At 53.4% G+C, this 122,022-nt stretch overlaps 2 protein-coding genes and 2 long non-coding RNA genes across 4 annotated transcripts; 1 reads left to right on the top strand and 3 right to left on the bottom strand.

The window, feature by feature from the left end:
• Positions 1-1,095: 1,095 nt before the first annotated feature.
• On the bottom strand, positions 1,096-28,490 carry LOC310891214 (coiled-coil domain-containing protein 81-like). Its single transcript, XM_083853494.1, has 3 exons — positions 27,578-28,490; positions 27,109-27,179; positions 1,096-4,246 (listed from the first exon to the last, which is right to left on the bottom strand). The coding sequence occupies exons 1-3, from the start codon at positions 27,851-27,853 to the stop codon at positions 4,096-4,098; spliced, it is 498 nt and encodes a 165-aa protein (XP_083709620.1). The 5' UTR covers positions 27,854-28,490; the 3' UTR covers positions 1,096-4,095.
• Positions 28,491-32,516: 4,026 nt separating this feature from the next.
• LOC310891210 lies at positions 32,517-44,149 on the bottom strand. The gene is made up of 2 exons (XR_014577479.1): positions 40,675-44,149; positions 32,517-40,490 (listed from the first exon to the last, which is right to left on the bottom strand). It is a non-coding gene; the product is annotated as an uncharacterized lncRNA (long non-coding RNA).
• Positions 44,150-47,543: 3,394 nt separating this feature from the next.
• Positions 47,544-56,629, bottom strand: LOC310891209. Its single transcript, XR_014577478.1, has 2 exons — positions 55,680-56,629; positions 47,544-54,440 (listed from the first exon to the last, which is right to left on the bottom strand). It is a non-coding gene; the product is annotated as an uncharacterized lncRNA (long non-coding RNA).
• Positions 56,630-57,906: 1,277 nt separating this feature from the next.
• On the top strand, positions 57,907-60,961 carry LOC310891215 (olfactory receptor 14C36-like; the record flags this gene model as incomplete). Its single annotated transcript, XM_083853495.1, has 1 exon — positions 57,907-60,961. The coding sequence occupies one exon, from the start codon at positions 57,907-57,909 to the stop codon at positions 58,861-58,863; it is 957 nt and encodes a 318-aa protein (XP_083709621.1). The 3' UTR covers positions 58,864-60,961.
• Positions 60,962-122,022: the final 61,061 nt, after the last annotated feature.

Raw genomic sequence — 122,022 nt, 5'->3', positions numbered from 1 at the left:
TCCTCTGGGACACCAGGGCCATTTCCTACACAGGATGTGCTGCCCAGGTCTTTTTCTTTTTCTTTTTCTTTTTGTTTTCAGCAGAGTGTTATCTTCTCACTGTCATGTCCTACGACCGCTACGTTGCCATCTGCAAGCCCCTGCACTACGGGAGCCTCCTGGGCAGCAGAGCTTGTGCCAAGATGGCAGCAGCTGCCTGGGGTAGTGGATTTCTCCATGCTGTGCTGCACACTGCTAATGCATTTTCTCTGACACTTTGCCAAGGCAATGCTGTGGACCAGTTCTTCTGTGAAGTTCCAAAGATCCTCAAGCTCTCCTGCTCAAACTCCTACCTCAGGGAAGTTTGGATAATTATGGTTGGATTCTGTTTAGCGTCTGGCTGTTTTGTTTTCATCGTGCTGTCCTATGTGCAGATTTTCAGGGCTGTACTGAGGATGCCCTCTGAGCAGGGACAGCTCAAAGCCTTTTCCACGTGCCTCCCTCACCTGGCCGTGGCCTCCCTGTTTCTCAGCATGACCATATTTGCCTACCTGAAGTCCCCCTCCATCTCACCATCTCTGGACCTGGTGGTGGCAGTTCTGAACTCAGTTGTGCCACCGGCATTGAACCCCCTCATCTACACAAATGACTTCCCTTGCAGGCCTGCTCCTTGTTTATCATTATTGAAGTTTTTATCCTCAGTATCATTTGCATTTACTAATTTCTTAGAAATATGTTTCTTTATTCATCGGCCACCTACTGCGGAATGAAACTGTTCTGTTTACTCTCGAGGCTTTATAATATGTGTATAACAGCAGGCCAGAGTAAACTCTGTGATAGCATCTGCCTAATAAAATTGCATCTCCCCAGTGCTCTTCTTGAAGACTTGGTTCTTCTTTCAAAGCTGGTGCCAAGACCAGGGCTGAGCAGCTGCTCCCCGAAAAGCCTGTTGCTCCACGGATAAGGCAAAGAAAAAGCTCATTTTGTGAGCTGTGAGAGACCGAGGGTAGGATTTAGGAGTAAGCTGTTGGTGTCTGATGACAGCAGAAATGGTGAACAGTCACTGAGGTACACAGCCGTGACTGTCCCACAACTGTCAGGGCAGAAGACATCCTCCAGGAAATTAACGGGGAGCTGCCTGAAGCTGCCACAACCATGGAACCCAGTGAGAGGGTTTGGCAGCAGTGATCCCAACCCAGCTGGGTCTACTTCTCACCCTGTGCAGCTGTGTCTGTTTGCTTCTGTCCTGCAGTTCCTAGGGCCAGCACGCATCCTTGAGACAGTTTCCCCCAAGCTATCTGTTGGCCCTTACCTCAAAAGTCACCACCGGACGAGGCTTCTCAGCTCACGTACACCTGAAGGACTGGAGTGAAGCTGTGATCACAGAAAGAGCAAGCCCTTGGATCCTTGCAACATCCTTGGATCTCTGCATGGCTGGAAGCCTCTGCAAGCCCCATGGGAAAAGAGAGCCTACTGAGAACATCCTGATGCTCCATATACCATCCCCTCAGGCCATCAAGAAAGGTCCCTCAGCCCTAAGATCCAGACCAGCTTCTTGTTGCATCAGCAGCCAGGAGAAATTGCCCCAGAATACCCAACACTCTTGCGCTAGCAAGCAAATACGCCCATGTGTGTACATAAACACACCGTCTTGTACACACACACAAACGTGCACACACGGATACAGCTGAGCACACACAAACCGGTTCAACTGGGAACAGCATTTGCCCAGGGTAGGCAGTGACTGGAGCCTCACAAAGGGAGAGATCAGTCAAGCTGGAGTCACCCACAGGGACAGTACCGAATTAAGATGTCCACAGGCAAAAGATGACTCTGCAGCTCCTGTGGGATTCAGTGGGAGACAGCATGCACAAGGAAGGGAAGACACACAGGGACTGATGCTGTATAACCTGCCAGGCACCTAAGCACCGCACAGCCGTTTTTTCCCCTCTCCCCTCACAGCAGGATGAATGAGAGAATTGAAAAAGGTAAAAGTGTGAGAACTCGGGGGTTCAGATAGTTAACAACTTCATAAGAAAGAAGACAAAGAAATAAACCAACAAATATAAGGGGAAAAACAAATATGAAAAAAACCACCTTCTTCTCGTATTTATAGGCATTGGTGAGATCCCTTCAGACCCTCCTCTGCTCTAGGCTAAAAACGTCCCTTATCACCCTGAGCCCGTGTAGAAACAAGCAAAACAAGGTCCCTATTTAGAGTCTGTTTTCTGGTGAGTGTGTTTGACAGCAACTGCGCAAGAAGACCCAAGCCCTCAGGTGCTATCCCGAGCAGCTTCCCTTCACGTGATGCAAATGCTGTGGCAAAGACTTATCCCTTGCTCGTCCCCGCCTGCAGTCACAGGACTGCCACCCAGCAGCACTGTGCCCAAGCTCCAGGAGCAATCGGGCCCAACCCAACACAAGGCCCAGGAGGAGAGCGCGGAAGTGAGAGCAGAGGAAAGAAGCAGCACCGGTTGCCGGGCGCCGATTGGCTGCCAGAGCCGCCAGGCAAAGGGAGCCCCACCCCCTGCCGGCTGCCTGGGGCTCGCTGCCATGGCAACCGTGCGACCGCCTGACCAGGCAGGGCGGGCGCCGCCATCTTAGGGGTCGTGGGCGGGCTGGGGGCGTCTCGGGGCCTGAGGGGGGGACCCGGCCCGTGTGCCCGGGGCGCCCCTGCCTTTGCTCGCTCCCTGTGCCTCACCGCCTTGTCTTCCCTTTTCTTTGCGGTGTCGAATGCACGAGAAGCCCGACAGGCTCGGGAAGGCGGCCAGTCACTTGCACAAGAAGCAATAGGGCTGGATGCTCCTGAAATGCTGCTTGTTGCTGGCCGGGGCGGCACCCTGCCACAGTCATGGTGACAGCCTGGCAGCTTTGTGCCTGGGTATCACTGTGAGATCAGGCTAACAGGATGAAGGCTTTGTTCCTCATCCCTTCTGCTGAGAGAGGGGTTTTGCCTCTCGGCAGCAGCTATCCCCAGGCTCTCAGCATATTTAAGCAAACTAAATGCAGCTACAGCCTCTTCTTTGTCTGAGACCTGATCTCAGCTGATGAGGAAGGAATGGGACCAGCAAATCCTTTCTGGCTGCAGCAGCTCACGCCCGGCTGCCCTGGCCCTGGGGCAGGAGGAGCTGCCTGAAGACCCCCAGGGATGGCACGGAGGGGCTGCAGGCCTCCCAGGGGCTGGCTTGTGCCTCGGATGTCCCATCTGTGGGGCTGAGCCCTCTGTGCCCCCAGGAGCTGCCGTGCCCTTCAGGGGGACTGGGGCTGTGGTGGCAGTGCCCAGAGCCCTGCAGCAGCCTGCTCCGGACACTGCCCTGGGGCCAGCCCAGCATGAGAAGCTGGGCTGGGCTGGGCAGAGGGCAGGGAGGTGGGCAGAGGGCAGGAAGGTGGGAGTGCCTCCACAGCAGAAAGGGATCCCTCAGCCTCTGTCAGACACCCCTTCTGCCTCTCCCCTCATCCAGACCCTGCACCCATGCGGTGCCACGTGCACCCACCCTTCCAACCTGTGATGAGTTTTAGGCCTTGGCGGTAACCAAGGTCATGCCCGCTTTAGGAGGAATCAAAGGGTGTCAGAGGCAAGCCCAGGACTCAGGGACCGGGCTCCTGGACATGTCCTGACATCACTCAAGAGCTACTCGAGTGCCCCAGGACGGGAACGGAGCCGGCACACACTTACTCAGGCTGGAGTCTCTCCAGCTTGGCTGCTGCTCCCAACTCCTCTGCTGGGGCAGGGTTCTCAGCCTTCCTCCACCTCTTCCTGACCTCCTTGCTCCTGGGCTGGGCTGGAGGACGGGGAGTCCAAGCATGTTGGCTGTTGAATCGCTGCAAGGAGAAGACGCTCTCATCAAACAGGACTGGACACACAGGTGCTGTTTCCCAGAGGACCTCTTGAAAGGGCCCTGCAACAGGACCTGGGAACCAGGCGACTCGGCGCTGCCAGCCCACGTCTGGCTGCTGCTTTTATCCCTCCCTTTCTGCTGACAACCTCTCCCTCACAGGGAGGAGCAGGCAAAGCCCTGCCCTGCGGCCTGGTGCCCGTCCTGCTCCCACCACCCTGGGACCTGCCGCCCTCGGAGCCCTGGCGGAGAGGATCGCTGCTGTTCTCAGCGCTGTTGATCACTGCCAGTAGCTGGGGTATCTGTTGGTCCTCCCCCTCAGACCAGGCTTCCCATGCAGCCATTTCTGCCCGGGCTTGCTCTTGTCGCTTTCGGTACGTGGGCCATGAGCTGTCTGTTTGGTCCCACTGTGAAGACAGGTTCCAGACCTCCTGGAGGAAAACAAAACAAAACAAAAACACAACAGCAGACAGGATTGGTCTCAGCTGTCCCTCAGGCCTAACCCGCACTCCTGCCCCCTCGCCTCAGCCGGTCTGTCAGCAGTGCTTCGACCCTCCAGGATGAGGGGCCCTGAAGCTAGGCCAGGCTCCTCAACTCGTGACAAACACAGCTGAACAGCCCGCGGTGACCAAAGCCCTCTGCCATCAATGACCCAGAAAGGCCTTGTTCCTTTTCCATGGCCCCTGGTCAAAATGAAGTGGCTCATGGCAACATGGGAGGCAGTAAGAGGCAGGGAAGGTGTGCGGGACGCCACCTTCTGTCTCCTGAGGAAGAGATGAAGGAGGTAACAAACGTGGAAATGAACGCATCCCAAGGGACCTGCTCGGGATCGCTCCACACAAAGAGGCTTTTGCACAGGCCCAAACAGCACGGTCATTGCAGCAAGGCAGAGCAGGTACCTGCAGCGCTCTCCTGGAGGCTTCAGGAGCAGGGAGCGCAGTGGTGGTTGTAAGGAATGGTCCAGCAATTCGTGCCACTAAGGGATTTGAAGGGTTAACATTGAGGCCTGGGTTTAGGTGATAAGAAAACAAAGGGATTTCTTCAGAGAAAACCTGCTGACTCTGCACGGACGTGCAGTAACTTCTGACATCCGGCCAAGAGAGCACTAGATAAGGAGGAAGAATATGAGCCTCCCCGTCTGAGCGGCCCCCAAGAGACTAACAGAGACTGATAAGCAGGCGCACCTGGGAGGACTTTGGATTCGGGAAACCAATTATAATAACCCTGCCTCTTCTAGAAGTAGTATTGAATATGTATTAGCCTAGGAGCATAAAAACCAGCCGCCTTACGTAACAGGTGTGCGTCCTGGTGGAGCAGAGACTCCCGGCGCACCCAGCGCTGTTTGCTCGCCTCTATTCGTTTAATAAATTGTAAACTTTGATTGTAATCCTACTTGGGACTCAGTCATTTATAACAGTGGTGGACTTGGCTCGAGGAGCTGTTTCCTGCCTGTCTGCCTTCTTCGTCCCGGGGGAGCTGCCTGGACACGGGGGGAGCACACTGCAAACAGACACCAGGAGGAGGCTGCATGAGCCCAGGGGAATTCGGTCTCCAGTCCGCGCTCGCAAGCTGCGTCAGCCTCTGCAGCAGACGGCAGTTCCGCAGCGAGCGGGCGTATTGGACTGGCCGTGTTCTCTTCAGCAGAGACAGAGAGAGCCAAACGCGAAGCTGTGGCACCACCTGCCTTCAGGAAGGCTCGGGATGCCCGCATCCAGGCCCTTTTTGGTGGAAGAAGGAGAGGAGCGGTGTCTCGCGCAAGGACAGGAGCCGAGAGACACCATTATGGCCCACCCGGGCTTTACTTCAGCTTCTCCTCTGTGGCCCTGAAACACGGTGCGCTTATGGGTGGAAAACAGGTTATCGCTGCGGAGCCAGTAGCATCAGAGAAAGCCGTCAGGTAAGGAGGGCAGTCATGCCATCTCCCTACCTCAGCACTCTCTTGTGCCTGCCACAACGTTTGGGATAGCGTTTGAAAAAAATGCCTGAAAGAAACTTTTCCATCTGGTATCACAGCTCCTTAGGCTGGAAGAAACAGCAGGGGAGATGGGGCCACGGCAATCCTAAGCCACGGTGAGACATGTTAGAATGAAGGCAGGGGACATTTGCTCCCACAGACAAGAAGATGGACTCTGCTGCAATGTGGGGGGACTCCTGAAGGGAGAAGAGCTTCTGCAACAAGGCCCTGCATTCAGCTCCCCCAGGGATCGGGGCCCTGGTGGAAAATGAAGCTGGTGTGCCAGTCTCAGGCAAACGTGCTGCACGCTTGCCATCCGTTGAGAGAGCGGCCTCCGCTGGGACGTGTGTCAGGAGCCACCCTGCGGCTGGTGGGTCCAAAGGGGACATCTCTCCTGTGTGGCTGCAAGTGGCTCCTTCCTCCTTTCCCCCAGGGGTCTCACCTGGTAGACGGCTTCTTCTCCACATCTTGCTGCCTTGTGCCTGGCTCCCAGCTTGTCAGGATGGGGAGGGAAAGCTTCTTCCTCCTCTGCAGCAGCTTGCCAGGATGGCACTCTGAAACTAGGAAAGGAGGAAGCTCTTCAGAGCAGCCGCGTGGGCACTGCCTTTTAACCTGGTTCAAGTCAGCCAGCATGGGACAGGGACCACCTCCAGACAGCAGGGACCTGTTCCCTTACCTCTTCTGATCCTGCGCTCTCCTGAAGCTTCCTCCTGTGAGGTGGTGGAAGCTTTGGCCTCTGGCCTTCTCCTCACAGTCAGATGAAACCTGGCAAACAAACGATGACACGGGCTTGAAGAAGGCTGGCCTCCTACCCGTTGCAGCTTGCTGGCAGTAATCCTCCTGGTGTTGCACGAGGCATGGCATCCCTTTTCCGTCATGTCCATGCATGGGGTTTGTTGTCAGTCTTCCCGCAGCACCAGAAAAGGTAGCCTAAATTCCCCTCCACATGCAGGCAACTCTCTTTGACGGGAATCGGAACAGCGCGGGCACAAGGAACACAACCACAATGCCCCTCCGCTCCAGGTGAAGACACTCGTAGCCGAAACTCAGCATTAGTTAACCAGGAACCAGTCTCCCCGGGATTTAGCCCTGACTGGGTGCTGAAGGTGGAGACCCAGCCGCGCACGTTCCAAAGCAGGAGGTGGGAAGCCTCCCGCTGGGTCAGCCAAGGGCTGCGGAGGAAATGCACTCACCTTGGGATCATCTGGATCCCACGAGCGGTGGTCTCTCCACTGAAGGCGGTCAGATGTGCCGGCCACATTCTCTGCAAAGAGACACAGAGCTGCTGGAGGGTTTCTGAGGCGGTTTTCTCACGGCTCTCATTGACAGGAAGCAAACCTGTCTCCCAAGCCAAAAGAAAGCCTTCTCTCCAAAGCCCTCCTCCAAAGCCTCTTCCATGAACCTTTGTTCTGCTCTGGAGGAGCTGCATGGCAGAATATGGAGGCTGTACAGTAACACTGCCAGGCTTTTTGCAGGGGCAAGCGCCCAGATGCTCAGAAGAAACTCTCTTTGTTAATGGAGAAAGCAGCTAAGGGGGCAAGCGAGGGGAAGGGCATTTGACTGGCCTGCCATGTCCGGGCTGGCCAACAGCGGTCGGATTGCTCACCCTTCGCTAGGATTCCCAAAGAAATTGAAGTAGCCCTCAAAACCTCACCAACTTACACTGTGGAGCAGTGCAACAAGGCCCGCAATGCTCCCCAGACGTTTGACACAGTCCAGATAAAACTTCATGCGCGGGAAACCATCTTCGCACGTCAGAACACCAATGTCCCTGAAGGCAAAGGGGACGTGCTCCTTGCTCCTCAGGAGGAAGCAGTACAAGAGGATGGTCTCTTGCACACAGTTCTTTACCACGTGCAGTGGGAAGGAGGTGGCTCGCGATAGCTGCACGCAGTTCAGCGGCTCGATCTTGACACCATCTGCAAGGAGAAGCAACATCCTCACTGCCACAGCAAGCCCAAGTTGCTTGCAACATTCAGAACAAGTTCCCAGAGAAAGGGTCGCTCAGAGGAACTGCTCCTGGGGCACAGTTTCTTTTGGGGGAACTCAAGCTGTACCCTGACCGTCGGAGACAATCCTCTACTTCTCCCAGGCCTTTCCAAAGAGCAGGGAGAACAAACGGTTGCGGACATGGGGCAGGAAGAGGGGGGCTGCTGCCTTCTCACCAGGGAGGAGCTCAGTGGGACAGAAGATCTCCTCCAGCCACAACTCATCGATGTCCAGCTGGAAGAAAGGTCTTTGAATCAAGAGCAGCTCTTCTTTGCCATGGAACTGCTCTCGGACAACACCAAAGGTCCCGAGTCCCGCAACCCGAACGCCCTGCACACAGAAAAGACAGAAAGGCCGAGGAGGGAGTTCTTGAGAGACGGGAAAAGGGATGACTGTCAGAGCAGGGGGACACTGCTCTGTGCCCTGCCCGCTCCTCAGGGACAATGGGGCAAGGCGGGGCACTTTGGAAAGCTTTGCAAAAGAGCCGCATCCTCTGTTTCTTTCGTCACCCCCCCTCACAGGATTTGCCAACATCCCTTGGCTAGAGAAGCGCCCGGAGGTTTCCAGCACACGGATTAGGCCTGGGACTGACTGCCAGCAACTGTCCTAGGCACGGAGCCAGGATATTCCCCCATCTCTCTGCTCGCCCTCCCCACTCAGGCCGCAGGGAAGAGTGAAGCCCTAGGGTGTGCCAAACACCTGAGAGGCAGAGCACATCTGGCCTTGGTTTCTCTCCCAGCTGGCCAAGAAGCTGCTCCGGGCACCCCGGGCAGTCTCAGAGCACTGCCACGGTGCTCGGGCAGGGATTGCTCTGCAGGGCCCAGGACACCAGCCCACCTTACTCCGCTTCAGCTCTTCCAGAATGTACTCGGATACGGAGTACCGAGGCCCCCTCGGGACCCTGGGGTCCCCTCTAGCCCTTGACTAGAGGTGTGGTGCTGAGACCTTGTCCAGGTCCCTTGAGAAAGGCTGGGCATTGACAGATTGGCAGTGGATTCATCTGGTCTCAGCAGCATCTGGCTTCTTTTCAGGGTAACATAAATGTGATTGCCCTCCATCTACAAAAGCTCAGGCAGCTGGGGACAAGTCCAGCCAGCTCCCTCACTCTGCTCTGAGCCACAGGGAATCCTTTTGCCTCTCAGGTCTCACAACCATTCCCTGTGAGTGCAGCAGAAATGCTCAGGATTTCTGACTTCAGAGAACACTGTGTGGGCATGAAGAGGGGGAAGAGAATGTGTGTAAAACATTGCCCCTAAAACTCCTTTCTGCCAACTACATTATGTAGCACCGGAATGCAGATGTTAACATGCTGACATGAAGATGATCAGCATGCTGGAGCACCTCTCCTTCGAAGAAAGGCTGAGAGAGCTGGGGCTGAGCAGGGTGACCTCACTGCAGCTTTTCCGCATTTAAAGGGGTCTTCTAAAAATATGGAGAGCTATTTTTTTGATCAATCAAATCATGACAGGATCAGGGGAATGTTTTTAAACTAAAAGCGGGGAGATTTAGATTAGAGATTAGGAGGAAATTCTTCACTCAGAGGGAGGCGAGGTACTGAAACATATTGCCCAGATAGGCTGGGCATTCATTTCATCTGACAAAATCTGAAAATAAAACCTTGCCCTCCTGCTATGTTCCTGTGTACTCCCTGCACTGGGTCAGGACTGATTCCCTCGCGAGACCAGCAGCAGAGGCCCCTGCTCCTCATTGCACACTGAACCTTAAAAATGAAGCTCATGTCATGGAGCTAAATGAAAGATTCCAGCAGAGAAACAAAAAGCATTGGAGTATGGCAGGGGGAGGTCTACAAGGAATGGCATAGGGTTCACTCAGAGAAACCTGTCCTAACTTTTCATTGCCTTTTACTACATGTACAGATCTCCATACCCAACAGGCATCAGATGTCCAACAGCAGCTCCATCAGCGAGTTCCTCCTCCTGCCATTCGCAGACACGCGGGAGCTGCAGCTCCTGCACTTCGCGCTCTTCCTGGCCATCTACCTGGCTGCCCTCCTGGGCAACGGCCTCATCCTCACCGCCGCAGCCTGCGACCACCGCCTCCACACCCCCATGTACTTCTTCCTCCTCGACCTCGCCCTCCTCGACCTGGGCTGCATCTCCACCACTCTCCCCAAAGCCGTGGTCAATTCCCTCTGGGACACCAGGGCCATTTCCTACACAGGATGTGCTGCCCCAGGTCTTTTTCTTTTTCTTTTTGTTTTCAGCAGAGTGTTATCTTCTCACTGTCATGTCCTACGACCGCTACGTTGCCATCTGCAAGCCCCTGCACTACGGGAGCCTCCTGGGCAGCAGAGCTTGTGCCCAGATGGCAGCAGCTGCCTGGGGCAGTGGCTTTCTCCATGCTGTGCTGCACACTGCTAATGCATTTTCTCTGACACTTTGCCAAGGCAATGCTGTGGACCAGTTCTTCTGTGAAGTTCCAAAGATCCTCAAGCTCTCCTGCTCAAACTCCTACCTCAGGGAAGTTTGGATAATTATGGTTGGATTCTGTTTAGCGTCTGGGTGTTTTGTTTTCATCGTGCTGTCCTATGTGCAGATTTTCAGGGCTGTACTGAGGATGCCCTCTGAGCAGGGACAGCTCAAAGCCTTTTCCACGTGCCTCCCTCACCTGGCCGTGGCCTCCCTGTTTCTCAGCATGACCATATTTGCCTACCTGAAGTCCCCCTCCATCCCACCATCTCTGGACCTGGTGGTGGCAGTTCTGTACTCAGTTGTGCCACCGGCATTGAACCCCCTCATCTACAGCATGAGAAACAAGGAGCTTAAGAGTGCTGTTAGGAAAGTGATTGCATGGATATTTCTGATTAGTGATAAATTTCCCCTCTATCTACACAAATGACTTCCCTTGCAGGCCTGCTCCTTGTTTATCATTATTGAAGTTTTTATCCTCAGTATCATTTGCATTTACTAATTTCTTAGAAATATGTTTCTTTATTCATCGGCCACCTACTGCGGAATGAAACTGTTCTGTTTACTCTCGAGGCTTTATAATATGTGTATAACAGCAGGCCAGAGTAAACTCTGTGATAGCGTCTGCCTAATAAAATTGCATCTCCCCAGTGCTCTTCTTGAAGACTTGGTTCTTCTTTCAAAGCTGGTGCCAAGACCAGGGCTGAGCAGCTGCTCCCCGAAAAGCCTGTTGCTCCACGGATAAGGCAAAGAAAAAGCTCATTTTGTGAGCTGTGAGAGACCGAGGGTAGGATTTAGGAGTAAGCTGTTGGTGTCTGATGACAGCAGAAATGGTGAACAGTCACTGAGGTACACAGCCGTGACTGTCCCACAACTGTCAGGGCAGAGGACATCCTCCAGGAAATTAACGGGGAGCTGCCTGAAGCTGCCACAACCATGGAACCCAGTGAGAGGGTTTGGCAGCAGTGATCCCAACCCAGCTGGGTCTACTTCTCACCCTGTGCAGCTGTGTCTGTTTGCTTCTGTCCTGCAGTTCCTAGGGCCAGCACGCATCCTTGAGACAGTTTCCCCCAAGCTATCTGTTGGCCCTTACCTCAAAAGTCACCACCGGACGAGGCTTCTCAGCTCACGTACACCTGAAGGACTGGAGTGAAGCTGTGATCACAGAAAGAGCAAGCCCTTGGATCCTTGCAACATCCTTGGATCTCTGCATGGCTGGAAGCCTCTGCAAGCCCCATGGGAAAAGAGAGCCTACTGAGAACATCCTGATGCTCCATATACCATCCCCTCAGGCCATCAAGAAAGGTCCCTCAGCCCTAAGATCCAGCCCAGCTTCTTGTTGCATCAGCAACCAGGAGAAATTGCCCCAGAATACCCAACACTCTTGCGCTAGCAAGCAAATACGCCCATGTGTGTACATAAACACACCGTCTTGTACACACACACAAACGTGCACACACAAACCGGTTCAACTGGGAACAGCATTTGCCCAGGGTAGGCAGTGACTGGAGCCTCACAAAGGGAGAGATCAGTCAAGCTGGAGTCACCCACAGGGACAGTACCGAATTAAGATGTCCACAGGCAAAAGATGACTCTGCAGCTCCTGTGGGATTCAGTGGGAGACAGCATGCACGAGGAAGGGAAGACACACAGGGACTGATGCTGTATAACCTGCCAGGCACCTAAGCACCGCACAGCCATTTTTTCCCCTCTCCCCTCACAGCAGGATGAATGAGAGAATTGAAAAAGGTAAAAGTGTGAGAACTCGGGGGTTCAGATGGGTAACAACTTCATAAGAAAGAAGACAAAGAAATAAACCAACAAATATAAGGGGAAAAACAAATATGAGAAAAACCACCTTCTTCTCGTATTTATAGGCATTGGTGAGATCCCTTCAGACCCTCCTCTGCTCTAGGCTAAAAACGTCCCTTATCACCCTGAGCCCGTGTAGAAACAAGCAAAACAAGGTCCCTATTTAGAGTCTGTTTTCTGGTGAGTGTGTTTGACAGCAACTGCGCAAGAAGACCCAAGCCCTCAGGTGCTATCCCGAGCAGCTTCCCTTCACGTGATGCAAATGCTGTGGCAAAGACTTATCCCTTGCTCGTCCCCGCCTGCAGTCACAGGACTGCCACCCAGCAGCACTGTGCCCAAGCTCCAGGAGCAATCGGGCCCAACCCAACACAAGGCCCAGGAGGAGAGCGCGGAAGTGAGAGCAGAGGAAAGAAGCAGCACCGGTTGCCGGGCGCCGATTGGCTGCCAGAGCCGCCAGGCAAAGGGAGCCCCACCCCCTGCCGGCTGCCTGGGGCTCGCTGCCATGGCAACCGTGCGACCGCCTGACCAGGCAGGGCGGGCGCCGCCATCTTAGGGGTCGTGGGCGGGCTGGGGGCGTCTCGGGGCCTGAGGGGGGGACCCGGCCCGTGTGCCCGGGGCGCCCCTGCCCGCCCCTGCCCGCCCCTGCCTTTGCTCGCTCCCTGTGCCTCACCGCCTTGTCTTCCCTTTTCTTTGCGGTGTCGAATGCACGAGAAGCCCGACAGGCTCGGGAAGGCGGCCAGTCACTTGCACAAGAAGCAATAGGGCTGGATGCTCCTGAAATGCTGCTTGTTGCTGGCCGGGGCGGCACCCTGCCACAGTCATGGTGCCAGCCTGGCAGCTTTGTGCCTGGGTATCACTGTGAGATCAGGCTAACAGGATGAAGGCTTTGTTCCTCATCCCTTCTGCTGAGAGAGGGGTTTTGCCTCTCGGCAGCAGCTATCCCCAGGCTCTCAGCATATTTAAGCAAACTAAATGCAGCTACAGCCTCTTCTTTGTCTGAGACCTGATCTCAGCTGATGAGGAAGGAATGGGACCAGCAAATCCTTTCTGGCTGCAGCAGCTCAGGCCCGGCTGCCCTGGCCCTGGGGCAGGAGGAGCTGCCTGAAGACCCCCAGGGATGGCACGGAGGGGCTGCAGGCCTCCCAGGGGCTGGCTTGTGCCTCGGATGTCCCATCTGTGGGGCTGAGCCCTCTGTGCCCCCAGGAGCTGCCGTGCCCTTCAGAGGGACTGGGGCTGTGGTGGCAGTGCCCAGAGCCCTGCAGCAGCCTGCTCCGGACACTGCCCTGGGGCCAGCCCAGCATGAGAAGCTGGGCTGGGCTGGGCAGAGGGCAGGGAGGTGGGCAGAGGGCAGGAAGGTGGGAGTGCCTCCACAGCAGAAAGGGATCCCTCAGCCTCTTTCAGACACCCCTTCTGCCTCTCCCCTCATCCAGACCCTGCACCCATGCGGTGCCACGTGCACCCACCCTTCCAACCTGTGATGAGTTTTAGGCCTTGGCGGTAACCAAGGTCATGCCCGCTTTAGGAGGAATCAAAGGCTGTCAGAGGCAAGCCCAGGACTCAGGGACCAGGCTCCTGGACATGTCCTGACATCACTCAAGAGCTACTCGAGTGCCCCAGGACGGGAACGGAGCCGGCACACACTTACTCAGGCTGGAGTCTCTCCAGCTTGGCTGCTGCTCCCAACTCCTCTGCTGGGGCAGGGTTCTCAGCCTTCCTCCACCTCTTCCTGACCTCCTTGCTCCTGGGCTGGGCTGGAGGACGGGGAGTCCAAGCATGTTGGCTGTTGAATCGCTGCAAGGAGAAGACGCTCTCATCAAACAGGACTGGACACACAGGTGCTGTTTCCCAGAGGACCTCTTGAAAGGGCCCTGCAACAGGACCTGGGAACCAGGCGACTCGGCGCTGCCAGCCCACGTCTGGCTGCTGCTTTTATCCCTCACTTTCTGCTGACAACCTCTCCCTCACAGGGAGGAGCAGGCAAAGCCCTGCCCTGCGGCCTGGTGCCCGTCCTGCTCCCACCACCCTGGGACCTGCCGCCCTCGGAGCCCTGGCGGAGAGGATCGCTGCTGTTCTCAGCGCTGTTGATCACTGCCAGTACCTGGGGTATCTGTTGGTCCTCCCCCTCAGACCAGGCTTCCCATGCAGCCATTTCTGCCCGGGCTTGCTCTTGTAGCTTTCGGTACGTGGGCCATGAGCTGTCTGTTTGGTCCCACTGTGAAGACAGGTTCCAGACCTCCTGGAGGAAAAAAAACAAAACAAAACAAAACAAAAACACAACAGCAGACAGGATTGGTCTCAGCTGTCCCTCAGGCCTAACCCGCACTCCTGCCCCCTCGCCTCAGCCAGTCTGTCAGCAGTGCTTCAACACTCAAGGATGAGGGGCCCTGAAGCTAGGCCAGGCTCCTCAACTCGTGACAAACACAGCTGAACAGCCCGCGGTGACCAAAGCCCTCTGCCATCAATGACCCAGAAAGGCCTTGTTCCTTTTCCATGGCCCCTGGTCAAAATGAAGTGGCTCATGGCAACACGGGAGGCAGTAAGAGGCAGGGAATGTGTGCGGGACGCCACCTTCTGTCTCCTGAGGAAGAGATGAAGGAGGTAACAAACGTGGAAATGAACGCATCCCAAGGGACCTGCTCGGGATCGCTCCACACAAAGAGGCTTTTGCACAGGCCCAAACAGCACGGTCATTGCAGCAAGGCAGAGCAGGTACCTGCAGCGCTCTCCTGGAGGCTTCAGGAGCAGGGAGCGCAGTGGTGGTTGTAAGGAATGGTCCAGCAATTCGTGCCACTAAGGGATTTGAAGGGTTAACATTGAGGCCTGGGTTTAGGTGATAAGAGAACAAAGGGATTTCTTCAGAGAAAACCTGCTGACTCTGCACGGACGTGCAGTAACTTCTGACAGCCGGCCAAGAGAGCACTAGATAAGGAGGAAGAATATGAGCCTCCCCGTCTGAGCGGCCCCCAAGAGACTAACAGAGACTGATAAGCAGGCGCACCTGGGAGGACTTTGGATTCGGAAAACCAATTATAATAACCCTGCCTCTTCTAGAAGTATTAATGAATATGTATTAGCCTAGGAGCATAAAAACCAGCCGCCTTACGTAACAGGTGTGCGTCCTGGTGGAGCAGAGACTCCCGGCGCACCCAGCGCTGTTTGCTCGCCTCTATTCGTTTAATAAATTGTAAACTTTGATTGTAATCCTACTTGGGACTCAGTCATTTATAACAGTGGTGGACTTGGCTCGAGGAGCTGTTTCCTGCCTGTCTGCCTTCTTCGTCCCGGGGGAGCTGCCTGGACACGGGGGGAGCACACTGCAAACAGACACCAGGAGGAGGCTGCATGAGCCCAGGGGAATTCGGTCTCCAGTCCGCGCTCGCAAGCTGCGTCAGCCTCTGCAGCAGACGGCAGTTCCGCAGCGAGCAGGCGTATTGGACTGGCCGTGTTCTCTTCAGCAGAGACAGAGAGAGCCAAACGCGAAGCTGTGGCACCACCTGCCTTCAGGAAGGCTCGGGATGCCCGCATCCAGGCCCTTTTTGGTGGAAGAAGGAGAGGAGCGGTGTCTTGTGCAAGGACAGGAGCCGAGAGACACCATTATGGCCCACCCGGGCTTTACTTCAGCTTCTCCTCTGTGGCCCTGAAACACGGTGCGCTCATGGGTGGAAAACAGGTTATCGCTGCGGAGCCAGTAGCATCAGAGAAAGCCGTCAGGTAAGGAGGGCAGTCATGCCATCTCCCTACCTCAGCACTCTCTTTTGCCTGCCACAACGTTTGGGATAGCGTTTGAAAAAAATGCCTGAAAGAAACTTTTCCATCTGGTATCACAGCTCCTTAGGCTGGAAGAAACAGCAGGGGCCACGGCAATCCTAAGCCACGGTGAGACATGTTAGAATGAAGGCAGGGGACATTTGCTCCCACAGACAAGAAGATGGACTCTGCTGCAATGTGGGGGGGCTCCTGAAGGGAGAAGAGCTTCTGCAACAAGGCCCTGCATTCAGCTCCCCCAGGGATCGGGGCCCTGGTGGAAAATGAAGCTGGTGTGCCAGTCTCAGGCAAACGTGCTGCACGCTTGCCATCCGTTGAGAGAGCGGCCTCCGCTGGGACGTGTGTCAGGAGCCACCCTGCGGCTGGTGGGTCCAAAGGGGACATCTCTCCTGTGTGGCTGCAAGTGGCTCCTTCCTCCTTTCCCCCAGGGGTCTCACCTGGTAGACGGCTTCTTCTCCACATCTTGCTGCCTTGTGCCCGGCTCCCAGCTTGTCAGGATGGGGAGGGAAAGCTTCTTCCTCCTCTGCAGCAGCTTGCCAGGATGGCTCTCTGAAACTAGGAAAGGAGGAAGCTCTTCAGAGCAGCCGCGTGGGCACTGCCTTTTAACCTGGTTCAAGTCAGCCAGCATGGGACAGGGACCACCTCCAGACAGCAGGGACCTGTTCCCTTACCTCTTCTGATCCTGCGCTCTCCTGAAGCTTCCTCCTGTGAGGTGGTGGAAGCTTTGGCCTCTGGCCTTCTCCTCACAGTCAGATGAAACCTCGCAAACAAACGATGACACGGGCTTGAAGAAGGCTGGCCTCCTACCCGTTGCAGCTTGCTGGCAGTAATCCTCCTGGTGTTGCACGAGGCATGGCATCCCTTTTCCGTCATGCCCATGCATGGGGTTTGTTGTCAGTCTTCCCGCAGCACCAGAAAAGGTAGCCTAAATTCCCCTCCACATGCAGGCAACTCTCTTTGACGGGAATCGGAACAGCGCGGGCACAAGGAACACAACCACAATGCCCCTCCGCTCCAGGTGAAGACACTCGTAGCCGAAACTCAGCATTAGTTAAGCAGGAACCAGTCTCCCCGGGATTTAGCCCTGACTGGGTGCTGAAGGTGGAGACCCAGCCGCGCACGGTCCAAAGCAGGAGGTGGGAAGCCTCCCGCTGGGTCAGCCAAGGGCTGCGGAGGAAATGCACTCACCTTGGGATCATCTGGATCCCACGAGCGGTGGTCTCTCCACTGAAGGCGGACAGATGTGCCGGCCACATTCTCTGCAAAGAGACACAGACCTGCTGGAGGGTTTCTGAGGCGGTTTTCTCACGGCTCTCATTGACAGGAAGCAAACCTGTCTCCCAAGCCAAAAGAAAGCCTTCTCTCCAAAGCCCTCCTCCAAAGCCTCTTCCATGAACCTTTGTTCTGCTCTGGAGGAGCTGCATGGCAGAATATGGAGGCTGTACAGTAACACTGCCAGGCTTTTTGCAGGGGCAAGCGCCCAGATGCTCAGAAGAAACTCTCTTTGTTAACGGAGAAAGCAGCTAAGGGGGCAAGCGAGGGGAAGGGCATTTGACTGGCCTGCCATGTCCGGGCTGGCCAACAGCGGTCGGATTGCTCACCCTTCACTAGGATTCCCAAAGAAATTGAAGTAGCCCTCAAAACCTCACCAACTTACACTGTGGAGCAGTGCAACAAGGCCCGCAATGCTCCCCAGACGTTTGACACAGTCCAGATAAAACTTCATGCACGGGAAACCATCTTTGCACGTCAAAACAACAATGTCCCTGAAGGCAAAGGGGACGTGCTCCTTGCTCCTCAGGAGGAAGCAGTACAAGAGGATGGTCTCTTGCACACAGTTCTTCACCACGTGCAGTGGGAAGGAGGTGGCTCGCGATAGCTGCACGCAGTTCAGCGGCTCGATCTTGACACCATCTGCAAGGAGAAGCAACATCCTCAGTGCCACAGCAAGCCCAAGTTGCTTGCAACATTCAGAACAAGTTCCCAGAGAAAGGGTCGCTCAGAGGAACTGCTCCTGGGGCACAGTTTCTTTTGGGGGAACTCAAGCTGCACCCTGACCGTCGGAGACAATCCTCTACTTCTCCCAGGCCTTTCCAAAGAGCAGGGAGAACAAACCGTTCCGGACATGGGGCAGGAAGAGGGGGGCTGCTGCCTTCTCACCAGGGAGGAGCTCAGTGGGACAGAAGATCTCCTCCAGCCACAACTCATCGATGTCCAGCTGGAAGAAAGGTCTTCGAATCAAGAGCAGCTCTTCTTTGCCATGGAACTGCTCTCGGACAACACCAAAGGTCCCGAGTCCCGCAACCCGAACGCCCTGCACACAGAAAAGACAGAAAGGCCAAGGAGGGAGTTCTTGAGAGACGGGAAAAGGGATGACTGTCAGAGCAGGGGGACACTGCTCTGTGCCCTGCCCGCTCCTCAGGGACAATGGGGCAAGGTGGGGCACTTTGGAAAGCTTTGCAAAAGAGCCGCATCCTCTGTTTCTTTCGTCACCCCCCCTCACAGGATTTGCCAACATCCCTTGGCTAGAGAAGCGCCCGGAGGTTTCCAGCACACGGATTAGGCCTGGGACTGACTGCCAGCAACTGTCCTAGGCACGGAGCCAGGATATTCCCCCATCTCTCTGCTCGCCCTCCCCACTCAGGCCGCAGGGAAGAGTGAAGCCCTAGGGTGTGCCAAACACCTGAGAGGCAGAGCACATCTGGCCTTGGTTTCTCTCCCAGCTGGCCAAGAAGCTGCTCCGGGCACCCCGGGCAGTCTCAGAGCACTGCCACGGTGCTCGGGCAGGGATTGCTCTGCAGGGCCCAGGACACCAGCCCACCTTACTCCGCTTCAGCTCTTCCAGAATGTACTCGGATACGGAGTACCGAGGCCCCCTCGGGACCCTGGGGTCCCCTCTAGTCCTTGACTAGAGGTGTGGTGCTGAGACCTTGTCCAGGTCCCTTGAGAAAGGCTGGGCATTGACAGATTGGCAGTGGATTCATCTGGTCTCAGCAGCATCTGGCTTCTTTTCAGGGTAACATAAATGTGATTGCCCTCCATCTACAAAAGCTCAGGCAGCTGGGGACAAGTCCAGCCAGCTCCCTCACTCTGCTCTGAGCCACAGGGAATCCCTTTGCCTCTCAGGTCTCACAACCATTCCCTGTGAGTGCAGCAGAAATGCTCAGGATTTCTGACTTCAGAGAACACTGTGTGGGCATGAAGAGGGGGAAGAGAATGTGTGTAAAACATTGCCCCTAAAACTCCTTTCTGCCAACTACATTATGTAGCAGCGGAATGCAGATGTTAACATGCTGACATGAAGATGATCAGCATGCTGGAGCACCTCTCCTTCGAAGAAAGGCTGAGAGAGCTGGGGCTGAGCAGGGTGACCTCACTGCAGCTTTTCCGCATTTAAAGGGGTCTTCTAAAAATATGGAGAGCTATTTTTTTGATCAATCAAATCATGACAGGATCAGGGGAATGTTTTTAAACTAAAAGCGGGGAGATTTAGATTAGAGATTAGGAGGAAATTCTTCACTCAGAGGGAGGCAAGGTACTGAAACATATTGCCCAGATAGGCTGTGAATGTCCTATTCCTAGAGGTGTTCAGGACCAGGTTGGATGAGGTCCTGGGCAACCTGATCTAGTGGGTAGCATCCCTGCCCATGGCAAGGTGTTTGGAAATGGATTATCTGTAAGGTCTCTTCCAACCCGAGCCATTCTGTGATTCTATGCTCTTTTGTGTAAGAAGGGATTTCATCTGACAAAATCTGAAAATAAAACCTTGCCCTCCTGCTATGTTCCTGTGTACTCCCTGCACTGGGTCAGGACTGATTCCCTCGCGAGACCAGCAGCAGAGGCCCCTGCTCCTCATCGCACACTGAACCTTAAAAACGAAGCTCATGTCATGGAGCTAAATGAAAGATTCCAGCAGAGAAACAAAAAGCATTGGAGTATGGCAGGGGGAGGTCTACAAGGAATGGCATAGGGTTCGCTCAGAGAAACCTGTCCTAACTTTTCATTGCCTTTTACTACATGTACAGATCTCCATACCCAACAGGCATCAGATGTCCAACAGCAGCTCCATCAGCGAGTTCCTCCTCCTGCCATTCGCAGACACGCGGGAGCTGCAGCTCCTGCACTTCGCGCTCTTCCTGGCCATCTACCTGGCTGCCCTCCTGGGCAACGGCCTCATCCTCACCGCCGCAGCCTGCGACCACCGCCTCCACACCCCCATGTACTTCTTCCTCCTCGACCTCGCCCTCCTCGACCTGGGCTGCATCTCCACCACTCTCCCCAAAGCCGTGGTCAACTCCCTCTGGGACACCAGGGCCATTTCCTACACAGGATGTGCTGCCCAGGTCTTTTTCTTTTTCTTTTTGTTTTCAGCAGAGTGTTATCTTCTCACTGTCATGTCCTACGACCGCTACGTTGCCATCTGCAAGCCCCTGCACTACGGGAGCCTCCTGGGCAGCAGAGCTTGTGCCCAGATGGCAGCAGCTGCCTGGGGCAGTGGCTTTCTCCATGCTGTGCTGCACACTGCTAATGCATTTTCTCTGACACTTTGCCAAGGCAATGCTGTGGACCAGTTCTTCTGTGAAGTTCCAAAGATCCTCAAGCTCTCCTGCTCAAACTCCTACCTCAGGGAAGTTTGGATAATTATGGTTGGATTCTGTTTAGCGTCTGGCTGTTTTGTTTTCATCGTGCTGTCCTATGTGCAGATTTTCAGGGCTGTACTGAGGATGCCCTCTGAGCAGGGACAGCTCAAAGCCTTTTCCATGTGTCTCCCTCACCTGGCCGTGGCCTCCCTGTTTCTCAGCATGACCATATTTGCCTACCTGAAGTCCCCCTCCATCTCACCATCTCTGGACCTGGTGGTGGCAGTTCTGTACTCAGTTGTGCCACCGGCATTGAACCCCCTCATCTACAGCATGAGAAACAAGGAGCTTAAGGGTGCTGTTAGGAAAGTGATTGCATGGATATTTCTGATTAGTGATAAATTTAAATGATCTACACAAATGACTTCCCTTGCAGGCCTGCTCCTTGTTTATCATTATTGAAGTTTTTATCCTCAGTATCATTTGCATTTACTAATTTCTTAGAAATATGTTTCTTTATTCTTCGGCCACCTACTGCGGAATGAAACTGTTCTGTTTACTCTCGAGGCTTTATAATATGTGTATAACAGCAGGCCAGAGTAAACTCTGTGATAGCGTCTGCCTAATAAAATTGCATCTCCCCAGTGCTCTTCTTGAAGACTTGGTTCTTCTTTCAAAGCTGGTGCCAAGACCAGGGCTGAGCAGCTGCTCCCCGAAAAGCCTGTTGCTCCACGGATAAGGCAAAGAAAAAGCTCATTTTGTGAGCTGTGAGAGACCGAGGGTAGGATTTAGGAGTAAGCTGTTGGTGTCTGATGACAGCAGAAATGGTGAACAGTCACTGAGGTACACAGCCGTGACTGTCCCACAACTGTCAGGGCAGAGGACATCCTCCAGGAAATTAACGGGGAGCTGCCTGAAGCTGCCACAACCATGGAACCCAGTGAGAGGGTTTGGCAGCAGTGATCCCAACCCAGCTGGGTCTACTTCTCACCCTGTGCAGCTGTGTCTGTTTGCTTCTGTCCTGCAGTTCCTAGGGCCAGCACGCATCCTTGAGACAGTTTCCCCCAAGCTATCTGTTGGCCCTTACCTCAAAAGTCACCACCGGACGAGGCTTCTCAGCTCACGTACACCTGAAGGACTGGAGTGAAGCTGTGATCACAGAAAGAGCAAGCCCTTGGATCCTTGCAACATCCTTGGATCTCTGCATGGCTGGAAGCCTCTGCAAGCCCCATGGGAAAAGAGAGCCTACTGAGAACATCCTGATGCTCCATATACCATCCCCTCAGGCCATCAAGAAAGGTCCCTCAGCCCTAAGATCCAGCCCAGCTTCTTGTTGCATCAGCAACCAGGAGAAATTGCCCCAGAATACCCAACACTCTTGCGCTAGCAAGCAAATACGCCCATGTGTGTACATAAACACACCGTCTTGTACACACACACAAACGTGCACACACAAACCGGTTCAACTGGGAACAGCATTTGCCCAGGGTAGGCAGTGACTGGAGCCTCACAAAGGGAGAGATCAGTCAAGCTGGAGTCACCCACAGGGACAGTACCGAATTAAGATGTCCACAGGCAAAAGATGACTCTGCAGCTCCTGTGGGATTCAGTGGGAGACAGCATGCACGAGGAAGGGAAGACACACAGGGACTGATGCTGTATAACCTGCCAGGCACCTAAGCACCGCACAGCCATTTTTTCCCCTCTCCCCTCACAGCAGGATGAATGAGAGAATTGAAAAAGGTAAAAGTGTGAGAACTCGGGGGTTCAGATGGGTAACAACTTCATAAGAAAGAAGACAAAGAAATAAACCAACAAATATAAGGGGAAAAACAAATATGAGAAAAACCACCTTCTTCTCGTATTTATAGGCATTGGTGAGATCCCTTCAGACCCTCCTCTGCTCTAGGCTAAAAACGTCCCTTATCACCCTGAGCCCGTGTAGAAACAAGCAAAACAAGGTCCCTATTTAGAGTCTGTTTTCTGGTGAGTGTGTTTGACAGCAACTGCGCAAGAAGACCCAAGCCCTCAGGTGCTATCCCGAGCAGCTTCCCTTCACGTGATGCAAATGCTGTGGCAAAGACTTATCCCTTGCTCGTCCCCGCCTGCAGTCACAGGACTGCCACCCAGCAGCACTGTGCCCAAGCTCCAGGAGCAATCGGGCCCAACCCAACACAAGGCCCAGGAGGAGAGCGCGGAAGTGAGAGCAGAGGAAAGAAGCAGCACCGGTTGCCGGGCGCCGATTGGCTGCCAGAGCCGCCAGGCAAAGGGAGCCCCACCCCCTGCCGGCTGCCTGGGGCTCGCTGCCATGGCAACCGTGCGACCGCCTGACCAGGCAGGGCGGGCGCCGCCATCTTAGGGGTCGTGGGCGGGCTGGGGGCGTCTCGGGGCCTGAGGGGGGGACCCGGCCCGTGTGCCCGGGGCGCCCCTGCCCGCCCCTGCCCGCCCCTGCCTTTGCTCGCTCCCTGTGCCTCACCGCCTTGTCTTCCCTTTTCTTTGCGGTGTCGAATGCACGAGAAGCCCGACAGGCTCGGGAAGGCGGCCAGTCACTTGCACAAGAAGCAATAGGGCTGGATGCTCCTGAAATGCTGCTTGTTGCTGGCCGGGGCGGCACCCTGCCACAGTCATGGTGCCAGCCTGGCAGCTTTGTGCCTGGGTATCACTGTGAGATCAGGCTAACAGGATGAAGGCTTTGTTCCTCATCCCTTCTGCTGAGAGAGGGGTTTTGCCTCTCGGCAGCAGCTATCCCCAGGCTCTCAGCATATTTAAGCAAACTAAATGCAGCTACAGCCTCTTCTTTGTCTGAGACCTGATCTCAGCTGATGAGGAAGGAATGGGACCAGCAAATCCTTTCTGGCTGCAGCAGCTCAGGCCCGGCTGCCCTGGCCCTGGGGCAGGAGGAGCTGCCTGAAGACCCCCAGGGATGGCACGGAGGGGCTGCAGGCCTCCCAGGGGCTGGCTTGTGCCTCGGATGTCCCATCTGTGGGGCTGAGCCCTCTGTGCCCCCAGGAGCTGCCGTGCCCTTCAGAGGGACTGGGGCTGTGGTGGCAGTGCCCAGAGCCCTGCAGCAGCCTGCTCCGGACACTGCCCTGGGGCCAGCCCAGCATGAGAAGCTGGGCTGGGCTGGGCAGAGGGCAGGGAGGTGGGCAGAGGGCAGGAAGGTGGGAGTGCCTCCACAGCAGAAAGGGATCCCTCAGCCTCTTTCAGACACCCCTTCTGCCTCTCCCCTCATCCAGACCCTGCACCCATGCGGTGCCACGTGCACCCACCCTTCCAACCTGTGATGAGTTTTAGGCCTTGGCGGTAACCAAGGTCATGCCCGCTTTAGGAGGAATCAAAGGCTGTCAGAGGCAAGCCCAGGACTCAGGGACCAGGCTCCTGGACATGTCCTGACATCACTCAAGAGCTACTCGAGTGCCCCAGGACGGGAACGGAGCCGGCACACACTTACTCAGGCTGGAGTCTCTCCAGCTTGGCTGCTGCTCCCAACTCCTCTGCTGGGGCAGGGTTCTCAGCCTTCCTCCACCTCTTCCTGACCTCCTTGCTCCTGGGCTGGGCTGGAGGACGGGGAGTCCAAGCATGTTGGCTGTTGAATCGCTGCAAGGAGAAGACGCTCTCATCAAACAGGACTGGACACACAGGTGCTGTTTCCCAGAGGACCTCTTGAAAGGGCCCTGCAACAGGACCTGGGAACCAGGCGACTCGGCGCTGCCAGCCCACGTCTGGCTGCTGCTTTTATCCCTCCCTTTCTGCTGACAACCTCTCCCTCACAGGGAGGAGCAGGCAAAGCCCTGCCCTGCGGCCTGGTGCCCGTCCTGCTCCCACCACCCTGGGACCTGCCGCCCTCGGAGCCCTGGCGGAGAGGATCGCTGCTGTTCTCAGCGCTGTTGATCACTGCCAGTAGCTGGGGTATCTGTTGGTCCTCCCCCTCAGACCAGGCTTCCCATGCAGCCATTTCTGCCCGGGCTTGCTCTTGTCGCTTTCGGTACGTGGGCCATGAGCTGTCTGTTTGGTCCCACTTTGAAGACAGGTTCCAGACCTCCTGGAGGAAAAAAACCAAAACAAAACAAAACAAAAACACAACAGCAGACAGGATTGGTCTCAGCTGTCCCTCAGGCCTAACCCGCACTCCTGCCCCCTCGCCTCAGCCAGTCTGTCAGCAGTGCTTCAACACTCAAGGATGAGGGGCCCTGAAGCTAGGCCAGGCTCCTCAACTCGTGACAAACACAGCTGAACAGCCCGCGGTGACCAAAGCCCTCTGCCATCAATGACCCAGAAAGGCCTTGTTCCTTTTCCATGGCCCCTGGTCAAAATGAAGTGGCTCATGGCAACACGGGAGGCAGTAAGAGGCAGGGAATGTGTGCGGGACGTCACCTTCTGTCTCCTGAGGAAGAGATGAAGGAGGTAACAAACGTGGAAATGAACGCATCCCAAGGGACCTGCTCGGGATCGCTCCACACAAAGAGGCTTTTGCACAGGCCCAAACAGCACGGTCATTGCAGCAAGGCAGAGCAGGTACCTGCAGCGCTCTCCTGGAGGCTTCAGGAGCAGGGAGCGCAGTGGTGGTTGTAAGGAATGGTCCAGCAATTCGTGCCACTAAGGGATTTGAAGGGTTAACATTGAGGCCTGGGTTTAGGTGATAAGAGAACAAAGGGATTTCTTCAGAGAAAACCTGCTGACTCTGCACGGACGTGCAGTAACTTCTGACATCCGGCCAAGAGACCACTAGATAAGGAGGAAGAATATGAGCCTCCCCGTCTGAGCGGCCCCCAAGAGACTAACAGAGACTGATAAGCAGGCGCACCTGGGAGGACTTTGGATTCGGGAAACCAATTATAATAACCCTGCCTCTTCTAGAAGTATTAATGAATATGTATTAGCCTAGGAGCATAAAAACCAGCCGCCTTACGTAACAGGTGTGCGTCCTGGTGGAGCAGAGACTCCCGGCGCACCCAGCGCTGTTTGCTCGCCTCTATTCGTTTAATAAATTGTAAACTTTGATTGTAATCCTACTTGGGACTCAGTCATTTATAACAGTGGTGGACTTGGCTCGAGGAGCTGTTTCCTGCCTGTCTGCCTTCTTCGTCCCGGGGGAGCTGCCTGGACACGGGGGGAGCACACTGCAAACAGACACCAGGAGGAGGCTGCATGAGCCCAGGGGAATTCGGTCTCCAGTCCGCGCTCGCAAGCTGCGTCAGCCTCTGCAGCAGACGGCAGTTCCGCAGCGAGCAGGCGTATTGGACTGGCCGTGTTCTCTTCAGCAGAGACAGAGAGAGCCAAACGCGAAGCTGTGGCACCACCTGCCTTCAGGAAGGCTCGGGATGCCCGCATCCAGGCCCTTTTTGGTGGAAGAAGGAGAGGAGCGGTGTCTTGTGCAAGGACAGGAGCCGAGAGACACCATTATGGCCCACCCGGGCTTTACTTCAGCTTCTCCTCTGTGGCCCTGAAACACGGTGCGCTTACGGGTGGAAAACAGATTATCGCTGCGGAGGGGAGCCAGTAACATTTGAGAAAGCCGTCAGGTAAGGAGGGCAGTCATGCCATCTCCCTACCTCAGCACTCTCTTGTGCCTGCCACAACGTTTGGGATAGCGTTTGAAAAAAATGCCTGAAAGAAACTTTTCCATCTGGTATCACAGCTCCTTAGGCTGGAAGAAACAGCAGGGGCCACGGCAATCCTAAGCCACGGTGAGACATGTTAGAATGAAGGCAGGGGACATTTGCTCCCACAGACAAGAAGATGGACTCTGCTGCAATGTGGGGGGGCTCCTGAAGGGAGAAGAGCTTCTGCAACAAGGCCCTGCATTCAGCTCCCCCAGGGATCGGGGCCCTGGTGGAAAATGAAGCTGGTGTGCCAGTCTCAGGCAAACGTGCTGCACGCTTGCCATCCGTTGAGAGAGCGGCCTCCGCTGGGACGTGTGTCAGGAGCCACCCTGCGGCTGGTGGGTCCAAAGGGGACATCTCTCCTGTGTGGCTGCAAGTGGCTCCTTCCTCCTTTCCCCCAGGGGTCTCACCTGGTAGACGGCTTCTTCTCCACATCTTGCTGCCTTGTGCCCGGCTCCCAGCTTGTCAGGATGGGGAGGGAAAGCTTCTTCCTCCTCTGCAGCAGCTTGCCAGGATGGCTCTCTGAAACTAGGAAAGGAGGAAGCTCTTCAGAGCAGCCGCGTGGGCACTGCCTTTTAACCTGGTTCAAGTCAGCCAGCATGGGACAGGGACCACCTCCAGACAGCAGGGACCTGTTCCCTTACCTCTTCTGATCCTGCGCTCTCCTGAAGCTTCCTCCTGTGAGGTGGTGGAAGCTTTGGCCTCTGGCCTTCTCCTCACAGTCAGATGAAACCTGGCAAACAAACGATGACACGGGCTTGAAGAAGGCTGGCCTCCTACCCGTTGCAGCTTGCTGGCAGTAATCCTCCTGGTGTTGCACGAGGCATGGCATCCCTTTTCCGTCATGCCCATGCATGGGGTTTGTTGTCAGTCTTCCCGCAGCACCAGAAAAGGTAGCCTAAATTCCCCTCCACATGCAGGCAACTCTCTTTGACGGGAATCGGAACAGCGCGGGCACAAGGAACACAACCACAATGCCCCTCCGCTCCAGGTGAAGACACTCGTAGCCGAAACTCAGCATTAGTTAAGCAGGAACCAGTCTCCCCGGGATTTAGCCCTGACTGGGTGCTGAAGGTGGAGACCCAGCCGCGCACGGTCCAAAGCAGGAGGTGGGAAGCCTCCCGCTGGGTCAGCCAAGGGCTGCAGAGGAAATGCACTCACCTTGGGAACATCTGGATCCCACGAGCGGTGGTCTCGCCACTGAAGGCGGTCAGATGTGCCGGCCACATTCTCTGCAAAGAGACACAGACCTGCTGGAGGGTTTCTGAGGCGGTTTTCTCACGGCTCTCATTGACAGGAAGCAAACCTGTCTTCCAAGCCAAAAGAAAGCCTTCTCTCCAAAGCCCTCCTCCAAAGCCTCTTCCATGAACCTTTGTTCTGCTCTGGAGGAGCTGCATGGCAGAATATGGAGGCTGTACAGTAACACTGCCAGGCTTTTTGCAGGGGCAAGCATCCAGATGCTCAGAAGAAACTCTCTTTGTTAACGGAGAAAGCAGCTAAGGGGGCAAGCGAGGGGAAGGGCATTTGACTGGCCTGCCATGTCCGGGCTGGCCAACAGCGGTCGGATTCCTCACCCTTCACTAGGATTCCCAAAGAAGTTGAAGTAGCCCTCAAAACCTCACCAACTTACACTGTGGAGCAGTGCAACAAGGCCCGCAGTGCTCTCCAGACGTTTGACACAGTCCAGATAAAACTTCACGCACGGGAAACCATCTTCGCACGTCAGAACACCAATGTCCCTGAAGGCAAAGGGGACGTGCTCCTTGCTCCTCAGGAGGAAGCAGTACAAGAGGATGGTCTCTTGCACACAGTTCTTCACCACGTGCAGTGGGAAGGAGGTGGCTCGCGATAGCTGCACGCAGTTCAGCGGCTCGATCTTGACACCATCTGCAAGGAGAAGCAACATCCTCACTGCCACAGCAAGCCCAAGTTGCTTGCAACATTCAGAACAAGTTCCCAGAGAAAGGGTCACTCAGAGGAACTGCTCCTGGGGCACAGTTTCTTTTGGGGGAACTCAAGCTGCACCCTGACCGTCGGAGACAATCCTCTACTTCTCCCAGGCCTTTCCAAAGAGCAGGGAGAACAAACCGTTCCGGACATGGGGCAGGAAGGGGGGGGCTGCTGCCTTCTCACCAGGGAGGAGCTCAGTGGGACAGTAGATCTCCTCCAGCCACAACTCATCGATGTCCAGCTGGAAGAAAGGTCTTCGAATCAAGAGCAGCTCTTCTTTGCCATGGAACTGCTCTCGGACAACACCAAAGGTCCCGAGTCCCGCAACCCAAACTCCCTGCACACAGAAAAGTCAGAAAGGCCGAGGAGGGAGTTCTTGAGAGACGGGAAAAGGGATGACTGTCAGAGCAGGGGGACACTGCACTGTGCCCTGCCCGCTCCTCAGGGACAATGGGGCAAGGTGGGGCACTTTGGAAAGCTTTGCAAAAGAGCCGCATCCTCTGTTTCTTTCGTCACCCCCCCTCACAGGATTTGCCAACATCCCTTGGCTAGAGAAGCGCCCGGAGGTTTCCAGCACACGGATTAGGCCTGGGACTGACTGCCAGCAACTGTCCTAGGCACGGAGCCAGGATATTCCCCCATCTCTCTGCTCGTCCTCCCCACTCAGGCCGCAGGGAAGAGTGAAGCCCTAGGGTGTGCCAAACACCTGAGAGGCAGAGCACATCTGGCCTTGGTTTCTCTCCCAGCTGGCCAAGAAGCTGCTCCGGGCACCCCGGGCAGTCTCAGAGCACTGCCACGGTGCTCGGGCAGGGATTGCTCTGCAGGGCCCAGGACACCAGCCCACCTTACTCCGCTTCAGCTCTTCCAGAATGTACTCGGATACGGAGTACCGAGGCCCCCTCGGGACCCTGGGGTCCCCTCTAGTCCTTGACTAGAGGTGTGGTGCTGAGACCTTGTCCAGGTCCCTTGAGAAAGGCTGGGCATTGACAGATTGGCAGTGGATTCATCTGGTCTCAGCAGCATCTGGCTTCTTTTCAGGGTAACATAAATGTGATTGCCCTCCATCTACAAAAGCTCAGGCAGCTGGGGACAAGTCCAGCCAGCTCCCTCACTCTGCTCTGAGCCACAGGGAATCCCTTTGCCTCTCAGGTCTCACAACCATTCCCTGTGAGTGCAGCAGAAATGCTCAGGATTTCTGACTTCAGAGAACACTGTGTGGGCATGAAGAGGGGGAAGAGAATGTGTGTAAAACATTGCCCCTAAAACTCCTTTCTGCCAACTACATTATGTAGCAGCGGAATGCAGATGTTAACATGCTGACATGAAGATGATCAGCATGCTGGAGCACCTCTCCTTCGAAGAAAGGCTGAGAGAGCTGGGGCTGAGCAGGGTGACCTCACTGCAGCTTTTCCGCATTTAAAGGGGTCTTCTAAAAATATGGAGAGCTATTTTTTTGATCAATCAAATCATGACAGGATCAGGGGAATGTTTTTAAACTAAAAGCGGGGAGATTTAGATTAGAGATTAGGAGGAAATTCTTCACTCAGAGGGAGGCGAGGTACTGAAACATATTGCCCAGATAGGCTGGGCATTCATTTCATCTGACAAAATCTGAAAATAAAACCTTGCCCTCCTGCTATGTTCCTGTGTACTCCCTGCACTGGGTCAGGACTGATTCCCTCGCGAGACCAGCAGCAGAGGCCCCTGCTCCTCATCGCACACTGAACCTTGCTGAACCATGAAGCTCATGTCATGGAGCTAAATGAAAGATTCCAGCAGAGAAACAAAAAGCATTGGAGTATGGCAGGGGGAGGTCTACAAGGAATGGCATAGGGTTCACTCAGAGAAACCTGTCCTAACTTTTCATTGCCTTTTACTACATGTACAGATCTCCATACCCAACAGGCATCAGATGTCCAACAGCAGCTCCATCAGCGAGTTCCTCCTCCTGCCATTCGCAGACACGCGGGAGCTGCAGCTCCTGCACTTCGCGCTCTTCCTGGCCATCTACCTGGCTGCCCTCCTGGGCAACGGCCTCATCCTCACCGCCGCAGCCTGCGACCACCGCCTCCACACCCCCATGTACTTCTTCCTCCTCGACCTCGCCCTCCTCGACCTGGGCTGCATCTCCACCACTCTCCCCAAAGCCGTGGTCAACTCCCTCTGGGACACCAGGGCCATTTCCTACACAGGATGTGCTGCCCAGGTCTTTTTCTTTTTCTTTTTGTTTTCAGCAGAGTGTTATCTTCTCACTGTCATGTCCTACGACCGCTACGTTGCCATCTGCAAGCCCCTGCACTACGGGAGCCTCCTGGGCAGCAGAGCTTGTGCCCAGATGGCAGCAGCTGCCTGGGGCAGTGGCTTTCTCCATGCTGTGCTGCACACTGCTAATGCATTTTCTCTGACACTTTGCCAAGGCAATGCTGTGGACCAGTTCTTCTGTGAAGTTCCAAAGATCCTCAAGCTCTCCTGCTCAAACTCCTACCTCAGGGAAGTTTGGATAATTATGGTTGGATTCTGTTTAGCGTCTGGCTGTTTTGTTTTCATCGTGCTGTCCTATGTGCAGATTTTCAGGGCTGTACTGAGGATGCCCTCTGAGCAGGGACAGCTCAAAGCCTTTTCCATGTGCCTCCCTCACCTGGCCGTGGCCTCCCTGTTTCTCAGCATGACCATATTTGCCTACCTGAAGTCCCCCTCCATCTCACCATCTCTGGACCTGGTGGTGGCAGTTCTGTACTCAGTTGTGCCACCGGCATTGAACCCCCTCATCTACAGCATGAGAAACAAGGAGCTTAAGAGTGCTGTTAGGAAAGTGATTGCATGGATATTTCTGATTAGTGATAAATTTAAATGATCTACACAAATGACTTCCCTTGCAGGCCTGCTCCTTGTTTATCATTATTGAAGTTTTTATCCTCAGTATCATTTGCATTTACTAATTTCTTAGAAATATGTTTCTTTATTCATCGGCCACCTACTGCGGAATGAAACTGTTCTGTTTACTCTCGAGGCTTTATAATATGTGTATAACAGCAGGCCAGAGTAAACTCTGTGATAGCGTCTGCCTAATAAAATTGCATCTCCCCAGTGCTCTTCTTGAAGACTTGGTTCTTCTTTCAAAGCTGGTGCCAAGACCAGGGCTGAGCAGCTGCTCCCCGAAAAGCCTGTTGCTCCACGGATAAGGCAAAGAAAAAGCTCATTTTGTGAGCTGTGAGAGACCGAGGGTAGGATTTAGGAGTAAGCTGTTGGTGTCTGATGACAGCAGAAATGGTGAACAGTCACTGAGGTACACAGCCGTGACTGTCCCACAACTGTCAGGGCAGAGGACATCCTCCAGGAAATTAACGGGGAGCTGCCTGAAGCTGCCACAACCATGGAACCCAGTGAGAGGGTTTGGCAGCAGTGATCCCAACCCAGCTGGGTCTACTTCTCACCCTGTGCAGCTGTGTCTGTTTGCTTCTGTCCTGCAGTTCCTAGGGCCAGCACGCATCCTTGAGACAGTTTCCCCCAAGCTATCTGTTGGCCCTTACCTCAAAAGTCACCACCGGACGAGGCTTCTCAGCTCACGTACACCTGAAGGACTGGAGTGAAGCTGTGATCACAGAAAGAGCAAGCCCTTGGATCCTTGCAACATCCTTGGATCTCTGCATGGCTGGAAGCCTCTGCAAGCCCCATGGGAAAAGAGAGCCTACTGAGAACATCCTGATGCTCCATATACCATCCCCTAGGCCATCAGGAAAGGTCCCTCAGCCCTAAGATCCAGCCCAGCTTCTTGTTGCATCAGCAGCCAGGAGAAATTGCCCCAGAATACCCAACACTCTTGCGCTAGCAAGCAAATACGCCCATGTGTGTACATAAACACACCGTCTTGTACACACACACAAACGTGCACACACGGATACAGCTGAGCACACACAAACCGGTTCAACTGGGAACAGCATTTGCCCAGGGTAGGCAGTGACTGGAGCCTCACAAAGGGAGGGATCAGTCAAGCTGGAGTCACCCACAGGGACAGTACCGAATTAAGATGTCCACAGGCAAAAGATGACTCTGCAGCTCCTGTGGGATTCAGTGGGAGACAGCATGCACAAGGAAGGGAAGACACACAGGGACTGATGCTGTATAACCTGCCAGGCACCTAAGCACCGCACAGCCGTTTTTTCCCCTCTCCCCTCACAGCAGGATGAATGAGATGTTATAAATGACTGAGTCCCAAATAAGATTACAATCAAAGTTTACAATTTATTAAACGAATAGAGGCGAGCAAACAGCGCTGGGTGCGCCGGGAGTCTCTGCTCCACCAGGACGCACACCTGTTACTTAAGGCGGCTGGTTTTTATGCTCCTAGGCTAATACATATTCATTACTACTTCTAGAAGAGGCAGGGTTATTATAATTGGTTTCCCGAATCCAAAGTCCTCCCAGGTGCGCCTGCTTATCAGTCTCTGTTGGTTTCTCGGGGGCCGCTCGGACAGGGAGGCTCATATTCTTCCTCCTTATCTAGTGGTCTCTTGGCTGGCTGTCAGAAGTTACTGCACGTCTGTGCAAAGTCAGCAGTTTTTCTCTGAAGAAATCCCTTTGTTCTCTTCTCGCCTAAACCCAGGCCTCAATGTTAACCCTTCACACCCCTTAGTGGCACGAATTGCTGGACTATTCCTTACAATTCCTCCCTTTTTTTTTTTTTAATATCATCAATTCGTGTCTCTTCTTCAACTTTTGTTAGTAGCAGTTGGATTTCATCAGTCAGTTCTCGGGGTGTCCATTTCTTAAGCATCATTATCGACACATCACCTTTTCTCTCCCAAAGTCATCACAAATTGGGTGCTATTTATTATCCGCCGTATCAACAACGTAAAGCAAGGTATCATACAAGGTATAAACAATAATGTCATTACACCACATAAAAATAAAAATAGCATTCTTTTAACCCATGGTCCACCGGGCAACCATGGAAAGAAATCCCAATCCATACCCTTCCAAGTTTGTACTGGGACGTGGGCTAGCTTTTTAATTTCTTTTGTTATCTGCTGAACCACTTTTCCATTATCATCAATTTGTAAACAACAATTAGAATCGTTCAGTTTTCCACACACTCCCCCTTCTTCTGCTAGTAAATAGTCTAAGACCATTCTACGTTGAAAGATAGCATTCCTCATCTGAGTGGATTGATCAGCCAGAAGATCCAAGGTCGTCGCTGTTTGATTGGTTACAACTTCGAGGATAGCTTGCGACCTAATTGTTCGGTTCAAATTATAAATAGGTTCTCGGGCTCCTGATACCAACTCATTCGGGTTCCAGGTAGCTGGCCCATAATGCTGTATGATTCTTTCAGGAGGCCATTCATCCTTTCCCCATTTTTGGGCACTATCCCCGGATAAGGAAGTATCAATAGATCGTTTTACTCTGTTCAGGTCATCATATAATCTTATTCCTAAATGATTTCCTTGTGTTTGTGACAATAAAAAGAACAAGGGTCTTATGTACCCCACATAGCATATTCCCGACCAGTTTCCGGGTAGCCTCTTGTAAGCATGTTTGCCACACACCCAATAATGTCTCTTTAGGGCCCACGTCCCGTTTGGAAAATGGCCATCCCATCCATCTTTACCCTTTGGGGCGTGATAATACAGAGTGTCCTTGTTACCGAGTGGTCCTGTTACAATGTCTGCCCCGTTTGTACTCGTATATGCACGCTTCCAAGCTCCCACGTTGGGTTTCCACTTACAGTCACAATTCAGTTCTCTTTGGCGACCTGTCATATTATAAGCCTTTTTCGCCGTCCAATCTTGAAAGTGTGGGAAGCGCCTTCAATCATGGGGTTGGGCCCGCTTTCAGAGCTTGTGTTACCATTCAACCCTTCAGGGTGATCCAGCTCCTGGAAAAACTAATCACAATTTTATTATGGGTTTAAAAGGTTCTCATGTTATTTTTCTCAGGACAAACTGATCTTGGTGTGGGAGAAGTCCGGTCGAGGCACTCTCACTTGGCGGTCAGTACCCATAGGGGTTGCCTCCCTCGGTAGACCATACACGCCGCAGTGGAGGGTCCTACCCCAGTCTTGCCTTCTCCCTTTCCTCCCTTCAGCCTTGTCCTCTTTATCCAGTGCCCTTAATTCATGCAGAACCTCATTGCTGGGATATCAGTTCCTCTTTAGTCTCAGTTTCAGTTCCCCAGGAGTGGACTCAACCCTCCAGGCTTCGGTAGTTATTGGTCCTTTTATTCTGGATGCGTGGGTCCAACCCCTTTCTGCTGTTCTCACAGCTGTTTCAGTAGTAAGTAAAACAAGGTACAGTCCCTCCCATCGGGGGTTCAATGATTCTTCTCTCCAGGTTTTTATTAAGACCTTGTCTCCTGGTTGTATTTTATGAATAGCAAATCCTAAAGGTGGTGTCTGAGTCATCATCCCAATTTCTCTTATCTCCTGTAATCTCCTTCCAATGGTAATTATGTATTTCTGGATACTATGATCCTCAACTACATTGTTCCCTAGGGGCATCCCTTGAGAATAAGGCATACCATATAACATTTCATATGATGATAACCAGTCTCACTGTGTGGTTTAGTTCTTATGTTTAAAAGTGCCAATGGTAAGCATTTCGTCCAGGGCAGCTGTGTCTTGATCATTAACTTAGCCAATTGTTGTTTTATTGTTTGATTCATCCTTTCTACTTTCCCTGAGCTTTGTGGGTGCCACGGAGTGTGGTATTCCCACTGAATACCTTTCAAGGGGTACATCCTTCAAATCTTTGTGGCTGGCGTATGTTCGATTATTTCCACACAACTGTGTTCCAACGGTCCTTCTTCTGGAACGGTTCCTAGAAATACTGCTGGATATAACAGGTTAGTCGTTTTCAAGGTTATGTCATCTTGTTCAGTTAGGATTGCCTGATATTTCATCATCCAGCTGGGTGATAACCAGTGCCCCCCCCCCCTTTGTTCCAAAACGGTTGTTACCATATGTGGTCCAAAAACTTCAATACGTTTTCCCATTTGAAGGCAAATAATTTTCTACTATCTTTATCAAGAGGTATGCAAAAGAAGGCATCCTTTAAATCTATCACGGTAAACCATTTATATTTCCCTTTCACAGATGTTAACAATGTGTAAGGATTAGCTACTACCGGGTGAATGTCCTTTGTTATTTCATTTATTGCTCTAAGATCTTGTACAAATCTATACTCGCCATTCGGCTTCTTTACTGGAAAAATTGGAGTATTGTATTCCGATTTACATTCTTCCAGAATCTGATATTTGAGAAATTTGTCAATAATTTTCACCATTCCTGTGCCTAGCTTCTATCTTAAGTGGATATTGTTTGATTCAAACAGGTTTGGCTCCTTCCTTTAATTCCACCTTTACCAGTTGTGCCAGTTTCGACTTCCCTGGTACATCTGTTTCCCGTACTGTTGCTATAACTGCATTTTCTGCTTCTCTTGGAATATTAACAAAGGGTTTATCTTTGATCATTAGGATTTGGCCTACTTTGGACTCAGGTACCTTCATTATTAATTCTCCATCCTCAAAGGTTATTGTTGCATCTAATTTGGCTAATAGATCCCGTCCCAAGAGTGGCATCGGGCATTCTGGTACATACTAAAATTCATGGGTTAGTTCCTTACCCCCAAAACGCAAATCAAGGGGTTGTAAGAATGACCATTCCTCCTCTTTCCCTGTGGCTCCAATTATTGTAGTTGTCTTAGTTCCTAATCGTCCTTTTAAACTATTTAACACTGAATATGTTGCTCCTATTACATTTACAGCCTAATTAACACAGAGAAAGAAGCTCCCATAACCAACAAAAAATTCAAGCCTCTGTCTTCGTTTCCTAGCTTTATTTCAACTAGTGGACCTGCTAGGGTAGATGCCCCAGGTCCCCATCATTCCTGACTGTTGTAAGTTTGTCCTGCAGCCTAAGACAATTTCTTTCTGATATCAGGGGCTGATTGCCCTGGAAAGAGGCTAGCCAGTTGCCTCTCTCTCTCTTTTTTTTTTTTTTTTTTAAGCCAGGTCCATTTTTTTTTTTCCATTGCATTTCAAAGTTGGTCCAGAAATTCAAAAATTCCATAAATTCCATAGGGGTTTCTTTTGGACCTTGTTGGAACAGATTCTCATTTCCCAATTTAACCAGATTTTAGTATTTACATAATTTCCGGGGTGATTAGGGTCTCAGTGAGGGGGTCGGTCAGGGGAATGCAATCGTTGAAAGTTCCCTGAGCGGTCCCATTGGCAATCTGAGCTCACACAGGAACTCAGGTTGTTTCAAGAGTTAGCTGCTTTTCTGTTTCCACGACAACTCTCTCGGACCCATCACGGTCCCCCTGCCCCAGAGGGTTCACACCCGCGATTTAGAGATCTCAGCCTCGGGTTGAGACGGAACTATTAACATTCCTACATCCTCTTTCCCTGATCTCAGCCTCGGGTTGAGACGGAACTATTAACATTCCTACATCCTCTTTCCCTGCTCATTCAACTTCAAACAGCTCTGTTAAATACTACATGCCACACAACCTTTAACACCTTCAACAATCCTTTTAACACTTCCTTTATCTTTCTCCAGCCCGTACTTTTCTAATGCCAACACCAAAGGCTCAGTCAGGGGCCAACTTAATTCCAAACCTTTTCCCTCCAACATGCTGAAACAACATATCACTATACAGCATTTCATCCTATTTTCCTTCTCTCCTCAAAAACATTAATTGCAAGACACTGTTATAGTCGATTGATCCATAAAGTGGCCATTTAGTTTATATAGTGGCCACCATTGATTGCAATACTTAGTGAAAGTCCTCTTGCTTTCTGTGCCCCCATTTCTAACAATATCCTTCCAATGTGCCAATATGCACCCAAGGAGGCTTTTTTTTTTTTTTTAGGACGTCTTTTTTTTTGGATTTTCCCCTTTTCCTTGATTTCCCATTCCCTTTTATTTATTTATATTAGTTACTGTCCCTTGTTTCAATTTCCACGCAAACCTTTTTATTGCAGGTTTTTACTATCTTTTCCTAATCTTCTTCCCAAATGTCCCAATTCTCTGGGATTAAACTCTTCTTTCCACATACAAACTTTACTATTTCAGATTATTAATGAGCCCCATTCCAATCATAAATCCGCAGGACTTCGGAAAAAACACCTGAAGCACTCAGCCTTCTGTCTTCTAGACAAACAATACCACCTTTTCCACAAAATTTACATTTCAATAAGACCGAATTTCAAGCCAAATGCTAATTTTTCTCATGCACTTTGTTAGTAAGCCTACACAAAACAAGGAATCACTCCTGTGTATCCGTCAAGATGGGGGTTTAAAAAGGTATTGAGGCCTAAATAAATTCGCTCTCCCCCTTCTTACCGAATTCCCAGGGCTCAGGCCCGAACCACCAAAGAAGTGGCTCTCCGTTCTACCACTTTGATAATCAGTCAGCCCCCCTCCCCCGATACTTGGGAAACTGACCGAACACCACCGCGAATATACCCAAACTTCTAAACTGTTACTTAGATAATGCTCCCACCTTCCTCCTTGACACAGTCAAAACATTTAAGAACAAAACAGGATTACAAGATGCACCACCGGGGGTGGATTGTTAGGATATAGAGGTGGTAGGTTATCCAATGACTCCCATTCATCATCTTTTTCTTTTTCCTTTTTTTTTTATTTTTTACTTTTTTGTTCTCTTCTTCGTCAAACTTCTCGTCTGCTTTTAGTGTAAATATTGAGGCTGGAAAAGGACGTGAGATCCTGATCCATAATCCTGCATAATCACTTTCCTCCTGGCTAAAAGGTTCCTTTGAATTAACATGTATATTTAAGGCCTGGCAAACCCAGTCTTCAAAGGATCCGAAAACGGGCCAAAAGACATGTGGTCTTAAAGGCTCCTTTGGCCATTCTGTCATACAATACTGAACCATTTTTAATTTACTTTTTCCCTTTTCTGGGGCCCCTATCGTTCCAATTTCTAATCATTATCGCTAATGAACTTTCTGGTGGTATGTCTGGTAATTTGCTCCCTTTTCTCTGGTCCCAGGTCTTCAATTTTGTCTGACCCATCTAGGAATTTTACTGTGGCAATTCCTACAGCCCTTGGTTGCCTTAGTGAGAGTGTCTTGCAGGGGGTTTAGGACCTATCACCCACCCACGAATCCTATAGGAATCGCTTCGGTCCTTCACCGGCCAAGTCCCTCGCGGGAGATTGGAACCGCGGCTAGAAGACCTCCACAATCGCTTCGGAACTACGTTCCGTCTCAGTCACACTCTCACACACACAGGCAACCGAATCCCACCCAACCGAACGGTATACGCCTTAAATACTTACAACTCCGTCGTCTTCATTCGGATCTTCGCGCGCAGAATTACGGGCAAAATATAGTGCTGCAGCCGGCAAAGGGAGCTCATAAAAAAATCTAAATCTTTGCTTGCCCTTATTCAGGTTCAAGATGGCATTAGCCCCGACCTGACTCGAACAGGAGCCACCAAATGGTGGGGGCGCCCCTCCTAGATCAAGTCAGAATTCAGGAACCAAGACCATACCGGACGAGCCCCCAGTTGTTATAAATGACTGAGTCCCAAATAGGATTACAATCAAAGTTTACAATTTATTAAATGAATAGAGGCAAGCAAACAGCGCTGGGTGCGTCCTGGTGGAGCAGAGACTCCCGGCGCACCCAGCGCTGTTTGCTTGCCTCTATTCATTTAATAAATTGTAAACTTTGATTGTAATCCTATTTGGGACTCAGTCATTTATAACAGAGAGAATTGAAAAAGCAAAAAGTGTGAGAACTCGGGGGTTCAGATAGTTAACAACTTCATAAGAAAGAAAACAAAGAAATAAACCAACAAATATAAGGGGAAAAACAAATACGAAAAAAACCACCTTCTTCTCGTATTTATAGGCATTGGTGAGATCCCTTCAGACCCTCCTCTGCTCTAGGCTAAAAACGTCCCTTATCACCCTGAGCCCGTGTAGAAACAAGCAAAACAAGGTCCCTATTTAGAGTCTGTTTTCTGGTGAGTGTGTTTGACAGCAACTGCGCAAGAAGACCCAAGCCCTCAGGTGCTATCCCGAGCAGCTTCCCTTCACGTGATGCAAATGCTGTGGCAAAGACTTATCCCTTGCTCGTCCCCGCCTGCAGTCACAGGACTGCCACACAGCAGGGCCCTGCAACAGGACCTGGGAACCAGGCGACTCGGCGCTGCCAGCCCACGTCTGGCTGCTGCTTTTATCCCTCCCTTTCTGCTGACAACCTCTCCCTCACAGGGAGGAGCAGGCAAAGCCCTGCCCTGCGGCCTGGTGCCCGTCCTGCTCCCACCACCCTGGGACCTGCCGCCCTCGGAGCCCTGGCGGAGAGGATCGCTGCTGTTCTCAGCGCTGTTGATCACTGCCAGTAGCTGGGGTATCTGTTGGTCCTCCCCCTCAGACCAGGCTTCCCATGCAGCCATTTCTGCCCGGGCTTGCTCTTGTCGCTTTCGGTACGTGGGCCATGAGCTGTCTGTTTGGTCCCACTTTGAAGACAGGTTCCAGACCTCCTGGAGGAAAAAAACCAAAACAAAACAAAACAAAAACACAACAGCAGACAGGATTGGTCTCAGCTGTCCCTCAGGCCTAACCCGCACTCCTGCCCCCTCGCCTCAGCCAGTCTGTCAGCAGTGCTTCAACACTCAAGGATGAGGGGCCCTGAAGCTAGGCCAGGCTCCTCAACTCGTGACAAACACAGCTGAACAGCCCGCGGTGACCAAAGCCCTCTGCCATCAATGACCCAGAAAGGCCTTGTTCCTTTTCCATGGCCCCTGGTCAAAATGAAGTGGCTCATGGCAACACGGGAGGCAGTAAGAGGCAGGGAATGTGTGCGGGACGTCACCTTCTGTCTCCTGAGGAAGAGATGAAGGAGGTAACAAACGTGGAAATGAACGCATCCCAAGGGACCTGCTCGGGATCGCTCCACACAAAGAGGCTTTTGCACAGGCCCAAACAGCACGGTCATTGCAGCAAGGCAGAGCAGGTACCTGCAGCGCTCTCCTGGAGGCTTCAGGAGCAGGGAGCGCAGTGGTGGTTGTAAGGAATGGTCCAGCAATTCGTGCCACTAAGGGATTTGAAGGGTTAACATTGAGGCCTGGGTTTAGGTGATAAGAGAACAAAGGGATTTCTTCAGAGAAAACCTGCTGACTCTGCACGGACGTGCAGTAACTTCTGACAGCCGGCCAAGAGACCACTAGATAAGGAGGAAGAATATGAGCCTCCCCGTCTGAGCGGCCCCCAAGAGACTAACAGAGACTGATAAGCAGGCGCACCTGGGAGGACTTTGGATTCGGGAAACCAATTATAATAACCCTGCCTCTTCTAGAAGTATTAATGAATATGTATTAGCCTAGGAGCATAAAAACCAGCCGCCTTACGTAACAGGTGTGCGTCCTGGTGGAGCAGAGACTCCCGGCGCACCCAGCGCTGTTTGCTCGCCTCTATTCGTTTAATAAATTGTAAACTTTGATTGTAATCCTACTTGGGACTCAGTCATTTATAACAGTGGTGGACTTGGCTCGAGGAGCTGTTTCCTGCCTGTCTGCCTTCTTCGTCCCGGGGGAGCTGCCTGGACACGGGGGGAGCACACTGCAAACAGACACCAGGAGGAGGCTGCATGAGCCCAGGGGAATTCGGTCTCCAGTCCGCGCTCGCAAGCTGCGTCAGCCTCTGCAGCAGACGGCAGTTCCGCAGCGAGCAGGCGTATTGGACTGGCCGTGTTCTCTTCAGCAGAGACAGAGAGAGCCAAACGCGAAGCTGTGGCACCACCTGCCTTCAGGAAGGCTCGGGATGCCCGCATCCAGGCCCTTTTTGGTGGAAGAAGGAGAGGAGCGGTGTCTTGTGCAAGGACAGGAGCCGAGAGACACCATTATGGCCCACCCGGGCTTTACTTCAGCTTCTCCTCTGTGGCCCTGAAACACGGTGCGCTTACGGGTGGAAAACAGATTATCGCTGCGGAGGGGAGCCAGTAACATTTGAGAAAGCCGTCAGGTAAGGAGGGCAGTCATGCCATCTCCCTACCTCAGCACTCTCTTGTGCCTGCCACAACGTTTGGGATAGCGTTTGAAAAAAATGCCTGAAAGAAACTTTTCCATCTGGTATCACAGCTCCTTAGGCTGGAAGAAACAGCAGGGGCCACGGCAATCCTAAGCCACGGTGAGACATGTTAGAATGAAGGCAGGGGACATTTGCTCCCACAGACAAGAAGATGGACTCTGCTGCAATGTGGGGGGGCTCCTGAAGGGAGAAGAGCTTCTGCAACAAGGCCCTGCATTCAGCTCCCCCAGGGATCGGGGCCCTGGTGGAAAATGAAGCTGGTGTGCCAGTCTCAGGCAAACGTGCTGCACGCTTGCCATCCGTTGAGAGAGCGGCCTCCGCTGGGACGTGTGTCAGGAGCCACCCTGCGGCTGGTGGGTCCAAAGGGGACATCTCTCCTGTGTGGCTGCAAGTGGCTCCTTCCTCCTTTCCCCCAGGGGTCTCACCTGGTAGACGGCTTCTTCTCCACATCTTGCTGCCTTGTGCCCGGCTCCCAGCTTGTCAGGATGGGGAGGGAAAGCTTCTTCCTCCTCTGCAGCAGCTTGCCAGGATGGCTCTCTGAAACTAGGAAAGGAGGAAGCTCTTCAGAGCAGCCGCGTGGGCACTGCCTTTTAACCTGGTTCAAGTCAGCCAGCATGGGACAGGGACCACCTCCAGACAGCAGGGACCTGTTCCCTTACCTCTTCTGATCCTGCGCTCTCCTGAAGCTTCCTCCTGTGAGGTGGTGGAAGCTTTGGCCTCTGGCCTTCTCCTCACAGTCAGATGAAACCTGGCAAACAAACGATGACACGGGCTTGAAGAAGGCTGGCCTCCTACCCGTTGCAGCTTGCTGGCAGTAATCCTCCTGGTGTTGCACGAGGCATGGCATCCCTTTTCCGTCATGCCCATGCATGGGGTTTGTTGTCAGTCTTCCCGCAGCACCAGAAAAGGTAGCCTAAATTCCCCTCCACATGCAGGCAACTCTCTTTGACGGGAATCGGAACAGCGCGGGCACAAGGAACACAACCACAATGCCCCTCCGCTCCAGGTGAAGACACTCGTAGCCGAAACTCAGCATTAGTTAAGCAGGAACCAGTCTCCCCGGGATTTAGCCCTGACTGGGTGCTGAAGGTGGAGACCCAGCCGCGCACGGTCCAAAGCAGGAGGTGGGAAGCCTCCCGCTGGGTCAGCCAAGGGCTGCAGAGGAAATGCACTCACCTTGGGAACATCTGGATCCCACGAGCGGTGGTCTCGCCACTGAAGGCGGTCAGATGTGCCGGCCACATTCTCTGCAAAGAGACACAGACCTGCTGGAGGGTTTCTGAGGCGGTTTTCTCACGGCTCTCATTGACAGGAAGCAAACCTGTCTTCCAAGCCAAAAGAAAGCCTTCTCTCCAAAGCCCTCCTCCAAAGCCTCTTCCATGAACCTTTGTTCTGCTCTGGAGGAGCTGCATGGCAGAATATGGAGGCTGTACAGTAACACTGCCAGGCTTTTTGCAGGGGCAAGCATCCAGATGCTCAGAAGAAACTCTCTTTGTTAACGGAGAAAGCAGCTAAGGGGGCAAGCGAGGGGAAGGGCATTTGACTGGCCTGCCATGTCCGGGCTGGCCAACAGCGGTCGGATTCCTCACCCTTCACTAGGATTCCCAAAGAAGTTGAAGTAGCCCTCAAAACCTCACCAACTTACACTGTGGAGCAGTGCAACAAGGCCCGCAGTGCTCTCCAGACGTTTGACACAGTCCAGATAAAACTTCACGCACGGGAAACCATCTTCGCACGTCAGAACACCAATGTCCCTGAAGGCAAAGGGGACGTGCTCCTTGCTCCTCAGGAGGAAGCAGTACAAGAGGATGGTCTCTTGCACACAGTTCTTCACCACGTGCAGTGGGAAGGAGGTGGCTCGCGATAGCTGCACGCAGTTCAGCGGCTCGATCTTGACACCATCTGCAAGGAGAAGCAACATCCTCACTGCCACAGCAAGCCCAAGTTGCTTGCAACATTCAGAACAAGTTCCCAGAGAAAGGGTCACTCAGAGGAACTGCTCCTGGGGCACAGTTTCTTTTGGGGGAACTCAAGCTGCACCCTGACCGTCGGAGACAATCCTCTACTTCTCCCAGGCCTTTCCAAAGAGCAGGGAGAACAAACCGTTCCGGACATGGGGCAGGAAGGGGGGGGCTGCTGCCTTCTCACCAGGGAGGAGCTCAGTGGGACAGTAGATCTCCTCCAGCCACAACTCATCGATGTCCAGCTGGAAGAAAGGTCTTCGAATCAAGAGCAGCTCTTCTTTGCCATGGAACTGCTCTCGGACAACACCAAAGGTCCCGAGTCCCGCAACCCAAACTCCCTGCACACAGAAAAGTCAGAAAGGCCGAGGAGGGAGTTCTTGAGAGACGGGAAAAGGGATGACTGTCAGAGCAGGGGGACACTGCTCTGTGCCCTGCCCGCTCCTCAGGGACAATGGGGCAAGGTGGGGCACTTTGGAAAGCTTTGCAAAAGAGCCGCATCCTCTGTTTCTTTCGTCACCCCCCCTCACAGGATTTGCCAACATCCCTTGGCTAGAGAAGCGCCCGGAGGTTTCCAGCACACGGATTAGGCCTGGGACTGACTGCCAGCAACTGTCCTAGGCACGGAGCCAGGATATTCCCCCATCTCTCTGCTCGCCCTCCCCACTCAGGCCGCAGGGAAGAGTGAAGCCCTAGGGTGTGCCAAACACCTGAGAGGCAGAGCACATCTGGCCTTGGTTTCTCTCCCAGCTGGCCAAGAAGCTGCTCCGGGCACCCCGGGCAGTCTCAGAGCACTGCCACGGTGCTCGGGCAGGGATTGCTCTGCAGGGCCCAGGACACCAGCCCACCTTACTCCGCTTCAGCTCTTCCAGAATGTACTCGGATACGGAGTACCGAGGCCCCCTCGGGACCCTGGGGTCCCCTCTAGTCCTTGACTAGAGGTGTGGTGCTGAGACCTTGTCCAGGTCCCTTGAGAAAGGCTGGGCATTGACAGATTGGCAGTGGATTCATCTGGTCTCAGCAGCATCTGGCTTCTTTTCAGGGTAACATAAATGTGATTGCCCTCCATCTACAAAAGCTCAGGCAGCTGGGGACAAGTCCAGCCAGCTCCCTCACTCTGCTCTGAGCCACAGGGAATCCCTTTGCCTCTCAGGTCTCACAACCATTCCCTGTGAGTGCAGCAGAAATGCTCAGGATTTCTGACTTCAGAGAACACTGTGTGGGCATGAAGAGGGGGAAGAGAATGTGTGTAAAACATTGCCCCTAAAACTCCTTTCTGCCAACTACATTATGTAGCAGCGGAATGCAGATGTTAACATGCTGACATGAAGATGATCAGCATGCTGGAGCACCTCTCCTTCGAAGAAAGGCTGAGAGAGCTGGGGCTGAGCAGGGTGACCTCACTGCAGCTTTTCCGCATTTAAAGGGGTCTTCTAAAAATATGGAGAGCTATTTTTTTGATCAATCAAATCATGACAGGATCAGGGGAATGTTTTTAAACTAAAAGCGGGGAGATTTAGATTAGAGATTAGGAGGAAATTCTTCACTCAGAGGGAGGCGAGGTACTGAAACATATTGCCCAGATAGGCTGGGCATTCATTTCATCTGACAAAATCTGAAAATAAAACCTTGCCCTCCTGCTATGTTCCTGTGTACTCCCTGCACTGGGTCAGGACTGATTCCCTCGCGAGACCAGCAGCAGAGGCCCCTGCTCCTCATCGCACACTGAACCTTGCTGAACCATGAAGCTCATGTCATGGAGCTAAATGAAAGATTCCAGCAGAGAAACAAAAAGCATTGGAGTATGGCAGGGGGAGGTCTACAAGGAATGGCATAGGGTTCACTCAGAGAAACCTGTCCTAACTTTTCATTGCCTTTTACTACATGTACAGATCTCCATACCCAACAGGCATCAGATGTCCAACAGCAGCTCCATCAGCGAGTTCCTCCTCCTGCCATTCGCAGACACGCGGGAGCTGCAGCTCCTGCACTTCGCGCTCTTCCTGGCCATCTACCTGGCTGCCCTCCTGGGCAACGGCCTCATCCTCACCGCCGCAGCCTGCGACCACCGCCTCCACACCCCCATGTACTTCTTCCTCCTCGACCTCGCCCTCCTCGACCTGGGCTGCATCTCCACCACTCTCCCCAAAGCCGTGGTCAACTCCCTCTGGGACACCAGGGCCATTTCCTTATACAGGATGTGCTGCCCAGGTCTTTTTCTTTTTCTTTTTGTTTTCAGCAGAGTGTTATCTTCTCACTGTCATGTCCTACGACCGCTACGTTGCCATCTGCAAGCCCCTGCACTACGGGAGCCTCCTGGGCAGCAGAGCTTGTGCCCAGATGGCAGCAGCTGCCTGGGGCAGTGGCTTTCTCCATGCTGTGCTGCACACTGCTAATGCATTTTCTCTGACACTTTGCCAAGGCAATGCTGTGGACCAGTTCTTCTGTGAAGTTCCAAAGATCCTCAAGCTCTCCTGCTCAAACTCCTACCTCAGGGAAGTTTGGATAATTATGGTTGGATTCTGTTTAGCGTCTGGCTGTTTTGTTTTCATCGTGCTGTCCTATGTGCAGATTTTCAGGGCTGTACTGAGGATGCCCTCTGAGCAGGGACAGCTCAAAGCCTTTTCCACGTGCCTCCCTCACCTGGCCGTGGCCTCCCTGTTTCTCAGCATGACCATATTTGCCTACCTGAAGTCCCCCTCCATCTCACCATCTCTGGACCTGGTGGTGGCAGTTCTGTACTCAGTTGTGCCACCGGCATTGAACCCCCTCATCTACAGCATGAGAAACAAGGAGCTTAAGAGTGCTGTTAGGAAAGTGATTGCATGGATATTTCTGATTAGTGATAAATTTAAATGATCTACACAAATGACTTCCCTTGCAGGCCTGCTCCTTGTTTATCATTATTGAAGTTTTTATCCTCAGTATCATTTGCATTTACTAATTTCTTAGAAATATGTTTCTTTATTCATCGGCCACCTACTGCGGAATGAAACTGTTCTGTTTACTCTCGAGGCTTTATAATATGTGTATAACAGCAGGCCAGAGTAAACTCTGTGATAGCGTCTGCCTAATAAAATTGCATCTCCCCAGTGCTCTTCTTGAAGACTTGGTTCTTCTTTCAAAGCTGGTGCCAAGACCAGGGCTGAGCAGCTGCTCCCCGAAAAGCCTGTTGCTCCACGGATAAGGCAAAGAAAAAGCTCATTTTGTGAGCTGTGAGAGACCGAGGGTAGGATTTAGGAGTAAGCTGTTGGTGTCTGATGACAGCAGAAATGGTGAACAGTCACTGAGGTACACAGCCGTGACTGTCCCACAACTGTCAGGGCAGAGGACATCCTCCAGGAAATTAACGGGGAGCTGCCTGAAGCTGCCACAACCATGGAACCCAGTGAGAGGGTTTGGCAGCAGTGATCCCAACCCAGCTGGGTCTACTTCTCACCCTGTGCAGCTGTGTCTGTTTGCTTCTGTCCTGCAGTTCCTAGGGCCAGCACGCATCCTTGAGACAGTTTCCCCCAAGCTATCTGTTGGCCCTTACCTCAAAAGTCACCACCGGACGAGGCTTCTCAGCTCACGTACACCTGAAGGACTGGAGTGAAGCTGTGATCACAGAAAGAGCAAGCCCTTGGATCCTTGCAACATCCTTGGATCTCTGCATGGCTGGAAGCCTCTGCAAGCCCCATGGGAAAAGAGAGCCTACTGAGAACATCCTGATGCTCCATATACCATCCCCTAGGCCATCAGGAAAGGTCCCTCAGCCCTAAGATCCAGCCCAGCTTCTTGTTGCATCAGCAGCCAGGAGAAATTGCCCCAGAATACCCAACACTCTTGCGCTAGCAAGCAAATACGCCCATGTGTGTACATAAACACACCGTCTTGTACACACACACAAACGTGCACACACGGATACAGCTGAGCACACACAAACCGGTTCAACTGGGAACAGCATTTGCCCAGGGTAGGCAGTGACTGGAGCCTCACAAAGGGAGGGATCAGTCAAGCTGGAGTCACCCACAGGGACAGTACCGAATTAAGATGTCCACAGGCAAAAGATGACTCTGCAGCTCCTGTGGGATTCAGTGGGAGACAGCATGCACAAGGAAGGGAAGACACACAGGGACTGATGCTGTATAACCTGCCAGGCACCTAAGCACCGCACAGCCGTTTTTTCCCCTCTCCCCTCACAGCAGGATGAATGAGATGTTATAAATGACTGAGTCCCAAATAAGATTACAATCAAAGTTTACAATTTATTAAACGAATAGAGGCGAGCAAACAGCGCTGGGTGCGCCGGGAGTCTCTGCTCCACCAGGACGCACACCTGTTACTTAAGGCGGCTGGTTTTTATGCTCCTAGGCTAATACATATTCATTACTACTTCTAGAAGAGGCAGGGTTATTATAATTGGTTTCCCGAATCCAAAGTCCTCCCAGGTGCGCCTGCTTATCAGTCTCTGTTGGTTTCTCGGGGGCCGCTCGGACAGGGAGGCTCATATTCTTCCTCCTTATCTAGTGGTCTCTTGGCCGGCTGTCAGAAGTTACTGCACGTCTGTGCAAAGTCAGCAGTTTTTCTCTGAAGAAATCCCTTTGTTCTCTTCTCGCCTAAACCCAGGCCTCAATGTTAACCCTTCACACCCCTTAGTGGCACGAATTGCTGGACTATTCCTTACAATTCCTCCCTTTTTTTTTTTTTAATATCATCAATTCGTGTCTCTTCTTCAACTTTTGTTAGTAGCAGTTGGATTTCATCAGTCAGTTCTCGGGGTGTCCATTTCTTAAGCATCATTATCGACACATCACCTTTTCTCTCCCAAAGTCATCACAAATTGGGTGCTATTTATTATCCGCCGTATCAACAACGTAAAGCAAGGTATCATACAAGGTATAAACAATAATGTCATTACACCACATAAAAATAAAAATAGCATTCTTTTAACCCATGGTCCACCGGGCAACCATGGAAAGAAATCCCAATCCATACCCTTCCAAGTTTGTACTGGGACGTGGGCTAGCTTTTTAATTTCTTTTGTTATCTGCTGAACCACTTTTCCATTATCATCAATTTGTAAACAACAATTAGAATCGTTCAGTTTTCCACACACTCCCCCTTCTTCTGCTAGTAAATAGTCTAAGACCATTCTACGTTGAAAGATAGCATTCCTCATCTGAGTGGATTGATCAGCCAGAAGATCCAAGGTCGTCGCTGTTTGATTGGTTACAACTTCGAGGATAGCTTGCGACCTAATTGTTCGGTTCAAATTATAAATAGGTTCTCGGGCTCCTGATACCAACTCATTCGGGTTCCACGTAGCTGGCCCATAATGCTGTATGATTCTTTCAGGAGGCCATTCATCCTTTCCCCATTTTTGGGCACTATCCCCGGATAAGGAAGTATCAATAGATCGTTTTACTCTGTTCAGGTCATCATATAATCTTATTCCTAAATGATTTCCTTGTGTTTGTGACAATAAAAAGAACAAGGGTCTTATGTACCCCACATAGCATATTCCCGACCAGTTTCCGGGTAGCCTCTTGTAAGCATGTTTGCCACACACCCAATAATGTCTCTTTAGGGCCCACGTCCCGTTTGGAAAATGGCCATCCCATCCATCTTTACCCTTTGGGGCGTGATAATACAGAGTGTCCTTGTTACCGAGTGGTCCTGTTACAATGTCTGCCCCGTTTGTACTCGTATATGCACGCTTCCAAGCTCCCACGTTGGGTTTCCACTTACAGTCACAATTCAGTTCTCTTTGGCGACCTGTCATATTATAAGCCTTTTTCGCCGTCCAATCTTGAAAGTGTGGGAAGCGCCTTCAATCATGGGGTTGGGCCCGCTTTCAGAGCTTGTGTTACCATTCAACCCTTCAGGGTGATCCAGCTCCTGGAAAAACTAATCACAATTTTATTATGGGTTTAAAAGGTTCTCATGTTATTTTTCTCAGGACAAACTGATCTTGGTGTGGGAGAAGTCCGGTCGAGGCACTCTCACTTGGCGGTCAATACCCATAGGGGTTGCCTCCCTCGGTAGACCATACACGCCGCAGTGGAGGGTCCTACCCCAGTCTTGCCTTCTCCCTTTCCTCCCTTCAGCCTTGTCCTCTTTATCCAGTGCCCTTAATTCATGCAGAACCTCATTGCTGGGATATCAGTTCCTCTTTAGTCTCAGTTTCAGTTCCCCAGGAGTGGACTCAACCCTCCAGGCTTCGGTAGTTATTGGTCCTTTTATTCTGGATGCGTGGGTCCAACCCCTTTCTGCTGTTCTCACAGCTGTTTCAGTAGTAAGTAAAACAAGGTACAGTCCCTCCCATCGGGGGTTCAATGATTCTTCTCTCCAGGTTTTTATTAAGACCTTGTCTCCTGGTTGTATTTTATGAATAGCAAATCCTAAAGGTGGTGTCTGAGTCATCATCCCAATTTCTCTTATCTCCTGTAATCTCCTTCCAATGGTAATTATGTATTTCTGGATACTATGATCCTCAACTACATTGTTCCCTAGGGGCATCCCTTGAGAATAAGGCATACCATATAACATTTCATATGATGATAACCAGTCTCACTGTGTGGTTTAGTTCTTATGTTTAAAAGTGCCAATGGTAAGCATTTCGTCCAGGGCAGCTGTGTCTTGATCATTAACTTAGCCAATTGTTGTTTTATTGTTTGATTCATCCTTTCTACTTTCCCTGAGCTTTGTGGGTGCCACGGAGTGTGGTATTCCCACTGAATACCTTTCAAGGGGTACATCCTTCAAATCTTTGTGGCTGGCGTATGTTCGATTATTTCCACACAACTGTGTTCCAACGGTCCTTCTTCTGGAACGGTTCCTAGAAATACTGCTGGATATAACAGGTTAGTCGTTTTCAAGGTTATGTCATCTTGTTCAGTTAGGATTGCCTGATATTTCATCATCCAGCTGGGTGATAACCAGTGCCCCCCCCCCCCTTTGTTCCAAAACGGTTGTTACCATATGTGGTCCAAAAACTTCAATACGTTTTCCCATTTGAAGGCAAATAATTTTCTACTATCTTTATCAAGAGGTATGCAAAAGAAGGCATCCTTTAAATCTATCACGGTAAACCATTTATATTTCCCTTTCACAGATGTTAACAATGTGTAAGGATTAGCTACTACCGGGTGAATGTCCTTTGTTATTTCATTTATTGCTCTAAGATCTTGTACAAATCTATACTCGCCATTCGGCTTCTTTACTGGAAAAATTGGAGTATTGTATTCCGATTTACATTCTTCCAGAATCTGATATTTGAGAAATTTGTCAATAATTTTCACCATTCCTGTGCCTAGCTTCTATCTTAAGTGGATATTGTTTGATTCAAACAGGTTTGGCTCCTTCCTTTAATTCCACCTTTACCAGTTGTGCCAGTTTCGACTTCCCTGGTACATCTGTTTCCCGTACTGTTGCTATAACTGCATTTTCTGCTTCTCTTGGAATATTAACAAAGGGTTTATCTTTGATCATTAGGATTTGGCCTACTTTGGACTCAGGTACCTTCATTATTAATTCTCCATCCTCAAAGGTTATTGTTGCATCTAATTTGGCTAATAGATCCCGTCCCAAGAGTGGCATCGGGCATTCTGGTACATACTAAAATTCATGGGTTAGTTCCTTACCCCCAAAACGCAAATCAAGGGGTTGTAAGAATGACCATTCCTCCTCTTTCCCTGTGGCTCCAATTATTGTAGTTGTCTTAGTTCCTAATCGTCCTTTTAAACTATTTAACACTGAATATGTTGCTCCTATTACATTTACAGCCTAATTAACACAGAGAAAGAAGCTCCCATAACCAACAAAAAATTCAAGCCTCTGTCTTCGTTTCCTAGCTTTATTTCAACTAGTGGACCTGCTAGGGTAGATGCCCCAGGTCCCCATCATTCCTGACTGTTGTAAGTTTGTCCTGCAGCCTAAGACAATTTCTTTCTGATATCAGGGGCTGATTGCCCTGGAAAGAGGCTAGCCAGTTGCCTCTCTCTCTCTTTTTTTTTTTTTTTTTAAGCCAGGTCCATTTTTTTTTTTCCATTGCATTTCAAAGTTGGTCCAGAAATTCAAAAATTCCATAAATTCCATAGGGGTTTCTTTTGGACCTTGTTGGAACAGATTCTCATTTCCCAATTTAACCAGATTTTAGTATTTACATAATTTCCGGGGTGATTAGGGTCTCAGTGAGGGGGTCGGTCAGGGGAATGCAATGGTTGAAAGTTCCCTGAGCGGTCCCATTGGCAATCTGAGCTCACACAGGAACTCAGGTTGTTTCAAGAGTTAGCTGCTTTTCTGTTTCCACGACAACTCTCTCGGACCCATCACGGTCCCCCTGCCCCAGAGGGTTCACACCCGCGATTTAGAGATCTCAGCCTCGGGTTGAGACGGAACTATTAACATTCCTACATCCTCTTTCCCTGATCTCAGCCTCGGGTTGAGACGGAACTATTAACATTCCTACATCCTCTTTCCCTGCTCATTCAACTTCAAACAGCTCTGTTAAATACTACATGCCACACAACCTTTAACACCTTCAACAATCCTTTTAACACTTCCTTTATCTTTCTCCAGCCCGTACTTTTCTAATGCCAACACCAAAGGCTCAGTCAGGGGCCAACTTAATTCCAAACCTTTTCCCTCCAACATGCTGAAACAACATATCACTATACAGCATTTCATCCTGTTTTCCTTCTCTCCTCAAAAACATTAATTGCAAGACACTGTTATAGTCGATTGATCCATAAAGTGGCCATTTAGTTTATATAGTGGCCACCATTGATTGCAATACTTAGTGAAAGTCCTCTTGCTTTCTGTGCCCCCATTTCTAACAATATCCTTCCAATGTGCCAATATGCACCCAAGGAGGCTTTTTTTTTTTTTTTTAGGACGTCTTTTTTTTTGGATTTTCCCCTTTTCCTTGATTTCCCATTCCCTTTTATTTATTTATATTAGTTACTGTCCCTTGTTTCAATTTCCACGCAAACCTTTTTATTGCAGGTTTTTACTATCTTTTCCTAATCTTCTTCCCAAATGTCCCAATTCTCTGGGATTAAACTCTTCTTTCCACATACAAACTTTACTATTTCAGATTATTAATGAGCCCCATTCCAATCATAAATCCGCAGGACTTCGGAAAAAACACCTGAAGCACTCAGCCTTCTGTCTTCTAGACAAACAATACCACCTTTTCCACAAAATTTACATTTCAATAAGACCGAATTTCAAGCCAAATGCTAATTTTTCTCATGCACTTTGTTAGTAAGCCTACACAAAACAAGGAATCACTCCTGTGTATCCGTCAAGATGGGGGTTTAAAAAGGTATTGAGGCCTAAATAAATTCGCTCTCCCCCTTCTTACCGAATTCCCAGGGCTCAGGCCCGAACCACCAAAGAAGTGGCTCTCCGTTCTACCACTTTGATAATCAGTCAGCCCCCCTCCCCCGATACTTGGGAAACTGACCGAACACCACCGCGAATATACCCAAACTTCTAAACTGTTACTTAGATAATGCTCCCACCTTCCTCCTTGACACAGTCAAAACATTTAAGAACAAAACAGGATTACAAGATGCACCACCGGGGGTGGATTGTTAGGATATAGAGGTGGTAGGTTATCCAATGACTCCCATTCATCATCTTTTTCTTTTTCCTTTTTTTTTTATTTTTTACTTTTTTGTTCTCTTCTTCGTCAAACTTCTCGTCTGCTTTTAGTGTAAATATTGAGGCTGGAAAAGGACGTGAGATCCTGATCCATAATCCTGCATAATCACTTTCCTCCTGGCTAAAAGGTTCCTTTGAATTAACATGTATATTTAAGGCCTGGCAAACCCAGTCTTCAAAGGATCCGAAAACGGGCCAAAAGACATGTGGTCTTAAAGGCTCCTTTGGCCATTCTGTCATACAATACTGAACCATTTTTAATTTACTTTTTCCCTTTTCTGGGGCCCCTATCGTTCCAATTTCTAATCATTATCGCTAATGAACTTTCTGGTGGTATGTCTGGTAATTTGCTCCCTTTTCTCTGGTCCCAGGTCTTCAATTTTGTCTGACCCATCTAGGAATTTTACTGTGGCAATTCCTACAGCCCTTGGTTGCCTTAGTGAGAGTGTCTTGCAGGGGGTTTAGGACCTATCACCCACCCACGAATCCTATAGGAATCGCTTCGGTCCTTCACCGGCCAAGTCCCTCGCGGGAGATTGGAACCGCGGCTAGAAGACCTCCACAATCGCTTCGGAACTACGTTCCGTCTCAGTCACACTCTCACACACACAGGCAACCGAATCCCACCCAACCGAACGGTATACGCCTTAAATACTTACAACTCCGTCGTCTTCATTCGGATCTTCGCGCGCAGAATTACGGGCAAAATATAGTGCTGCAGCCGGCAAAGGGAGCTCATAAAAAAATCTAAATCTTTGCTTGCCCTTATTCAGGTTCAAGATGGCATTAGCCCCGACCTGACTCGAACAGGAGCCACCAAATGGTGGGGGCGCCCCTCCTAGATCAAGTCAGAATTCAGGAACCAAGACCATACCGGACGAGCCCCCAGTTGTTATAAATGACTGAGTCCCAAATAGGATTACAATCAAAGTTTACAATTTATTAAATGAATAGAGGCAAGCAAACAGCGCTGGGTGCGTCCTGGTGGAGCAGAGACTCCCGGCGCACCCAGCGCTGTTTGCTTGCCTCTATTCATTTAATAAATTGTAAACTTTGATTGTAATCCTATTTGGGACTCAGTCATTTATAACAGAGAGAATTGAAAAAGCAAAAAGTGTGAGAACTCGGGGGTTCAGATAGTTAACAACTTCATAAGAAAGAAAACAAAGAAATAAACCAACAAATATAAGGGGAAAAACAAATACGAAAAAAACCACCTTCTTCTCGTATTTATAGGCATTGGTGAGATCCCTTCAGACCCTCCTCTGCTCTAGGCTAAAAACGTCCCTTATCACCCTGAGCCCGTGTAGAAACAAGCAAAACAAGGTCCCTATTTAGAGTCTGTTTTCTGGTGAGTGTGTTTGACAGCAACTGCGCAAGAAGACCCAAGCCCTCAGGTGCTATCCCGAGCAGCTTCCCTTCACGTGATGCAAATGCTGTGGCAAAGACTTATCCCTTGCTCGTCCCCGCCTGCAGTCACAGGACTGCCACACAGCAGGGCCCTGCAACAGGACCTGGGAACCAGGCGACTCGGCGCTGCCAGCCCACGTCTGGCTGCTGCTTTTATCCCTCCCTTTCTGCTGACAACCTCTCCCTCACAGGGAGGAGCAGGCAAAGCCCTGCCCTGCGGCCTGGTGCCCGTCCTGCTCCCACCACCCTGGGACCTGCCGCCCTCGGAGCCCTGGCGGAGAGGATCGCTGCTGTTCTCAGCGCTGTTGATCACTGCCAGTAGCTGGGGTATCTGTTGGTCCTCCCCCTCAGACCAGGCTTCCCATGCAGCCATTTCTGCCCGGGCTTGCTCTTGTCGCTTTCGGTACGTGGGCCATGAGCTGTCTGTTTGGTCCCACTTTGAAGACAGGTTCCAGACCTCCTGGAGGAAAAAAACCAAAACAAAACAAAACAAAAACACAACAGCAGACAGGATTGGTCTCAGCTGTCCCTCAGGCCTAACCCGCACTCCTGCCCCCTCGCCTCAGCCGGTCTGTCAGCAGTGCTTCGACCCTCCAGGATGAGGGGCCCTGAAGCTAGGCCAGGCTCCTCAACTCGTGACAAACACAGCTGAACAGCCCGCGGTGACCAAAGCCCTCTGCCATCAATGACCCAGAAAGGCCTTGTTCCTTTTCCATGGCCCCTGGTCAAAATGAAGTGGCTCATGGCAACACGGGAGGCAGTAAGAGGCAGGGAAGCTGTGCGGGACGCCACCTTCTGTCTCCTGAGGAAGAGATGAAGGAGGTAACAAACGTGGAAATGAACGCATCCCAAGGGACCTGCTCGGGATCGCTCCACACAAAGAGGCTTTTGCACAGGCCCAAACAGCACGGTCATTGCAGCAAGGCAGAGCAGGTACCTGCAGCGCTCTCCTGGAGGCTTCAGGAGCAGGGAGCGCAGTGGTGGTTGTAAGGAATGGTCCAGCAATTCGTGCCACTAAGGGATTTGAAGGGTTAACATTGAGGCCTGGGTTTAGGTGATAAGAGAACAAAGGGATTTCTTCAGAGAAAACCTGCTGACTCTGCACGGACGTGCAGTAACTTCTGACAGCCGGCCAAGAGACCACTAGATAAGGAGGAAGAATATGAGCCTCCCCGTCTGAGCGGCCCCCAAGAGACTAACAGAGACTGATAAGCAGGCGCACCTGGGAGGACTTTGGATTCGGAAAACCAATTATAATAACCCTGCCTCTTCTAGAAGTATTAATGAATATGTATTAGCCTAGGAGCATAAAAACCAGCCGCCTTACGTAACAGGTGTGCGTCCTGGTGGAGCAGAGACTCCCGGCGCACCCAGCGCTGTTTGCTCGCCTCTATTCGTTTAATAAATTGTAAACTTTGATTGTAATCCTACTTGGGACTCAGTCATTTATAACAGTGGTGGACTTGGCTCGAGGAGCTGTTTCCTGCCTGTCTGCCTTCTTCGTCCCGGGGGAGCTGCCCGGACACGGGGGGAGCACACTGCAAACAGACACCAGGAGGAGGCTGCATGAGCCCAGGGGAATTCAGTCTCCAGTCCAAGCTCGCAAGCTGCGTCAGCTGGCCAACAGCGGTCGGATTCCTCACCCTTCACTAGGATTCCCAAAGAAATTGAAGTAGCCCTCAAAACCTCACCAACTTACACTGTGGAGCAGTGCAACAAGGCCCGCAGTGCTCTCCAGACGTTTGACACAGTCCAGATAAAACTTCATGCACGGGAAACCATCTTCGCACGTCAGAACACCAATGTCCCTGAAGGCAAAGGGGACGTGCTCCTTGCTCCTCAGGAGGAAGCAGTACAAGAGGATGGTCTCTTGCACACAGTTCTTCACCACGTGCAGTGGGAAGGAGGTGGCTCGCGATAGCTGCACGCAGTTCAGCGGCTCGATCTTGACACCATCTGCAAGGAGAAGCAACATCCTCACTGCCACAGCAAGCCCAAGTTGCTTGCAACATTCAGAACAAGTTCCCAGAGAAAGGGTCGCTCAGACGAACTGCTCCTGGGGCACAGTTTCTTTTGGGGGAACTCAAGCTGTACCCTGACCGTCGGAGACAATCCTCTACTTCTCCCAGGCCTTTCCAAAGAGCAGGGAGAACAAACCGTTGCGGACATGGGGCAGGAAGAGGGGGGCTGCTGCCTTCTCACCAGGGAGGATCTCAGTGGGACAGTAGATCTCCTCCAGCCACAACTCATCGATGTCCAGCTGGAAGAAAGGTCTTCGAATCAAGAGCAGCTCTTCTTTGCCATGGAACTGCTCTCGGACAACACCAAAGGTCCCGAGTCCCGCAACCCAAACGCCCTGCACACAGAAAAGACAGAAAGGCCGAGGAGGGAGTTCTTGAGAGACGGGAAAAGGGATGACTGTCAGAGCAGGGGGACACTGCTCTGTGCCCTGCCCGCTCCTCAGGGACAATGGGGCAAGGTGGGGCACTTTGGAAAGCTTTGCAAAAGAGCCGCATCCTCTGTTTCTTTCGTCACCCCCCTCACAGGATTTGCCAACATCCCTTGGCTAGAGAAGCGCCCGGAGGTTTCCAGCACACGGATTAGGCCTGGGACTGACTGCCAGCAACTGTCCTAGGCACGGAGCCAGGATATTCCCCCATCTCTCTGCTCGCCCTCCCCACTCAGGCCGCAGGGAAGAGTGAAGCCCTAGGGTGTGCCAAACACCTGAGAGGCAGAGCACATCTGGCCTTGGTTTCTCTCCCAGCTGGCCAAGAAGCTGCTCCGGGCACCCCGGGCAGTCTCAGAGCACTGCCATGGTGCTCGAGCAGGGATTGCTCTGCAGGGCCCAGGACACCAGCCCACCTTACTCCGCTTCAGCTCTTCCAGAATGTACTCGGATACGGAGTACCGAGGCCCCCTCGGGACCCTGGGGTCCCCTCTAGTCCTTGACTAGAGGTGTGGTGCTGAGACCTTGTTCAGGTCCCTTGAGAAAGGCTGGGCATTGACAGATTGGCAGTGGATTCATCTGGTCTCAGCAGCATCTGGCTTCTTTTCAGGGTAACATAAATGTGATTGCCCTCCATCTACAAAAGCTCAGGCAGCTGGGGACAAGTCCAGCCAGCTCCCTCACTCTGCTCTGAGCCACAGGGAATCCCTTTGCCTCTCAGGTCTCACAACCATTCCCTGTGAGTGCAGCAGAAATGCTCAGGATTTCTGACTTCAGAGAACACTGTGTGGGCATGAAGAGGGGGAAGAGAATGTGTGTAAAACATTGCCCCTAAAACTCCTTTCTGCCAACTACATTATGTAGCAGCGGAATGCAGATGTTAACATGCTGACATGAAGATGATCAGCATGCTGGAGCACCTCTCCTTCGAAGAAAGGCTGAGAGAGCTGGGGCTGAGCAGGGTGACCTCACTGCAGCTTTTCCGCATTTAAAGGGGTCTTCTAAAAATATGGAGAGCTATTTTTTTGATCAATCAAATCATGACAGGATCAGGGGAATGTTTTTAAACTAAAAGCGGGGAGATTTAGATTAGAGATTAGGAGGAAATTCTTCACTCAGAGGGAGGCGAGGTACTGAAACATATTGCCCAGATAGGCTGGGCATTCATTTCATCTGACAAAATCTGAAAATAAAACCTTGCCCTCCTGCTATGTTCCTGTGTACTCCCTGCACTGGGTCAGGACTGATTCCCTCGCGAGACCAGCAGCAGAGGCCCCTGCTCCTCATCGCACACTGAACCTTAAAAATGAAGCTCATGTCATGGAGCTAAATGAAAGATTCCAGCAGAGAAACAAAAAGCATTGGAGTATGGCAGGGGGAGGTCTACAAGGAATGGCATAGGGTTCACTCAGAGAAACCTGTCCTAACTTTTCATTGCCTTTTACTACATGTACAGATCTCCATACCCAACAGGCATCAGATGTCCAACAGCAGCTCCATCAGCGAGTTCCTCCTCCTGCCATTCGCAGACACGCGGGAGCTGCAGCTCCTGCACTTCGCGCTCTTCCTGGCCATCTACCTGGCTGCCCTCCTGGGCAACGGCCTCATCCTCACCGCCGCAGCCTGCGACCACCGCCTCCACACCCCCATGTACTTCTTCCTCCTCGACCTCGCCCTCCTCGACCTGGGCTGCATCTCCACCACTCTCCCCAAAGCCGTGGTCAATTCCCTCTGGGACACCAGGGCCATTTCCTACACAGGATGTGCTGCCCAGGTCTTTTTCTTTTTCTTTTTGTTTTCAGCAGAGTGTTATCTTCTCACTGTCATGTCCTACGACCGCTACGTTGCCATCTGCAAGCCCCTGCACTACGGGAGCCTCCTGGGCAGCAGAGCTTGTGCCCAGATGGCAGCAGCTGCCTGGGGCAGTGGCTTTCTCCATGCTGTGCTGCACACTGCTAATGCATTTTCTCTGACACTTTGCCAAGGCAATGCTGTGGACCAGTTCTTCTGTGAAGTTCCAAAGATCCTCAAGCTCTCCTGCTCAAACTCCTACCTCAGGGAAGTTTGGATAATTATGGTTGGATTCTGTTTAGCGTCTGGGTGTTTTGTTTTCATCGTGCTGTCCTATGTGCAGATTTTCAGGGCTGTACTGAGGATGCCCTCTGAGCAGGGACAGCTCAAAGCCTTTTCCACGTGCCTCCCTCACCTGGCCGTGGCCTCCCTGTTTCTCAGCATGACCATATTTGCCTACCTGAAGTCCCCCTCCATCTCACCATCTCTGGACCTGGTGGTGGCAGTTCTGTACTCAGTTGTGCCACCGGCATTGAATCCCCTCATCTACAGCATGAGAAACAAGGAGCTTAAGAGTGCTGTTAGGAAAGTGATTGCATGGATATTTCTGATTAGTGATAAATTTCCCCTCTATCTACACAAATGACTTCCCTTGCAGGCCTGCTCCTTGTTTATCATTATTGAAGTTTTTATCCTCAGTATCATTTGCATTTACTAATTTCTTAGAAATATGTTTCTTTATTCATCGGCCACCTACTGCGGAATGAAACTGTTCTGTTTACTCTCGAGGCTTTATAATATGTGTATAACAGCAGGCCAGAGTAAACTCTGTGATAGCGTCTGCCTAATAAAATTGCATCTCCCCAGTGCTCTTCTTGAAGACTTGGTTCTTCTTTCAAAGCTGGTGCCAAGACCAGGGCTGAGCAGCTGCTCCCCGAAAAGCCTGTTGCTCCACGGATAAGGCAAAGAAAAAGCTCATTTTGTGAGCTGTGAGAGACCGAGGGTAGGATTTAGGAGTAAGCTGTTGGTGTCTGATGACAGCAGAAATGGTGAACAGTCACTGAGGTACACAGCCGTGACTGTCCCACAACTGTCAGGGCAGAGGACATCGTCCAGGAAATTAATGGGGAGCTGCCTGAAGCTGCCACAAGCATGGAACCCAGTGAGAGGGTTTGGCAGCAGTGATCCCAACCCAGCTGGGTCTACTTCTCACCCTGTGCAGCTGTGTCTGTTTGCTTCTGTCCTGCAGTTCCTAGGGCCAGCACGCATCCTTGAGACAGTTTCCCCCAAGCTATCTGTTGGCCCTTACCTCAAAAGTCACCACCGGACGAGGCTTCTCAGCTCACGTACACCTGAAGGACTGGAGTGAAGCTGTGATCACAGAAAGAGCAAGCCCTTGGATCCTTGCAACATCCTTGGATCTCTGCATGGCTGGAAGCCTCTGCAAGCCCCATGGGAAAAGAGAGCCTACTGAGAACATCCTGATGCTCCATATACCATCCCCTCAGGCCATCAAGAAAGGTCCCTCAGCCCTAAGATCCAGCCCAGCTTCTTGTTGCATCAGCAACCAGGAGAAATTGCCCCAGAATACCCAACACTCTTGCGCTAGCAAGCAAATACGCCCATGTGTGTACATAAACACACCGTCTTGTACACACACACAAACGTGCACACACGGATACAGCTGAGCACACACAAACCGGTTCAACTGGGAACAGCATTTGCCCAGGGTAGGCAGTGACTGGAGCCTCACAAAGGGAGAGATCAGTCAAGCTGGAGTCACCCACAGGGACAGTACCGAATTAAGATGTCCACAGGCAAAAGATGACTCTGCAGCTCCTGTGGGATTCAGTGGGAGACAGCATGCACGAGGAAGGGAAGACACACAGGGACTGATGCTGTATAACCTGCCAGGCACCTAAGCACCGCACAGCCATTTTTTCCCCTCTCCCCTCACAGCAGGATGAATGAGAGAATTGAAAAAGGTAAAAGTGTGAGAACTCGGGGGTTCAGATGGGTAACAACTTCATAAGAAAGAAGACAAAGAAATAAACCAACAAATATAAGGGGAAAAACAAATATGAGAAAAACCACCTTCTTCTCGTATTTATAGGCATTGGTGAGATCCCTTCAGACCCTCCTCTGCTCTAGGCTAAAAACGTCCCTTATCACCCTGAGCCCGTGTAGAAACAAGCAAAACAAGGTCCCTATTTAGAGTCTGTTTTCTGGTGAGTGTGTTTGACAGCAACTGCGCAAGAAGACCCAAGCCCTCAGGTGCTATCCCGAGCAGCTTCCCTTCACGTGATGCAAATGCTGTGGCAAAGACTTATCCCTTGCTCGTCCCCGCCTGCAGTCACAGGACTGCCACCCAGCAGCACTGTGCCCAAGCTCCAGGAGCAATCGGGCCCAACCCAACACAAGGCCCAGGAGGAGAGCGCGGAAGTGAGAGCAGAGGAAAGAAGCAGCACCGGTTGCCGGGCGCCGATTGGCTGCCAGAGCCGCCAGGCAAAGGGAGCCCCACCCCCTGCCGGCTGCCTGGGGCTCGCTGCCATGGCAACCGTGCGACCGCCTGACCAGGCAGGGCGGGCGCCGCCATCTTAGGGGTCGTGGGCGGGCTGGGGGCGTCTCGGGGCCTGAGGGGGGGACCCGGCCCGTGTGCCCGGGGCGCCCCTGCCCGCCCCTGCCTTTGCTCGCTCCCTGTGCCTCACCGCCTTGTCTTCCCTTTTCTTTGCGGTGTCGAATGCACGAGAAGCCCGACAGGCTCGGGAAGGCGGCCAGTCACTTGCACAAGAAGCAATAGGGCTGGATGCTCCTGAAATGCTGCTTGTTGCTGGCCGGGGCGGCACCCTGCCACAGTCATGGTGCCAGCCTGGCAGCTTTGTGCCTGGGTATCACTGTGAGATCAGGCTAACAGGATGAAGGCTTTGTTCCTCATCCCTTCTGCTGAGAGAGGGGTTTTGCCTCTCGGCAGCAGCTATCCCCAGGCTCTCAGCATATTTAAGCAAACTAAATGCAGCTACAGCCTCTTCTTTGTCTGAGACCTGATCTCAGCTGATGAGGAAGGAATGGGACCAGCAAACCCTTTCTGGCTGCAGCAGCTCAGGCCCGGCTGCCCTGGCCCTGGGGCAGGAGGAGCTGCCTGAAGACCCCCAGGGATGGCACGGAGGGGCTGCAGGCCTCCCAGGGGCTGGCTTGTGCCTCGGATGTCCCATCTGTGGGGCTGAGCCCTCTGTGCCCCCAGGAGCTGCCGTGCCCTTCAGAGGGACTGGGGCTGTGGTGGCAGTGCCCAGAGCCCTGCAGCAGCCTGCTCCGGACACTGCCCTGGGGCCAGCCCAGCATGAGAAGCTGGGCTGGGCTGGGCAGAGGGCAGGGAGGTGGGCAGAGGGCAGGAAGGTGGGAGTGCCTCCACAGCAGAAAGGGATCCCTCAGCCTCTGTCAGACACCCCTTCTGCCTCTCCCCTCATCCAGACCCTGCAGCCATGCGGTGCCACGTGCACCCACCCTTCCAACCTGTGATGAGTTTTAGGCCTTGGCGGTAACCAAGGTCATGCCCGCTTTAGGAGGAATCAAAGGGTGTCAGAGGCAAGCCCAGGACTCAGGGACCGGGCTCCTGGACATGTCCTGACATCACTCAAGAGCTACTCGAGTGCCCCAGGACGGGAACGGAGCCGGCACACACTTACTCAGGCTGGAGTCTCTCCAGCTTGGCTGCTGCTCCCAACTCCTCTGCTGGGGCAGGGTTCTCAGCCTTCCTCCACCTCTTCCTGACCTCCTTGCTCCTGGGCTGGGCTGGAGGACGGGGAGTCCAAGCATGTTGGCTGTTGAATCGCTGCAAGGAGAAGACGCTCTCATCAAACAGGACTGGACACACAGGTGCTGTTTCCCAGAGGACCTCTTGAAAGGGCCCTGCAACAGGACCTGGGAACCAGGCGACTCGGCGCTGCCAGCCCACGTCTGGCTGCTGCTTTTATCCCTCCCTTTCTGCTGACAACCTCTCCCTCACAGGGAGGAGCAGGCAAAGCCCTGCCCTGCGGCCTGGTGCCCGTCCTGCTCCCACCACCCTGGGACCTGCCACCCTCGGAGCCCTGGCGGAGAGGATCGCTGCTGTTCTCAGCGCTGTTGATCACTGCCAGTAGCTGGGGTATCTGTTGGTCCTCCCCCTCAGACCAGGCTTCCCATGCAGCCATTTCTGCCCGGGCTTGCTCTTGTAGCTTTCGGTACGTGGGCCATGAGCTGTCTGTTTGGTCCCACTGTGAAGACAGGTTCCAGACCTCCTGGAGGAAAAAAAAACAAAACAAAAACACAACAGCAGACAGGATTGGTCTCAGCTGTCCCTCAGGCCTAACCCGCACTCCTGCCCCCTCGCCTCAGCCGGTCTGTCAGCAGTGCTTCGACCCTCCAGGATGAGGGGCCCTGAAGCTAGGCCAGGCTCCTCAACTCGTGACAAACACAGCTGAACAGCCCGCGGTGACCAAAGCCCTCTGCCATCAATGACCCAGAAAGGCCTTGTTCCTTTCCCATGGCCCCTGGTCAAAATGAAGTGGCTCATGGCAACACGGGAGGCAGTAAGAGGCAGGGAAGCTGTGCGGGACGCCACCTTCTGTCTCCTGAGGAAGAGATGAAGGAGGTAACAAACGTGAAAATGAACGCATCCCAAGGGACCTGCTCGGGATCGCTCCACACAAAGAGGCTTTTGCACAGGCCCAAACAGCACGGTCATTGCAGCAAGGCAGAGCAGGTACCTGCAGCGCTCTCCTGGAGGCTTCAGGAGCAGGGAGCGCAGTGGTGGTTGTAAGGAATGGTCCAGCAATTCGTGCCACTAAGGGATTTGAAGGGTTAACATTGAGGCCTGGGTTTAGGTGATAAGAGAACAAAGGGATTTCTTCAGAGAAAACCTGCTGACTCTGCACGGACGTGCAGTAACTTCTGACAGCCGGCCAAGAGACCACTAGATAAGGAGGAAGAATATGAGCCTCCCCGTCTGAGCGGCCCCCAAGAGACTAACAGAGACTGATAAGCAGGCGCACCTGGGAGGACTTTGGATTCGGGAAACCAATTATAATAACCCTGCCTCTTCTAGAAGTAGTAATGAATATGTATTAGCCTAGGAGCATAAAAACCAGCCGCCTTACGTAACAGGTGTGCGTCCTGGTGGAGCAGAGACTCCCGGCGCACCCAGCGCTGTTTGCTCGCCTCTATTCGTTTAATAAATTGTAAACTTTGATTGTAATCCTATTTGGGACTCAGTCATTTATAACAGTGGTGGACTTGGCTCGAGGAGCTGTTTCCTGCCTGTCTGCCTTCTTCGTCCCGGGGGAGCTGCCCGGACACGGGGGGAGCACACTGCAAACAGACACCAGGAGGAGGCTGCATGAGCCCAGGGGAATTCAGTCTCCAGTCCAAGCTCGCAAGCTGCGTCAGCCTCTGCAGCAGACGGCAGTTCCACAACGAGCGGGCGTATTGGACTGGCTGTGTTCACTTCAGCAGAGACAGAGAGAGCCAAACGCGAAGCTGTGGCACCACCTGCCTTCAGGAAGGCTCGGGATGCCCGCATCCAGGCCCTTTTTGGTGGAAGAAGGAGAGGAGCAGTGTCTTGCGCAAGGACAGGAGCCGAGAGACACCATTATGGCCCACCCGGGCTTTACTTCAGCTTCTCCTCTGTGGCCCTGAAACACGGTGCGCTCATGGGTGGAAAACAGGTTATCGCTGCGGAGCCAGTAGCATCAGAGAAAGCCGTCAGGTAAGGAGGGCAGTCATGCCATCTCCCTACCTCAGCACTCTCTTGTGCCTGCCACAACGTTTGGGATAGCGTTTGAAAAAAATGCCTGAAAGAAACTTTCCCAGGAAGCCTCCCGCTGGGTCAGCCAAGGGCTGCGGAGGAAATGCACTCACCTTGGGAACATCTGGATCCCACGAGCGGTGGTCTCGCCACTGAAGGCGGTCAGATGTGCCGGCCACATTCTCTGCAAAGAGACACAGACCTGCTGGAGGGTTTCTGAGGCGGTTTTCTCACGGCTCTCATTGACAGGAAGCAAACCTGTCTCCCAAGCCAAAAGAAAGCCTTCTCTCCAAAGCCCTCCTCCAAAGCCTCTTCCATGAACCTTTGTTCTGCTCTGGAGGAGCTGCATGGCAGAATATGGAGGCTGTACAGTAACACTGCCAGGCTTTTTGCAGGGGCAAGCGCCCAGATGCTCAGAAGAAACTCTCTTTGTTAACGGAGAAAGCAGCTAAGGGGGCAAGCGAGGGGAAGGGCATTTGACTTGCCTGCCATGTCCGGGCTGGCCAACAGCGGTCGGATTCCTCACCCTTCACTAGGATTCCCAAAGAAATTGAAGTAGCCCTCAAAACCTCACCAACTTACACTGTGGAGCAGTGCAACAAGGCCCGCAGTGCTCTCCAGACGTTTGACACAGTCCAGATAAAACTTCATGCACGGGAAACCATCTTCGCACGTCAGAACACCAATGTCCCTGAAGGCAAAGGGGACGTGCTCCTTGCTCCTCAGGAGGAAGCAGTACAAGAGGATGGTCTCTTGCACACAGTTCTTCACCACGTGCAGTGGGAAGGAGGTGGCTCGCGATAGCTGCACGCAGTTCAGCGGCTCGATCTTGACACCATCTGCAAGGAGAAGCAACATCCTCACTGCCACAGCAAGCCCAAGTTGCTTGCAACATTCAGAACAAGTTCCCAGAGAAAGGGTCGCTCAGAGGAACTGCTCCTGGGGCACAGTTTCTTTTGGGGGAACTCAAGCTGTACCCTGACCGTCGGAGACAATCCTCTACTTCTCCCAGGCCTTTCCAAAGAGCAGGGAGAACAAACCGTTGCGGACATGGGGCAGGAAGAGGGGGGCTGCTGCCTTCTCACCAGGGAGGATCTCAGTGGGACAGTAGATCTCCTCCAGCCACAACTCATCGATGTCCAGCTGGAAGAAAGGTCTTCGAATCAAGAGCAGCTCTTCTTTGCCATGGAACTGCTCTCGGACAACACCAAAGGTCCCGAGTCCCGCAACCCAAACGCCCTGCACACAGAAAAGACAGAAAGGCCGAGGAGGGAGTTCTTGAGAGACGGGAAAAGGGATGACTGTCAGAGCAGGGGGACACTGCTCTGTGCCCTGCCCGCTCCTCAGGGACAATGGGGCAAGGTGGGGCACTTTGGAAAGCTTTGCAAAAGAGCCGCATCCTCTGTTTCTTTCGTCACCCCCCTCACAGGATTTGCCAACATCCCTTGGCTAGAGAAGCGCCCGGAGGTTTCCAGCACACGGATTAGGCCTGGGACTGACTGCCAGCAACTGTCCTAGGCACGGAGCCAGGATATTCCCCCATCTCTCTGCTCGCCCTCCCCACTCAGGCCGCAGGGAAGAGTGAAGCCCTAGGGTGTGCCAAACACCTGAGAGGCAGAGCACATCTGGCCTTGGTTTCTCTCCCAGCTGGCCAAGAAGCTGCTCCGGGCACCCCGGGCAGTCTCAGAGCACTGCCATGGTGCTCGAGCAGGGATTGCTCTGCAGGGCCCAGGACACCAGCCCACCTTACTCCGCTTCAGCTCTTCCAGAATGTACTCGGATACGGAGTACCGAGGCCCCCTCGGGACCCTGGGGTCCCCTCTAGTCCTTGACTAGAGGTGTGGTGCTGAGACCTTGTTCAGGTCCCTTGAGAAAGGCTGGGCATTGACAGATTGGCAGTGGATTCATCTGGTCTCAGCAGCATCTGGCTTCTTTTCAGGGTAACATAAATGTGATTGCCCTCCATCTACAAAAGCTCAGGCAGCTGGGGACAAGTCCAGCCAGCTCCCTCACTCTGCTCTGAGCCACAGGGAATCCCTTTGCCTCTCAGGTCTCACAACCATTCCCTGTGAGTGCAGCAGAAATGCTCAGGATTTCTGACTTCAGAGAACACTGTGTGGGCATGAAGAGGGGGAAGAGAATGTGTGTAAAACATTGCCCCTAAAACTCCTTTCTGCCAACTACATTATGTAGCAGCGGAATGCAGATGTTAACATGCTGACATGAAGATGATCAGCATGCTGGAGCACCTCTCCTTCGAAGAAAGGCTGAGAGAGCTGGGGCTGAGCAGGGTGACCTCACTGCAGCTTTTCCGCATTTAAAGGGGTCTTCTAAAAATATGGAGAGCTATTTTTTTGATCAATCAAATCATGACAGGATCAGGGGAATGTTTTTAAACTAAAAGCGGGGAGATTTAGATTAGAGATTAGGAGGAAATTCTTCACTCAGAGGGAGGCGAGGTACTGAAACATATTGCCCAGATAGGCTGGGCATTCATTTCATCTGACAAAATCTGAAAATAAAACCTTGCCCTCCTGCTATGTTCCTGTGTACTCCCTGCACTGGGTCAGGACTGATTCCCTCGCGAGACCAGCAGCAGAGGCCCCTGCTCCTCATCGCACACTGAACCTTAAAAATGAAGCTCATGTCATGGAGCTAAATGAAAGATTCCAGCAGAGAAACAAAAAGCATTGGAGTATGGCAGGGGGAGGTCTACAAGGAATGGCATAGGGTTCACTCAGAGAAACCTGTCCTAACTTTTCATTGCCTTTTACTACATGTACAGATCTCCATACCCAACAGGCATCAGATGTCCAACAGCAGCTCCATCAGCGAGTTCCTCCTCCTGCCATTCGCAGACACGCGGGAGCTGCAGCTCCTGCACTTCGCGCTCTTCCTGGCCATCTACCTGGCTGCCCTCCTGGGCAACGGCCTCATCCTCACCGCCGCAGCCTGCGACCACCGCCTCCACACCCCCATGTACTTCTTCCTCCTCGACCTCGCCCTCCTCGACCTGGGCTGCATCTCCACCACTCTCCCCAAAGCCGTGGTCAATTCCCTCTGGGACACCAGGGCCATTTCCTACACAGGATGTGCTGCCCAGGTCTTTTTCTTTTTCTTTTTGTTTTCAGCAGAGTGTTATCTTCTCACTGTCATGTCCTACGACCGCTACGTTGCCATCTGCAAGCCCCTGCACTACGGGAGCCTCCTGGGCAGCAGAGCTTGTGCCCAGATGGCAGCAGCTGCCTGGGGCAGTGGCTTTCTCCATGCTGTGCTGCACACTGCTAATGCATTTTCTCTGACACTTTGCCAAGGCAATGCTGTGGACCAGTTCTTCTGTGAAGTTCCAAAGATCCTCAAGCTCTCCTGCTCAAACTCCTACCTCAGGGAAGTTTGGATAATTATGGTTGGATTCTGTTTAGCGTCTGGCTGTTTTGTTTTCATCGTGCTGTCCTATGTGCAGATTTTCAGGGCTGTACTGAGGATGCCCTCTGAGCAGGGACAGCTCAAAGCCTTTTCCATGTGTCTCCCTCACCTGGCCGTGGCCTCCCTGTTTCTCAGCATGACCATATTTGCCTACCTGAAGTCCCCCTCCATCTCACCATCTCTGGACCTGGTGGTGGCAGTTCTGTACTCAGTTGTGCCACCGGCATTGAACCCCCTCATCTACAGCATGAGAAACAAGGAGCTTAAGGGTGCTGTTAGGAAAGTGATTGCATGGATATTTCTGATTAGTGATAAATTTAAATGATCTACACAAATGACTTCCCTTGCAGGCCTGCTCCTTGTTTATCATTATTGAAGTTTTTATCCTCAGTATCATTTGCATTTACTAATTTCTTAGAAATATGTTTCTTTATTCTTCGGCCACCTACTGCGGAATGAAACTGTTCTGTTTACTCTCGAGGCTTTATAATATGTGTATAACAGCAGGCCAGAGTAAACTCTGTGATAGCGTCTGCCTAATAAAATTGCATCTCCCCAGTGCTCTTCTTGAAGACTTGGTTCTTCTTTCAAAGCTGGTGCCAAGACCAGGGCTGAGCAGCTGCTCCCCGAAAAGCCTGTTGCTCCACGGATAAGGCAAAGAAAAAGCTCATTTTGTGAGCTGTGAGAGACCGAGGGTAGGATTTAGGAGTAAGCTGTTGGTGTCTGATGACAGCAGAAATGGTGAACAGTCACTGAGGTACACAGCCGTGACTGTCCCACAACTGTCAGGGCAGAGGACATCCTCCAGGAAATTAACGGGGAGCTGCCTGAAGCTGCCACAACCATGGAACCCAGTGAGAGGGTTTGGCAGCAGTGATCCCAACCCAGCTGGGTCTACTTCTCACCCTGTGCAGCTGTGTCTGTTTGCTTCTGTCCTGCAGTTCCTAGGGCCAGCACGCATCCTTGAGACAGTTTCCCCCAAGCTATCTGTTGGCCCTTACCTCAAAAGTCACCACCGGACGAGGCTTCTCAGCTCACGTACACCTGAAGGACTGGAGTGAAGCTGTGATCACAGAAAGAGCAAGCCCTTGGATCCTTGCAACATCCTTGGATCTCTGCATGGCTGGAAGCCTCTGCAAGCCCCATGGGAAAAGAGAGCCTACTGAGAACATCCTGATGCTCCATATACCATCCCCTCAGGCCATCAGGAAAGGTCCCTCAGCCCTAAGATCCAGCCCAGCTTCTTGTTGCATCAGCAACCAGGAGAAATTGCCCCAGAATACCCAACACTCTTGCGCTAGCAAGCAAATACGCCCATGTGTGTACATAAACACACCGTCTTGTACACACACACAAACGTGCACACACGGATACAGCTGAGCACACACAAACCGGTTCAACTGGGAACAGCATTTGCCCAGGGTAGGCAGTGACTGGAGCCTCACAAAGGGAGAGATCAGTCAAGCTGGAGTCACCCACAGGGACAGTACCGAATTAAGATGTCCACAGGCAAAAGATGACTCTGCAGCTCCTGTGGGATTCAGTGGGAGACAGCATGCACGAGGAAGGGAAGACACACAGGGACTGATGCTGTATAACCTGCCAGGCACCTAAGCACCGCACAGCCATTTTTTCCCCTCTCCCCTCACAGCAGGATGAATGAGAGAATTGAAAAAGGTAAAAGTGTGAGAACTCGGGGGTTCAGATGGGTAACAACTTCATAAGAAAGAAGACAAAGAAATAAACCAACAAATATAAGGGGAAAAACAAATACGAGAAAAACCACCTTCTTCTCGTATTTATAGGCATTGGTGAGATCCCTTCAGACCCTCCTCTGCTCTAGGCTAAAAACGTCCCTTATCACCCTGAGCCCGTGTAGAAACAAGCAAAACAAGGTCCCTATTTAGAGTCTGTTTTCTGGTGAGTGTGTTTGACAGCAACTGCGCAAGAAGACCCAAGCCCTCAGGTGCTATCCCGAGCAGCTTCCCTTCACGTGATGCAAATGCTGTGGCAAAGACTTATCCCTTGCTCGTCCCCGCCTGCAGTCACAGGACTGCCACCCAGCAGCACTGTGCCCAAGCTCCAGGAGCAATCGGGCCCAACCCAACACAAGGCCCAGGAGGAGAGCGCGGAAGTGAGAGCAGAGGAAAGAAGCAGCACCGGTTGCCGGGCGCCGATTGGCTGCCAGAGCCGCCAGGCAAAGGGAGCCCCACCCCCTGCCGGCTGCCTGGGGCTCGCTGCCATGGCAACCGTGCGACCGCCTGACCAGGCAGGGCGGGCGCCGCCATCTTAGGGGTCGTGGGCGGGCTGGGGGCGTCTCGGGGCCTGAGGGGGGGACCCGGCCCGTGTGCCCGGGGCGCCCCTGCCCGCCCCTGCCTTTGCTCGCTCCCTGTGCCTCACCGCCTTGTCTTCCCTTTTCTTTGCGGTGTCGAATGCACGAGAAGCCCGACAGGCTCGGGAAGGCGGCCAGTCACTTGCACAAGAAGCAATAGGGCTGGATGCTCCTGAAATGCTGCTTGTTGCTGGCCGGGGCGGCACCCTGCCACAGTCATGGTGCCAGCCTGGCAGCTTTGTGCCTGGGTATCACTGTGAGATCAGGCTAACAGGATGAAGGCTTTGTTCCTCATCCCTTCTGCTGAGAGAGGGGTTTTGCCTCTCGGCAGGAGCTATCCCCAGGCTCTCAGCATATTTAAGCAAACTAAATGCAGCTACAGCCTCTTCTTTGTCTGAGACCTGATCTCAGCTGATGAGGAAGGAATGGGACCAGCAAACCCTTTCTGGCTGCAGCAGCTCAGGCCCGGCTGCCCTGGCCCTGGGGCAGGAGGAGCTGCCTGAAGACCCCCAGGGATGGCACGGAGGGGCTGCAGGCCTCCCAGGGGCTGGCTTGTGCCTCGGATGTCCCATCTGTGGGGCTGAGCCCTCTGTGCCCCCAGGAGCTGCCGTGCCCTTCAGAGGGACTGGGGCTGTGGTGGCAGTGCCCAGAGCCCTGCAGCAGCCTGCTCCGGACACTGCCCTGGGGCCAGCCCAGCATGAGAAGCTGGGCTGGGCTGGGCAGAGGGCAGGGAGGTGGGCAGAGGGCAGGAAGGTGAGAGTGCCTCCACAGCAGAAAGGGATCCCTCAGCCTCTGTCAGACACCCCTTCTGCCTCTCCCCTCATCCAGACCCTGCAGCCATGCGGTGCCACGTGCACCCACCCTTCCAACCTGTGATGAGTTTTAGGCCTTGGCGGTAACCAAGGTCATGCCTGCTTTAGGAGGAATCAAAGGGTGTCAGAGGCAAGCCCAGGACTCAGGGACCGGGCTCCTGGACATGTCCTGACATCACTCAAGAGCTACTCGAGTGCCCCAGGACGGGAACGGAGCCGGCACACACTTACTCAGGCTGGAGTCTCTCCAGCTTGGCTGCTGCTCCCAACTCCTCTGCTGGGGCAGGGTTCTCAGCCTTCCTCCACCTCTTCCTGACCTCCTTGCTCCTGGGCTGGGCTGGAGGACGGGGAGTCCAAGCATGTTGGCTGTTGAATCGCTGCAAGGAGAAGACGCTCTCATCAAACAGGACTGGACACACAGGTGCTGTTTCCCAGAGGACCTCTTGAAAGGGCCCTGCAACAGGACCTGGGAACCAGGCGACTCGGTGCTGCCAGCCCACGTCTGGCTGCTGCTTTTATCCCTCCCTTTCTGCTGACAACCTCTCCCTCACAGGGAGGAGCAGGCAAAGCCCTGCCCTGCGGCCTGGTGCCCGTCCTGCTCCCACCACCCTGGGACCTGCCGCCCTCGGAGCCCTGGCGGAGAGGATCGCTGCTGTTCTCAGCGCTGTTGATCACTGCCAGTAGCTGGGGTATCTGTTGGTCCTCCCCCTCAGACCAGGCTTCCCATGCAGCCATTTCTGCCCGGGCTTGCTCTTGTAGCTTTCGGTACGTGGGCCATGAGCTGTCTGTTTGGTCCCACTGTGAAGACAGGTTCCAGACCTCCTGGAGGAAAAAAAAACAAAACAAAAACACAACAGCAGACAGGATTGGTCTCAGCTGTCCCTCAGGCCTAACCCGCACTCCTGCCCCCTCGCCTCAGCCGGTCTGTCAGCAGTGCTTCGACCCTCCAGGATGAGGGGCCCTGAAGCTAGGCCAGGCTCCTCAACTCGTGACAAACACAGCTGAACAGCCCGCGGTGACCAAAGCCCTCTGCCATCAATGACCCAGAAAGGCCTTGTTCCTTTTCCATGGCCCCTGGTCAAAATGAAGTGGCTCATGGCAACACGGGAGGCAGTAAGAGGCAGGGAAGCTGTGCGGGACGCCACCTTCTGTCTCCTGAGGAAGAGATGAAGGAGGTAACAAACGTGGAAATGAACGCATCCCAAGGGACCTGCTCGGGATCGCTCCACACAAAGAGGCTTTTGCACAGGCCCAAACAGCACGGTCATTGCAGCAAGGCAGAGCAGGTACCTGCAGCGCTCTCCTGGAGGCTTCAGGAGCAGGGAGCGCAGTGGTGGTTGTAAGGAATGGTCCAGCAATTCGTGCCACTAAGGGATTTGAAGGGTTAACATTGAGGCCTGGGTTTAGGTGATAAGAGAACAAAGGGATTTCTTCAGAGAAAACCTGCTGACTCTGCACGGACGTGCAGTAACTTCTGACAGCCGGCCAAGAGACCACTAGATAAGGAGGAAGAATATGAGCCTCCCCGTCTGAGCGGCCCCCAAGAGACTAACAGAGACTGATAAGCAGGCGCACCTGGGAGGACTTTGGATTCGGGAAACCAATTATAATAACCCTGCCTCTTCTAGAAGTAGTAATGAATATGTATTAGCCTAGGAGCATAAAAACCAGCCGCCTTACGTAACAGGTGTGCGTCCTGGTGGAGCAGAGACTCCCGGCGCACCCAGCGCTGTTTGCTCGCCTCTATTCGTTTAATAAATTGTAAACTTTGATTGTAATCCTATTTGGGACTCAGTCATTTATAACAGTGGTGGACTTGGCTCGAGGAGCTGTTTCCTGCCTGTCTGCCTTCTTCGTCCCGGGGGAGCTGCCCGGACACGGGGGGAGCACACTGCAAACAGACACCAGGAGGAGGCTGCATGAGCCCAGGGGAATTCAGTCTCCAGTCCAAGCTCGCAAGCTGCGTCAGCTGGCCAACTGCGGTCGGATTCCTCACCCTTCACTAGGATTCCCAAAGAAATTGAAGTAGCCCTCAAAACCTCACCAACTTACACTGTGGAGCAGTGCAACAAGGCCCGCAGTGCTCTCCAGACGTTTGACACAGTCCAGATAAAACTTCATGCACGGGAAACCATCTTCGCACGTCAGAACACCAATGTCCCTGAAGGCAAAGGGGACGTGCTCCTTGCTCCTCAGGAGGAAGCAGTACAAGAGGATGGTCTCTTGCACACAGTTCTTCACCACGTGCAGTGGGAAGGAGGTGGCTCGCGATAGCTGCACGCAGTTCAGCGGCTCGATCTTGACACCATCTGCAAGGAGAAGCAACATCCTCACTGCCACAGCAAGCCCAAGTTGCTTGCAACATTCAGAACAAGTTCCCAGAGAAAGGGTCGCTCAGACGAACTGCTCCTGGGGCACAGTTTCTTTTGGGGGAACTCAAGCTGTACCCTGACCGTCGGAGACAATCCTCTACTTCTCCCAGGCCTTTCCAAAGAGCAGGGAGAACAAACCGTTGCGGACATGGGGCAGGAAGAGGGGGGCTGCTGCCTTCTCACCAGGGAGGATCTCAGTGGGACAGTAGATCTCCTCCAGCCACAACTCATCGATGTCCAGCTGGAAGAAAGGTCTTCGAATCAAGAGCAGCTCTTCTTTGCCATGGAACTGCTCTCGGACAACACCAAAGGTCCCGAGTCCCGCAACCCAAACGCCCTGCACACAGAAAAGACAGAAAGGCCGAGGAGGGAGTTCTTGAGAGACGGGAAAAGGGATGACTGTCAGAGCAGGGGGACACTGCTCTGTGCCCTGCCCGCTCCTCAGGGACAATGGGGCAAGGTGGGGCACTTTGGAAAGCTTTGCAAAAGAGCCGCATCCTCTGTTTCTTTCGTCACCCCCCTCACAGGATTTGCCAACATCCCTTGGCTAGAGAAGCGCCCGGAGGTTTCCAGCACACGGATTAGGCCTGGGACTGACTGCCAGCAACTGTCCTAGGCACGGAGCCAGGATATTCCCCCATCTCTCTGCTCGCCCTCCCCACTCAGGCCGCAGGGAAGAGTGAAGCCCTAGGGTGTGCCAAACACCTGAGAGGCAGAGCACATCTGGCCTTGGTTTCTCTCCCAGCTGGCCAAGAAGCTGCTCCGGGCACCCCGGGCAGTCTCAGAGCACTGCCATGGTGCTCGAGCAGGGATTGCTCTGCAGGGCCCAGGACACCAGCCCACCTTACTCCGCTTCAGCTCTTCCAGAATGTACTCGGATACGGAGTACCGAGGCCCCCTCGGGACCCTGGGGTCCCCTCTAGTCCTTGACTAGAGGTGTGGTGCTGAGACCTTGTTCAGGTCCCTTGAGAAAGGCTGGGCATTGACAGATTGGCAGTGGATTCATCTGGTCTCAGCAGCATCTGGCTTCTTTTCAGGGTAACATAAATGTGATTGCCCTCCATCTACAAAAGCTCAGGCAGCTGGGGACAAGTCCAGCCAGCTCCCTCACTCTGCTCTGAGCCACAGGGAATCCCTTTGCCTCTCAGGTCTCACAACCATTCCCTGTGAGTGCAGCAGAAATGCTCAGGATTTCTGACTTCAGAGAACACTGTGTGGGCATGAAGAGGGGGAAGAGAATGTGTGTAAAACATTGCCCCTAAAACTCCTTTCTGCCAACTACATTATGTAGCAGCGGAATGCAGATGTTAACATGCTGACATGAAGATGATCAGCATGCTGGAGCACCTCTCCTTCGAAGAAAGGCTGAGAGAGCTGGGGCTGAGCAGGGTGACCTCACTGCAGCTTTTCCGCATTTAAAGGGGTCTTCTAAAAATATGGAGAGCTATTTTTTTGATCAATCAAATCATGACAGGATCAGGGGAATGTTTTTAAACTAAAAGCGGGGAGATTTAGATTAGAGATTAGGAGGAAATTCTTCACTCAGAGGGAGGCGAGGTACTGAAACATATTGCCCAGATAGGCTGGGCATTCATTTCATCTGACAAAATCTGAAAATAAAACCTTGCCCTCCTGCTATGTTCCTGTGTACTCCCTGCACTGGGTCAGGACTGATTCCCTCGCGAGACCAGCAGCAGAGGCCCCTGCTCCTCATCGCACACTGAACCTTAAAAATGAAGCTCATGTCATGGAGCTAAATGAAAGATTCCAGCAGAGAAACAAAAAGCATTGGAGTATGGCAGGGGGAGGTCTACAAGGAATGGCATAGGGTTCACTCAGAGAAACCTGTCCTAACTTTTCATTGCCTTTTACTACATGTACAGATCTCCATACCCAACAGGCATCAGATGTCCAACAGCAGCTCCATCAGCGAGTTCCTCCTCCTGCCATTCGCAGACACGCGGGAGCTGCAGCTCCTGCACTTCGCGCTCTTCCTGGCCATCTACCTGGCTGCCCTCCTGGGCAACGGCCTCATCCTCACCGCCGCAGCCTGCGACCACCGCCTCCACACCCCCATGTACTTCTTCCTCCTCGACCTCGCCCTCCTCGACCTGGGCTGCATCTCCACCACTCTCCCCAAAGCCGTGGTCAATTCCCTCTGGGACACCAGGGCCATTTCCTACACAGGATGTGCTGCCCAGGTCTTTTTCTTTTTCTTTTTGTTTTCAGCAGAGTGTTATCTTCTCACTGTCATGTCCTACGACCGCTACGTTGCCATCTGCAAGCCCCTGCACTACGGGAGCCTCCTGGGCAGCAGAGCTTGTGCCCAGATGGCAGCAGCTGCCTGGGGCAGTGGCTTTCTCCATGCTGTGCTGCACACTGCTAATGCATTTTCTCTGACACTTTGCCAAGGCAATGCTGTGGACCAGTTCTTCTGTGAAGTTCCAAAGATCCTCAAGCTCTCCTGCTCAAACTCCTACCTCAGGGAAGTTTGGATAATTATGGTTGGATTCTGTTTAGCGTCTGGCTGTTTTGTTTTCATCGTGCTGTCCTATGTGCAGATTTTCAGGGCTGTACTGAGGATGCCCTCTGAGCAGGGACAGCTCAAAGCCTTTTCCATGTGTCTCCCTCACCTGGCCGTGGCCTCCCTGTTTCTCAGCATGACCATATTTGCCTACCTGAAGTCCCCCTCCATCTCACCATCTCTGGACCTGGTGGTGGCAGTTCTGTACTCAGTTGTGCCACCGGCATTGAACCCCCTCATCTACAGCATGAGAAACAAGGAGCTTAAGGGTGCTGTTAGGAAAGTGATTGCATGGATATTTCTGATTAGTGATAAATTTAAATGATCTACACAAATGACTTCCCTTGCAGGCCTGCTCCTTGTTTATCATTATTGAAGTTTTTATCCTCAGTATCATTTGCATTTACTAATTTCTTAGAAATATGTTTCTTTATTCTTCGGCCACCTACTGCGGAATGAAACTGTTCTGTTTACTCTCGAGGCTTTATAATATGTGTATAACAGCAGGCCAGAGTAAACTCTGTGATAGCGTCTGCCTAATAAAATTGCATCTCCCCAGTGCTCTTCTTGAAGACTTGGTTCTTCTTTCAAAGCTGGTGCCAAGACCAGGGCTGAGCAGCTGCTCCCCGAAAAGCCTGTTGCTCCACGGATAAGGCAAAGAAAAAGCTCATTTTGTGAGCTGTGAGAGACCGAGGGTAGGATTTAGGAGTAAGCTGTTGGTGTCTGATGACAGCAGAAATGGTGAACAGTCACTGAGGTACACAGCCGTGACTGTCCCACAACCGTCAGGGCAGAGGACATCGTCCAGGAAATTAATGGGGAGCTGCCTGAAGCTGCCACAACCATGGAACCCAGTGAGAGGGTTTGGCAGCAGTGATCCCAACCCAGCTGGGTCTACTTCTCACCCTGTGCAGCTGTGTCTGTTTGCTTCTGTCCTGCAGTTCCTAGGGCCAGCACGCATCCTTGAGACAGTTTCCCCCAAGCTATCTGTTGGCCCTTACCTCAAAAGTCACCACCGGACGAGGCTTCTCAGCTCACGTACACCTGAAGGACTGGAGTGAAGCTGTGATCACAGAAAGAGCAAGCCCTTGGATCCTTGCAACATCCTTGGATCTCTGCATGGCTGGAAGCCTCTGCAAGCCCCATGGGAAAAGAGAGCCTACTGAGAACATCCTGATGCTCCATATACCATCCCCTCAGGCCATCAAGAAAGGTCCCTCAGCCCTAAGATCCAGCCCAGCTTCTTGTTGCATCAGCAACCAGGAGAAATTGCCCCAGAATACCCAACACTCTTGCGCTAGCAAGCAAATACGCCCATGTGTGTACATAAACACACCGTCTTGTACACACACACAAACGTGCACACACGGATACAGCTGAACACACACAAACCGGTTCAACTGGGAACAGCATTTGCCCAGGGTAGGCAGTGACTGGAGCCTCACAAAGGGAGAGATCAGTCAAGCTGGAGTCACCCACAGGGACAGTACCGAATTAAGATGTCCACAGGCAAAAGATGACTCTGCAGCTCCTGTGGGATTCAGTGGGAGACAGCATGCACGAGGAAGGGAAGACACACAGGGACTGATGCTGTATAACCTGCCAGGCACCTAAGCACCGCACAGCCATTTTTTCCCCTCTCCCCTCACAGCAGGATGAATGAGAGAATTGAAAAAGGTAAAAGTGTGAGAACTCGGGGGTTCAGATGGGTAACAACTTCATAAGAAAGAAGACAAAGAAATAAACCAACAAATATAAGGGGAAAAACAAATACGAAAAAAACCACCTTCTTCTCGTATTTATAGGCATTGGTGAGATCCCTTCAGACCCTCCTCTGCTCTAGGCTAAAAACGTCCCTTATCACCCTGAGCCCGTGTAGAAACAAGCAAAACAAGGTCCCTATTTAGAGTCTGTTTTCTGGTGAGTGTGTTTGACAGCAACTGCGCAAGAAGACCCAAGCCCTCAGGTGCTATCCCGAGCAGCTTCCCTTCACGTGATGCAAATGCTGTGGCAAAGACTTATCCCTTGCTCGTCCCCGCCTGCAGTCACAGGACTGCCACCCAGCAGCACTGTGCCCAAGCTCCAGGAGCAATCGGGCCCAACCCAACACAAGGCCCAGGAGGAGAGCGCGGAAGTGAGAGCAGAGGAAAGAAGCAGCACCGGTTGCCGGGCGCCGATTGGCTGCCAGAGCCGCCAGGCAAAGGGAGCCCCACCCCCTGCCGGCTGCCTGGGGCTCGCTGCCATGGCAACCGTGCGACCGCCTGACCAGGCAGGGCGGGCGCCGCCATCTTAGGGGTCGTGGGCGGGCTGGGGGCGTCTCGGGGCCTGAGGGGGGGACCCGGCCCGTGTGCCCGGGGCGCCCCTGCCCGCCCCTGCCTTTGCTCGCTCCCTGTGCCTCACCGCCTTGTCTTCCCTTTTCTTTGCGGTGTCGAATGCACGAGAAGCCCGACAGGCTCGGGAAGGCGGCCAGTCACTTGCACAAGAAGCAATAGGGCTGGATGCTCCTGAAATGCTGCTTGTTGCTGGCCGGGGCGGCACCCTGCCACAGTCATGGTGCCAGCCTGGCAGCTTTGTGCCTGGGTATCACTGTGAGATCAGGCTAACAGGATGAAGGCTTTGTTCCTCATCCCTTCTGCTGAGAGAGGGGTTTTGCCTCTCGGCAGCAGCTATCCCCAGGCTCTCAGCATATTTAAGCAAACTAAATGCAGCTACAGCCTCTTCTTTGTCTGAGACCAGATCTCAGCTGATGAGGAAGGAATGGGACCAGCAAACCCTTTCTGGCTGCAGCAGCTCAGGCCCGGCTGCCCTGGCCCTGGGGCAGGAGGAGCTGCCTGAAGACCCCCAGGGATGGCACGGAGGGGCTGCAGGCCTCCCAGGGGCTGGCTTGTGCCTCGGATGTCCCATCTGTGGGGCTGAGCCCTCTGTGCCCCCAGGAGCTGCCGTGCCCTTCAGAGGGACTGGGGCTGTGGTGGCAGTGCCCAGAGCCCTGCAGCAGCCTGCTCCGGACACTGCCCTGGGGCCAGCCCAGCATGAGAAGCTGGGCTGGGCTGGGCAGAGGGCAGGGAGGTGGGCAGAGGGCAGGAAGGTGGGAGTGCCTCCACAGCAGAAAGGGATCCCTCAGCCTCTGTCAGACACCCCTTCTGCCTCTCCCCTCATCCAGACCCTGCAGCCATGCGGTGCCACGTGCACCCACCCTTCCAACCTGTGATGAGTTTTAGGCCTTGGCGGTAACCAAGGTCATGCCCGCTTTAGGAGGAATCAAAGGGTGTCAGAGGCAAGCCCAGGACTCAGGGACCGGGCTCCTGGACATGTCCTGACATCACTCAAGAGCTACTCGAGTGCCCCAGGACAGGAACGGAGCCGGCACACACTTACTCAGGCTGGAGTCTCTCCAGCTTGGCTGCTGCTCCCAACTCCTCTGCTGGGGCAGGGTTCTCAGCCTTCCTCCACCTCTTCCTGACCTCCTTGCTCCTGGGCTGGGCTGGAGGACGGGGAGTCCAAGCATGTTGGCTGTTGAATCGCTGCAAGGAGAAGACGCTCTCATCAAACAGGACTGGACACACAGGTGCTGTTTCCCAGAGGACCTCTTGAAAGGGCCCTGCAACAGGACCTGGGAACCAGGCGACTCGGCGCTGCCAGCCCACGTCTGGCTGCTGCTTTTATCCCTCCCTTTCTGCTGACAACCTCTCCCTCACAGGGAGGAGCAGGCAAAGCCCTGCCCTGCGGCCTGGTGCCCGTCCTGCTCCCACCACCCTGGGACCTGCCGCCCTCGGAGCCCTGGCGGAGAGGATCGCTGCTGTTCTCAGCGCTGTTGATCACTGCCAGTAGCTGGGGTATCTGTTGGTCCTCCCCCTCAGACCAGGCTTCCCATGCAGCCATTTCTGCCCGGGCTTGCTCTTGTAGCTTTCGGTACGTGGGCCATGAGCTGTCTGTTTGGTCCCACTGTGAAGACAGGTTCCAGACCTCCTGGAGGAAAAAAAAACAAAACAAAAACACAACAGCAGACAGGATTGGTCTCAGCTGTCCCTCAGGCCTAACCCGCACTCCTGCCCCCTCGCCTCAGCCGGTCTGTCAGCAGTGCTTCGACCCTCCAGGATGAGGGGCCCTGAAGCTAGGCCAGGCTCCTCAACTCGTGACAAACACAGCTGAACAGCCCGCGGTGACCAAAGCCCTCTGCCATCAATGACCCAGAAAGGCCTTGTTCCTTTCCCATGGCCCCTGGTCAAAATGAAGTGGCTCATGGCAACACGGGAGGCAGTAAGAGGCAGGGAAGCTGTGCGGGACGCCACCTTCTGTCTCCTGAGGAAGAGATGAAGGAGGTAACAAACGTGGAAATGAACGCATCCCAAGGGACCTGCTCGGGATCGCTCCACACAAAGAGGCTTTTGCACAGGCCCAAACAGCACGGTCATTGCAGCAAGGCAGAGCAGGTACCTGCAGCGCTCTCCTGGAGGCTTCAGGAGCAGGGAGCGCAGTGGTGGTTGTAAGGAATGGTCCAGCAATTCGTGCCACTAAGGGATTTGAAGGGTTAACATTGAGGCCTGGGTTTAGGTGATAAGAGAACAAAGGGATTTCTTCAGAGAAAACCTGCTGACTCTGCACAGACGTGCAGTAACTTCTGACAGCCGGCCAAGAGACCACTAGATAAGGAGGAAGAATATGAGCCTCCCCGTCTGAGCGGCCCCCAAGAGACTAACAGAGACTGATAAGCAGGCGCACCTGGGAGGACTTTGGATTCGGGAAACCAATTATAATAACCCTGCCTCTTCTAGAAGTAGTAATGAATATGTATTAGCCTAGGAGCATAAAAACCAGCCGCCTTACGTAACAGGTGTGCGTCCTGGTGGAGCAGAGACTCCCGGCGCACCCAGCGCTGTTTGCTCGCCTCTATTCGTTTAATAAATTGTAAACTTTGATTGTAATCCTATTTGGGACTCAGTCATTTATAACAGTGGTGGACTTGGCTCGAGGAGCTGTTTCCTGCCTGTCTGCCTTCTTCGTCCCGGGGGAGCTGCCCGGACACGGGGGGAGCACACTGCAAACAGACACCAGGAGGAGGCTGCATGAGCCCAGGGGAATTCAGTCTCCAGTCCAAGCTCGCAAGCTGCGTCAGCTGGCCAACAGCGGTCGGATTCCTCACCCTTCACTAGGATTCCCAAAGAAATTGAAGTAGCCCTCAAAACCTCACCAACTTACACTGTGGAGCAGTGCAACAAGGCCCGCAGTGCTCTCCAGACGTTTGACACAGTCCAGATAAAACTTCATGCACGGGAAACCATCTTCGCACGTCAGAACACCAATGTCCCTGAAGGCAAAGGGGACGTGCTCCTTGCTCCTCAGGAGGAAGCAGTACAAGAGGATGGTCTCTTGCACACAGTTCTTCACCACGTGCAGTGGGAAGGAGGTGGCTCGCGATAGCTGCACGCAGTTCAGCGGCTCGATCTTGACACCATCTGCAAGGAGAAGCAACATCCTCACTGCCACAGCAAGCCCAAGTTGCTTGCAACATTCAGAACAAGTTCCCAGAGAAAGGGTCGCTCAGACGAACTGCTCCTGGGGCACAGTTTCTTTTGGGGGAACTCAAGCTGTACCCTGACCGTCGGAGACAATCCTCTACTTCTCCCAGGCCTTTCCAAAGAGCAGGGAGAACAAACCGTTGCGGACATGGGGCAGGAAGAGGGGGGCTGCTGCCTTCTCACCAGGGAGGATCTCAGTGGGACAGTAGATCTCCTCCAGCCACAACTCATCGATGTCCAGCTGGAAGAAAGGTCTTCGAATCAAGAGCAGCTCTTCTTTGCCATGGAACTGCTCTCGGACAACACCAAAGGTCCCGAGTCCCGCAACCCAAACGCCCTGCACACAGAAAAGACAGAAAGGCCGAGGAGGGAGTTCTTGAGAGACGGGAAAAGGGATGACTGTCAGAGCAGGGGGACACTGCTCTGTGCCCTGCCCGCTCCTCAGGGACAATGGGGCAAGGTGGGGCACTTTGGAAAGCTTTGCAAAAGAGCCGCATCCTCTGTTTCTTTCGTCACCCCCTCACAGGATTTGCCAACATCCCTTGGCTAGAGAAGCGCCCGGAGGTTTCCAGCACACGGATTAGGCCTGGGACTGACTGCCAGCAACTGTCCTAGGCACGGAGCCAGGATATTCCCCCATCTCTCTGCTCGCCCTCCCCACTGAGGCCGCAGGGAAGAGTGAAGCCCTAGGGTGTGCCAAACACCTGAGAGGCAGAGCACATCTGGCCTTGGTTTCTCTCCCAGCTGGCCAAGAAGCTGCTCCGGGCACCCCGGGCAGTCTCAGAGCACTGCCATGGTGCTCGAGCAGGGATTGCTCTGCAGGGCCCAGGACACCAGCCCACCTTACTCCGCTTCAGCTCTTCCAGAATGTACTCGGATACGGAGTACCGAGGCCCCCTCGGGACCCTGGGGTCCCCTCTAGTCCTTGACTAGAGGTGTGGTGCTGAGACCTTGTTCAGGTCCCTTGAGAAAGGCTGGGCATTGACAGATTGGCAGTGGATTCATCTGGTCTCAGCAGCATCTGGCTTCTTTTCAGGGTAACATAAATGTGATTGCCCTCCATCTACAAAAGCTCAGGCAGCTGGGGACAAGTCCAGCCAGCTCCCTCACTCTGCTCTGAGCCACAGGGAATCCCTTTGCCTCTCAGGTCTCACAACCATTCCCTGTGAGTGCAGCAGAAATGCTCAGGATTTCTGACTTCAGAGAACACTGTGTGGGCATGAAGAGGGGGAAGAGAATGTGTGTAAAACATTGCCCCTAAAACTCCTTTCTGCCAACTACATTATGTAGCAGCGGAATGCAGATGTTAACATGCTGACATGAAGATGATCAGCATGCTGGAGCACCTCTCCTTCGAAGAAAGGCTGAGAGAGCTGGGGCTGAGCAGGGTGACCTCACTGCAGCTTTTCCGCATTTAAAGGGGTCTTCTAAAAATATGGAGAGCTATTTTTTTGATCAATCAAATCATGACAGGATCAGGGGAATGTTTTTAAACTAAAAGCGGGGAGATTTAGATTAGAGATTAGGAGGAAATTCTTCACTCAGAGGGAGGCGAGGTACTGAAACATATTGCCCAGATAGGCTGGGCATTCATTTCATCTGACAAAATCTGAAAATAAAACCTTGCCCTCCTGCTATGTTCCTGTGTACTCCCTGCACTGGGTCAGGACTGATTCCCTCGCGAGACCAGCAGCAGAGGCCCCTGCTCCTCATCGCACACTGAACCTTAAAAATGAAGCTCATGTCATGGAGCTAAATGAAAGATTCCAGCAGAGAAACAAAAAGCATTGGAGTATGGCAGGGGGAGGTCTACAAGGAATGGCATAGGGTTCACTCAGAGAAACCTGTCCTAACTTTTCATTGCCTTTTACTACATGTACAGATCTCCATACCCAACAGGCATCAGATGTCCAACAGCAGCTCCATCAGCGAGTTCCTCCTCCTGCCATTCGCAGACACGCGGGAGCTGCAGCTCCTGCACTTCGCGCTCTTCCTGGCCATCTACCTGGCTGCCCTCCTGGGCAACGGCCTCATCCTCACCGCCGCAGCCTGCGACCACCGCCTCCACACCCCCATGTACTTCTTCCTCCTCGACCTCGCCCTCCTCGACCTGGGCTGCATCTCCACCACTCTCCCCAAAGCCGTGGTCAATTCCCTCTGGGACACCAGGGCCATTTCCTACACAGGATGTGCTGCCCAGGTCTTTTTCTTTTTCTTTTTGTTTTCAGCAGAGTGTTATCTTCTCACTGTCATGTCCTACGACCGCTACGTTGCCATCTGCAAGCCCCTGCACTACGGGAGCCTCCTGGGCAGCAGAGCTTGTGCCCAGATGGCAGCAGCTGCCTGGGGCAGTGGCTTTCTCCATGCTGTGCTGCACACTGCTAATGCATTTTCTCTGACACTTTGCCAAGGCAATGCTGTGGACCAGTTCTTCTGTGAAGTTCCAAAGATCCTCAAGCTCTCCTGCTCAAACTCCTACCTCAGGGAAGTTTGGATAATTATGGTTGGATTCTGTTTAGCGTCTGGCTGTTTTGTTTTCATCGTGCTGTCCTATGTGCAGATTTTCAGGGCTGTACTGAGGATGCCCTCTGAGCAGGGACAGCTCAAAGCCTTTTCCATGTGTCTCCCTCACCTGGCCGTGGCCTCCCTGTTTCTCAGCATGACCATATTTGCCTACCTGAAGTCCCCCTCCATCTCACCATCTCTGGACCTGGTGGTGGCAGTTCTGTACTCAGTTGTGCCACCGGCATTGAACCCCCTCATCTACAGCATGAGAAACAAGGAGCTTAAGGGTGCTGTTAGGAAAGTGATTGCATGGATATTTCTGATTAGTGATAAATTTAAATGATCTACACAAATGACTTCCCTTGCAGGCCTGCTCCTTGTTTATCATTATTGAAGTTTTTATCCTCAGTATCATTTGCATTTACTAATTTCTTAGAAATATGTTTCTTTATTCTTCGGCCACCTACTGCGGAATGAAACTGTTCTGTTTACTCTCGAGGCTTTATAATATGTGTATAACAGCAGGCCAGAGTAAACTCTGTGATAGCGTCTGCCTAATAAAATTGCATCTCCCCAGTGCTCTTCTTGAAGACTTGGTTCTTCTTTCAAAGCTGGTGCCAAGACCAGGGCTGAGCAGCTGCTCCCCGAAAAGCCTGTTGCTCCACGGATAAGGCAAAGAAAAAGCTCATTTTGTGAGCTGTGAGAGACCGAGGGTAGGATTTAGGAGTAAGCTGTTGGTGTCTGATGACAGCAGAAATGGTGAACAGTCACTGAGGTACACAGCCGTGACTGTCCCACAACCGTCAGGGCAGAGGACATCGTCCAGGAAATTAATGGGGAGCTGCCTGAAGCTGCCACAACCATGGAACCCAGTGAGAGGGTTTGGCAGCAGTGATCCCAACCCAGCTGGGTCTACTTCTCACCCTGTGCAGCTGTGTCTGTTTGCTTCTGTCCTGCAGTTCCTAGGGCCAGCACGCATCCTTGAGACAGTTTCCCCCAAGCTATCTGTTGGCCCTTACCTCAAAAGTCACCACCGGACGAGGCTTCTCAGCTCACGTACACCTGAAGGACTGGAGTGAAGCTGTGATCACAGAAAGAGCAAGCCCTTGGATCCTTGCAACATCCTTGGATCTCTGCATGGCTGGAAGCCTCTGCAAGCCCCATGGGAAAAGAGAGCCTACTGAGAACATCCTGATGCTCCATATACCATCCCCTCAGGCCATCAAGAAAGGTCCCTCAGCCCTAAGATCCAGCCCAGCTTCTTGTTGCATCAGCAACCAGGAGAAATTGCCCCAGAATACCCAACACTCTTGCGCTAGCAAGCAAATACGCCCATGTGTGTACATAAACACACCGTCTTGTACACACACACAAACGTGCACACACGGATACAGCTGAACACACACAAACCGGTTCAACTGGGAACAGCATTTGCCCAGGGTAGGCAGTGACTGGAGCCTCACAAAGGGAGAGATCAGTCAAGCTGGAGTCACCCACAGGGACAGTACCGAATTAAGATGTCCACAGGCAAAAGATGACTCTGCAGCTCCTGTGGGATTCAGTGGGAGACAGCATGCACGAGGAAGGGAAGACACACAGGGACTGATGCTGTATAACCTGCCAGGCACCTAAGCACCGCACAGCCATTTTTTCCCCTCTCCCCTCACAGCAGGATGAATGAGAGAATTGAAAAAGGTAAAAGTGTGAGAACTCGGGGGTTCAGATGGGTAACAACTTCATAAGAAAGAAGACAAAGAAATAAACCAACAAATATAAGGGGAAAAACAAATACGAAAAAAACCACCTTCTTCTCGTATTTATAGGCATTGGTGAGATCCCTTCAGACCCTCCTCTGCTCTAGGCTAAAAACGTCCCTTATCACCCTGAGCCCGTGTAGAAACAAGCAAAACAAGGTCCCTATTTAGAGTCTGTTTTCTGGTGAGTGTGTTTGACAGCAACTGCGCAAGAAGACCCAAGCCCTCAGGTGCTATCCCGAGCAGCTTCCCTTCACGTGATGCAAATGCTGTGGCAAAGACTTATCCCTTGCTCGTCCCCGCCTGCAGTCACAGGACTGCCACCCAGCAGCACTGTGCCCAAGCTCCAGGAGCAATCGGGCCCAACCCAACACAAGGCCCAGGAGGAGAGCGCGGAAGTGAGAGCAGAGGAAAGAAGCAGCACCGGTTGCCGGGCGCCGATTGGCTGCCAGAGCCGCCAGGCAAAGGGAGCCCCACCCCCTGCCGGCTGCCTGGGGCTCGCTGCCATGGCAACCGTGCGACCGCCTGACCAGGCAGGGCGGGCGCCGCCATCTTAGGGGTCGTGGGCGGGCTGGGGGCGTCTCGGGGCCTGAGGGGGGGACCCGGCCCGTGTGCCCGGGGCGCCCCTGCCCGCCCCTGCCTTTGCTCGCTCCCTGTGCCTCACCGCCTTGTCTTCCCTTTTCTTTGCGGTGTCGAATGCACGAGAAGCCCGACAGGCTCGGGAAGGCGGCCAGTCACTTGCACAAGAAGCAATAGGGCTGGATGCTCCTGAAATGCTGCTTGTTGCTGGCCGGGGCGGCACCCTGCCACAGTCATGGTGCCAGCCTGGCAGCTTTGTGCCTGGGTATCACTGTGAGATCAGGCTAACAGGATGAAGGCTTTGTTCCTCATCCCTTCTGCTGAGAGAGGGGTTTTGCCTCTCGGCAGGAGCTATCCCCAGGCTCTCAGCATATTTAAGCAAACTAAATGCAGCTACAGCCTCTTCTTTGTCTGAGACCAGATCTCAGCTGATGAGGAAGGAATGGGACCAGCAAACCCTTTCTGGCTGCAGCAGCTCAGGCCCGGCTGCCCTGGCCCTGGGGCAGGAGGAGCTGCCTGAAGACCCCCAGGGATGGCACGGAGGGGCTGCAGGCCTCCCAGGGGCTGGCTTGTGCCTCGGATGTCCCATCTGTGGGGCTGAGCCCTCTGTGCCCCCAGGAGCTGCCGTGCCCTTCAGAGGGACTGGGGCTGTGGTGGCAGTGCCCAGAGCCCTGCAGCAGCCTGCTCCGGACACTGCCCTGGGGCCAGCCCAGCATGAGAAGCTGGGCTGGGCTGGGCAGAGGGCAGGGAGGTGGGCAGAGGGCAGGAAGGTGGGAGTGCCTCCACAGCAGAAAGGGATCCCTCAGCCTCTGTCAGACACCCCTTCTGCCTCTCCCCTCATCCAGACCCTGCAGCCATGCGGTGCCACGTGCACCCACCCTTCCAACCTGTGATGAGTTTTAGGCCTTGGCGGTAACCAAGGTCATGCCCGCTTTAGGAGGAATCAAAGGGTGTCAGAGGCAAGCCCAGGACTCAGGGACCGGGCTCCTGGACATGTCCTGACATCACTCAAGAGCTACTCGAGTGCCCCAGGACGGGAACGGAGCCGGCACACACTTACTCAGGCTGGAGTCTCTCCAGCTTGGCTGCTGCTCCCAACTCCTCTGCTGGGGCAGGGTTCTCAGCCTTCCTCCACCTCTTCCTGACCTCCTTGCTCCTGGGCTGGGCTGGAGGACGGGGAGTCCAAGCATGTTGGCTGTTGAATCGCTGCAAGGAGAAGACGCTCTCATCAAACAGGACTGGACACACAGGTGCTGTTTCCCAGAGGACCTCTTGAAAGGGCCCTGCAACAGGACCTGGGAACCAGGCGACTCGGCGCTGCCAGCCCACGTCTGGCTGCTGCTTTTATCCCTCCCTTTCTGCTGACAACCTCTCCCTCACAGGGAGGAGCAGGCAAAGCCCTGCCCTGCGGCCTGGTGCCCGTCCTGCTCCCACCACCCTGGGACCTGCCGCCCTCGGAGCCCTGGCGGAGAGGATCGCTGCTGTTCTCAGCGCTGTTGATCACTGCCAGTAGCTGGGGTATCTGTTGGTCCTCCCCCTCAGACCAGGCTTCCCATGCAGCCATTTCTGCCCGGGCTTGCTCTTGTAGCTTTCGGTACGTGGGCCATGAGCTGTCTGTTTGGTCCCACTGTGAAGACAGGTTCCAGACCTCCTGGAGGAAAAAAAAACAAAACAAAAACACAACAGCAGACAGGATTGGTCTCAGCTGTCCCTCAGGCCTAACCCGCACTCCTGCCCCCTCGCCTCAGCCGGTCTGTCAGCAGTGCTTCGACCCTCCAGGATGAGGGGCCCTGAAGCTAGGCCAGGCTCCTCAACTCGTGACAAACACAGCTGAACAGCCCGCGGTGACCAAAGCCCTCTGCCATCAATGACCCAGAAAGGCCTTGTTCCTTTTCCATGGCCCCTGGTCAAAATGAAGTGGCTCATGGCAACACGGGAGGCAGTAAGAGGCAGGGAAGGTGTGCGGGACGCCACCTTCTGTCTCCTGAGGAAGAGATGAAGGAGGTAACAAACGTGGAAATGAACGCATCCCAAGGGACCTGCTCGGGATCGCTCCACACAAAGAGGCTTTTGCACAGGCCCAAACAGCACGGTCATTGCAGCAAGGCAGAGCAGGTACCTGCAGCGCTCTCCTGGAGGCTTCAGGAGCAGGGAGCGCAGTGGTGGTTGTAAGGAATGGTCCAGCAATTCGTGCCACTAAGGGATTTGAAGGGTTAACATTGAGGCCTGGGTTTAGGTGATAAGAGAACAAAGGGATTTCTTCAGAGAAAACCTGCTGACTCTGCACGGACGTGCAGTAACTTCTGACAGCCGGCCAAGAGACCACTAGATAAGGAGGAAGAATATGAGCCTCCCCGTCTGAGCGGCCCCCAAGAGACTAACAGAGACTGATAAGCAGGCGCACCTGGGAGGACTTTGGATTCGGGAAACCAATTATAATAACCCTGCCTCTTCTAGAAGTAGTAATGAATATGTATTAGCCTAGGAGCATAAAAACCAGCCGCCTTACGTAACAGGTGTGCGTCCTGGTGGAGCAGAGACTCCCGGCGCACCCAGCGCTGTTTGCTCGCCTCTATTCGTTTAATAAATTGTAAACTTTGATTGTAATCCTATTTGGGACTCAGTCATTTATAACAGTGGTGGACTTGGCTCGAGGAGCTGTTTCCTGCCTGTCTGCCTTCTTCGTCCCGGGGGAGCTGCCCGGACACGGGGGGAGCACACTGCAAACAGACACCAGGAGGAGGCTGCATGAGCCCAGGGGAATTCAGTCTCCAGTCCAAGCTCGCAAGCTGCGTCAGCTGGCCAACAGCGGTCGGATTCCTCACCCTTCACTAGGATTCCCAAAGAAATTGAAGTAGCCCTCAAAACCTCACCAACTTACACTGTGGAGCAGTGCAACAAGGCCCGCAGTGCTCTCCAGACGTTTGACACAGTCCAGATAAAACTTCATGCACGGGAAACCATCTTCGCACGTCAGAACACCAATGTCCCTGAAGGCAAAGGGGACGTGCTCCTTGCTCCTCAGGAGGAAGCAGTACAAGAGGATGGTCTCTTGCACACAGTTCTTCACCACGTGCAGTGGGAAGGAGGTGGCTCGCGATAGCTGCACGCAGTTCAGCGGCTCGATCTTGACACCATCTGCAAGGAGAAGCAACATCCTCACTGCCACAGCAAGCCCAAGTTGCTTGCAACATTCAGAACAAGTTCCCAGAGAAAGGGTCGCTCAGACGAACTGCTCCTGGGGCACAGTTTCTTTTGGGGGAACTCAAGCTGTACCCTGACCGTCGGAGACAATCCTCTACTTCTCCCAGGCCTTTCCAAAGAGCAGGGAGAACAAACCGTTGCGGACATGGGGCAGGAAGAGGGGGGCTGCTGCCTTCTCACCAGGGAGGATCTCAGTGGGACAGTAGATCTCCTCCAGCCACAACTCATCGATGTCCAGCTGGAAGAAAGGTCTTCGAATCAAGAGCAGCTCTTCTTTGCCATGGAACTGCTCTCGGACAACACCAAAGGTCCCGAGTCCCGCAACCCAAACGCCCTGCACACAGAAAAGACAGAAAGGCCGAGGAGGGAGTTCTTGAGAGACGGGAAAAGGGATGACTGTCAGAGCAGGGGGACACTGCTCTGTGCCCTGCCCGCTCCTCAGGGACAATGGGGCAAGGTGGGGCACTTTGGAAAGCTTTGCAAAAGAGCCGCATCCTCTGTTTCTTTCGTCACCCCCCTCACAGGATTTGCCAACATCCCTTGGCTAGAGAAGCGCCCGGAGGTTTCCAGCACACGGATTAGGCCTGGGACTGACTGCCAGCAACTGTCCTAGGCACGGAGCCAGGATATTCCCCCATCTCTCTGCTCGCCCTCCCCACTCAGGCCGCAGGGAAGAGTGAAGCCCTAGGGTGTGCCAAACACCTGAGAGGCAGAGCACATCTGGCCTTGGTTTCTCTCCCAGCTGGCCAAGAAGCTGCTCCGGGCACCCCGGGCAGTCTCAGAGCACTGCCATGGTGCTCGAGCAGGGATTGCTCTGCAGGGCCCAGGACACCAGCCCACCTTACTCCGCTTCAGCTCTTCCAGAATGTACTCGGATACGGAGTACCGAGGCCCCCTCGGGACCCTGGGGTCCCCTCTAGTCCTTGACTAGAGGTGTGGTGCTGAGACCTTGTTCAGGTCCCTTGAGAAAGGCTGGGCATTGACAGATTGGCAGTGGATTCATCTGGTCTCAGCAGCATCTGGCTTCTTTTCAGGGTAACATAAATGTGATTGCCCTCCATCTACAAAAGCTCAGGCAGCTGGGGACAAGTCCAGCCAGCTCCCTCACTCTGCTCTGAGCCACAGGGAATCCCTTTGCCTCTCAGGTCTCACAACCATTCCCTGTGAGTGCAGCAGAAATGCTCAGGATTTCTGACTTCAGAGAACACTGTGTGGGCATGAAGAGGGGGAAGAGAATGTGTGTAAAACATTGCCCCTAAAACTCCTTTCTGCCAACTACATTATGTAGCAGCGGAATGCAGATGTTAACATGCTGACATGAAGATGATCAGCATGCTGGAGCACCTCTCCTTCGAAGAAAGGCTGAGAGAGCTGGGGCTGAGCAGGGTGACCTCACTGCAGCTTTTCCGCATTTAAAGGGGTCTTCTAAAAATATGGAGAGCTATTTTTTTGATCAATCAAATCATGACAGGATCAGGGGAATGTTTTTAAACTAAAAGCGGGGAGATTTAGATTAGAGATTAGGAGGAAATTCTTCACTCAGAGGGAGGCGAGGTACTGAAACATATTGCCCAGATAGGCTGGGCATTCATTTCATCTGACAAAATCTGAAAATAAAACCTTGCCCTCCTGCTATGTTCCTGTGTACTCCCTGCACTGGGTCAGGACTGATTCCCTCGCGAGACCAGCAGCAGAGGCCCCTGCTCCTCATCGCACACTGAACCTTAAAAATGAAGCTCATGTCATGGAGCTAAATGAAAGATTCCAGCAGAGAAACAAAAAGCATTGGAGTATGGCAGGGGGAGGTCTACAAGGAATGGCATAGGGTTCACTCAGAGAAACCTGTCCTAACTTTTCATTGCCTTTTACTACATGTACAGATCTCCATACCCAACAGGCATCAGATGTCCAACAGCAGCTCCATCAGCGAGTTCCTCCTCCTGCCATTCGCAGACACGCGGGAGCTGCAGCTCCTGCACTTCGCGCTCTTCCTGGCCATCTACCTGGCTGCCCTCCTGGGCAACGGCCTCATCCTCACCGCCGCAGCCTGCGACCACCGCCTCCACACCCCCATGTACTTCTTCCTCCTCGACCTCGCCCTCCTCGACCTGGGCTGCATCTCCACCACTCTCCCCAAAGCCGTGGTCAATTCCCTCTGGGACACCAGGGCCATTTCCTACACAGGATGTGCTGCCCAGGTCTTTTTCTTTTTCTTTTTGTTTTCAGCAGAGTGTTATCTTCTCACTGTCATGTCCTACGACCGCTACGTTGCCATCTGCAAGCCCCTGCACTACGGGAGCCTCCTGGGCAGCAGAGCTTGTGCCCAGATGGCAGCAGCTGCCTGGGGCAGTGGCTTTCTCCATGCTGTGCTGCACACTGCTAATGCATTTTCTCTGACACTTTGCCAAGGCAATGCTGTGGACCAGTTCTTCTGTGAAGTTCCAAAGATCCTCAAGCTCTCCTGCTCAAACTCCTACCTCAGGGAAGTTTGGATAATTATGGTTGGATTCTGTTTAGCGTCTGGCTGTTTTGTTTTCATCGTGCTGTCCTATGTGCAGATTTTCAGGGCTGTACTGAGGATGCCCTCTGAGCAGGGACAGCTCAAAGCCTTTTCCATGTGTCTCCCTCACCTGGCCGTGGCCTCCCTGTTTCTCAGCATGACCATATTTGCCTACCTGAAGTCCCCCTCCATCTCACCATCTCTGGACCTGGTGGTGGCAGTTCTGTACTCAGTTGTGCCACCGGCATTGAACCCCCTCATCTACAGCATGAGAAACAAGGAGCTTAAGGGTGCTGTTAGGAAAGTGATTGCATGGATATTTCTGATTAGTGATAAATTTAAATGATCTACACAAATGACTTCCCTTGCAGGCCTGCTCCTTGTTTATCATTATTGAAGTTTTTATCCTCAGTATCATTTGCATTTACTAATTTCTTAGAAATATGTTTCTTTATTCTTCGGCCACCTACTGCGGAATGAAACTGTTCTGTTTACTCTCGAGGCTTTATAATATGTGTATAACAGCAGGCCAGAGTAAACTCTGTGATAGCGTCTGCCTAATAAAATTGCATCTCCCCAGTGCTCTTCTTGAAGACTTGGTTCTTCTTTCAAAGCTGGTGCCAAGACCAGGGCTGAGCAGCTGCTCCCCGAAAAGCCTGTTGCTCCACGGATAAGGCAAAGAAAAAGCTCATTTTGTGAGCTGTGAGAGACCGAGGGTAGGATTTAGGAGTAAGCTGTTGGTGTCTGATGACAGCAGAAATGGTGAACAGTCACTGAGGTACACAGCCGTGACTGTCCCACAACCGTCAGGGCAGAGGACATCGTCCAGGAAATTAATGGGGAGCTGCCTGAAGCTGCCACAACCATGGAACCCAGTGAGAGGGTTTGGCAGCAGTGATCCCAACCCAGCTGGGTCTACTTCTCACCCTGTGCAGCTGTGTCTGTTTGCTTCTGTCCTGCAGTTCCTAGGGCCAGCACGCATCCTTGAGACAGTTTCCCCCAAGCTATCTGTTGGCCCTTACCTCAAAAGTCACCACCGGACGAGGCTTCTCAGCTCACGTACACCTGAAGGACTGGAGTGAAGCTGTGATCACAGAAAGAGCAAGCCCTTGGATCCTTGCAACATCCTTGGATCTCTGCATGGCTGGAAGCCTCTGCAAGCCCCATGGGAAAAGAGAGCCTACTGAGAACATCCTGATGCTCCATATACCATCCCCTCAGGCCATCAAGAAAGGTCCCTCAGCCCTAAGATCCAGCCCAGCTTCTTGTTGCATCAGCAACCAGGAGAAATTGCCCCAGAATACCCAACACTCTTGCGCTAGCAAGCAAATACGCCCATGTGTGTACATAAACACACCGTCTTGTACACACACACAAACGTGCACACACGGATACAGCTGAACACACACAAACCGGTTCAACTGGGAACAGCATTTGCCCAGGGTAGGCAGTGACTGGAGCCTCACAAAGGGAGAGATCAGTCAAGCTGGAGTCACCCACAGGGACAGTACCGAATTAAGATGTCCACAGGCAAAAGATGACTCTGCAGCTCCTGTGGGATTCAGTGGGAGACAGCATGCACGAGGAAGGGAAGACACACAGGGACTGATGCTGTATAACCTGCCAGGCACCTAAGCACCGCACAGCCATTTTTTCCCCTCTCCCCTCACAGCAGGATGAATGAGAGAATTGAAAAAGGTAAAAGTGTGAGAACTCGGGGGTTCAGATGGGTAACAACTTCATAAGAAAGAAGACAAAGAAATAAACCAACAAATATAAGGGGAAAAACAAATACGAAAAAAACCACCTTCTTCTCGTATTTATAGGCATTGGTGAGATCCCTTCAGACCCTCCTCTGCTCTAGGCTAAAAACGTCCCTTATCACCCTGAGCCCGTGTAGAAACAAGCAAAACAAGGTCCCTATTTAGAGTCTGTTTTCTGGTGAGTGTGTTTGACAGCAACTGCGCAAGAAGACCCAAGCCCTCAGGTGCTATCCCGAGCAGCTTCCCTTCACGTGATGCAAATGCTGTGGCAAAGACTTATCCCTTGCTCGTCCCCGCCTGCAGTCACAGGACTGCCACCCAGCAGCACTGTGCCCAAGCTCCAGGAGCAATCGGGCCCAACCCAACACAAGGCCCAGGAGGAGAGCGCGGAAGTGAGAGCAGAGGAAAGAAGCAGCACCGGTTGCCGGGCGCCGATTGGCTGCCAGAGCCGCCAGGCAAAGGGAGCCCCACCCCCTGCCGGCTGCCTGGGGCTCGCTGCCATGGCAACCGTGCGACCGCCTGACCAGGCAGGGCGGGCGCCGCCATCTTAGGGGTCGTGGGCGGGCTGGGGGCGTCTCGGGGCCTGAGGGGGGGACCCGGCCCGTGTGCCCGGGGCGCCCCTGCCCGCCCCTGCCTTTGCTCGCTCCCTGTGCCTCACCGCCTTGTCTTCCCTTTTCTTTGCGGTGTCGAATGCACGAGAAGCCCGACAGGCTCGGGAAGGCGGCCAGTCACTTGCACAAGAAGCAATAGGGCTGGATGCTCCTGAAATGCTGCTTGTTGCTGGCCGGGGCGGCACCCTGCCACAGTCATGGTGCCAGCCTGGCAGCTTTGTGCCTGGGTATCACTGTGAGATCAGGCTAACAGGATGAAGGCTTTGTTCCTCATCCCTTCTGCTGAGAGAGGGGTTTTGCCTCTCGGCAGGAGCTATCCCCAGGCTCTCAGCATATTTAAGCAAACTAAATGCAGCTACAGCCTCTTCTTTGTCTGAGACCAGATCTCAGCTGATGAGGAAGGAATGGGACCAGCAAACCCTTTCTGGCTGCAGCAGCTCAGGCCCGGCTGCCCTGGCCCTGGGGCAGGAGGAGCTGCCTGAAGACCCCCAGGGATGGCACGGAGGGGCTGCAGGCCTCCCAGGGGCTGGCTTGTGCCTCGGATGTCCCATCTGTGGGGCTGAGCCCTCTGTGCCCCCAGGAGCTGCCGTGCCCTTCAGAGGGACTGGGGCTGTGGTGGCAGTGCCCAGAGCCCTGCAGCAGCCTGCTCCGGACACTGCCCTGGGGCCAGCCCAGCATGAGAAGCTGGGCTGGGCTGGGCAGAGGGCAGGGAGGTGGGCAGAGGGCAGGAAGGTGGGAGTGCCTCCACAGCAGAAAGGGATCCCTCAGCCTCTGTCAGACACCCCTTCTGCCTCTCCCCTCATCCAGACCCTGCAGCCATGCGGTGCCACGTGCACCCACCCTTCCAACCTGTGATGAGTTTTAGGCCTTGGCGGTAACCAAGGTCATGCCCGCTTTAGGAGGAATCAAAGGGTGTCAGAGGCAAGCCCAGGACTCAGGGACCGGGCTCCTGGACATGTCCTGACATCACTCAAGAGCTACTCGAGTGCCCCAGGACGGGAACGGAGCCGGCACACACTTACTCAGGCTGGAGTCTCTCCAGCTTGGCTGCTGCTCCCAACTCCTCTGCTGGGGCAGGGTTCTCAGCCTTCCTCCACCTCTTCCTGACCTCCTTGCTCCTGGGCTGGGCTGGAGGACGGGGAGTCCAAGCATGTTGGCTGTTGAATCGCTGCAAGGAGAAGACGCTCTCATCAAACAGGACTGGACACACAGGTGCTGTTTCCCAGAGGACCTCTTGAAAGGGCCCTGCAACAGGACCTGGGAACCAGGCGACTCGGCGCTGCCAGCCCACGTCTGGCTGCTGCTTTTATCCCTCCCTTTCTGCTGACAACCTCTCCCTCACAGGGAGGAGCAGGCAAAGCCCTGCCCTGCGGCCTGGTGCCCGTCCTGCTCCCACCACCCTGGGACCTGCCGCCCTCGGAGCCCTGGCGGAGAGGATCGCTGCTGTTCTCAGCGCTGTTGATCACTGCCAGTAGCTGGGGTATCTGTTGGTCCTCCCCCTCAGACCAGGCTTCCCATGCAGCCATTTCTGCCCGGGCTTGCTCTTGTAGCTTTCGGTACGTGGGCCATGAGCTGTCTGTTTGGTCCCACTGTGAAGACAGGTTCCAGACCTCCTGGAGGAAAAAAAAACAAAACAAAAACACAACAGCAGACAGGATTGGTCTCAGCTGTCCCTCAGGCCTAACCCGCACTCCTGCCCCCTCGCCTCAGCCGGTCTGTCAGCAGTGCTTCGACCCTCCAGGATGAGGGGCCCTGAAGCTAGGCCAGGCTCCTCAACTCGTGACAAACACAGCTGAACAGCCCGCGGTGACCAAAGCCCTCTGCCATCAATGACCCAGAAAGGCCTTGTTCCTTTTCCATGGCCCCTGGTCAAAATGAAGTGGCTCATGGCAACACGGGAGGCAGTAAGAGGCAGGGAAGGTGTGCGGGACGCCACCTTCTGTCTCCTGAGGAAGAGATGAAGGAGGTAACAAACGTGGAAATGAACGCATCCCAAGGGACCTGCTCGGGATCGCTCCACACAAAGAGGCTTTTGCACAGGCCCAAACAGCACGGTCATTGCAGCAAGGCAGAGCAGGTACCTGCAGCGCTCTCCTGGAGGCTTCAGGAGCAGGGAGCGCAGTGGTGGTTGTAAGGAATGGTCCAGCAATTCGTGCCACTAAGGGATTTGAAGGGTTAACATTGAGGCCTGGGTTTAGGTGATAAGAGAACAAAGGGATTTCTTCAGAGAAAACCTGCTGACTCTGCACGGACGTGCAGTAACTTCTGACAGCCGGCCAAGAGACCACTAGATAAGGAGGAAGAATATGAGCCTCCCCGTCTGAGCGGCCCCCAAGAGACTAACAGAGACTGATAAGCAGGCGCACCTGGGAGGACTTTGGATTCGGGAAACCAATTATAATAACCCTGCCTCTTCTAGAAGTAGTAATGAATATGTATTAGCCTAGGAGCATAAAAACCAGCCGCCTTACGTAACAGGTGTGCGTCCTGGTGGAGCAGAGACTCCCGGCGCACCCAGCGCTGTTTGCTCGCCTCTATTCGTTTAATAAATTGTAAACTTTGATTGTAATCCTATTTGGGACTCAGTCATTTATAACAGTGGTGGACTTGGCTCGAGGAGCTGTTTCCTGCCTGTCTGCCTTCTTCGTCCCGGGGGAGCTGCCCGGACACGGGGGGAGCACACTGCAAACAGACACCAGGAGGAGGCTGCATGAGCCCAGGGGAATTCAGTCTCCAGTCCAAGCTCGCAAGCTGCGTCAGCTGGCCAACAGCGGTCGGATTCCTCACCCTTCACTAGGATTCCCAAAGAAATTGAAGTAGCCCTCAAAACCTCACCAACTTACACTGTGGAGCAGTGCAACAAGGCCCGCAGTGCTCTCCAGACGTTTGACACAGTCCAGATAAAACTTCATGCACGGGAAACCATCTTCGCACGTCAGAACACCAATGTCCCTGAAGGCAAAGGGGACGTGCTCCTTGCTCCTCAGGAGGAAGCAGTACAAGAGGATGGTCTCTTGCACACAGTTCTTCACCACGTGCAGTGGGAAGGAGGTGGCTCGCGATAGCTGCACGCAGTTCAGCGGCTCGATCTTGACACCATCTGCAAGGAGAAGCAACATCCTCACTGCCACAGCAAGCCCAAGTTGCTTGCAACATTCAGAACAAGTTCCCAGAGAAAGGGTCGCTCAGACGAACTGCTCCTGGGGCACAGTTTCTTTTGGGGGAACTCAAGCTGTACCCTGACCGTCGGAGACAATCCTCTACTTCTCCCAGGCCTTTCCAAAGAGCAGGGAGAACAAACCGTTGCGGACATGGGGCAGGAAGAGGGGGGCTGCTGCCTTCTCACCAGGGAGGATCTCAGTGGGACAGTAGATCTCCTCCAGCCACAACTCATCGATGTCCAGCTGGAAGAAAGGTCTTCGAATCAAGAGCAGCTCTTCTTTGCCATGGAACTGCTCTCGGACAACACCAAAGGTCCCGAGTCCCGCAACCCAAACGCCCTGCACACAGAAAAGACAGAAAGGCCGAGGAGGGAGTTCTTGAGAGACGGGAAAAGGGATGACTGTCAGAGCAGGGGGACACTGCTCTGTGCCCTGCCCGCTCCTCAGGGACAATGGGGCAAGGTGGGGCACTTTGGAAAGCTTTGCAAAAGAGCCGCATCCTCTGTTTCTTTCGTCACCCCCCTCACAGGATTTGCCAACATCCCTTGGCTAGAGAAGCGCCCGGAGGTTTCCAGCACACGGATTAGGCCTGGGACTGACTGCCAGCAACTGTCCTAGGCACGGAGCCAGGATATTCCCCCATCTCTCTGCTCGCCCTCCCCACTCAGGCCGCAGGGAAGAGTGAAGCCCTAGGGTGTGCCAAACACCTGAGAGGCAGAGCACATCTGGCCTTGGTTTCTCTCCCAGCTGGCCAAGAAGCTGCTCCGGGCACCCCGGGCAGTCTCAGAGCACTGCCATGGTGCTCGAGCAGGGATTGCTCTGCAGGGCCCAGGACACCAGCCCACCTTACTCCGCTTCAGCTCTTCCAGAATGTACTCGGATACGGAGTACCGAGGCCCCCTCGGGACCCTGGGGTCCCCTCTAGTCCTTGACTAGAGGTGTGGTGCTGAGACCTTGTTCAGGTCCCTTGAGAAAGGCTGGGCATTGACAGATTGGCAGTGGATTCATCTGGTCTCAGCAGCATCTGGCTTCTTTTCAGGGTAACATAAATGTGATTGCCCTCCATCTACAAAAGCTCAGGCAGCTGGGGACAAGTCCAGCCAGCTCCCTCACTCTGCTCTGAGCCACAGGGAATCCCTTTGCCTCTCAGGTCTCACAACCATTCCCTGTGAGTGCAGCAGAAATGCTCAGGATTTCTGACTTCAGAGAACACTGTGTGGGCATGAAGAGGGGGAAGAGAATGTGTGTAAAACATTGCCCCTAAAACTCCTTTCTGCCAACTACATTATGTAGCAGCGGAATGCAGATGTTAACATGCTGACATGAAGATGATCAGCATGCTGGAGCACCTCTCCTTCGAAGAAAGGCTGAGAGAGCTGGGGCTGAGCAGGGTGACCTCACTGCAGCTTTTCCGCATTTAAAGGGGTCTTCTAAAAATATGGAGAGCTATTTTTTTGATCAATCAAATCATGACAGGATCAGGGGAATGTTTTTAAACTAAAAGCGGGGAGATTTAGATTAGAGATTAGGAGGAAATTCTTCACTCAGAGGGAGGCGAGGTACTGAAACATATTGCCCAGATAGGCTGGGCATTCATTTCATCTGACAAAATCTGAAAATAAAACCTTGCCCTCCTGCTATGTTCCTGTGTACTCCCTGCACTGGGTCAGGACTGATTCCCTCGCGAGACCAGCAGCAGAGGCCCCTGCTCCTCATCGCACACTGAACCTTAAAAATGAAGCTCATGTCATGGAGCTAAATGAAAGATTCCAGCAGAGAAACAAAAAGCATTGGAGTATGGCAGGGGGAGGTCTACAAGGAATGGCATAGGGTTCACTCAGAGAAACCTGTCCTAACTTTTCATTGCCTTTTACTACATGTACAGATCTCCATACCCAACAGGCATCAGATGTCCAACAGCAGCTCCATCAGCGAGTTCCTCCTCCTGCCATTCGCAGACACGCGGGAGCTGCAGCTCCTGCACTTCGCGCTCTTCCTGGCCATCTACCTGGCTGCCCTCCTGGGCAACGGCCTCATCCTCACCGCCGCAGCCTGCGACCACCGCCTCCACACCCCCATGTACTTCTTCCTCCTCGACCTCGCCCTCCTCGACCTGGGCTGCATCTCCACCACTCTCCCCAAAGCCGTGGTCAATTCCCTCTGGGACACCAGGGCCATTTCCTACACAGGATGTGCTGCCCAGGTCTTTTTCTTTTTCTTTTTGTTTTCAGCAGAGTGTTATCTTCTCACTGTCATGTCCTACGACCGCTACGTTGCCATCTGCAAGCCCCTGCACTACGGGAGCCTCCTGGGCAGCAGAGCTTGTGCCCAGATGGCAGCAGCTGCCTGGGGCAGTGGCTTTCTCCATGCTGTGCTGCACACTGCTAATGCATTTTCTCTGACACTTTGCCAAGGCAATGCTGTGGACCAGTTCTTCTGTGAAGTTCCAAAGATCCTCAAGCTCTCCTGCTCAAACTCCTACCTCAGGGAAGTTTGGATAATTATGGTTGGATTCTGTTTAGCGTCTGGCTGTTTTGTTTTCATCGTGCTGTCCTATGTGCAGATTTTCAGGGCTGTACTGAGGATGCCCTCTGAGCAGGGACAGCTCAAAGCCTTTTCCATGTGTCTCCCTCACCTGGCCGTGGCCTCCCTGTTTCTCAGCATGACCATATTTGCCTACCTGAAGTCCCCCTCCATCTCACCATCTCTGGACCTGGTGGTGGCAGTTCTGTACTCAGTTGTGCCACCGGCATTGAACCCCCTCATCTACAGCATGAGAAACAAGGAGCTTAAGGGTGCTGTTAGGAAAGTGATTGCATGGATATTTCTGATTAGTGATAAATTTAAATGATCTACACAAATGACTTCCCTTGCAGGCCTGCTCCTTGTTTATCATTATTGAAGTTTTTATCCTCAGTATCATTTGCATTTACTAATTTCTTAGAAATATGTTTCTTTATTCTTCGGCCACCTACTGCGGAATGAAACTGTTCTGTTTACTCTCGAGGCTTTATAATATGTGTATAACAGCAGGCCAGAGTAAACTCTGTGATAGCGTCTGCCTAATAAAATTGCATCTCCCCAGTGCTCTTCTTGAAGACTTGGTTCTTCTTTCAAAGCTGGTGCCAAGACCAGGGCTGAGCAGCTGCTCCCCGAAAAGCCTGTTGCTCCACGGATAAGGCAAAGAAAAAGCTCATTTTGTGAGCTGTGAGAGACCGAGGGTAGGATTTAGGAGTAAGCTGTTGGTGTCTGATGACAGCAGAAATGGTGAACAGTCACTGAGGTACACAGCCGTGACTGTCCCACAACCGTCAGGGCAGAGGACATCGTCCAGGAAATTAATGGGGAGCTGCCTGAAGCTGCCACAACCATGGAACCCAGTGAGAGGGTTTGGCAGCAGTGATCCCAACCCAGCTGGGTCTACTTCTCACCCTGTGCAGCTGTGTCTGTTTGCTTCTGTCCTGCAGTTCCTAGGGCCAGCACGCATCCTTGAGACAGTTTCCCCCAAGCTATCTGTTGGCCCTTACCTCAAAAGTCACCACCGGACGAGGCTTCTCAGCTCACGTACACCTGAAGGACTGGAGTGAAGCTGTGATCACAGAAAGAGCAAGCCCTTGGATCCTTGCAACATCCTTGGATCTCTGCATGGCTGGAAGCCTCTGCAAGCCCCATGGGAAAAGAGAGCCTACTGAGAACATCCTGATGCTCCATATACCATCCCCTCAGGCCATCAAGAAAGGTCCCTCAGCCCTAAGATCCAGCCCAGCTTCTTGTTGCATCAGCAACCAGGAGAAATTGCCCCAGAATACCCAACACTCTTGCGCTAGCAAGCAAATACGCCCATGTGTGTACATAAACACACCGTCTTGTACACACACACAAACGTGCACACACGGATACAGCTGAACACACACAAACCGGTTCAACTGGGAACAGCATTTGCCCAGGGTAGGCAGTGACTGGAGCCTCACAAAGGGAGAGATCAGTCAAGCTGGAGTCACCCACAGGGACAGTACCGAATTAAGATGTCCACAGGCAAAAGATGACTCTGCAGCTCCTGTGGGATTCAGTGGGAGACAGCATGCACGAGGAAGGGAAGACACACAGGGACTGATGCTGTATAACCTGCCAGGCACCTAAGCACCGCACAGCCATTTTTTCCCCTCTCCCCTCACAGCAGGATGAATGAGAGAATTGAAAAAGGTAAAAGTGTGAGAACTCGGGGGTTCAGATGGGTAACAACTTCATAAGAAAGAAGACAAAGAAATAAACCAACAAATATAAGGGGAAAAACAAATACGAAAAAAACCACCTTCTTCTCGTATTTATAGGCATTGGTGAGATCCCTTCAGACCCTCCTCTGCTCTAGGCTAAAAACGTCCCTTATCACCCTGAGCCCGTGTAGAAACAAGCAAAACAAGGTCCCTATTTAGAGTCTGTTTTCTGGTGAGTGTGTTTGACAGCAACTGCGCAAGAAGACCCAAGCCCTCAGGTGCTATCCCGAGCAGCTTCCCTTCACGTGATGCAAATGCTGTGGCAAAGACTTATCCCTTGCTCGTCCCCGCCTGCAGTCACAGGACTGCCACCCAGCAGCACTGTGCCCAAGCTCCAGGAGCAATCGGGCCCAACCCAACACAAGGCCCAGGAGGAGAGCGCGGAAGTGAGAGCAGAGGAAAGAAGCAGCACCGGTTGCCGGGCGCCGATTGGCTGCCAGAGCCGCCAGGCAAAGGGAGCCCCACCCCCTGCCGGCTGCCTGGGGCTCGCTGCCATGGCAACCGTGCGACCGCCTGACCAGGCAGGGCGGGCGCCGCCATCTTAGGGGTCGTGGGCGGGCTGGGGGCGTCTCGGGGCCTGAGGGGGGGACCCGGCCCGTGTGCCCGGGGCGCCCCTGCCCGCCCCTGCCTTTGCTCGCTCCCTGTGCCTCACCGCCTTGTCTTCCCTTTTCTTTGCGGTGTCGAATGCACGAGAAGCCCGACAGGCTCGGGAAGGCGGCCAGTCACTTGCACAAGAAGCAATAGGGCTGGATGCTCCTGAAATGCTGCTTGTTGCTGGCCGGGGCGGCACCCTGCCACAGTCATGGTGCCAGCCTGGCAGCTTTGTGCCTGGGTATCACTGTGAGATCAGGCTAACAGGATGAAGGCTTTGTTCCTCATCCCTTCTGCTGAGAGAGGGGTTTTGCCTCTCGGCAGGAGCTATCCCCAGGCTCTCAGCATATTTAAGCAAACTAAATGCAGCTACAGCCTCTTCTTTGTCTGAGACCAGATCTCAGCTGATGAGGAAGGAATGGGACCAGCAAACCCTTTCTGGCTGCAGCAGCTCAGGCCCGGCTGCCCTGGCCCTGGGGCAGGAGGAGCTGCCTGAAGACCCCCAGGGATGGCACGGAGGGGCTGCAGGCCTCCCAGGGGCTGGCTTGTGCCTCGGATGTCCCATCTGTGGGGCTGAGCCCTCTGTGCCCCCAGGAGCTGCCGTGCCCTTCAGAGGGACTGGGGCTGTGGTGGCAGTGCCCAGAGCCCTGCAGCAGCCTGCTCCGGACACTGCCCTGGGGCCAGCCCAGCATGAGAAGCTGGGCTGGGCTGGGCAGAGGGCAGGGAGGTGGGCAGAGGGCAGGAAGGTGGGAGTGCCTCCACAGCAGAAAGGGATCCCTCAGCCTCTGTCAGACACCCCTTCTGCCTCTCCCCTCATCCAGACCCTGCAGCCATGCGGTGCCACGTGCACCCACCCTTCCAACCTGTGATGAGTTTTAGGCCTTGGCGGTAACCAAGGTCATGCCCGCTTTAGGAGGAATCAAAGGGTGTCAGAGGCAAGCCCAGGACTCAGGGACCGGGCTCCTGGACATGTCCTGACATCACTCAAGAGCTACTCGAGTGCCCCAGGACGGGAACGGAGCCGGCACACACTTACTCAGGCTGGAGTCTCTCCAGCTTGGCTGCTGCTCCCAACTCCTCTGCTGGGGCAGGGTTCTCAGCCTTCCTCCACCTCTTCCTGACCTCCTTGCTCCTGGGCTGGGCTGGAGGACGGGGAGTCCAAGCATGTTGGCTGTTGAATCGCTGCAAGGAGAAGACGCTCTCATCAAACAGGACTGGACACACAGGTGCTGTTTCCCAGAGGACCTCTTGAAAGGGCCCTGCAACAGGACCTGGGAACCAGGCGACTCGGCGCTGCCAGCCCACGTCTGGCTGCTGCTTTTATCCCTCCCTTTCTGCTGACAACCTCTCCCTCACAGGGAGGAGCAGGCAAAGCCCTGCCCTGCGGCCTGGTGCCCGTCCTGCTCCCACCACCCTGGGACCTGCCGCCCTCGGAGCCCTGGCGGAGAGGATCGCTGCTGTTCTCAGCGCTGTTGATCACTGCCAGTAGCTGGGGTATCTGTTGGTCCTCCCCCTCAGACCAGGCTTCCCATGCAGCCATTTCTGCCCGGGCTTGCTCTTGTAGCTTTCGGTACGTGGGCCATGAGCTGTCTGTTTGGTCCCACTGTGAAGACAGGTTCCAGACCTCCTGGAGGAAAAAAAAACAAAACAAAAACACAACAGCAGACAGGATTGGTCTCAGCTGTCCCTCAGGCCTAACCCGCACTCCTGCCCCCTCGCCTCAGCCGGTCTGTCAGCAGTGCTTCGACCCTCCAGGATGAGGGGCCCTGAAGCTAGGCCAGGCTCCTCAACTCGTGACAAACACAGCTGAACAGCCCGCGGTGACCAAAGCCCTCTGCCATCAATGACCCAGAAAGGCCTTGTTCCTTTTCCATGGCCCCTGGTCAAAATGAAGTGGCTCATGGCAACACGGGAGGCAGTAAGAGGCAGGGAAGGTGTGCGGGACGCCACCTTCTGTCTCCTGAGGAAGAGATGAAGGAGGTAACAAACGTGGAAATGAACGCATCCCAAGGGACCTGCTCGGGATCGCTCCACACAAAGAGGCTTTTGCACAGGCCCAAACAGCACGGTCATTGCAGCAAGGCAGAGCAGGTACCTGCAGCGCTCTCCTGGAGGCTTCAGGAGCAGGGAGCGCAGTGGTGGTTGTAAGGAATGGTCCAGCAATTCGTGCCACTAAGGGATTTGAAGGGTTAACATTGAGGCCTGGGTTTAGGTGATAAGAGAACAAAGGGATTTCTTCAGAGAAAACCTGCTGACTCTGCACGGACGTGCAGTAACTTCTGACAGCCGGCCAAGAGACCACTAGATAAGGAGGAAGAATATGAGCCTCCCCGTCTGAGCGGCCCCCAAGAGACTAACAGAGACTGATAAGCAGGCGCACCTGGGAGGACTTTGGATTCGGGAAACCAATTATAATAACCCTGCCTCTTCTAGAAGTAGTAATGAATATGTATTAGCCTAGGAGCATAAAAACCAGCCGCCTTACGTAACAGGTGTGCGTCCTAGTGGAGCAGAGACTCCCGGCGCACCCAGCGCTGTTTGCTCGCCTCTATTCGTTTAATAAATTGTAAACTTTGATTGTAATCCTATTTGGGACTCAGTCATTTATAACAGTGGTGGACTTGGCTCGAGGAGCTGTTTCCTGCCTGTCTGCCTTCTTCGTCCCGGGGGAGCTGCCCAGACACGGGGGGAGCACACTGCAAACACACACCAGAAGGAGGCTGCATGAGCCCAGGGGAATTCAGTCTCCAGTCCAAGCTCGCAAGCTGCGTCAGCTGGCCAACAGCGGTCGGATTCCTCACCCTTCACTAGGATTCCCAAAGAAATTGAAGTAGCCCTCAAAACCTCACCAACTTACACTGTGGAGCAGTGCAACAAGGCCCGCAGTGCTCTCCAGACGTTTGACACAGTCCAGATAAAACTTCATGCACGGGAAACCATCTTCGCACGTCAGAACACCAATGTCCCTGAAGGCAAAGGGGACGTGCTCCTTGCTCCTCAGGAGGAAGCAGTACAAGAGGATGGTCTCTTGCACACAGTTCTTCACCACGTGCAGTGGGAAGGAGGTGGCTCGCGATAGCTGCACGCAGTTCAGCGGCTCGATCTTGACACCATCTGCAAGGAGAAGCAACATCCTCACTGCCACAGCAAGCCCAAGTTGCTTGCAACATTCAGAACAAGTTCCCAGAGAAAGGGTCGCTCAGACGAACTGCTCCTGGGGCACAGTTTCTTTTGGGGGAACTCAAGCTGTACCCTGACCGTCGGAGACAATCCTCTACTTCTCCCAGGCCTTTCCAAAGAGCAGGGAGAACAAACCGTTGCGGACATGGGGCAGGAAGAGGGGGGCTGCTGCCTTCTCACCAGGGAGGATCTCAGTGGGACAGTAGATCTCCTCCAGCCACAACTCATCGATGTCCAGCTGGAAGAAAGGTCTTCGAATCAAGAGCAGCTCTTCTTTGCCATGGAACTGCTCTCGGACAACACCAAAGGTCCCGAGTCCCGCAACCCAAACGCCCTGCACACAGAAAAGACAGAAAGGCCGAGGAGGGAGTTCTTGAGAGACGGGAAAAGGGATGACTGTCAGAGCAGGGGGACACTGCTCTGTGCCCTGCCCGCTCCTCAGGGACAATGGGGCAAGGTGGGGCACTTTGGAAAGCTTTGCAAAAGAGCCGCATCCTCTGTTTCTTTCGTCACCCCCCTCACAGGATTTGCCAACATCCCTTGGCTAGAGAAGCGCCCGGAGGTTTCCAGCACACGGATTAGGCCTGGGACTGACTGCCAGCAACTGTCCTAGGCACGGAGCCAGGATATTCCCCCATCTCTCTGCTCGCCCTCCCCACTCAGGCCGCAGGGAAGAGTGAAGCCCTAGGGTGTGCCAAACACCTGAGAGGCAGAGCACATCTGGCCTTGGTTTCTCTCCCAGCTGGCCAAGAAGCTGCTCCGGGCACCCCGGGCAGTCTCAGAGCACTGCCATGGTGCTCGAGCAGGGATTGCTCTGCAGGGCCCAGGACACCAGCCCACCTTACTCCGCTTCAGCTCTTCCAGAATGTACTCGGATACGGAGTACCGAGGCCCCCTCGGGACCCTGGGGTCCCCTCTAGTCCTTGACTAGAGGTGTGGTGCTGAGACCTTGTTCAGGTCCCTTGAGAAAGGCTGGGCATTGACAGATTGGCAGTGGATTCATCTGGTCTCAGCAGCATCTGGCTTCTTTTCAGGGTAACATAAATGTGATTGCCCTCCATCTACAAAAGCTCAGGCAGCTGGGGACAAGTCCAGCCAGCTCCCTCACTCTGCTCTGAGCCACAGGGAATCCCTTTGCCTCTCAGGTCTCACAACCATTCCCTGTGAGTGCAGCAGAAATGCTCAGGATTTCTGACTTCAGAGAACACTGTGTGGGCATGAAGAGGGGGAAGAGAATGTGTATAAAACATTGCCCCTAAAACTCCTTTCTGCCAACTACATTATGTAGCAGCGGAATGCAGATGTTAACATGCTGACATGAAGATGATCAGCATGCTGGAGCACCTCTCCTTCGAAGAAAGGCTGAGAGAGCTGGGGCTGAGCAGGGTGACCTCACTGCAGCTTTTCCGCATTTAAAGGGGTCTTCTAAAAATATGGAGAGCTATTTTTTTGATCAATCAAATCATGACAGGATCAGGGGAATGTTTTTAAACTAAAAGCGGGGAGATTTAGATTAGAGATTAGGAGGAAATTCTTCACTCAGAGGGAGGCGAGGTACTGAAACATATTGCCCAGATAGGCTGGGCATTCATTTCATCTGACAAAATCTGAAAATAAAACCTTGCCCTCCTGCTATGTTCCTGTGTACTCCCTGCACTGGGTCAGGACTGATTCCCTCGCGAGACCAGCAGCAGAGGCCCCTGCTCCTCATCGCACACTGAACCTTAAAAATGAAGCTCATGTCATGGAGCTAAATGAAAGATTCCAGCAGAGAAACAAAAAGCATTGGAGTATGGCAGGGGGAGGTCTACAAGGAATGGCATAGGGTTCACTCAGAGAAACCTGTCCTAACTTTTCATTGCCTTTTACTACATGTACAGATCTCCATACCCAACAGGCATCAGCTGTCCAACAGCAGCTCCATCATCGAGTTCCTCCTCCTGCCATTCGCAGACACGCGGGAGCTGCAGCTCCTGCACTTCGCGCTCTTCCTGGCCATCTACCTGGCTGCCCTCCTGGGCAACGGCCTCATCCTCACCGCCGCAGCCTGCGACCACCGCCTCCACACCCCCATGTACTTCTTCCTCCTCGACCTCGCCCTCCTCGACCTGGGCTGCATCTCCACCACTCTCCCCAAAGCCGTGGTCAATTCCCTCTGGGACACCAGGGCCATTTCCTACACAGGATGTGCTGCCCAGGTCTTTTTCTTTTTCTTTTTGTTTTCAGCAGAGTGTTATCTTCTCACTGTCATGTCCTACGACCGCTACGTTGCCATCTGCAAGCCCCTGCACTACGGGAGCCTCCTGGGCAGCAGAGCTTGTGCCCAGATGGCAGCAGCTGCCTGGGGCAGTGGCTTTCTCCATGCTGTGCTGCACACTGCTAATGCATTTTCTCTGACACTTTGCCAAGGCAATGCTGTGGACCAGTTCTTCTGTGAAGTTCCAAAGATCCTCAAGCTCTCCTGCTCAAACTCCTACCTCAGGGAAGTTTGGATAATTATGGTTGGATTCTGTTTAGCGTCTGGCTGTTTTGTTTTCATCGTGCTGTCCTATGTGCAGATTTTCAGGGCTGTACTGAGGATGCCCTCTGAGCAGGGACAGCTCAAAGCCTTTTCCATGTGTCTCCCTCACCTGGCCGTGGCCTCCCTGTTTCTCAGCATGACCATATTTGCCTACCTGAAGTCCCCCTCCATCTCACCATCTCTGGACCTGGTGGTGGCAGTTCTGTACTCAGTTGTGCCACCGGCATTGAACCCCCTCATCTACAGCATGAGAAACAAGGAGCTTAAGGGTGCTGTTAGGAAAGTGATTGCATGGATATTTCTGATTAGTGATAAATTTAAATGATCTACACAAATGACTTCCCTTGCAGGCCTGCTCCTTGTTTATCATTATTGAAGTTTTTATCCTCAGTATCATTTGCATTTACTAATTTCTTAGAAATATGTTTCTTTATTCTTCGGCCACCTACTGCGGAATGAAACTGTTCTGTTTACTCTCGAGGCTTTATAATATGTGTATAACAGCAGGCCAGAGTAAACTCTGTGATAGCGTCTGCCTAATAAAATTGCATCTCCCCAGTGCTCTTCTTGAAGACTTGGTTCTTCTTTCAAAGCTGGTGCCAAGACCAGGGCTGAGCAGCTGCTCCCCGAAAAGCCTGTTGCTCCACAGATAAGGCAAAGAAAAAGCTCATTTTGTGAGCTGTGAGAGACCGAGGGTAGGATTTAGGAGTAAGCTGTTGGTGTCTGATGACAGCAGAAATGGTGAACAGTCACTGAGGTACACAGCCGTGACTGTCCCACAACTGTCAGGGCAGAGGACATCCTCCAGGAAATTAACGGGGAGCTGCCTGAAGCTGCCACAACCATGGAACCCAGTGAGAGGGTTTGGCAGCAGTGATCCCAACCCAGCTGGGTCTACTTCTCACCCTGTGCAGCTGTGTCTGTTTGCTTCTGTCCTGCAGTTCCTAGGGCCAGCACGCATCCTTGAGACAGTTTCCCCCAAGCTATCTGTTGGCCCTTACCTCAAAAGTCACCACCGGACGAGGCTTCTCAGCTCACGTACACCTGAAGGACTGGAGTGAAGCTGTGATCACAGAAAGAGCAAGCCCTTGGATCCTTGCAACATCCTTGGATCTCTGCATGGCTGGAAGCCTCTGCAAGCCCCATGGGAAAAGAGAGCCTACTGAGAACATCCTGATGCTCCATATACCATCCCCTCAGGCCATCAAGAAAGGTCCCTCAGCCCTAAGATCCAGCCCAGCTTCTTGTTGCATCAGCAACCAGGAGAAATTGCCCCAGAATACCCAACACTCTTGCGCTAGCAAGCAAATACGCCCATGTGTGTACATAAACACACCGTCTTGTACACACACACAAACGTGCACACACGGATACAGCTGAGCACACACAAACCGGTTCAACTGGGAACAGCATTTGCCCAGGGTAGGCAGTGACTGGAGCCTCACAAAGGGAGAGATCAGTCAAGCTGGAGTCACCCACAGGGACAGTACCGAATTAAGATGTCCACAGGCAAAAGATGACTCTGCAGCTCCTGTGGGATTCAGTGGGAGACAGCATGCACGAGGAAGGGAAGACACACAGGGACTGATGCTGTATAACCTGCCAGGCACCTAAGCACCGCACAGCCATTTTTTCCCCTCTCCCCTCACAGCAGGATGAATGAGAGAATTGAAAAAGGTAAAAGTGTGAGAACTCGGGGGTTCAGATGGGTAACAACTTCATAAGAAAGAAGACAAAGAAATAAACCAACAAATATAAGGGGAAAAACAAATACGAAAAAAACCACCTTCTTCTCGTATTTATAGGCATTGGTGAGATCCCTTCAGACCCTCCTCTGCTCTAGGCTAAAAACGTCCCTTATCACCCTGAGCCCGTGTAGAAACAAGCAAAACAAGGTCCCTATTTAGAGTCTGTTTTCTGGTGAGTGTGTTTGACAGCAACTGCGCAAGAAGACCCAAGCCCTCAGGTGCTATCCCGAGCAGCTTCCCTTCACGTGATGCAAATGCTGTGGCAAAGACTTATCCCTTGCTCGTCCCCGCCTGCAGTCACAGGACTGCCACCCAGCAGCACTGTGCCCAAGCTCCAGGAGCAATCGGGCCCAACCCAACACAAGGCCCAGGAGGAGAGCGCGGAAGTGAGAGCAGAGGAAAGAAGCAGCACCGGTTGCCGGGCGCCGATTGGCTGCCAGAGCCGCCAGGCAAAGGGAGCCCCACCCCCTGCCAGCTGCCTGGGGCTCGCTGCCATGGCAACCGTGCGACCGCCTGACCAGGCAGGGCGGGCGCCGCCATCTTAGGGGTCGTGGGCGGGCTGGGGGCGTCTCGGGGCCTGAGGGGGGGACCCGGCCCGTGTGCCCGGGGCGCCCCTGCCCGCCCCTGCCTTTGCTCGCTCCCTGTGCCTCACCGCCTTGTCTTCCCTTTTCTTTGCGGTGTCGAATGCACGAGAAGCCCGACAGGCTCGGGAAGGCGGCCAGTCACTTGCACAAGAAGCAATAGGGCTGGATGCTCCTGAAATGCTGCTTGTTGCTGGCCGGGGCGGCACCCTGCCACAGTCATGGTGCCAGCCTGGCAGCTTTGTGCCTGGGTATCACTGTGAGATCAGGCTAACAGGATGAAGGCTTTGTTCCTCATCCCTTCTGCTGAGAGAGGGGTTTTGCCTCTCGGCAGCAGCTATCCCCAGGCTCTCAGCATATTTAAGCAAACTAAATGCAGCTACAGCCTCTTCTTTGTCTGAGACCTGATCTCAGCTGATGAGGAAGGAATGGGACCAGCAAATCCTTTCTGGCTGCAGCAGCTCAGGCCCGGCTGCCCTGGCCCTGGGGCAGGAGGAGCTGCCTGAAGACCCCCAGGGATGGCACGGAGGGGCTGCAGGCCTCCCAGGGGCTGGCTTGTGCCTCGGATGTCCCATCTGTGGGGCTGAGCCCTCTGTGCCCCCAGGAGCTGCCGTGCCCTTCAGAGGGACTGGGGCTGTGGTGGCAGTGCCCAGAGCCCTGCAGCAGCCTGCTCCGGACACTGCCCTGGGGCCAGCCCAGCATGAGAAGCTGGGCTGGGCTGGGCAGAGGGCAGGGAGGTGGGCAGAGGGCAGGAAGGTGGGAGTGCCTCCACAGCAGAAAGGGATCCCTCAGCCTCTGTCAGACACCCCTTCTGCCTCTCCCCTCATCCAGACCCTGCAGCCATGCGGTGCCACGTGCACCCACCCTTCCAACCTGTGATGAGTTTTAGGCCTTGGCGGTAACCAAGGTCATGCCCGCTTTAGGAGGAATCAAAGGGTGTCAGAGGCAAGCCCAGGACTCAGGGACCGGGCTCCTGGACATGTCCTGACATCACTCAAGAGCTACTCGAGTGCCCCAGGACGGGAACGGAGCCGGCACACACTTACTCAGGCTGGAGTCTCTCCAGCTTGGCTGCTGCTCCCAACTCCTCTGCTGGGGCAGGGTTCTCAGCCTTCCTCCACCTCTTCCTGACCTCCTTGCTCCTGGGCTGGGCTGGAGGACGGGGAGTCCAAGCATGTTGGCTGTTGAATCGCTGCAAGGAGAAGACGCTCTCATCAAACAGGACTGGACACACAGGTGCTGTTTCCCAGAGGACCTCTTGAAAGGGCCCTGCAACAGGACCTGGGAACCAGGCGACTCGGCGCTGCCAGCCCACGTCTGGCTGCTGCTTTTATCCCTCCCTTTCTGCTGACAACCTCTCCCTCACAGGGAGGAGCAGGCAAAGCCCTGCCCTGCGGCCTGGTGCCCGTCCTGCTCCCACCACCCTGGGACCTGCCGCCCTCGGAGCCCTGGCGGAGAGGATCGCTGCTGTTCTCAGCGCTGTTGATCACTGCCAGTAGCTGGGGTATCTGTTGGTCCTCCCCCTCAGACCAGGCTTCCCATGCAGCCATTTCTGCCCGGGCTTGCTCTTGTAGCTTTCGGTACGTGGGCCATGAGCTGTCTGTTTGGTCCCACTGTGAAGACAGGTTCCAGACCTCCTGGAGGAAAAAAAAACAAAACAAAAACACAACAGCAGACAGGATTGGTCTCAGCTGTCCCTCAGGCCTAACCCGCACTCCTGCCCCCTCGCCTCAGCCGGTCTGTCAGCAGTGCTTCGACCCTCCAGGATGAGGGGCCCTGAAGCTAGGCCAGGCTCCTCAACTCGTGACAAACACAGCTGAACAGCCCGCGGTGACCAAAGCCCTCTGCCATCAATGACCCAGAAAGGCCTTGTTCCTTTTCCATGGCCCCTGGTCAAAATGAAGTGGCTCATGGCAACACGGGAGGCAGTAAGAGGCAGGGAAGGTGTGCGGGACGCCACCTTCTGTCTCCTGAGGAAGAGATGAAGGAGGTAACAAACGTGGAAATGAACGCATCCCAAGGGACCTGCTCGGGATCGCTCCACACAAAGAGGCTTTTGCACAGGCCCAAACAGCACGGTCATTGCAGCAAGGCAGAGCAGGTACCTGCAGCGCTCTCCTGGAGGCTTCAGGAGCAGGGAGCGCAGTGGTGGTTGTAAGGAATGGTCCAGCAATTCGTGCCACTAAGGGATTTGAAGGGTTAACATTGAGGCCTGGGTTTAGGTGATAAGAGAACAAAGGGATTTCTTCAGAGAAAACCTGCTGACTCTGCACGGACGTGCAGTAACTTCTGACAGCCGGCCAAGAGACCACTAGATAAGGAGGAAGAATATGAGCCTCCCCGTCTGAGCGGCCCCCAAGAGACTAACAGAGACTGATAAGCAGGCGCACCTGGGAGGACTTTGGATTCGGGAAACCAATTATAATAACCCTGCCTCTTCTAGAAGTAGTAATGAATATGTATTAGCCTAGGAGCATAAAAACCAGCCGCCTTACGTAACAGGTGTGCGTCCTAGTGGAGCAGAGACTCCCGGCGCACCCAGCGCTGTTTGCTCGCCTCTATTCGTTTAATAAATTGTAAACTTTGATTGTAATCCTATTTGGGACTCAGTCATTTATAACAGTGGTGGACTTGGCTCGAGGAGCTGTTTCCTGCCTGTCTGCCTTCTTCGTCCCGGGGGAGCTGCCCAGACACGGGGGGAGCACACTGCAAACAGACACCAGAAGGAGGCTGCATGAGCCCAGGGGAATTCAGTCTCCAGTCCAAGCTCGCAAGCTGCGTCAGCTGGCCAACAGCGGTCGGATTCCTCACCCTTCACTAGGATTCCCAAAGAAATTGAAGTAGCCCTCAAAACCTCACCAACTTACACTGTGGAGCAGTGCAACAAGGCCCGCAGTGCTCTCCAGACGTTTGACACAGTCCAGATAAAACTTCATGCACGGGAAACCATCTTCGCACGTCAGAACACCAATGTCCCTGAAGGCAAAGGGGACGTGCTCCTTGCTCCTCAGGAGGAAGCAGTACAAGAGGATGGTCTCTTGCACACAGTTCTTCACCACGTGCAGTGGGAAGGAGGTGGCTCGCGATAGCTGCACGCAGTTCAGCGGCTCGATCTTGACACCATCTGCAAGGAGAAGCAACATCCTCACTGCCACAGCAAGCCCAAGTTGCTTGCAACATTCAGAACAAGTTCCCAGAGAAAGGGTCGCTCAGACGAACTGCTCCTGGGGCACAGTTTCTTTTGGGGGAACTCAAGCTGTACCCTGACCGTCGGAGACAATCCTCTACTTCTCCCAGGCCTTTCCAAAGAGCAGGGAGAACAAACCGTTGCGGACATGGGGCAGGAAGAGGGGGGCTGCTGCCTTCTCACCAGGGAGGATCTCAGTGGGACAGTAGATCTCCTCCAGCCACAACTCATCGATGTCCAGCTGGAAGAAAGGTCTTCGAATCAAGAGCAGCTCTTCTTTGCCATGGAACTGCTCTCGGACAACACCAAAGGTCCCGAGTCCCGCAACCCAAACGCCCTGCACACAGAAAAGACAGAAAGGCCGAGGAGGGAGTTCTTGAGAGACGGGAAAAGGGATGACTGTCAGAGCAGGGGGACACTGCTCTGTGCCCTGCCCGCTCCTCAGGGACAATGGGGCAAGGTGGGGCACTTTGGAAAGCTTTGCAAAAGAGCCGCATCCTCTGTTTCTTTCGTCACCCCCCTCACAGGATTTGCCAACATCCCTTGGCTAGAGAAGCGCCCGGAGGTTTCCAGCACACGGATTAGGCCTGGGACTGACTGCCAGCAACTGTCCTAGGCACGGAGCCAGGATATTCCCCCATCTCTCTGCTCGCCCTCCCCACTCAGGCCGCAGGGAAGAGTGAAGCCCTAGGGTGTGCCAAACACCTGAGAGGCAGAGCACATCTGGCCTTGGTTTCTCTCCCAGCTGGCCAAGAAGCTGCTCCGGGCACCCCGGGCAGTCTCAGAGCACTGCCATGGTGCTCGAGCAGGGATTGCTCTGCAGGGCCCAGGACACCAGCCCACCTTACTCCGCTTCAGCTCTTCCAGAATGTACTCGGATACGGAGTACCGAGGCCCCCTCGGGACCCTGGGGTCCCCTCTAGTCCTTGACTAGAGGTGTGGTGCTGAGACCTTGTTCAGGTCCCTTGAGAAAGGCTGGGCATTGACAGATTGGCAGTGGATTCATCTGGTCTCAGCAGCATCTGGCTTCTTTTCAGGGTAACATAAATGTGATTGCCCTCCATCTACAAAAGCTCAGGCAGCTGGGGACAAGTCCAGCCAGCTCCCTCACTCTGCTCTGAGCCACAGGGAATCCCTTTGCCTCTCAGGTCTCACAACCATTCCCTGTGAGTGCAGCAGAAATGCTCAGGATTTCTGACTTCAGAGAACACTGTGTGGGCATGAAGAGGGGGAAGAGAATGTGTATAAAACATTGCCCCTAAAACTCCTTTCTGCCAACTACATTATGTAGCAGCGGAATGCAGATGTTAACATGCTGACATGAAGATGATCAGCATGCTGGAGCACCTCTCCTTCGAAGAAAGGCTGAGAGAGCTGGGGCTGAGCAGGGTGACCTCACTGCAGCTTTTCCGCATTTAAAGGGGTCTTCTAAAAATATGGAGAGCTATTTTTTTGATCAATCAAATCATGACAGGATCAGGGGAATGTTTTTAAACTAAAAGCGGGCAGATTTAGATTAGAGATTAGGAGGAAATTCTTCACTCAGAGGGAGGCGAGGTACTGAAACATATTGCCCAGATAGGCTGGGCATTCATTTCATCTGACAAAATCTGAAAATAAAACCTTGCCCTCCTGCTATGTTCCTGTGTACTCCCTGCACTGGGTCAGGACTGATTCCCTCGCGAGACCAGCAGCAGAGGCCCCTGCTCCTCATCGCACACTGAACCTTAAAAATGAAGCTCATGTCATGGAGCTAAATGAAAGATTCCAGCAGAGAAACAAAAAGCATTGGAGTATGGCAGGGGGAGGTCTACAAGGAATGGCATAGGGTTCACTCAGAGAAACCTGTCCTAACTTTTCATTGCCTTTTACTACATGTACAGATCTCCATACCCAACAGGCATCAGATGTCCAACAGCAGCTCCATCAGCGAGTTCCTCCTCCTGCCATTCGCAGACACGCGGGAGCTGCAGCTCCTGCACTTCGCGCTCTTCCTGGCCATCTACCTGGCTGCCCTCCTGGGCAACGGCCTCATCCTCACCGCCGCAGCCTGCGACCACCGCCTCCACACCCCCATGTACTTCTTCCTCCTCGACCTCGCCCTCCTCGACCTGGGCTGCATCTCCACCACTCTCCCCAAAGCCGTGGTCAATTCCCTCTGGGACACCAGGGCCATTTCCTACACAGGATGTGCTGCCCAGGTCTTTTTCTTTTTCTTTTTGTTTTCAGCAGAGTGTTATCTTCTCACTGTCATGTCCTACGACCGCTACGTTGCCATCTGCAAGCCCCTGCACTACGGGAGCCTCCTGGGCAGCAGAGCTTGTGCCCAGATGGCAGCAGCTGCCTGGGGCAGTGGCTTTCTCCATGCTGTGCTGCACACTGCTAATGCATTTTCTCTGACACTTTGCCAAGGCAATGCTGTGGACCAGTTCTTCTGTGAAGTTCCAAAGATCCTCAAGCTCTCCTGCTCAAACTCCTACCTCAGGGAAGTTTGGATAATTATGGTTGGATTCTGTTTAGCGTCTGGCTGTTTTGTTTTCATCGTGCTGTCCTATGTGCAGATTTTCAGGGCTGTACTGAGGATGCCCTCTGAGCAGGGACAGCTCAAAGCCTTTTCCACGTGCCTCCCTCACCTGGCCGTGGCCTCCCTGTTTCTCAGCATGACCATATTTGCCTACCTGAAGTCCCCCTCCATCTCACCATCTCTGGACCTGGTGGTGGCAGTTCTGTACTCAGTTGTGCCACCGGCATTGAACCCCCTCATCTACAGCATGAGAAACAAGGAGCTTAAGAGTGCTGTTAGGAAAGTGATTGCATGGATATTTCTGATTAGTGATAAATTTAAATGATCTACACAAATGACTTCCCTTGCAGGCCTGCTCCTTGTTTATCATTATTGAAGTTTTTATCCTCAGTATCATTTGCATTTACTAATTTCTTAGAAATATGTTTCTTTATTCTTCGGCCACCTACTGCGGAATGAAACTGTTCTGTTTACTCTCGAGGCTTTATAATATGTGTATAACAGCAGGCCAGAGTAAACTCTGTGATAGCGTCTGCCTAATAAAATTGCATCTCCCCAGTGCTCTTCTTGAAGACTTGGTTCTTCTTTCAAAGCTGGTGCCAAGACCAGGGCTGAGCAGCTGCTCCCCGAAAAGCCTGTTGCTCCACGGATAAGGCAAAGAAAAAGCTCATTTTGTGAGCTGTGAGAGACCGAGGGTAGGATTTAGGAGTAAGCTGTTGGTGTCTGATGACAGCAGAAATGGTGAACAGTCACTGAGGTACACAGCCGTGACTGTCCCACAACTGTCAGGGCAGAGGACATCCTCCAGGAAATTAACGGGGAGCTGCCTGAAGCTGCCACAAGCATGGAACCCAGTGAGAGGGTTTGGCAGCAGTGATCCCAACCCAGCTGGGTCTACTTCTCACCCTGTGCAGCTGTGTCTGTTTGCTTCTGTCCTGCAGTTCCTAGGGCCAGCACGCATCCTTGAGACAGTTTCCCCCAAGCTATCTGTTGGCCCTTACCTCAAAAGTCACCACCGGACGAGGCTTCTCAGCTCACGTACACCTGAAGGACTGGAGTGAAGCTGTGATCACAGAAAGAGCAAGCCCTTGGATCCTTGCAACATCCTTGGATCTCTGCATGGCTGGAAGCCTCTGCAAGCCCCATGGGAAAAGAGAGCCTACTGAGAACATCCTGATGCTCCATATACCATCCCCTCAGGCCATCAAGAAAGGTCCCTCAGCCCTAAGATCCAGCCCAGCTTCTTGTTGCATCAGCAACCAGGAGAAATTGCCCCAGAATACCCAACACTCTTGCGCTAGCAAGCAAATACGCCCATGTGTGTACATAAACACACCGTCTTGTACACACACACAAACGTGCACACACGGATACAGCTGAGCACACACAAACCGGTTCAACTGGGAACAGCATTTGCCCAGGGTAGGCAGTGACTGGAGCCTCACAAAGGGAGAGATCAGTCAAGCTGGAGTCACCCACAGGGACAGTACCGAATTAAGATGTCCACAGGCAAAAGATGACTCTGCAGCTCCTGTGGGATTCAGTGGGAGACAGCATGCACGAGGAAGGGAAGACACACAGGGACTGATGCTGTATAACCTGCCAGGCACCTAAGCACCGCACAGCCATTTTTTCCCCTCTCCCCTCACAGCAGGATGAATGAGAGAATTGAAAAAGGTAAAAGTGTGAGAACTCGGGGGTTCAGATGGGTAACAACTTCATAAGAAAGAAGACAAAGAAATAAACCAACAAATATAAGGGGAAAAACAAATACGAAAAAAACCACCTTCTTCTCGTATTTATAGGCATTGGTGAGATCCCTTCAGACCCTCCTCTGCTCTAGGCTAAAAACGTCCCTTATCACCCTGAGCCCGTGTAGAAACAAGCAAAACAAGGTCCCTATTTAGAGTCTGTTTTCTGGTGAGTGTGTTTGACAGCAACTGCGCAAGAAGACCCAAGCCCTCAGGTGCTATCCCGAGCAGCTTCCCTTCACGTGATGCAAATGCTGTGGCAAAGACTCATCCCTTGCTCGTCCCCGCCTGCAGTCACAGGACTGCCACCCAACAGCACTGTGCCCAAGCTCCAGGAGCAATCGGGCCCAACCCAACACAAGGCCCAGGAGGAGAGCGCGGAAGTGAGAGCAGAGGAAAGAAGCAGCACCGGTTGCCGGGCGCCGATTGGCTGCCAGAGCCGCCAGGCAAAGGGAGCCCCACCCCCTGCCGGCTGCCTGGGGCTCGCTGCCATGGCAACCGTGCGACCGCCTGACCAGGCAGGGCGGGCGCCGCCATCTTAGGGGTCGTGGGCGGGCTGGGGGCGTCTCGGGGCCTGAGGGGGGGACCCGGCCCGTGTGCCCGGGGCGCCCCTGCCCGCCCCTGCCCGCCCCTGCCTTTGCTCGCTCCCTGTGCCTCACCGCCTTGTCTTCCCTTTTCTTTGCGGTGTCGAATGCACGAGAAGCCCGACAGGCTCGGGAAGGCGGCCAGTCACTTGCACAAGAAGCAATAGGGCTGGATGCTCCTGAAATGCTGCTTGTTGCTGGCCGGGGCGGCACCCTGCCACAGTCATGGTGCCAGCCTGGCAGCTTTGTGCCTGGGTATCACTGTGAGATCAGGCTAACAGGATGAAGGCTTTGTTCCTCATCCCTTCTGCTGAGAGAGGGGTTTTGCCTCTCGGCAGCAGCTATCCCCAGGCTCTCAGCATATTTAAGCAAACTAAATGCAGCTACAGCCTCTTCTTTGTCTGAGACCTGATCTCAGCTGATGAGGAAGGAATGGGACCAGCAAACCCTTTCTGGCTGCAGCAGCTCAGGCCCGGCTGCCCTGGCCCTGGGGCAGGAGGAGCTGCCTGAAGACCCCCAGGGATGGCACGGAGGGGCTGCAGGCCTCCCAGGGGCTGGCTTGTGCCTCGGATGTCCCATCTGTGGGGCTGAGCCCTCTGTGCCCCCAGGAGCTGCCGTGCCCTTCAGAGGGACTGGGGCTGTGGTGGCAGTGCCCAGAGCCCTGCAGCAGCCTGCTCCGGACACTGCCCTGGGGCCAGCCCAGCATGAGAAGCTGGGCTGGGCTGGGCAGAGGGCAGGGAGGTGGGCAGAGGGCAGGAAGGTGAGAGTGCCTCCACAGCAGAAAGGGATCCCTCAGCCTCTGTCAGACACCCCTTCTGCCTCTCCCCTCATCCAGACCCTGCAGCCATGCGGTGCCACGTGCACCCACCCTTCCAACCTGTGATGAGTTTTAGGCCTTGGCGGTAACCAAGGTCATGCCTGCTTTAGGAGGAATCAAAGGGTGTCAGAGGCAAGCCCAGGACTCAGGGACCGGGCTCCTGGACATGTCCTGACATCACTCAAGAGCTACTCGAGTGCCCCAGGACGGGAACGGAGCCGGCACACACTTACTCAGGCTGGAGTCTCTCCAGCTTGGCTGCTGCTCCCAACTCCTCTGCTGGGGCAGGGTTCTCAGCCTTCCTCCACCTCTTCCTGACCTCCTTGCTCCTGGGCTGGGCTGGAGGACGGGGAGTCCAAGCATGTTGGCTGTTGAATCGCTGCAAGGAGAAGACGCTCTCATCAAACAGGACTGGACACACAGGTGCTGTTTCCCAGAGGACCTCTTGAAAGGGCCCTGCAACAGGACCTGGGAACCAGGCGACTCGGCGCTGCCAGCCCACGTCTGGCTGCTGCTTTTATCCCTCCCTTTCTGCTGACAACCTCTCCCTCACAGGGAGGAGCAGGCAAAGCCCTGCCCTGCGGCCTGGTGCCCGTCCTGCTCCCACCACCCTGGGACCTGCCGCCCTCGGAGCCCTGGCGGAGAGGATCGCTGCTGTTCTCAGCGCTGTTGATCACTGCCAGTAGCTGGGGTATCTGTTGGTCCTCCCCCTCAGACCAGGCTTCCCATGCAGCCATTTCTGCCCGGGCTTGCTCTTGTAGCTTTCGGTACGTGGGCCATGAGCTGTCTGTTTGGTCCCACTGTGAAGACAGGTTCCAGACCTCCTGGAGGAAAAAAAAACAAAACAAAAACACAACAGCAGACAGGATTGGTCTCAGCTGTCCCTCAGGCCTAACCCGCACTCCTGCCCCCTCGCCTCAGCCGGTCTGTCAGCAGTGCTTCGACCCTCCAGGATGAGGGGCCCTGAAGCTAGGCCAGGCTCCTCAACTCGTGACAAACACAGCTGAACAGCCCGCGGTGACCAAAGCCCTCTGCCATCAATGACCCAGAAAGGCCTTGTTCCTTTTCCATGGCCCCTGGTCAAAATGAAGTGGCTCATGGCAACACGGGAGGCAGTAAGAGGCAGGGAAGGTGTGCGGGACGCCACCTTCTGTCTCCTGAGGAAGAGATGAAGGAGGTAACAAACGTGGAAATGAACGCATCCCAAGGGACCTGCTCGGGATCGCTCCACACAAAGAGGCTTTTGCACAGGCCCAAACAGCACGGTCATTGCAGCAAGGCAGAGCAGGTACCTGCAGCGCTCTCCTGGAGGCTTCAGGAGCAGGGAGCGCAGTGGTGGTTGTAAGGAATGGTCCAGCAATTCGTGCCACTAAGGGATTTGAAGGGTTAACATTGAGGCCTGGGTTTAGGTGATAAGAGAACAAAGGGATTTCTTCAGAGAAAACCTGCTGACTCTGCACGGACGTGCAGTAACTTCTGACAGCCGGCCAAGAGACCACTAGATAAGGAGGAAGAATATGAGCCTCCCCGTCTGAGCGGCCCCCAAGAGACTAACAGAGACTGATAAGCAGGCGCACCTGGGAGGACTTTGGATTCGGGAAACCAATTATAATAACCCTGCCTCTTCTAGAAGTAGTAATGAATATGTATTAGCCTAGGAGCATAAAAACCAGCCGCCTTACGTAACAGGTGTGCGTCCTGGTGGAGCAGAGACTCCCGGCGCACCCAGCGCTGTTTGCTCGCCTCTATTCGTTTAATAAATTGTAAACTTTGATTGTAATCCTATTTGGGACTCAGTCATTTATAACAGTGGTGGACTTGGCTCGAGGAGCTGTTTCCTGCCTGTCTGCCTTCTTCGTCCCGGGGGAGCTGCCCAGACACGGGGGGAGCACACTGCAAACAGACACCAGAAGGAGGCTGCATGAGCCCAGGGGAATTCAGTCTCCAGTCCAAGCTCGCAAGCTGCGTCAGCTGGCCAACTGCGGTCGGATTCCTCACCCTTCACTAGGATTCCCAAAGAAATTGAAGTAGCCCTCAAAACCTCACCAACTTACACTGTGGAGCAGTGCAACAAGGCCCGCAGTGCTCTCCAGACGTTTGACACAGTCCAGATAAAACTTCATGCACGGGAAACCATCTTCGCACGTCAGAACACCAATGTCCCTGAAGGCAAAGGGGACGTGCTCCTTGCTCCTCAGGAGGAAGCAGTACAAGAGGATGGTCTCTTGCACACAGTTCTTCACCACGTGCAGTGGGAAGGAGGTGGCTCGCAATAGCTGCACGCAGTTCAGCGGCTCGATCTTGACACCATCTGCAAGGAGAAGCAACATCCTCACTGCCACAGCAAGCCCAAGTTGCTTGCAACATTCAGAACAAGTTCCCAGAGAAAGGGTCGCTCAGACGAACTGCTCCTGGGGCACAGTTTCTTTTGGGGGAACTCAAGCTGTACCCTGACCGTCGGAGACAATCCTCTACTTCTCCCAGGCCTTTCCAAAGAGCAGGGAGAACAAACCGTTGCGGACATGGGGCAGGAAGAGGGGGGCTGCTGCCTTCTCACCAGGGAGGATCTCAGTGGGACAGTAGATCTCCTCCAGCCACAACTCATCGATGTCCAGCTGGAAGAAAGGTCTTCGAATCAAGAGCAGCTCTTCTTTGCCATGGAACTGCTCTCGGACAACACCAAAGGTCCCGAGTCCCGCAACCCAAACGCCCTGCACACAGAAAAGACAGAAAGGCCGAGGAGGGAGTTCTTGAGAGACGGGAAAAGGGATGACTGTCAGAGCAGGGGGACACTGCTCTGTGCCCTGCCCGCTCCTCAGGGACAATGGGGCAAGGTGGGGCACTTTGGAAAGCTTTGCAAAAGAGCCGCATCCTCTGTTTCTTTCGTCACCCCCCTCACAGGATTTGCCAACATCCCTTGGCTAGAGAAGCGCCCGGAGGTTTCCAGCACACGGATTAGGCCTGGGACTGACTGCCAGCAACTGTCCTAGGCACGGAGCCAGGATATTCCCCCATCTCTCTGCTCGCCCTCCCCACTCAGGCCGCAGGGAAGAGTGAAGCCCTAGGGTGTGCCAAACACCTGAGAGGCAGAGCACATCTGGCCTTGGTTTCTCTCCCAGCTGGCCAAGAAGCTGCTCCGGGCACCCCGGGCAGTCTCAGAGCACTGCCATGGTGCTCGAGCAGGGATTGCTCTGCAGGGCCCAGGACAC

The sequence above is a fragment of the Anser anser genome (genome assembly GCF_964211835.1).
Source record: "Anser anser genome assembly, contig: HAP1_SCAFFOLD_105, whole genome shotgun sequence".
Lineage (NCBI taxonomy): Eukaryota > Metazoa > Chordata > Aves > Anseriformes > Anatidae > Anser > Anser anser.
The sequence above is the reverse complement of the archived record's forward strand: the minus strand, read 5'-3'. Positions and strand labels throughout refer to the sequence as shown.

Excerpts from the sequence above, each read along its gene's own strand:
- LOC310891214 (XM_083853494.1), bottom strand. The coding sequence starts at position 27,853 with ATGTTGCTTCTCCTTGCAGATGGTGTCAAGATCGAGCCGCTGAACTGC. Across the intron at positions 27,180-27,577 it reads TTGTTGCACTGCTCCACAGT|AGAATGTGGCCGGCACATCT; the intron begins GTAAGTTGGTGA and ends GTCTCTTTGCAG. Across the intron at positions 4,247-27,108 it reads GGGATCCAGATGTTCCCAAG|GAGGTCTGGAACCTGTCTTC; the intron begins GTGAGTGCATTT and ends GTTTTCCTCCAG.